Below are 139,985 nucleotides of genomic sequence, written 5' to 3' on the forward strand. Positions count from 1 at the left end.
ACAGAATGAGGTTGCTTTTTACGTGCTGGTATAGAATTCTCCCAAATAATATTGTTCATTGAAAAGAGCACATTACAGTGTATTACAAATACAGTATATACAGTGTATACAGTGTAATTGTACATAGAAATGTCATAATGTATACTATTTAATTACATGCCGTAATTATAGATTACAAACTAGTTCATAAGTTACGTGTCACAGGTTATGGCATATAATTATATTTCATTTCATATGATATATCATATATCAAGTAACTATATATAATTACATTATATATATGTGTGTGTGTGTATATATATACACATACAAAAATATATGTATGGATAATACATACATATAGAGATAAATAAAATCTCTAGAGTAAGACGTTAGAAATTTGTAACACTGCCTCAGAAGACAGAATCAGATGGCTGAAATCTAGGGTGGAAAAAAGAGCCTTTGTGGTATGTGATTTTGTGCGTCTTGAATTTTACTCTTTGTGAGACAATATGCACTTTAAATAAACACATAATATAATGCTGAAATGATAAACAATGACAGCAGTCATGGGAATTGATAAAGTGAAACCAACATGTAGGTACTTAATATTTTCTGAACAAAGGGCCAAACAATTTTGAAAGGGTTAAACAGTGTCCAAACAGACCAGAATAAACCGTGAAACTGCCTCATCTGTTATCAAAATATAAACAGTCTGTTACTGGAAGGAATAGAAAACTGGCCCACAGAACAAAGTAACTCCAGAATCAGCCTTACGTGTGAAGATTTACATTCTGACGTAAACAATACAATTGAAATCCTGTGAGAAAAGAAGGGCTGTTCCATAAATGGCTTGGGACAATTGGTCACCTGCTTTGAAAAAATTATATCCCTAATCATACCGCACACAAAAATAAATTCCTGGAAGCTTAAAGAACTGTATTAAGAAATTTATAATGTTATTAGAAGAAATATGGGAGAATGTGTTTATGACTTGAGAGAGAAAATGGGTGCATTAAATATAGCATAAAAAATGAACGCATTCTGTGTGTGTGTGTGTGTGTGTGTGTATGTAAATTACCTATTATATATAATAATAAATAAAACAATATAATATATTATAAAATACATATTAGAAAGAGATTCATATTATTTTCCTAATCAAAATGTGTGGCGTAAAAACACCACAAAACAATTTTCTTAAAAAGGATGAACAAAATGGGTAGTGATCGTCAGGAAAAAATCCAAGTAAACATTAAGAAAGACTGTTTTATCTCACTAGTAACTAGAGGAAAATCAAATTAAAATAGAGATACAACTTCTTACACATGGAGTTGGTACAAAGTTTGGTAATATTGAGTGTGAGGAGGCAAGAATATGAGAAACAAGGACACATAAAGTGCGGAAGGACACAGAGTACAGCAGTGGCTACCTCTGGAGAGAGGGTTAGAATTGGGTGAGGGTGGTGGTCAAGGGGGACCCCAGCTTGACCTGTAATGTTTGAGCTTTTAGCAATAAGAACATCTTCGTGTATTATTTGAATTTAAATAAAGATCGTCAGGAGCAGGTAACTGATGTATCTGATAAATCTTTTCTCTAAGCTTGCTCTGTAACATAACATTTTAAAAACACATATAAGAAGTTAACAATCTGGAAATCTTTTAAAGTCATAGATTCATAGATTAATATATTTTTACAGAAAAAGTAACAGCAATCAGATACTATTCTCAGAGTCACCTTGGGGGTGTTGTGGGGGATCTCCTGGTTGCCAAAGCTGCCTGGCCATACACACCCTAGTCACAGCACACAGGACCAAACTGCCAGCCCCGTCCCAGGCAGTGACCGTAAGCCTCATACAGCAACAGCCCAGACGCAAGTAAAGAATGAGAGAAAGAGAGTGAGGGATTCGAAGGGAGAGGGATGAGGAGCAGCGTTAACAATAGACCAGGAGAGGAAGGGAGAGATAAAAGGAGAAATGGGAAGATGTCAAGGAAAAGGAGACAAGATAAAGAGACATGATAAAATGTGGGAAAATGAAGAGGGAAGGTTTTAGATGATCAGAAATGATGTTTTCCTGGAAAAGACAGAGAAGGCAGAGGACACAGACACGGTGAACAAAGGGAGCACGGGAAACACTGAGAGAGAAGGATGAAGGGAAAGATAACGTCACAGATGGGAGACAATGGCAAGGAACAGAGAGGGCACCTGACTGCAGAGGGCAGCCAGGCAGAGACAAAAAGCCGTCCCGTTATCAATGCAGTAATGAGCACTGGTAGTTCCAGGACTCAGTGAAGGCCCAGTGTCTCTGACTCCCCCATCCTGTTAGGAGGGGCTGTGGAGCAGAGTGCATTGCTTTCAAACCCTTCTGGCTCCCTTGGGCATCCCTGCCCCCTTCAGGGTCTTCGAATCGTTGCCCCCGGCCACTCAGGCACCAGAGGCAGCTGCTTTCAATCTGGACAAAACAGTTGTAATGATCTGACGCTTCGCAGCTGCCTCCCACACCCCTGGAACGTTCTTTACGCATGTTCGAGAGCCTGGCTTCTTACACATGAGCAGTGGTCCAAGAGGCCGTAACGCCAAACCCAGACATCCCCCTGGCCTGTCTGCTGAGTCCCAGACTTCACCTCCGTCTCAGTATGCCCAAGTCCACCTGCATTCCCCCCCAGCAGAGCCTGTGCTGGTATTCACGCCTTCCCATCTGCCTGGAATGTCCTCCCTCATCCTTCATTCATTCAGCAGACCATTGAGAATCTACTATGTGCCAGGCACTGTTGTAGGTGCTAAGAACAGAGTGAACAAGCAGATGCGGTCTTCTCCTGGGAGCTGACACCGCAGTTGCTCTCTCCTCCCACCCTCAAAACCTTACCTTTTCCATCAAGTGCCTCCTCCTCCATGATCTCTCCTCTTTCTTTATCACTGATGTCATAATTAAGAAGTTGCTGATCAAACAAGTAATGCCTTGACCAACAGAACATCAAAGGTTGCTAGTGCCTGGGATACCTGAATTCTGAAATTATATGCGATCTTGTGCTGAGTGCATAGTCATGGACAGAAAGTTCAGTTTTATTACCTTCCTTTAAAAAGTGAAAAGGCCTTGGCTTTTATTTCTGAATTGATGTTATTTATCTGGTGGTGCTGTTTACATTTTCAAGAACAGATTTCTCCAAATTTTGTTAAGTTTACTAAGCACAAAGGCCGTGATTGCGGTCTCTGCATGTCCTCCATGTACCACCTATTCACAACTGAGAGCATGTAGCACTTGGGGGAGATGGCAGCCCGACAAATGCCAGGAGTACAATCTCCTTGCCCTTAAAGGTGCCGAGGAGGAAATTCTCATCTGTTTGGATGCCGAAGAGGCTTCCTGGATCCCAGGAGGTGAAGCTGGATCCTGAAGGATCATCGGAACATCTAAGCTGAGCAGAAGCCAATTAAATATTTCGAGGATAAGGAAAAGGCAGAACTGGAGGCAGAGAGAAGAAAGCAAAATATTGATGGGGGAGGTAAACTGGGTGCATTGACTGAGCAGGGAGTCCACGTTAAGGAAGCAGTGGAGAGAGTCTGTGCTCCTGAATGGCAGACTGAAGGGGCTGGGACCTTAGATATCACTGGGTCATGGTTAATAGATGAATTTGGCCAATTATTATCTTTGAGCAAGTGCTCACTGAAGCTGTCATCTCATCTCCAAAATGAGGACAAGAATAGTAACCTTCCACGGTGGTTATGGAGATTTAGTGAGTCCATGTGTTCAAAAGCATCAGACACTAGCCTGGCTCACACAGAAAAGGGCTCAACAAATAGTGAGCATTGTTGACTGTTAAGCAAAGGAGCAGGTCGAAGTCTGCTCACTGGATGGCAGAGAGACAGGGAGACAAGAGAAGGGGAGACGCTACTGGTAAGCAGCATGATGGTCCAGGCAGGAGGGGGCCATGGGCTGTGTTAACCCTACGAGCCCCAGTTTCATCACTGGCAGTGAGGATAAAACAGGATAATGTATGTAAAAGCCCCTCCTCTAGTGCCTGGCACATAGTAAGCCCCCTAAACCATAGTGGCAGCCTTTATGATGTCTACAACCTTCATCACTATTATGCCCTGGACAAAACGTGGCAGCAGGAAGAAAGTAAAGAAAAAAAAGGTTTTAAAAAATGAGTTGCATTGAAAATCAGAATTTATCATTTCAAAGGGAGCTCGGATACTGTTTACCCTGACTCATCAGATACATTAGTTGTGGTCAATAACTGAACAGAAAAACTAACTGAATAGAAAAACTAATCTTTGTTAATAAAGAAAGCCCCACGATAATGTAATCTAATCCCTTGTTACTAACTGAGATGCGAGTTCTCCTGACAAACCTTAACCAGGCGGCTGAAACAGAAATGGTTTCACTTGCGCAAAGCAGGAGCCATCCTAGGGCAAACAGGCCTTCCTGCAGCCCTCGGGTCAGACTTGCCAAAGCCCAGGGTTGTGCATAAAAGACTCGTGCAGACATGTGCCGGGGAGTATCGTCAGAGAGCCCTGAAGCAGAGAGGGGAGAAGTCAAGCCCACATGACAGCTTTGTCAAAGAGAAGGAAACTACAAGGTAGGAATAGAAGGGAGCAAACACATCAAAACATGTTTCTCAAAATAAGAGCAGAGCTCTGAGTGACCTTAAACGAGATGGGATATAGCAGAGAACATCAAACAGAAAACACAGATAGATAGATAGATAGAGAGATACATAGAGAGATACATAGAGAGATACATAGAGAGAGTTGGGAGGCAGCGAGAAGAAACTTGTTTTCAAGTGTTGGAAACGTAGGCATATGTGTAGAAACATAGAAATATGTGTAGAAATTGTACCACTGTCTTTCAAAATCGAACAACCAGATACCATCAGAGACAGATAACTCTCCCAATGCCTTGAAAAGTCCACTTTTAGGTGGTCTAGCCATTGTCACATCCTCTCTAGACAAGAAAAGACAAAATAATTCTCATCTTTCCTACAACCTGTGACGAGACCCTGAGGAAATAATTTCCTCCTTTTTCTGGGTCTCGGTCTCTCGAGCTTTCATATGAAAGTTTGGAACAAACCACCCTCAGGTCTTCTTTAGTTTTCTACCCATGGAATAAAAGGTTAAAAGGGAAAAAAATTCAGAAACAAAATCTAACCACACAAGAGTTCTCTACCTTAAGAGAAATGGCGAGCAGGAGAATGGCAGGGATTGTTGGAGGATCAACAATCATTTTAAGCATCTGAGAGCAGAGACGTCAAACACAAGACACGGAGAGGAAGAGCCTTACCTGAAACCGTGTAATTAATGGCATCGGGAAGGCCTGGAGAGTCAAGAAGCAGGTCCCACTGGGAGCCTCGTGTCCTTGGTGAAGAGACTTCACAAGCCAGGAAGGGCTGCTCTGATCAATCAGTTGGGTCTGCAGTGGGGTCTCTCTCATTGGGGGGAAACCTGCACACCTCCATCTTCCTGAAGGAAATGGGCCTGAAATGGAAACACGTGGGAACTATAAAGGTAGAGAAGAGACATCTCCAGGAGAAAGAAAGTCTTGTTTGGTCAGAACGCCTCTAGAACTTCCTCCCACGCTATGAAAGTAATAGTTGACTGAGATGCTTGGGGCAGTCCCCATCCATATGCAGAAAATACCCAATGCTTTCCACTGGTGGAAAGGGTTTGAAGAAATGCATTAAGACTGGTTAAAATGGGAAGAAAATGGGTCTGAAAGAAGAAACGATCACAGAAGACAGAGATTTGTGCTAAACCCCTGGCAAAATCATTAGGGATTAAGAAAAAGTCTTTCAACATTGCCCTGCTAGTTTCAATTTTAGTGAGAATAAAATCTTTAGCAGTTACGCAATTTTCAGAAATTGATAAATGTCAAATGTCCTTAGGCTCTCAAATAGCTTAGTTCATACAAGGGTGAGTCAAATATACAATAATATGTATGCTTCATTGATTTGTTAGTTATTTGGAATGTATTTTTAAAAGTAGAAATAAAGTGCTGGTTTAATTACATTTATGAGGCTAACATCCACACAAGTGTCTTCCATCATGTTGTCTGTGGCTATGATTCCCTGGTAAATACAAAATGTGAAACAAGGAGATGAAATATGGCTCCATGTCTCATCAAAAATCTCATTTTTCTAAGCTACCCATTCATAAGATGAGTCTACAAAATACTCGTACTCTAGTTAACTTTCAGCTATGTTTTAGTTTTGAATTTTATACTCAGAAAATTTTTGAAAATACAAAAGTATAATAACAGGGGGAAAAAAGAAAAAAGGAAAAAGCCTTTCAGAAATAAGAGTTAAAGCACAGAGAAACCATACATCCCTCATTCAGAAGGAAAGCAGGGTGGGAGAGGGCTGGATGAGGATGGGTGGGTCTCCTTGCTGGGAGCCAACGCAGAGCCTCTCCCCTAGGGAAGAAGCCCCCTGGTGTGCAAGGTCCAGCACGCAGCTGAGAGGTTTTATAACTTGCCGTTTTTCACTGCCATCCATTGTTCTCCCTTTTGCTGTAACTCAGAAAGTTACTTCTGTTCTTACAAGTCCTTAGAGAACCCTCCTCTGCCACGTCTCTGTCCCCAGTCTCCTGTAATTAAAGCTCTTAGGGAAGGAAGACTCCTGCAGAGTTCTCTGCTCATCTCAGCTCACCAGTAAACAAACACTCTCCCAGGGGTAGGTGGAGAGGAAAAGTGAGGAGAGATTTTCTATAGGTCAATCTGAGAAGAGTTGTCTGTCCCTCCATTCCAAAATGGAATGAGAAATGTTGGCTTTTGTCTTGGGTTGTGGCCCACATTGTGAATACTCACTAAGTAATATATGTAGGTGAAGCCAACAGGGATCTTCTAGAGTTTTCCAGACTGTTTCCCCTCTGGTTCCTTCTTCCTCCTCCCATAACCTGGGCTAAATGAGAAGGCTCCCATCCAAGATCACACTGACCCTTCTAACTTCAGAGCTCAGTTCCCCTGGAATTCAGTGAAATCCTCAAGAGGTCAATATAAAATAAACGTTCTTTTATGACAAAGAGGTCGTGTGTCCCTGGACTGACCCCTCTTCCCCAATCTTCCGTCAGCTCCAACTTAGCTGAGTTTCTGTCATACTAAGAAATTTACAAAAATAAAGGTAGCATAGCACAGACACTTGACCCTGAAGCCAGACAGAGCTGGGTGGCAACATTTTTTAGACTTTGCCTTGGGCCCTTCCTCTTCTGAATATCAGTTTCTTCATCTGTAAAATGGGAATAATGATTTTCACTGGAAAACATTTGTTGTGAAAATTAAATGGAATAGACAACCTAAAGTCATCTCTCTGCTATAGAAGTTATCAGTGTAACCTCTCTCTGTTCTCTCCCCATAACAGAGACAAAAACACAGACCTTACAAAAATAATTTATGAAGCTCTCTAAACAAGTAACCAAAGCCTACAGTAAGCAAGATAAACAAATTCTGAGAAGGGAGAATTTAATTTCCAGGTTACCACATTATAATACTCAAAATATTCAGTTTTCAATGAAATTTGCAAAACATGAAGATAGTAAGAAAGCATAATCCATTCACAGAAGAAATGATCAGGAACTAAAGAAACCTGAGAAAGCACAGACATTAGACTTACCACAAAATACTTTAAATCAACCAACTTAAATATTCTCAGATAGCTAAAGGAAACTGGAAAAAGAGCTACAGAAACTAAGCAAGCAATGTATGAATAGAGAATACCAATAAAAAGATACAAATTATAAAATGAAACAAGCTGAAGTTCTGGAGCTGAAGAAGTATAATAACTAAAATGAGAAACTCACTGGGGAAATCAACAGAGATTAAAAATGCAGAGGAAAAAAATCAGAGAACCTGATGACTGGTCAATTCAGATTATTAGGTCTAAAGAAAAGAAAGAAAAAAGAATGAAGAATAATGAAAAGACCTTAAGAGACCTGTGGGATACCCTCAAGAACAGGAGCATAGGCATTTGGAAATTCAACAAAGAGAAGAAAGAAAGATACAGGAAGAATATTTAAGGAAATAATTGTTGAAATCTGTTCACGTTTGATGAGACATGAATCAACACATTTAAGAAGTTCAATAAATCTAAGAAGCACAACACAAAAGAGATCCTTACAGAGACACATTATAATGAAATTATTAAAAGTTAAAGACAAAGAGAGAATTTTGAAAGCAGCATAAGAGAAACAAGTTATCACCTACATGGGAGCAATAAGATTTACAACATATTGTTCATCGGAAACCCTAGAGAAAAGAAAGGAGCGAACTGACCATTTAAACCACTGGGGAAAAAACTGTCAGCGAAGAATTCTCTATCTGGCAAAACTATCCTTCAAAGCGAAGGAGAAATAAGACATTCCCAGCCAAACAAAAGCCAAGAAAGTACACTATTAGTAAACTTCCTCTGCAAGAAATGACAAAGGGCATCAGTCAGGGTGAAATAAAAGGACACTGGACAGTAACCTGGAGCCATATGAGAAATACCAAACTCTAGTAAAAGTAGCAAAAATAAATATAAAAATAAAGGATTGTATTTTTGGTTAGTAATTTTTTTATTTCCTGCACTATTTAAAAGATTAATATTAGTGGGGGAGGCTAGCTCAATGGTAGCCTGCATGCTTAGCATGCGTGAGGTCCTAGGTTCAATCCCCAGGACCTCTACTTTTAAAAAAAAAGATTAATATATTAAACAATAATTATAAACCTATGTTAATTGGCACACAATGTATTAAGATGTAACTGTTGTGGCAGTAACAAAATAAAGGAGTACAGAGCTATGTAGGAGCAGGGCTTTTGTATGTTACAAAAGCTAAGTTTGTAAAAGTCAAACTAGATTATTAAAAATTTTTTAATTAAAAAAATTTAAGGTAAGAATTCTAATCCTTATGGCAAATGCTAAGAAGATATATTTAAAATATGCAGAAAAGGAAATGAGAAGGGAATCAAAACAGTACACTACCAAAAAAATCAGTTACACAAAAGAAGGCAGTAATGAAAGAAATGAGAAACTTAAAAAGTATAAGACATATAGAAAAGAAATATCAAAACAGCAGAATTAAGTCTGTCCATATCAGTAATTACTTTAAATTTCAATGAATTAAACTCTCCAATTAAAAAGCAAAAATTGGCAAAAATAAATGTCTTAAAACATGATTCAACTATATGTTGTCTATAAGAGATTCACTTAGATCCAAAAACACAAATAGATGGAAAATGAAAAGATACTCCATGCAAATATAGCCACAAAAGAGCTGAGGTGGCAATACTAATATTAGAAAAAATATTGTTCAAGAAAAAAAGACTGTTACAAGGGCCTAAGTACATTATATGTTGATAAAATGGTCAATTCATCAAGAAGCTCTAACAATTATAAACATATATGTATTTAACAGAGCCCCAAAATATATGAAGCAAACTTTGTCAGAACTGAAGGAAAGAGAGACAGTGCTATGATAATAGTTGGAGACTTAATACTTCACCTTCATTAATGGATAGAGCATCTAGACAGAAGATCAGCGAGAAAATAGAGAAAACAGAGGATATCAATTATGTTCTAACCCAAATGGATCTAGTAGACATATACAGAACACTCTACCTAACAACAGAAGAATACGTATTCTTCTCAAGTGCACATGGATAGACCATATATTAGGCTACAAATCAGGTCTCAACAAATTTCAAATATTTAAATAATGCAGTGTCTTCTCTGAAACTAGAAATCAATAAAGTGAAGAAAAATGGAAAAATTTAAATATGTGGAAATTAAACACCACACTCTTAAACAACCAGTGGATCGAGGAAGAAATCAAAGGTAAATTAGAAAAAAAAAATCTTGGGACAAGTGAAAATGAAAACACAATATACTAAAATGTAGGATGCAAGGAAAGCAATGCTCAGAGGGAGATTTACAGCTGTAAAATTTCAGCCTATATTAAAAAGGAAAAAAGAGCTCAAAATGACTACCTATCTTTATACTTTGAGGAACTAGGAAAAGAGAAAACTAAACCCAAAGCTAGAAGACTGAAGGAAATTAAGATTAGAGAGGAGATAAATTAAACAGAGGTAGAAAAACAGTCAAGAAAACCAACAAAACCAAAAGTTTCTTCCTTAAAGATAAACAAAATGGACAAAACTTAAGCTAGAATGACACACAAAAAGAGAAGACACAAAATAACTAAAATCAGAAATGAAAGTAGGGACCTTACAGAAATAAAAAGGAATATAAGAGAATACCATGAACAATTTCACACCAAAAAAGTAGGTAAGTAAACTGAAATGCACAAATCCTTAGAAACATACAAGTTACCAAAACTGACTCAAGAAGAAATAGAAAATGTCAACTGACATATAAAGAGAGGGAGATGTTGGTCAAAGGGTACAAAATTTCAGTTACACAAGATGAGTAAGTTCTGGAGACCTAATGTACAGCTTGGTGACTCTAGTTAATAATACTGTATTGTTGACCAGGCCGGGGAGGCCAAGAGTGGCAGCTGGGGAGTCCTCAGGCCTGCAGAGGGTCACTGAGTCCATGTAAGGTGTTGATGCATCTCCTTGGGTTTACAGAAGGACAGAGCTTGCACAGTGGTGAACGTTTCAGTAAACCCTTGTGCAAGCAAATACCTAGGGAAGTGTTAGACTGCTCCAAAATCTTCCTAGGCATGCAAAGTGGGATACAGGCCAGCAGTCTGGGACAATTCCACAAACCCTGCCTGAAGTCGACCCAATCTCAAATCAGACTGGAGCTTAGCGTGTCTAATGAAATTTCCGCCATTGCTGACTTCAAAGCCGAGGACCTTTTCAAGGACAAGTTTGCTTGTGTAGATAAAAGACCCAGATGCCAATTATCTGAGGTAGAGTGGACATCTGGTGTTGTGTACTAGGCAGACAAACCATACTGGTTCTCTGAACTGTAGAGGGAGGTTCATTATGGTAGAAAGAACAAGTGAAAGATCAGGAGCTTCAATTTCCTGCCAGATAGTAAGCAAAAATTAATACTGCATCTCTGGACGGATTGTATGTGTTAACGCTACCATAAACTTGAAATAGACACATCTTCTTTGGCCTTTACAGAAGGCAAATAGATCTTAGAAAATTATTATGGATTATTGTAAAATTAATCAGATGGTAACTCTAACTGCAGTGGCTGTTACATTGTGTGGTCATCTTTACTGGAATAGGTCAACATAGCCCTTGAAACCTAGTACGTAATTTATTGACCTGGGAAATTCTTTTTTTCTCTATAACAACTTGCAAGAACCACTAAAAGCGGCTTGCTTACCTTCCAGAGCCAACAGTATGTTTTCACAATATTGTCTCAGGACTACATCAATTATCCTGCTCAATAATATATTCTACAGAGATCTCGATCATTTTAACTTTATGTTCTGTGAACAACTCTTGTGCTCGTTCAATAGGCTAGATACAAATGGGCTATGAAGGTAGGGACAGAGATTATTCACAGGCTTATAAACATGGATTAATCCTCAGCAAGCTGATTTGGTCACTACTACCACTGAGGGCCTAACCTTCCAGCAGGAGAAATGAATTTTGAGCCCCAATATCATGCATTTCCTTTGGGAAATGAACAGGCCACCTAGTGGCAGGTTTATTACATTGGAACCCCTTCATCAGGAACAGGGTAGCAAGTTGACTTCACTGGAATAGAATTCTATTCCAGAAATAAATGTGCCTGCCTTGCCCATATGCTTCTGACAGCACCACTACCTATGTACTTACCGAATGCCTCAGATGTTGTCAAAGGACTCTACACAAAGTTGCTTCTGATCAAGAAACTTGTTTCTAAGCAAAGGAAGGGTGGCAATGGACCTGTGTCCATGGATCTGACTGGTCTTTTATATATACCATCACCCAGAAGCTGTTGGCCTCAGTTTTGATACCAGCTCATTTACAGTGTCATTTTAGAAACAAGACCCTGAAAATACGGGGTTCGATCTCACAGAATGCAATATGTGCCTTGATTCAGTAATCAGTAAATGGTACTGTTTCTCCCATAACTGACCAAAAGTGGTCCCGTTCAATTAGAAGTTGAAACTTCATCTGGTTGTCTTGAACATCTCATGCCAGTGAACTAACAATTTCCTGAGACAGGCGACTTTCTGGGTCTCTATCAGTCCTTCCATGTTCAGAGGTAAAACATAATGGAAAGATACAGCTACCAGAAGTATAAGCGGTACCACTGAGGATTCAGACCTCTTTGGAATAAAGATGTAGGGTACACCACTAGGTCAATTATCCCAAACAAATGAGGTTCTAGCTGAGGGCAAAGGAAGTAAGGAACAGAAAATGGAAGAAGAAACTTACAAATATCAATTATGGCTTTATGAACAATTAGCCTGTTGGTGTGTTTGTGTGTATGTGTGTATACACATATGTGAGCTATTTTGTTCTCTCTCTCTCGCTCCTCTTTCCTCTTCTTATTTATATACTGATTGTTGGTGGTAGTTAATATACAGAGATTATGACTGAATATGAGCTGTACCAATATTGCCCATAGGTGGCTACCATGGCTAATGATGGATACCATGTGTATGGAGAATAGTTCCACATTGTTATGCTGTTGTTACTGTTTAACGGAAGCTCAAATACAAGTTAAATGGTCTCGATGCTGAGCAGCCAAAGGGGTGGCCTGTGCCAGTTCTTAAGCTGTTGCCTCTACTCCAAACCCACAGTTCTACACTCCAATTTCCGAGTGTATGCTGGGGCTGCTTCGTCATCAAGGTTCACCTTAGGATCCGCCAGCAAGGTCACTGAAAGGCTACTGTAAGCCAGGAGAGGAGAGAAAAAACTAATTCCTCCATGATTTCCTGGTTTTCCTCTCCAAATCATCTCAGCCATGTTTCTTCATCTTGGCAGTTCATCTGATTTGCAGTTTACTTTCACACTCACAGAACTGGTTTCATCTTGTCCTTCAGAGGAACAAGTACTGGTTGACCAACACCTAATCCTCAGCGGTCTGGAAACAGAGACTCTCCTGCGAGCTCCTGGGGTGTCATAACCAACTACACAGCACCCACTTGCCAGAAGTCTGGGGCCCAGCTCTGTAAACCCCTCTTCTTCCTCTCAGCTCTGGAGGAACCACCATAATAAGTCAGGAGAGGGCGGTCTTCCCCATGTCTCCTATGGAAGACACCGCCATAGGCACCTTCTGAGATATGAATACCAGCTGGTCAGTGCTCACGCCTCAGACATCTGGGCTCCAAGAGTCCAGGCTTTAATGACCTTAACCTCTTCCTGTCCATCCCCAGGCCTAAGAATAGTAGTTTCTTTCTATAGGTTTTCCTTCTCTGCAATCCCTCGTGTTCTTCTTTTGCCATTTCAGATCTCAAATATCCGGTTAGCAACTCTTTATATTACTTTTTCTTTCTGTTAAAATAACTGATATGGTTTACTCCTGGCTAGATCCGGACTGATATCTAGGTTGTAAAGTAATGGCTCAATTCTGTCTTTAATCCTGTTCTAATCTTCATCTTCCAAAACAAATGCAGTTTCAATTTTGCAGAACTTGAAGTACAGAAATAATCATAGCTACCATAGAAAATCTGACATGTGAAGGGTGCTTTTTAAAATGTGTTCATATATATTATCCCATTTGATGGCTTCTTACATTCATTCAGGAAGGTTTTATTAAGCAACTGCTTTCTATAAGGCACAGAGCCAGGTACTGGAAATACACGAATAATTTCTAAACACTTAAGTATATATTTATATTTCTTAAAAGAAGCTTATAACACCTCTAATGGAACATGGGAGAAGGCTAGGGATCATCCAAGAAGAATTGCAGAGACTCCATTTCTGGCATCTGGAAAGTTTCCACTTAAAATACCCATATTTATCAGGCTGAATCAATAATTAAATAATATAAATGATATGTAAAGGGAAAAGGGCAGAGCCCAGCACATAGTAAGCACTCAATAAAATGCAGCTATATCCAAGAATTAAGAGATAGAGTGAATTTACCCCAGGGACTTTATAAACGATGGATAATCACAATAATAACAATGCACTGCTTCTTCACAGGGCTTTAGATTTACATGTATTGATTCCTAAAAAAATTCTTGTGAGGTAGGGCAGGTATCATCTTTCCCATTTATTTTTTTAAACACCGTTACTGTGGTATGGTTCCTGTACAGCAAACTACACATATTTCAGATGTACACTTTGATGAATTTTGATAGATGTATACACCAGTGAAACCACATGATTCCCATTTATTGATGAGGGAGTGACACTCACAAAGGGTGAGTGACTTATCAACATTATGCAACCAGGAGGTGGCCGTACCAGGTACCAGATGCCCTGGCATTCAGTGCTGGTCACCAATCCTGCAACCATCCAGCCTCTTTCTCAAGGACCCCATCACCTCCTGGTTCCTCAAGCTATAAATGAGGGGGTTGAGCATAGGAGTAAGGACTGTGTAGAAGACAGAGACCACCTTGTCATGGCTTGGGGCCCGGTAGCGCCTGGGCCTCAGGTAGATGAACATGGCTGCCCCATAGAAGAGGGACACAGCTGTCAGGTGGGAGGAACAGGTGGCCAGAGCCTTTTTACGGGCCTGAGCAGAGCGCATATGGAGCACAGCCCCCAGGATGCGAGCATAGGAGGCCACGATGATGGAAAAGGGCAGGAGCAGCATGAAGACGCAGCAAGCAAAAAGCAGGGTATCAAAAATGGATGTGTCTGCACAGGCCAGTTTCAGCAAAGCCGGCACCTCGCAGAAGAAGTGATCCACATTCCTTGAGACACAGTAGGGTAAGCTCATGGCTCCCACCATCTGTATCATTCCATCTATTATCCCAAAAGTCCACGAGCTCCCAGCAATCTGGAGACAGACCCTCTGACTCATGAGGATGGGATAGTGAAGTGGATGGCTAATGGCCACATAGCGATCATAAGCCATGAGCCCCAGCAAGAGCCCTTCAGATCCCACAAGAGAGACAAAAAAGCCAATTTGTATACCACAACCCACAAAGGAGATGGACTTCCTGCCAGACAGGAAGTTGACCGCCATCTTTGGAACAATGTCACAGACCAACACGAGGTCCATGAGGGAGAGCTGACTGAGGAAGAAGTACATGGGTGTATGAAGTCGAGGATCAACGTAGATGAGGAAGATGAGGAGGACATTCCCACAGAGGGCCACCGTGAAGACTATCATGACCACTGAGAAGAGGATGAGATCAGTCTGGCTGTGAGAAAAGATGCCCAAGAGGATAAAGCCATCTAGAGACGATTGGTTCAACCCTATCCTCATGGTTCACTTATTCACGGTCACCTAGGAACATGGACAGAGAAATTATGAGACTGAGTAACATGTCTTTATTTATCTTTGGATTCTTCTTCTTCATTCAGCTGTATCTCTTGTAATTCATGAGAGCTTAACGATATATGCTTAGGAACATACAAGAAGATACTCTTTCATTTTCCTATGACACAGATGATAGGATCTTTGCTAGCTCATAAAACTGAACCATATATCTACATTTGCATGCATCCATACCAAGAAGAATAGAAACTGAGTTATATTATGTGTCACGGGACTACTGGACAAGCTTTCTTCGACAGGCAAAATATTGGCATTCCCTTATGGCACTGACTCTTTTCAGCGGGGATTAAATGGACTCAATAAATTATCTCTAACAGGACTTGGACCATTTTATCCCTGAGATACTATTTATATGTGTTAGAATAGGAGAGAGAATGGAGACTTGAGATGTTCTTTGTTTTGCTCAGACCAAATATCTTAGAATCATTTTTAATTCTGCTATATCTTTTATTCCCTAGATCCCAACAATCAGAAAAGCCTTTTGACTCTACATTCAGAATATCTCAGAATCCAATTAATGCTCATCCCCACTGCAGCTGCTCTAGTCCAAGCCCATCGTCCTCTCTCAGATGGACTGTTACAGGGTCTTACCCAGTCTCCTGGCTTCTATCCTTGAATCTCTTGACTCTAGTCTCATAGCAGTTCAAATGATTATGCTAAAATGTGAGTCATATGATGTGATTCTCTTGCTGAAGGTACATCAGTGGCTTCCCAAATTACTCCAAATAAAGCCCAAATCCTTACAGTGGCACACAAAGTCCTACACAACACACATGCACGTGCAAACACACACACACATATACACACACACACACACACAAACACATATACACACACACACACATACACACACACACACACCCCCCCCCGATACCTCTGACCTCAACTCCTACCATGCCCCCTTAGCTCACTGTGCTTCCTTGAATTTCCTTGGATGAACTGGACACACCCCCATCTTTGGATCTTTGCATTGTCTTCTCTTTGGGATGGTCTTTCCTCAGATTTCCATTTCTCACTTGCTTCTTATTTTTACACAAATGCCACCCTCTTTAGAAATGCCTTCTGTGAGAAGACCTGAACAAGCAACTCTCCAGTGAAGACATACAAATGGCCAATAGGCCCATGAATAAAATGCTCAATATCACTAATTACCAGAGAAATGCAAATCAAAACTGCAATGAGGTATCATCTCACACCAGAATGGCCATCATTCAAAAGTCCACAAATGATAAATGCTAGAGAGGCTGTGGAAAAAAGGGAACCCTCCTACACTGTTGGCTGGAATGTAGTTTGGCCTAGCCATTGTGAAAAACAGTATGAAGATTCCTCAAAAGACTAAAAACATACTTATCATATGATCCAGCACCCCCACTCCTGGGCATATATCCAGAGGGAATCTTAATTGAAAAAGATACATGCACCCCAATGTTCATAGTGGCACTATTTACAATAGCCAAGACATGGAAACAAGTGTCCATTGACAGATGACTGGATAAAGAAGCTGTGGTATATTTATACAATGGAATACTACTCAGCCGTAAAAAAGAATAAAATAATGCCATTTGCAGCAACATGGATGGACCTAGAGATTGTAATTCTAAGTGAAGTAAGCCAGAAAGAGAAGTAAAAATACCATATGATATCACTTATATGTGAAATCTAAAAAAAAGAGGGGGGAAAGGACACTATGAACCCATCTACAAAACAGAAACAGACTCACAGAGTAAACAATCTTATGGTTATTGGAAAAAGGGGATGGGAAGGGATAAATTTGGGAGTCTGAGATTTGCAAACGTTAGCCACTATTTATAAAAACAGATTTTTAAAAAATGTTTCTTCTGTATAGCACAGGGAACTATATTTAATAACTTGTAATAACCCATAATGAAGAACAATTTGAAAAGGAATATATGTATATATGTGCATGACTGTGACATTGTGCTGTACACAAAATACTATATGATATCACTCATGTGTGGAATCTTAAAAAAGGAAAAAGGCACTAGTTAACTTACCTATAAAACAGAAACAGACTCACAGACATAGTAAACAAGTTTATGGTTACTGGAGAGAAAGAGGGTGGGAAGGAATAAATTGGGAGTTCAATATTTGCAAATATTAACTGCCACATATAAAATAAATAAGCAATAAGTTTCTTCTGTATAGCACAGGAAACGATACTCAATATCTTGTAGTAACCTATAATGAAAAAGAATATGAAAACGAATATATGTATGTATATGTATGACTGAAATATTATGCTGTACCCCAGAAATTGACACACTATAAATTGACTTTACTTCAATTTAAAAAGAGAAATGCCTTCTGTGAAAGTCATTACAATTATAAATGGCTTGCATTCTCAAGCCCTTCCCTGTTCTTGCTTTCTCCACAGCACTTACCATCTAACACACATATGCTTACATTTACAAAATTTTTATCGTCTGTCTCATCCCGCTGGAATGGGAGAGCACCATGTAGTAGCCACCATGACGTTGGCAGTCCCAAGAATGGTTGCCTGGTTCATAGTATAACCGCAGTACATATGTGCTGATTGAACAAAATAATCATGATGAAGTCATACATGGCTTCAGTTTCCATTTTCTGAAAGTGGATAGCCTCCCCCTTTAGTTGCTAGAGCCCTTCTTCTTGACCTTAATGTACTAGGTCACTGCTACATTCCTCCCTCAGAAACAGACTCACAGACGTAGAGAACAAACTTAAGGTTACCAGAGGGGTAGGGGGTGGGAAGGGATAAACTGGGGGTTGGAGATTTGCAGATACTGACAGGTATATATAAAATAGATAAACAAGTTTATCCTGTATAGCACAGAAAACTATATTCAATATCTTGTAGTAGCTTACGCTGAAAAAGAATATGAAAATGAATATATGTATGTTCATGTATGACTGAAGCATTGTGCTGTACACCAGAAATTGACACAGCACTGTAAACTGACTATAATTTAATTTAAAAAAAAAACAAATTATGTATAAATATACTTTTGGGGACAAGATGACCCATATCTGCCCTCTCTTTCCTGCCTCTTCACCTGCACCTCTGCCCACACATCCACTCATCCTTTGTCTTCCTGCTGTAGATCACTCTTCAACCCAGGAACTCAGTGCTAAGGCCCCCAGTCCAAACAGAGGGGGGAAAGAAATGAAAAGGACAATGAGATATTAAAGGAAGAAAAATAGAGAAGTGGATCAAATGAGAAAGACTAGAAGAAAGGAAAGACACATAACACTAAAAGCTATATGCCCACCATCCACCCTCAAAAAAAAGGGGGGGAAAGTGAAGGAGGCAGGCAACAACAGGGAAGAAATGCTGACGAAAATAGAGACTAGAACTGACCAGCAATCACAAGTAGAAACTGCAAAGAGAAGGGAAGAAGGTGACGGGGGGAAGACCTCACTCACCTTTAAGTGGGTTCCCTGGAGGAAAACAAATTCAGCAGATGCCCTGCGGAGGAGATTCCAGCACCAAAAGCTTGTTATTGTCCTTCCCTTGTTTGTACTTACTGGGTCAGAGCGGGCAAGGAGGAGCCCCCCAGCTCTTACCTCCTTCCTCTGCCCCCACCAACCTCTCAGCCAGGCTGTGAATGTCCAGGTCCTCAGCCTCCCTGGGACCCTCTAGCTCAGACAGCAGGGCTCAGGCAGACAATAGCTTCTTCTTAGCAGAACAGTAGGAGAAAATGAAATTAGTCAAGGAGATGGTGGTGGCCAGGTGGGGACAGAACCAGGATCTGTGTATCTGAGACCACCTCTCATGCCCATCCATCTTCCATGGGCTGCCTCTCTGCCCAGGCTGCAGAACCATCTCCCACTGGCCACGAAGTACTTAACACTGAACCCGAGTGAGGAAGTTAAAACTGTGAAGTCCCAGGGGAGCCCACAAACTCCAGCCCTGGAGCAGGAGCTCCCAAGCTTACAATTAAAGAAAACCAAACAAGGAGCTTGGGGACAGGACCAGGAGCCGGGCCAGTGGGACAGCGTGAGGAAACCTGGTCATGGGAGGGCTACAGGGCAGCCAGGGCACAGGAAGGGAGACAGGTTTCTTGCCACCACAGACACATTCCACACTTCCCAGTGACTCCATGGGGTCTCCAACCTTGGCTGCCCCAGTAGATTTTCCCGTTTTGTTTTTTGCTTTTTTTTTTTTTTTTTTTTGGAGGGGGAGGTAATTAGGTTTATTATTTATTTATATTTGGAGGAGGTACTGGGGATTGAACCCAGGACCTATCACTGAGCTACACCTTCCCCCGCCCCAATAGGTTATCCGTATGCCCAGCAGTCCATACCTGGTTTTGCCTGCCCTGTAAAGCTGATCTACATTTATTGAGACCCTATGATATACAGAGCACTGGGTGAGCTGTCAAGCTGGAATCAAAGGTAGAGACTCGCAATCCTGGACCTGAGGAGTCTACAACCCGATGGGAAGCACGCACCTTCTCGAGAGTCAGATGGTGGCATGGCAGTTGCATGTCATCCCAAACCCTGTCCGACATTTCTGTAAGCTCAATGCCCTTCACAGTTTGCTGTGGACAGTCCTGAGATCGAGTCATTGTGCCTGTCTTCCCAGTGCAATCATGAATACAGTCCCTTTCACTCTCAAGTGTGTCCCAAGTTTGCTGGTAATTTAATAGTCACTTTAATTTTGGCCTTATGTCCCATGGAAACAGGTCCATTTTCAAAATGGCCAATTCATTGGAAATCAAATGGCAAAATCACCAATTTATCTTTTCCTTTTAACTCTTTGATTTGTATGAGTGATCTTTATTTTATTTTCACAATAGCAATAAAATATGTTTCAACTGCCATACAAAGCTCTTGGAGCCTTCAGCTGGAGGCTGATGCACGGAGAGGAGAGATTAGATCAGAGGGCTAAGAGAAGAGGGATCAAAAGGAGAGGCAGCAAAACACAAGGATGTGAGATACAGGGACCTAGGGAAAAATAGGTCTTTTATCAGGCTGGTTCCAGACACACCAAACTGGCTTTTGAAGAAAATCTCTACAACTACCTCACGCTCTTCTGTTTCAGCATCCTTCTCTGTCATTCTCCCCAGCGTACCGACCTATTCTCGTTCCCTATAGGTACCTGAAGTTTTTCCACTTCCCCATTTTTGCTCAAGATAACCTCCCATTGGAACTTACACTGCCTGCTTTGTCTTTTATTACTGAATCTTTATTCTATAAAGAGCCACCAAAAGCTCATAGCTACAATTCTAACCTTCCAAAGGTCCGATCACATCCCTTCAAGCCTCCGTGAGCTCCTACAGACTATTGTCTGTAGAACTGTCAAGTTATTCTGTTCTGCCATGTGAAGTCTGTTACTTTACTGTTTATTTAACCTACATAGTGATTGGGTGAAACTCGATTGCATACAACCAAGAAACGTCCGTATGTTTGGCTAGGACCACCTTCACTCCTGGAAAATCCTTCCCCACCTTTGACAGAGGTCAGGCTGATCCCAGAGCTGTCTGGGCAGTTTCAGGTATAAGTCTCATCCCACTGAGCTAATCAAGACCAGCTTTCAGGTAGGCTAATATCCAGGGCCAGATCTGCCTACTGGTTTTGGAAGGTCTCCTGGGGATGTATTGGGCGGCCGAAATTTGGTTCGTGTTTTGTCTACATGAGCTTTCCTGGAGGCTGATCTCCTCCTTGGATCATTAGCACCAAGACCTGGCCCCACTCAGCAGCATGTAGGCTTAAGTGCTGGGAAGCCTCAGGCCAAACAACGTAACACAGCCCCACCCATCAGCAGACTTCCTGAGCCCATAGCCACCTCTCGGCATGGCCCTACCCACCAGAGGGCCAGGATCCAGCTCCACCCAGCAGTGGGCAGGCACTGACTCTTCCTGCCAGAAAATCTGCATAAGCCTCTAGTCCAGCCTCATCCACCCAGGGGCAGATACCAAAAATAAGAAAACAATACTCCCAAAGCTTGTGGAAGGAATCCACAAACACAGGCCAGGCTCTACCCTGGGGCCAGCTGGACAAGAGAGGAGAGCACCGCCAGGATGCATAGGACCTCTCCCACAGAGAGCCACCCCTCCAAGGTCAAGAAACATAACTAACCTACCTAAAAATACAAATAGAAAGGTAGACAGTAGGAGGTGGCAGAGGAATATTTCCCAGGCCAATGCACAAGATAAAAATCCCAGAAGAAAAAATAAGTGGTAAGGACATGAGCAATCTATCTGAGAAAGAGTTTAGAGTAAAAACAAACAAAAAAACCATTGTCAGAGCTTATACTACGGACACCTAAAAATATAAAGATCTAGAAGAAACAAGTAAGTCTGGCCACTTAGTCATTTGGCTAAAGAATTGCCACCGTCATGACCAGTGAGAAAATTGACTAGATTCTATAGGACATAAAGCCAGTAAGTAGAGTAACCATAAGATTTATCATCTAACCTGGGACACCCTTGAAAGTGAAAGGGGGTGTTACGCATGATTATATACCCAAGGTATGATAAGTAACTGTCCACAGCAAACTGTGAAGGGCACTGAGCTTAGATAAACATCTGACAGGGTTTGGGACGACACGCAGCTCCCATGCCACCATCTGACTCTCTCAAAGGTAAGTGCTCTTCCTTCCCTCCCACTAGGAGAGCCAGGATTGTGCTCAGTTCCCACCTTCGAGTCAAGTGCAGCATCTCACCCGGTGCCCTGCGTGTCATAGGGCCCCATTAGATGTAGGCTGACTTCACACGTGTGAACGGCGTAGTGCAGGAGGGCCCACTGGGGCAGTCACGGGTACAGACGCCATGTAGACCCTGGAGGTAGCTGGGGAACCATTGGACTGTGTCCGTGGTGGGAGGTAAAGCACTAGGAAACTTGCCCCCCCTTCCTGTGCCCTGGCTGCCCTGTGCCCCTCTTATGACCACGTTTCCTCACGCTGTCCCACTGGCCCGGCTCCTGGTCCTGTCCCCAGGCTCCCTGTTTGGGTTTCTTTAATTGTAAGCTTGGGAGCTCCTGCTCCAGGGCTGGAGTTTGTGGGCTCCCCTGGGACTTCACGGCTTTATCTTCCTCACTCAGGTTCAGTGTTAAGTACCTGCATGGCCAGTGGGAGATGGGTCTGCAGCCCAGGCTGAGAGGCAGCCCACAGAAGATGGATGGGCATGAGAGGTGGGCTCAGACACACGGATCCTGGTTCTGTCCTCATCTACCCACCACCATCTCCTTGACTAAGTCCACTTTCTCCTTCCTCCCCCCTTTTTTTTTTCCCTTTCCTTTCCTTTTCTATTTTTGCTGAGAGAAGGCTTTTGTCTGTCTGAGCCCCGCTGTCTGAGCTAGAGTGTCACAGGGAGGCTGAGGGCGACTTGGACATTACAACCTGGCTGAGAGGTTGGTGGGGGCTGAGGAAGGAGGTAAGAGCTGGGGGGCTCCTCCTCGTCCTCTCTGACCCAGTAAATACAAACACAGGGAAGGACAATAAAATGATTTTGGTTCTGGAATCTCCTCCATGGGGTATCTGCTGAATTTGTTTTTCCCCAGGGAACCCACTTAAAAGTGAGTGAGGTGTTTTTCCTGTCACCCCGTTCTCTCCTCTTGGAAGTTTCTAATACTGATTGCGAGTCATCTCTCATTTGTCTTTATCAGCATTTTATCTTTCTTCTATTTTCTGCCTCTATTAGCTTTTTTTTTCTTTTGGGGGCATGAGGGGGTGGGTATATACCTTCCAGTGTTGTGTCTCTTCTCACTCTTCTAGTCCTCTTCCTTTGACCCACTTTTCCCTTTTTCTTATTTTACTGTCCCATTGACCTATGTCTTTCTTCCTTCCCTCTGTCTGGATTAGGCGGCACAGCGATGGGTTCCTAGGCTGAAGAGTTTTCTAAAGCAGGAAGACAAAGGGTGAGTGGGGAGAGGTGCCGATAAAGGTGCAGGGAAGAAAGGCAGACGTAGAGCATAGAGTCACTTTGTCCCCAAAAGATGGCTTCCTTTATGGTGTCATTTCTAGGAAGAAAAATGAAGCTATTAACTAAACACCCAGAGAAAAGAATGCTGTTACAAAGCAAGAAAGGAGGACGCGAGATGCCAGAATAATTTCTTGAGTTGTTTTTCATAACACAATTAATAATTCAATAAATATTCGCTGAGAACGAAGTATGTGCCCAGCACTGTCCTAAGAGCCTAGGATCCCACCGTGAGCAAAACTAACATCCAGGAATGTAGGTTCTACTTGGAAGATTAGAAGTATAACAAATCTGTATGCATTAAGTATAGCGTGCCCAATGATGTTGAATACAGTAAGACACATAAGGCAGGGAAGGAATGAGGAGGACAGAAGAACTTCAGCTCTAAATAGATGCTGACAAAGGCCTGGCTGAGAAGGTGGGCGGGAGATGAGGGAAGAGGGTGGGACATATCTGGGTAGAGCCATTCCATGTGGAGGGAAGAACAAGCCTTATGTCTGCCTGCTCTGTGGGAGGCACAGAAGGGAAGCCAGTGAGACTTGAGTGGAGACAGTTGCAGGGAGAGCAGAATGAGAAAGATCTAGGTAGTGGTGGGGGGGCCAACCAGATGTTAAAAATCTTGCTTTATTCTTCAAGAGTGCTGTGTGACAAAAAACTGGCAAGCAAAGAATGGGGAGGAAGGCAAGTCTGGTCAGGGGTCATTGCCTTCATGTAAGGGAGCAGCGATGATGTGGCCAGGTGGGGCGAGCAGGAGTGAGAAGTGGTCGGGGGGAGAATATATGTTGGAGGAAGAGCCAGGAGGAGTTTCTAACGTTGGGATGTGTGCGGGAGAAGGAGTCAAGAATACACTGCGTGTTGTTCCTTGGGCAACTGAACAGTCTTTCATTACCTGAGCTGAGTAGAGGGGAGAGTAGTTGTGTGTTTTCCAGGAGAGACCAAGGGTTCAGTTTGACCACTTTGGGAAGGAGAAACCCACTGGACATCCAAGAAAGATGTTGAGTACAGTACACAGTGGATACAAGAATCAGAGTTCAAGGGAGCCATCCAGGAGAGGGAGAGATCAATGTCATCAACCAACTGCATGGTATGCGGTTGGGGGAAGGAAGAAAGGGTGTGTAGTGCATCTCCTTGAAGGTACATGCAGCTGAGCGCCTCTGCACATGCTAGGTAAGGCTGAGCGTCCTCAGCACAGGAGAAGGAAATGCCTGCTATGAGGTCTGGGGGCACTTGGTTTTTTTCAGTTGGTTGGTTAAGTTTTGATATAGCCAAGATGGATTTAAGGCTGTAGGAAGAGTAATCTGGTCCTGTAGAACACCACCCCCACCAGATTACACCTGGGTATTATTGTTGGCAAGGACACCTGGGCATATCTCCTTGGGCGTGTCTACGGACAGAACTTAGTGGCCCACTTCCCGGGTCATGGATCTGAGCAGACCCATCCTAGTTTAGGCAATCACCCTGGGTCTTTGCACAAAGAGCATGTTCCACGGAGTCTCCTTGTTTTGACTTTACAGTGAGATAAGGTAGACTGATACATGCCTCGTAAATGTCTCCTAGAAATGACTATCATGTATTTGCAGAGAACATACTTGTCATTTGAAAATACTTGAAAATATTTATTATGTTATCATGCACTGCCCCTCATAGAAAGGGATCTAGAAGTGAACTCATTCATTGAACGAGTGAATAGGTCATTCGCTGCATGAATGCTGGCAGTGAATGCTCTGAATACAGTGGTAATATGAAGGATGAAATAGAGGGTCAGCTGTAAAAAAGCACGTGTCCCCATTAAGGGCACATCTGCAGGACCTGGAGGGAGAGTTAATTTGGAGCGCTTTGATACCCAGCATGGGTGATTCTGAGCTTGAATAATTGGGGCCCTAAGTATCATTTCAAAGAAATATGGAAAGAAGAGGAGATATTGCTTTTCTGGGGCGTGTACATAAGAATTAATGCCTAGTTGTTTTCCACTTGAGGTGTCAGAAAGGAATGTAATTGCGTACATTCTGCAGGGAATTGGAAGTGTGGGGCTGGGTCTTAGGAGGGGTGTCTGGAATCCAGTGAAGATCTTGGTGTCATTTGGAAAGAGAGGTGGGCGAATGGATTCTCTGGCTTCTCCACCTCAGCCTCAGGGTCACCGCTCTGAGGTTTTTCCCTGCGTTCCACAGGATCAGAAATAAATCATCTAGGCATAGAGAATCCTATTCATTCTACCCAACTCACAAGACGGGAACTTAACTACATTCATGTATTCACCTATTTTGCCAAAAGATAAACTATGAAGACTTTTAAGAGTTTATCTGAGCAAAAGTCAGTTCCGATCCGGCAGGGCCAAGCCACAAGCGGTCATGAGTGCTCTACTGACAGGAACCAGCAGAAAACCTTTTACACAGAATAAGCAGAAGAAACACAAAGAAATTATTTGATGGGTTGTACTGAAGTATTTGACTCACTGGAAAAGCCTAGTTGCTGTTGGCGGTTGGGTGTCCTTTGGTTTTTTATGTCTTAACCTTGAGACATTCACAGTCTTAGATTTGGGGTTGCCTCATGGGCTACAAAGGCCACTCAGTCTAATGGCTTCCTTGTCTAATTAACTGAATAATGTTGAGAGCTATATCCAGCAGTAAACCAAAACTGCTCTCGAGCAAAAAGATCTTCAATATCTGCGTCCATATTAGGGATCAGAAGGCTGCAGAATGAGCCAAGAATTAGAGAAAAATGAATTCGAAGCCTCTGAGAATTTCTCGAGAATAAGGTAACTTGCCCTTCTAAGAATATTTTTGCACAGCAACAGCCTGATTTAATGTAAGGTACCTGGAACTTAGATTGTAAAGGCCCCTTAGCAAGTCTTGGTTCCACAGGTACTGACTGTGTAACCTTGGGCAACCCAGCCAACCCTTCAGAGTCTCACTTTTTCATCTGTACAAGATGGCCCGTTTTAATAAGATCACTGTACCTTCATCGCAGGATCACTATGAGGTCAAAAGAAAAAGGAATGTGAGTGCTGTGGGATGCAAAAGACAAGTTTATTTTTATTAATTTGGCATTGTCTGTCAGTAGAACCAGGCAGAGAGCCCTGCCTCTTCTCAACAGATGACAGACAGACTGACAACTTCTTTGAGTCTTTTATTTTCTAGGCAAATCGCAAATCACCATCTTTCTCATATGACAAGATCATTTGTTAAAATTAATCTGAGTCCAGTCTATTTATATCAGTGATCAAGACTCGAGATGGAACGGGAAAGGCAATGCTAGACAGCCTCAAAGATGGTCTCACTGGCCTCTGATTCATGATATTTTTACCTTTGTGTCTTCCTCTCCCATTAAATGTGGGCTGGATTTAGTGACTCACTTACAACAAACAGAATTCAGCACAACTCATGGGAAGTGACTTCCAATATCAGATTATGAGTCTCCAGCTTCTACTAGGGTGCTTGTGCAATCACTGTCTCTTGGGTCACTCGTCCTGGAGGAAGTCAACTGCTGCACTGTGGAACAGGAGCAAAGCCTGACAGCCACATGCGTGATCTTGGCAACCTGGCCAACAGCTTCATGGAAACCTCAGGTGAGACCTACGAAGCCAGAGGCAACTAAGCTGCCCCACCATTCCTGATGCACAGAAACTGGGAAATAATAAATGTTTCCTATTTTACTTCGCGCTGTAAATTTGGAGCTATGTGCAACAAAACAATAGACAGCTAATATAAATTGAAGGAGGAAATTCTGCACTGCTATGCTACTGGTAGCAGCTTGAAAATGTCTGCCCTGGATTGTACAGCCCTGCTTGGATAAAGGGATAGATGAAATTCGAAGGAAGCTGATGAGAGAGAGAAGAAGGAAAAAAACGAAAAGCTGGAAATGGCTTTGAGGATGAAGACAAGGGTCACCTGGTGAGGGCATGAGCGCAAGGGTTGTGGTCAGAATATGGTGGCACTTTTTACCTAGTTCCTTATAATTATTTATTCTTTCATTTTCCTTGAGTTCAGATATTGTCACTATTATTGAGGGAGTTTTGTCTTTTTTAACATGCATGACTTTTATTTCTTGGTTTGAATTTTGTCTGGGCCATGTCTCTGGTTCTCTTCCATGTAACATATTTAGAAAAAAACATTCTTGACCAGATTCAAGAGAAGTCCCATTCCACTGACATGCCCCAAGTAATTTAATTGGATGTTTTATAAGGTGGTTAGTAAATGGTTCAGAAAGCCATGTGGAATATGTTAGTCAGAAAGATTTTATAAGAAGGCACTTTGATTTCTACTCAGGAAGACCTAGTAAGCAGGCACTACCTTACGTGTTTATCAGCCAACTTCTGCTGAGGTCCTGATCCTGGGGTTATATTCAAAATCTCATCACAACTGAAGACCTCACTGTTCTTAAGAGATCTGGGCACCAATCATTTCTTTTCCCCATTGGCCTTGTGATTGTCCTGTCAATAAAGATATGTCAGTCAATCCAGTATCTTTTTGTCCATGTTCTCAGGTGACCAGGAGTGTCAGCTGAACCATGGAGATAGGGTTGAACCAATCATCCACAGATGGCTTCATCCTCTTGGGCATCTTTTCTCATAGCCAGACTGATCTCGTCCTCTTCTCAGCGGTCATGGTAGTCTTCACGGTGGCCCTCTGTGGGAATGTCCTCCTCATCTTCCTCATCTACGTTGATCCTCGACTTCATACACCCATGTACTTCTTCCTCAGTCAGCTCTCCCTCATGGACCTCGTGTTGGTCTGTACCAATGTGCCCAAGATGGCGGCCAACTTCCTGTCTGGCAGGAAGTCCATCTCCTTTGTGGGCTGTGGCATACAGATTGGCCTTTTCGTCTGCCTTGTGGGATCTGAAGGGCTCTTGCTGGGGCTCATGGCTTATGATCGCTATGTGGCCATTAGCCACCCTCTTCACTACCCCAACCTCATGAGTCAGAGGGTCTGTCTCCAGATCGTTGGGAGCTCCTGGGCCTTTGGGATAATAGATGGTTTGATCCAGATGGTGGTAGTAATGACCTTCCCCTACTGCGGCTTGAGGGAGGTGGACCACTTCTTTTGCGAGATGCTATCCCTGCTGAAGCTGGCCTGTATGGACACGTCCATTTTTGAGAACGTGATATTTGCTTGCTGCGTCTTCATGCTGCTCCTGCCCTTTTCCATCATCGTGGCCTCCTATGCTCGCATCCTGGGGGCTGTGCTCCATATGCGCTCTGCTCAGGCCCATAAAAAGGCTCTGGCCACCTGTTCCTCCCACCTGACAGCTGTGTCCCTCTTCTATGGGGCAGCCATGTTCATCTACCTGAGGCCCAGGTGCTACCGGGCCCCAAGCCATGACAAGGTGGTCTCTGTCTTCTACACAGTCCTTACTCCTATGTTCAACCCCCTCATTTATAGCTTGAGGAACCGGGAGGTGATGGGAGCCCTGATGAAGGGGCTTGACCGTCGCAGAATTGTCAACCAGCACTGAAGGGCCAGAGTATCCTGTGCCTGGTTCTGCCAACCTCTTGACTTCGAGATGTCAAGTAAACAATCTATTCTATGTGAGCCTCAGTTTTTCTCATTAATAATGAGGCTTATGCAAAAATAATGATAATGAGGCTTACGACGCCTGAAAGGTAGAAGAGATCTTTTTAAACTCTAAAGCAGTACTCTCTGCCTCTGATGAACCACCAGCTTCCCCCCACAAAAATAATCTCTTCTTTTGTAAAATATATTGAAATGGAATGTAGAACTTGGTAAAAATCAAACACTGTGTAGAAGTAATGAGCTGAGATTTCTATCATTTATTATTTAAAACTGGATTTGCTTCTGATATCAGAAACTGCCCGAAGTTCGACTCCTTAACTCTTACTGCTCATCTCTACCACTGACTGAGAACCCACTGTGGGCCAGGTGTCCCGTTATGCTCCTTGTGAGTACACAGAGATGTCACTTTTTTTCCTATTAATATACGGTCTCACCTTAGTGACTTAGATGAAGTGCTTCCTGATGACAAAAACCGAGCTAGTAAAATCCTCTTGGAGAGTGTTCACCCTTCACACTGTGTCACCGAGAACTTTATAAAGAGTTCTTAAAGCAGTTATATTCTTCCAAGAACAAAGTGAGATTCCTGAGGAAAGTGGTAACGACTTATTTGCTGGGTCTCCACAACATCTGGCACATAGAAAACTCACATGAAAATGCTGTGTATATACAGTCCTCCAGCAAAAGTAGCCACTTGCCATCATTTCAGTTTCTAAAACAGGAAATTGACTCTCCTGTTTTTCCTTTGGGGGATGAAGGCTGAAATATAAATGGGAGAATTTGATCTGTTACTTGAAAACTTATTTTCAAACGTTTTTATTGGAACTGTCGGTATTGTTGTAAGCTCTGTAACAGTTCTTGCACACGTTTGCAATAAAAACCATCTTTTCCTGGAAGAAAATACTCTTGGTTGCATGAAGAGAGAAGACAGAGGATGGGACTGGGTGCTGGAAGTTAGACTAAACCACAGGACCACAAGTGTCTGCTCTGTTTTCTGTTTCCAAGCTTAGAGAGCACAGAAGGCAGCAGCAATAACAGTAACTACAATTCTTAGAACCGACCAGAGGGACGACTTGATAGTCTGCTCAGTTTAATGTCAGTACAAACATTTTGTGGCGAACATCATTGTGCCCCTTTTGCAGACGAGGAAACTGGGGCTCAGACTGGTTAAGTCCCTTGCCCTCACTCCCCAGTTTTCCTTTCTCCCCCTGGGAGAGTTTGTTTGTTGGAGCAGCTGAGATGAACAGAGGACTTCCCAGGAGGCCCCCTTCCCTTGGAGTTTAATTTGCAGACTGGGGACAGAGGTGTGGCAGAAGAGGGGTCTGCAAGGATTTGTGAAAACAGAAGCAACTTTCCTCAGTCACAGCACAGAGGGGACCAATGGGTGGCAGTGAGGGGTGGCAGGGAATAAAACCTCTCTGCCAAGAGCTGGACTGGGCCCAGCCAGGGGTCTGTTCAACAGGTGCGACCTCCCTGCTGGCTCTGAATGAGCGGCCCCTCCTGTCCTGGCCCAGCGCTCTCCCACTGTGCTCCTCTTGTGGGTGAGGGGGTGTATGATCTCTCTGTGCCACAATTTTTGTTTCTGGAAAGATTTTCTTAACCCCTAAAGATTCTGCCAGGGTTTTAGCATGAAGTTCTCTCTTCCAGGTTTTTCTGGGTGACTTCTTTCAGACCTACTGTCTTCCCATTTTGACCAATCATAATGCATTTCTTCAGAACCTTTCCAGAGCCCTGGTGGCAGGCATCAGGCATACTTCCCGCCTGTGGATGGGAAATACCTCCAAGAATGTCAGTCAGCTCCTATTTTCAAAGGATAGGAGGAGAGTCTAGAGGAGTTCTGAGGGCACAAGCCTTTCTTTCTCCTGGAAACTTCCCTTCTCTAGCTTTCCTCGGCCTCTCCTGCTTCCATTTCAGGCCCATTTCCTTCCAGGAGACGGAGGTGTGCAGGTTTCCCTGCACTGAGAGACACCCCATCGCAGACGCAACTGACTGATCAGGGCGGCCCTCGCTGGGTGGTGGAGTCAGTTCACCAAGCACGCAGGGCTCCAGGTTGGAATGCTGCCCTCCTGACCCTCCAGCCCTTCTTCGTGTCATTGATTAGGATGTTTCTGCTAACATTCTTCCTCTTTGATACGTTTCTTTCCATCTCTGTCACCATTGTCTTTTAATGTTCATTTTGATTCGTTATCTTAAAAACTGTTAAGAAAAGGGAATAATTGAATTCTATATTCCTTTTCTGTATGAGCTTGTCAAAGTTTCACAGCAAATGCAAACTCATACAATAAGGATTATTTTCCCCCCACCATCCATCCATCCAACATACATCACCAAATGGTCAGACCATGAAACCAGATTTTCAGTTATTGCTGCCATCAATGGGGAATAATTTGTCAGTCATGTGCAGCACAGAACCAGAGCCAATCTTGCCCAAGAACTAAAAACAAAAGCAAAGACACAAACACAGACCACCAAAAGTAAAAAACAGAGACTCAGCAAAGATAAAGTTCTTAGCCCCTAGGAATCATTCTGGGAGCCACACTTGGGTTCAAGGGGCCCATGAGGTATACTTCTTCAGCAAAGTTTACTTGCCCCCTCAGGCGAGTTCACCCAAACAACCAAGAAGCACCTCCAAAGCTGTCCACATATAATTTTTCGAAAGGTAAACATCTGATTCTCATATAAATATAAAGTAAACATGTGTCAAGTATTTTATTCCACTTACATTAATTGATGAAGCAACCAACAGGATGGTAAAGCTGGTTCAAAGAGCATTTGGTGGAATACTACTCAGCCATAAAAAAGAATAAAATAATGCCATTTGCGGCAACATGGATGGACCTGGAGATCGTCATTCTAAGTGAAGTAAGCCAGAAAGAGAAAGAAAAATACCATAGGATACACTTATATGTGGAGTCTTTTAAAAAGATACAAATGAACGTATTTACAAAACAGAAACAGACTCACAGACATAGAAAACAAACTTGCGGTTATCAGGGGTGGAATGGGGATGGAGAGGGATAAATTAGGAGTTTGGAATTCTCAGAAACAAAGTACTATATATAAAATAGATAAACAACAAGGTCCCACTGTATCACACAGGGAACTATATTCAATATCTTGTAATAACCCATTATGAAAATAAATATATGTATTTGTATAACTAAAACATTATGCTGTGCACCAGAAATTGACACAACATTGTAAACTGACTATACTTCAATTAAAAAGAGCATTTGAGGAGTTGGCAGTTTATAATCAATCTAATAAAGAATTGACAGAGTATAATACTAAGTTAGGTACAAAACTGGTCAATGTCCTACAGAATAATACATTAAATCTTTGGGATTATTTTTTCCATCAAACAGAATTTACAAGTTAATGGTAGAATGTCTGGGGTCTAATCACACAGTAAATAGCAAAGGCAAACATGTGTATATTCTCCTAGAGCATTAAATAATCCTTAGGTGAGCCTGTGAATCAATGACTTTGAAAGGACATGCATTCATCCTCCAGCCATATTTCCAAATTTTGGATGACTTTTCTTAACTCAGAATACAGACGATATTTACGGCTGCGAAACTGGATGAGCTGGCTCATGAACCCTGAGTTGTCTGAAAACAGAATGATTATGCAATCCCTCCACCCTTTTGTGCTTCTGCAAATGGCTAAGGAACTAACCACGAAAGACCACCCTGCTCCCACACAGTCTAAGCTAAGAGCTGCCACCACTCTTCCTCAGTGACTCCCTTGTGCTATAAAACCCCGAGTTTTCCTCCTCTTCTTTGAGAACTTTCCTCATTACCAAATATTCTCCATGTGACAACAGCCTGAATAAAATCATCTCTTTAATTGTCCGGTGCATTTTGTCTTTGACGATCACTTAGGCATGGTAAAAAAAAAAAAAAAAGGCAAGAGTCTTTGCTTTTTTCTATGAAACCCTCCATTCTTTGCCTACATTTCTCAAAATTGTTCATGTAAGTTATTGTGTGCCTTTTTTAATGATAATAAATTGAAAACATAGAAAAAGATACATAGTGAAAAGTGTCTCCTTTTCACCTCCTGCCACCTCGTTCACCTCCCAAAGCAATCACTGCCACAAGTTTATTTCATTCTTTTCAAGAAAGGCCATGTTTTCCATGGTTTGGATGGACCATAATTTAATTTACTGATCCCCAACTGATGGCCAGTGGCGGATCAGTAAACGCCCCATTCACCATATTAATCTTAAGCTCTACAACATTAAATCTCTGGTTATCCTCCTCAAACTTACTCCCTCTCTTTGCCTTGTCTTAATTTCAATTTGGTCTAAAGTCTCCACTCCCAGGAAACATTCTCTAATTAAATCCTTGCCCACTCAGATTTTTCCAGATTTTGTACCCCTCAACCTATCGTAAGTGTATTGAGTGTTTCAACCAGAACTGTTTATCTATGACCACTGACTGGACTGGAAGAAAATCCAGAGGAAACTTAATTCAGCCAAATCCAGGGAGGCGGGAATTTGTACTACAATTACCCAAACGTAAGATTACCAGTCTTTGCTTTCACCAGCCCGGTGAGTTCCGATTTCATTTTATGTGCGTGTTTTATATAGTCTTTGTCTTCGATTCCGTTTCCTGGACAAAGACCAAGTTTTTAATTGACAAATATATACTGGCCACCGACTAACACCCAGAAAATGGTAAGTTCTGGGTCACAGAAGAATCCCACAGGTTTACCCTCTTGTCCAGTCACATCATACAATGAACTAACTGATGCTCTTAATGAAACAAGAGTTATAATAATCTCCTAACTAGTCTCAATGAACACAGCTCCGAACTTAAAATTTTTCTAAAATAAGGAAATGAGAGAGAGAATATGCGTGAGACAGTAGGGGGATAGAGGAACTAGAATCTGGTTTAAAGGGACAGATGTGAGGGTTTGTGATAACTCCTCAGCCTTTGTGTATGCTTGACATTTTCTATAATAAACAGTTAAAAAATGTTCACAGGCCACTGTATGTTGCCAATTACCTTACTAAATCCTTTCCCGCCAAGTTTCCAGTTCAGCAACTCGGGGATTTCTGTGCATGCACATGGCAAATCTCCATCTCAAATAGGTAGGTCAATTTTTTTAAGTATACAAAAAATTGGGGGGAAGGCTGTAGCTCAAGCGGTAGAGTGCATGCTTATCATGCACAAGGTCCTGGGTTCAATCCCTGGCACCTCCTCCAAAAATAGATAAGTAAACTTAATTACCTCCCCCCGCCAAAAAATAAAAATAAAAGCAAAAAAGTTGTAAAGACTATGTAAGTGTTTGAGTAGTTTAAGTTTATTAAAGAGCAGGGATCCTGTATGTTGTGACCCTCTGAAAGCCCTTATCAGTTGTTAATGAGTTGGGATCAGAGATTATTACCTTGCCCTGCCCAGGAAAACCAACAGCCACAGGAGGGCAGCAGAGAGCCAAGAGCCAAGAAAATAAGGGGTAGATGTGAGTTGGTGTTGCTTTGGGAGCTTCTTCTTAAAGAAATGCAAGAAGGATCATTTTCTCCAAAAGGTGAAGGTACGATTAGACACAAGAAACAGAGCTGTTGAAGATTTTTTTAAGCTGATTATTAAAATACAGCCTTGTGCCCTCACACTGGTCTGAACTAGCCAGGGAAGTTTGCACAACGATTTGAGTTGGACCTAGGAAAATAGAGCTCATGTTTAGCAGAGCAGGGATAAAAGGAGAGTCTGGACTATCCCATCTTTCCTAGCTGCCGCCCTTGACGCGTTTCCTAGCCTCCCTGTGCCTCGGGTCCTCATGTGTGAGATGGCGATAGTAGCACCTCCTTCAGAATGTTGTTGTCACAGTAAAACCAGCAAAGTCTATGAGTGTAAGCGCAGACCAGGCACACAGCACGACCTGGTGCTAGTTCTTGCTTACTGTTACGAATCTTAGCCAAGGCACACTGGAGAGGATGGCTGTGGTGGGACTTAGTGGAATGCGTGCTTTGAAGAGCAGTGGGAAACACATGCAGGCAGAGGATGGGTCACAATTGTGGGGACCTCGAAAGCCAGACGTGGGAGCCTGGCAAGGGTAAGCTGGCGAGGAAGGGACTAGTTGGGGGGAGCTGCCAAAGGCCACTGAGGATGTCCTAATGGGCTGAGGCCCTTCTCTCTCTACCCAACAGCCTCCATCATTCCTGAGTTTCCTGGGACAATAGTATGGCTATGTGCCTCCTGAGGCCCCACTGTGGTAGCTGGCAGAGGCCCAAAGAGGACTTCTTGGGGACTTACACCAAGGGCCACCCAGGAAAGACAATTCTGGGCCTCTCCGTAGAGTAGACAAATTCGCTTCTAGCATCGTCTGCCTCCAGGGCCATCCATCAAAATCCCATTTATTTGGTTCTTTCTGAGTGTGGTCCTGAGCTAACACCTGAGGGTTACAAAAACCTTCACATGCTTAAAAGTTACAATACAATATGCTCTTGCCAGCAAGAGCTCACATTCACCACCCCTAGGAAAACAGAACTGCAGGGAGGAGATGGTGTGAGGGCTCCACAAAAGCTTTGGCCTGTGAGAGTCCCTGAGCTCACAAGGGGGTAGAAACTTTAGCCAAACCTGAAAGAGGAGAGGGTGGGCAGGGAGGCCATTCCAGAAGGAAAGGGAAGTAGTCAGGGGAATGGTGAGGTAAGAAGTTGTTGCCAAATCTCAGCCTCTGTGTTCCGACACTGAATTGCAATCTGGAGACAGAGTTTTGGGGGAAGCAAAAAAGAACAGCTTTATTTCTTTGCCAGGCAAATTGGGTCACAGGAGGCGAATGCCTCAAGACTGTGAGCCCGATTTGGGGAGGGGAGGCAGGGAGTTTTATAGTGAGAGTCCAAGGAACAGAGCTTCTGATAAACATCTTTGAATGTGCAGGGACTGCATTCTTTCCTCCCTGACACGGCTGCACTGACGTCCAGAAAACCTAGTGACACGGCTTCTGTTTCTGTGGTTATTAGACCACGTCCTCCTCCTCCAGTGGACCTTGGTCTGGTATTTGTCTTGTGCACCAGGAATTAATGAGTCATATCTCCAGTCATATCTTCTGTGCCTGGAACAAAGGGTGTGTGAGTGGGAGGGGGGTGCTCTAAGGAAGAGAGAAATGTGTGCCATGTACCGTCAGGCTAGAATGTGCTTTAGCAGGAGGGAAGCCATTTTTTGGTTACTATTATCTGGGTACTTCAGAGAGGAACTACAGCAGAGGATGTGGGGGCGGGTCTGTCCCAAGAAGACCCCATAAGGTCCTGCTCGGTTACAAGGTGAGTGGCCAGTTGGCTGAGGATCCGAATGTTGCCGGTGACCAGGTTCCTGTCCCATCACAGAAGGAATTCAGAGAAAAGACACAGAGATTAAGGAGGTAAAGTGGGGATTTATTAAGGGATGGACAGCACATTCTCAAGGGCAGAGCGGGCAGGCTCAGGTGAGCAGCTGCCCTGAGTTTTTTTGACAAGTTGGTTACATAGAGTGTAAAAATGAATGAGCAGAATATTCACTGGGGAGGGAGGGGTTTGGGGTCATATTCCCTGATTTTCATCCCAACTCCAGCTTCCTGAAGGCAGGAGGGATTTTTGTCCTTATTTAGCCTGGATTGGAAGTGTCATAGCGTTGGTGCATGATGGGTTCTTCTAATCTGCAAGGCTAATTTTATTGAAATGAAGGCATAATGTGCAAAACATTACATTTGGAGATTCCTGCCTTTTCTCTTCTTTCTTTGTTGGCCTCCAAGCCCCTTGTCACCCCAAAATGTGTGATCACTTATCAGCCCAGAGGTTCCTGCTTTTCTTTCCCTGCCCAGGGACCCCTGTTGTTTACATGATGGAAGATTTCCTGTATTTGGCCCCGTGCCCCTCCTTTTTGCCCAATTCCTGCCATTTGGCCTGTGTCCCCCTTTCTCCACTCATATCTAGCTATCTGCCTGCTCTCACAATAATGTGTGGGACATACAGCCAGCTGGGATGGTGGGCTGGAACCAGATGATTAAAAAATGTGGTCTGGAAAAATGAGCATAGGTGGGGGCTTTGTAGTAGGCAGTAAGAAGAGGGCAGACCCACCAAGCTTCCTCCTGGGTACGTGTCCCCAAGAAATCCTCCAGGGTAGGGTGGGGACCAGGATTTTCAGCATGACTGGAGGTGAACAGCCAACATGGATGAGCTGAAAGACACCAACAAGGGAAAAGGGAGAAATTGCATGAAATTAAACACAATACCATTCACACGTGTTACAAATCCAGACATCCCAGACCAGGATACAGATCTGCTAACATGTCAAATGTCAGGGGAGGAAAGTGAGTGGGCTACAAGCAAAACAGACTTAAATGAAGTGAATTAAATGAATATCTTTAAAGACTAGAGAAGGGCCGGGCACAGGCCATTCCTGAACAAAAACGAACTGAAGAGTGATCAGCTCTGGACCTTAAGTCCCAAACTTAGGGTGTTTCTTCTTAATCAGGGCCTGGAAGTAAGAGATCAGGAAGCAAAGAGGCTTCAGATAAGATCCAGATAAGGAACATCCCCACGCTCTTGCCCTCCCAGATGCTGGAGGAGAGAGGCAGCCTGCGTCAGCCCAGCCTTCTGCTCCCAGTTTCTCCACTTGTGAAAATGGAGGCAGGGGATGCTGTGGACGTTTGCCATATAACCTCTAAGGCCCTCTCCTGTTCATCACAGTCATCTGCACTTTTACTCCTTGAGTTCTTGCCTTTGAGAAGGACTTTTCTGACACGCTCACCCTGTTAGAGCAGGCAGATGGCTAGATATGAGCAGAGGAGGAGGATGGACGCACAGGCCAAATGGCAGGAAACCACACATCTTGTGAACAACGGAGGTGCTTGGACAGAGGAAAGCAGGAACCTCCCGACTGATAAGAAATCACACATTTTGGGGTGACAAGTGTCCTGGAGGCAAACAAAGAAAGGTAGAAAAAGGCAGGAATCTCCGGCATCCACATGTAACTTCTTGCTCACTACGCCTTCATTACCATAAAATTAGCCTTGCAGATTAGAAGTACCCATCATGCACTTACGTCATGACACTTTCAATCCAGACGAAATATAGACAGAAATCCCTCCTCCCCTCAGAAAGGTGGAGCTGGGATGAACATCAAGGTATATGACCCCAAACCCTTCCCTCCTCGGTGAATATTCCACCCATTCATTTTTACAGTCTAAGCAAACAGCTTGCCAAAGAAACTCAGGGCAGCTGCTCAGCTGGCCCTGTCCGCTCTCTATTCGAGAGTGTAGTATCCATCCCTTAATAAATCCTCACTTTACTTTCTTGACCTCCCTGTCTCGTCTGTCTCTGAATTCTTTCTACGACAAGACAAGAACTTACTCTCCAGTAACCACCTTAATTCTGTCGTAATGGGAATGGTGGGGGGGGGATGTCCCCAGACCCTCCCTGTCAACAGGGACACTCTCCCCATGTGGGTCCTTCTGAGACAATGGCCGGCTTCCTCCCAACCTGGAGCAGAGCAGGGGAGCCAGTGATTGTAACAGCTCTGGTGACAGACTGCTTCTTTTCTGAACTGCTGTGTCCCAGACCCAGGTTGGGTGGGAAGAACAATGGTGCGAAAGGATGCTTGGGAGGTGTTTGGGGGTGGGCATCTCATGGCAGATCTCAGGGGCCACCTTCTCCAACAATACTTAGGACAGTCCAAAAAATGGGCTCTTGATCTTGGCCTTAACTCGCCCTGATGATGGGCAGGATATTCAGCAGAGACATTAGAAATAGGGTAAATCTAAATGCCTCACAAGCAGGGACATTTCAGAGCCAGAGGGGACCTTTTGAGATTGCCGCATTCTACCCTCTCATTTTTCTGAGGTGGGAACCGAGCTCAGAGAGGGGTTTGGCTGGCTCATATCACAGAGCAGGTCCCCACACTCCGTGTTCAGGTCTCCCAGGTCCATGCAGCCTGGAACTGAACCCACACGGAGTTCCAAATGGACAGAGATCAGCCAACCTGGTTTCCCCCAGGATGCCTGACTCAGGACGGGCCCCCTCGTGAAACTTCCAAAGCTCCCCTCCAAGTCTGGGCTGTGCCTCTATGCTGAGCTGGGACTGGAAGTCATTTTCACAGGAGACCTCAGCACTCTCAGGTCCCTTTCCAGGGGACGAAACATCAAGGGACCCTGAGCCCAATGCTGGCCTCCATGTCAGACGAAGCAGGTACATGGGGGTGGGGTGGCTAGTCTGAAACTTTCCCCAGAAAGCTGCCCTGAGTCCCCAGGTAGAAGATGTCACCCCCTCCTCCCTAGTCCCTCTTTTGGCATCTGCTTCATCCTATCCTATCAGGGACACAGTATTTACGTTCAGTTAAGTTTTGAAAACCAAGCTCCCTCCCATCCTCAAAGCAGCCCTGAGAGGGGATGACTCAGGTGGTGCCCCTATTAAATAGCTCGTCCAAGAAAGAGTGCTGGCAAGGGGGTCTGGGCTGAGGAGGGGCTGCCAGGGGACATTTGGGCTGGTAAAGGAAGGGTCCAGCAGAAAGAAAGAGAGAAAGAGAGAAAGAGAGAAAGAGAGAAAGAGAGAGAGAGAGAGAGAGAGAGAGAGAAAGAAAGAAAGAAAGAAAGAAAGAAAGAAAGAAAGAAAGAAAGAAAGAAAGAAAGAAAGAAAGAAAGAAAGAAAGAAAGAAAGGAAGGAAGGAAGGAAGGAAGGAAGGAAGGAAGGAAGGAAGGAAGGAAGGAAGGAAGAAAGAAAGAAAGAAAGAAAGAAAGAAAGAAAGAAAGAAAGAAAAAAGGAAGGGAAGGAAGGGAAGGAAGAAAAGGAAGAAAAGGAAGGGAAGGAAGGAAGGAAGAAAGAAAAAAAAGACACTATGAACTCATCTACAAAACAGAAACAGACTCACAGATGTAGTAAATAATCTTATGGTTACTGGGGACAGGGGGTGGGAGGAGATAAATTTGGGACTTTGGGATTTACAAATGTTAGCCACTACATATAAAAATAGATTTTTTAAAAAGTTTATTCTGTATAGCACAGGGGACTATGTTCAATATCTGGTAATAGTCTTTAATATAAGAATATGGAAAATGAATATATGTATGTATGTGCATGACTGGGACATTGTGCTGTACACCAGAAATTGACACATTGCAATTGACTGTACTTCAGTTAAAAAAAGAAAGAAAGAAAGAAACTTCCACAGGAACAGAGGAAAAGATACTAGGGTATGTCCTTGGATTCTGAGGAGGTAGCTGTGGGATAAGAGAAAGGTCCTGCATTTTCATCAGCTGGATGCATCCTCTCCCCTGTTGTTAATCAGGTAGGGTCAATAAGCCTGCCTAACCACCTTTCTCAACTACACCAACTGGCCCGTCTGAAACTCAGTCACAGCCTCTGGTTTTTGTGGTAGCTATCACTGGGGGCAGCTCAGGGGTCCAACAGTGAACAGGGTAGGCTGCGTCCCTGTTGTTACAACCTTACATTCTTAGGGAGAAGACAAACGACAAACCAAATAAACTAATAAAAAAATTTTTAAAAGAATCATAGAGCCAGGAATGTAGATGGCTGTGATTTAAATGTGCAGCATTCTCTGAGAGCTAATACAGTCAGGAGTGGGAATGAAGAGTTCCTGTTTGGGGTAGTGGAATGGTTAATTTTATGTGTCAACTGGACCAATCCATGGGGTGCCCAGATATCTGGTCAAATATTAGTCTGTGTTTCCACAAAGTTCTTTTTGGTTGAGATTAGCATTTTGATTGGTGGAGTAAAGTAGATTGCCCTCCACAGTGTGGGTGGGCCTTATCCAATCAGTTGAGCCTGGATAGAACAAAAAGACTGACCTTTCCCCCAGTAAGAGAGAATACTCTTATCAAACTGTCCAGATTTTATCTGTAACATTGCCTCTTCCTGACTGAAGGCCTATCCACAGAGCTCCCTGAGCCTCCAGCCTGCTGGCCAACCCTGCAGATTGGCTCTGTTTCTCTGGAGAACCGTACCTACTACAGGTACCCTCTGGGGCAGAGGAATCCAAAAGGCAAAAAGGAAGGGTTTTCCAGGTACAGAAAACAGCAAACAGAAAGATCTTTGCCTTGTTCTAGGAGGTACAGGCCTCCAGGTTGAAAGCTGGGGCAAAGCGTAAAAGGTGGTATCAGAGCGCAGGCAGGGCCTCGAACACCACAGTTCAGCCTCCTTTCCAAGTCAAATATGGACTCATTAAAGGATTTACAACATGAGGCACCAGGACCCATATGTGTTCTAAAAAGATGACTTCACAGAGACGTAAAATCCAGATTGTAGGAAATATGTATGAGACAAAGGACCAGGTTCCTATGATAAATTGCAAGAAAAGAGAGACAGAGAGAGGGAGGGAAAAAAACACTAGATGAAGACACAGGAGACAGATTAACCTAATACAATGTAAAGAATTCTTTTCACCGCTAATTCATACAAACTTGTTTTAAAAAATTATAAGACAGGGAAATGTTCATATGTGACAGTTGGTCATATTAAGGAATTATTGCTAGTTTTTTTTGGTGTAGTAATGTTATTGTGATGTCTTTTAAAAATTATCTTTTAGAGGTTTGGACTGAAATAGGCATAGATGAAATGATATGATAACTGGGATTTGCTTGAAATAATCAGGAGAAGAAAGGTGGAGAGAACACAGAAGTGACCAAAAATTTAAAACTGCTGAAGCTGGGGGATGGGTATGTCAGGTTCATTGTAATACTATATTTTCACGTCTGAACTTTCCCAAATTAAAATCGGTGAGCAAATAGGATTGGAGGCAGGCCTGAGCAGCCCCAGACAATACAAGAGGCTGGTGGTGGGCACTCTTGGCATTCTTTGTAGGGAACTTCCACAGGTTTGTTGATGGATGGACAGAAGGTAGAGGCGGAAGGAAAGAAAGAGACCAATGCTGACCCACAGCTATCTAGATGAAGTAATAAAGTTGAGACAAGAGGAAAGAGGGCAGGACATAGCCATTAAAAGAATGACACAGCAATTATCGCCAAGATAGTGGGAGATTCAACTCCCAGTAGCCCTTGAGCTCCAATCTATGCTCACTGTAATACAATCGCATGCTAAATGGCACTCCCACTGGTGCCAGGACAGTTTCAAGGCTGACCATAAAAGGTCAAAAAGTGGGTGATGGCGCAGTTCCTGGGAATCCCAGCCCCTTCCCCAAAGCAGGAGGAATAATCTTCCCACTTGTTAGCATATGAAGCTACCCAGCCCATAGAGACTAAAAAGCAGGCATCTCAGGGCTCTCTGTCTCTGTCTCTGTCTCTCTGTCTCTCTCTCTCTCTGCCTGTCCCTTGCCTTTTGAGATGGCCCACACTCTGTCTATGTAATGTGTATCTACTTTAACTTTACACACCCACTCCCCCATGCCTCGTGGCCTCTCTGGCCTTCTGAGACAGCCTATACGCTGTCTATATGTAATAATAGAAAAGAACAAATCTGACTCCATATTAGATCTGTTGTTCCTTTGGCTTTAACCCTGTGGCCTGTTGTCTAGGCTTAGTCTTGCCAGCTCTGCACCTTTTGTAAAAGAATGTTGCCTTTAGCCTGAAATAGACAGCCTATTCTCAAGGCTCTGACCTTTACGGATAGGAACACTTTTGCACTCCTATAAAGATAACAAGTTGCAGAATAGAAAATAGCATTTGTTATATTGGAGGTTTACAGGGGCATCATGATCTGGTGCACATGGACAGCTGCAAGAACAAAGGATTCCGCCAACAAAGAATGCCTACACCAAGAAGTTTGCAACAACCAAGCATACCCGCTCTCCTTAATTCTGACTTGGAGAAGATGGTTCTCCAAGACATTAGTCTGCCATCTTCTCTGTCTGCCGGCTTTCGGAATAAAGTCGCTATTCCTTGCCCCAGCACCTCGTCTCCGGATTTGTTGGCCTGTCCTGTGATGAGCAAAATGAGATTGGACTCGGTAACATAAGCACCAGGAATAGATCTACCGGGATGCAGTGTATTCTTCTCTGGTACTGACTGCCCTCCTCTCTTGGAGGCAGGCAGCGGGAACCGGGAGCCATCCCTGAACCCCCACACCTGAGCCCCGCCACAGCCCTACCAGGAAGGGCCAGTGGAAGAGGAGGAGGCCGGCCATGACTTCAGGAGTCGGGGAAGATGGCGAGGAATTTAATGACTGGGAGGATGACCACGACTATCTAGAAGAGGAGCAGCTGAGTGGTACAGGTACAGAGCATCAGCAGCCCTTGAAGAATGCAACAAGGTGTTTCTGAGAACCTCCAGCACTAGAGAAGCAGCTCTGGATGGCGGGTTTCAGATGCATCATGAGAAGACCTCGTTTGAGCAGTTGGCTTTTATCAAAGAGCTTTTTTTCCCCCACTTATGGTTGTCAATCGTCTGACTGAAGAACTCGGTTGCAATTAGACTATTGATAGAGAGTAGTTAAATGATGCTAAAAGAGGAGGAAAGTACTTGAGGAGAGACCCCAGATTCCAGTCTCTTGAGTTCATTCCGAACAGTTCTGTCAGTGAAACACTTGATCTTGCAGAATAGAGTAAGGCAGTGACTTCCTCATGAAAAAGGAAGAAAATTGTTAAAGAAAAAGGATCTTAGTATTGTTGAAACCTGTTTTCAAGAACGTCCTGAAACACCATTACAAGAGCCCACTATATTAATTATATGAGAAAAAGGAAATAACTCGTCTGATTGAGGACACAAGATGTCTTTGAGTTATTTCGAATAACAGTGCATCCAGAAAACCTTGGCGATTCCACTTTATGATCTATCCCAGCCACAGTGATCAAAGGCTAAATTTTAGTGTAAGATAAATTGAGTATTCTTCAGTATCCCCAAAGGATAATCATTCCCCAAAAGAAATACATATCTTGTGAGCTGTATCTTAAAATGTGTTTCCAGGAGCATCTGAGAATTTGCTTGTACTTCTATCTTGATCACTTAGAAAGCTACTGTGATCTATAATTCAAAGAAAATTAATTGTCTTGACAATTTTTAAAAGTCAAACATCTAACATCCTTATACACTAAAGAAATTTTGTTTTACTCTCTCTCTCTCTGTTTTTCATTTAACTTTACAGGCAAAAGACTTTGACCTTAATAAGAATCGGTGAGTGAAAATTGTCAACTAAAAGGAAAGCCCTACATCTAAAAAAGACTTTATGAACACTCATGTCAACTCTTAAAGGTTTTAAACGTGTTCCAAAATCCACCTTAGTATCTGAAGTTTCCGTCTCCTCCTCTAATTAAGCTTGTTATTGGTTATACACGACATTCGAGATAATTTTTTTAAGCGAGATTCAAATCTATTTCTATAGCAAGATCACAAATAAATATATAGACTCACTGGTGCAGGTAAAAATCAACAGAAAACCAACTGGAGATTAGTTCACCAAATAGTGATGGTTATCTCAGTTTGGGGCTTGCGGGGGAATTTTTTTCTATATATTTTTCTCTTGGATTTTGCTATTTTTTTTAAGAAATGGATTTTTATAATTAGGCGGGTGGGGGTAAGAGGGTGTCTGTAGAGTGTGCAATCAAGCGTGTTTTGTCAAGACCTGAAACTTCCAGCTGAAACATTTGTTTCAAGGGTGGAAACTTCAGGCAACAGAGCTGCATGGATGGAGGCCTCAGATTGTGACCAACGTGGTCACTAAAGAGCCACTTCTGAATGTGTCAGTGTTTCTGCCAAAAAATGTAACGGGTTTAAAGAAAAGGAACTGGGAAAGGCAGTGCAGGATTTCCCCTTCCTTTAATTTGTAAAAACAACACACGCTCATAGTTAAACAAACAAGCAATCGTGTAGAAAGCTTACTCTGCATCCACGCCCAGTCCCCAAAGGTGAATGGTCCGGGTGACTTCTTGAGCATCCTTCCAAAAACCGTTGTGTGAGGTCTGCGCTTGGCGAATTCTCTTTTGTCAAAGCGTTCGTACAGCACAGATTCCACGCCTGTGGCTGTGGCCAAGCTAATTCTGTTGGTTGAGGTTTGGTTTCTGTGCTGACCTGTAGGCCCATCCCAACATTCGGTTTTCCTCAGGACCCAGTGGATGTTGCCTGAATTGAAAAATGACAGCCAAAGGCACGCCGGCATTCTCCAAGTAAGGTAGCGTGGCTGAGCGGTCCAAGGCGCTGGATTAAGGCTCCAGTCTCTTCGGGGGCGTGGGTTCGAGTCCCACCGCTGCCAGGGTGTGGTGATACTTTGCACTTTTTTCCACACAGCATGCGACTTGTACAAAAGTAGTATGTGAATTGGAGGCCCACCTGTGGACTACGTTTCTCCGGATGTGCGACTCCCTTTACCAGCATGCGGCTATGAAATACCCCAACTCCGTGCGCGCCCATATTGTTGACAGCAAGCGGGGTGGGTTACAGTCTACACTGGTGGACCAACTTCAAAATTATAATATTCAAATAGTAAGAAAAGGGAACTATAAAAGAAAGCTTGTTTCCGCCCGGTTTCGAACCGGGGACCTTTCGCGTGTTAGGCGAACGTGATAACCACTACACTACGGAAACCCACAAGGGGTGGGCTCTGCATAATGCTATTGATTGTTGGGAAAACCTCTTGTAGGTACAATAGATACAGTTTTATGAACGTTAAAGGATGATCCCATGACCCAGACAAGTGGAAACACTCGCAGGAGGCTCTGCACCCAATCTCCCACCGGCGATCTCCGGTTCTGAGGCGGCTTACTCACCCTGCTACCTGCTCTTCTTTCAGATCCACAGCTCTTCCGGAACCCTTGGTGAGGTCAACTTCCCATCCAGGACAAAAACGGCCCACGGAACAATAAATTTAATTAGGAGGTAGATGAGGAAAAAAAAAAAGTGGGCTCGTCCGGGATTTGAACCCGGGACCTCTCGCACCCAAAGCGAGAATCATACCCCTAGACCAACGAGCCACTCCGTGGGAGAACTCGTAATTTTAGCTCCAGATATGAATCTACATAGAATTGCTTAATTGCTGAAAAAGTGAATCTTTATTTCTGGCATATTCAAAGCACCTCCCGGATTTTCGAGTTTCCCACGCCCAACCTATCCCTGTTCGACACATATTGGCGCCCTCTGTGAACTCTCAGCCGTAAGTAGCTCGCTCAGCGTTAATGCTCGGTATCACTTGACCCCTCTGAGATCTGGAATCCGAACGAGGGCCTCATTGCTAAGGCTACTCGGGCAGCAGGCCAGGACATCCCTTCGTTTTAGAACTCCCCCTTTCTCGAGGGAGCCCAAATAAGGCGCAAGTCTGGAGGCCCAGGGGCAGGGAGCAGAAGCCGGGAGAGCCGAAGGGCTCCTTGAGAGAACTGGGCCCTAGGCTTGGAGGGGACGCGGTATGGACTAGGTTCCGAGCCGCAACAAACGAAATGAAACCCTCGTAGTCCTTTCCTGTGGGGCGCCTGGTAACGAGACGGGGGCTTCTCTTTATCGTTTTACGAAAATAAAGAAACAACATATACTTATTTGCAAAATGTTCATAAAACGTAGGGAAGTGAGAAATAAGAAGCAGAAATGAGATAACCAGGAAGCCGGCTCCCCCAATGGTGACCGACCGCGGTAGTTCGTGCGCCGCCCGCGAAGATCACAGTGCACGCGCGCGCACACGCGGCGCCCACACCGCGCGTCCTGGCTCCCCGCCCTCGCTGCGTTCTCTTGGAATCGCCCCAGAACAGTCCCCCGCCCAGAGAACCAGAGGCCTGGGCCGGGCGAGCGCTTTCCTCCTGCAGTTCCACTGGGTTATTTAGTAATTTAAAGAATAAAAAAAGTGATTCTGATTCCCTGCTTTAGGAATTCACGAAAATCCACTCAGAGCTGACCCAAAGGTTTATTTTTGTGCCACCGGAAGAGAAATTCCCTACCCAGGTGGCTGTTACAAAACATCGTGGGAGACGAACGGTGGTTAACCGACTCCAAGGAAAAGTGCTATTTTTTCCATTGGCACTCTCCGCAGTCTTGCTCAGGCCGCTGCGCTGACCTCTCCACTCGCTGCTCCTTCTCTCGGCCTCTTCCTTGGAGACCACGATGCTAATGAATCCCATCCCCACCTAGTGTTGTCTCCACCTCCTCCAGGGCACCCTCAGCGTTAGGTGGGCTCCCCTCTGCTCACGGCAGCTGAGCGTCCTTGGCTTCCTTTGGGTCACTACGGCCTCCGTGTTGTAAGCATTCGCGTCTCTTCTCTATGGAATTATACAAAGAAAAGGGCAAACAAGTGTCCACATCCATGACACCTGAACCTAAAGACCATAACTTTGTCACATTCGCTTCCACTGTGTTTTTTTAAACAACTATTTAGTTTTCCTTTTAAACAAACAAACCAACTAACATATGCTACCCTTCCGATTGATTCATTTATGCTGTTAACAGAAATCAAGTGTACAAAATGAGCCTAAATCCTTAACGAACAATGGGGGTGCTGCCGCATAAGCAGAACCTGGCCTGCAGGAGGTCGCCCTCCCTCCGTGGCCTTCGAGGGCACGACCCATCCAGGCGGCCTAGGCAGAGGCAGAGGACCTTCAGAAAAGCCCTGAGCGAGTGGCCATCCCACTTCAGGACTGACTCCGAGCAGCAGTCTAGCTTGGATCAGGGCTCGAAATAGAACCCGGGCCAGGTACATCAGAGGAGAGAAAAACACTCGCGGGAAACTGGGTAGACGTCCAGGAGAGGTGAATGAGGTGGGTGGGGTTCGTGGCAGGGGAGGGATGCGCTCCCCTCCCTCACCCAACCCCGCTCCCATCCAAAAAGCCAAACTTTGCGTCAAGACCCGAACGGATTTGCGGCCCTTGCGCATCCCAGACTCCCGGGATTCTTCAACTCTTATGTGCCTACCCTATTGGAAGGCCACCCCACTACAGAAGCCATTGCGGGAACCAATGGCGAGCTACGCGGGGGCTTAAACATAGCCCTACTCCGGACTAAAATAGTAGATTCCCAGGGTCCGAGGGGAGGAAGGCCGTTCATAGGTGGTCCCCACGCAACAAAGAGGAAAGAATTAGAGATCAGCCCTGGTCCAAGTGGAGCAACAGGTAAGGGAACGGAAAGTTCTGCCACGAACTCGCAGAGAGGGCGCGCAAAAGGAAGCGAGAAAGGGACCGCGGGGAAGAAGGCGCGTGGATCCGGTGATCGCACAAGACCGAGGTCGTAGCGGGTCTGGCCTTCTACAGATTAGGCCACGGGAGGGAGGGGCCAATAGGTGGCCGGCACTTGAGGGGCAAAAGTGCGGAGCTCCGCCAGTGTCTGGCCTTTCAGAATGACAGAAATTCGTCTTGTCGCGGGCATCTTCAGTTCCTCCACCCTTCGGAAAAGGGTAGAAAAAGTAGGCGGAAAACGGTGGCAGGCCCCAGCGAGATTTGAACTCGCGACCCCTGGTTTACAAGACCAGTGCTCTAACCCCTGAGCTATGGAGCCAGCTGCGAAAATCTTTTCTGCGCAGGAGCAATTAATGCCACTAACGTTGCCGCGCAGCCGCAGACCATCACAAGGAGGAGCTAAGCGGCGAAAGGTGGGTCGACGTCCCCGGGCAACTGTGAGCTGTGTCCGGCTGCCGCCGCCTCACTTGCGGCGTCAGTAAGTGTCAGCGCCGTAAGCTGAGCTACAAATCCTGGGAAAGAGCCCGGCGAAGAGAAGGCGGGAGCTGCGCGCGCGGACGGGCAGAGGCTGTGAGCGATCGGGTGACGGCGGGGGCGCCGCGGGCGGGGGCCGGGCCTCCGATAGGCGGAGTCGGTGGAGGGCCCCGGGGATGGAGCGGGGTCCCGGCGAAGACTCGGAGGGAGGGGTCCGCCGCTTACTGCGTAAGAGAGTAGGGGTCCGAGGTCAGGGCACTGAGGGAGGGGTTAGAGGACGGGTGTCAATAGGCCTGTCCTGAGAGGAATCCAGATCTGAGCTGGTAAGATGGGCAGGTGGAGATCAGGAGGGAAAGGTTGGTGGAGGATGGGGAGGAAATCAGAAGGACTGGATCGGGACTGGAAGCTCCTGGCCCCTACTGCAACTTGAAGCAAATTAGGAAAAGGAAGCCTTTAGGACCTGTCTTGGACTTTGGGGGAGCTGGCTCCGTCAGGGCCCCCAAAAGGACCCACGAGGTAAAGGGCAGGGAGAGAGATGGAGAATCCAGGTGAGGGAACGGGAGCTCTAGCCTGGCAAAGGTGAGAAAGTGGCAGCAGTAGTTGGTGGACCTTGGTCCGGTGGCCCAACCTGCCCTTTGGTCCTTGCAAAGCCAGATGACTTAGGTCACTGGGTCACCAGGCCATAGAAAGGTCCCTGGTGACCTCCAGTCTGGATGCTGAGGAGCGGTGTGACAGTCTGGTGTCAGGGATGTGGGTTCTTCTGTCTCAGCAGCTCAGGAGGATCTAAGACCAGTTAAGGGGTGGAGTCAGGAGGACTAGAGTTAGGCCAGCCGTTGCTCTCAGAGGCCCAGAGATCTTATGATGGTCAAAGGATGAGAGGAAAAATCACACATGCAGGCATACTCTCACACCTAAGTCATCCTTGTGACATCCTAAGTCACTGCACCACCCTGGTGACGAAGAGTAATCTCTCACAGTCCACATGGAGTTGTTATGTAACTGTTGTTACATCTCTTCAGATATATGGATATCTACATAGTCATTCTACAAACTCTGATAGACACACAGTCACATTCACAACACAAAAGCTGAAAATATACACACAGACAGCCACCCCTGCAGTGCCCAGACCTGAACCACGAGGCACCTCACCAGTCACCCTACCTTCTGTGACCTGTGATGTGTTGCAGTATTTCAGCGCGGTTGTTAGATGATATAATGGGAATTGTGATACTCAATCCAAAAGCCATATAAGCCCAGATAACATTGGGGCTTGATGATAATATCTGGCAATTTAATTAGTAAATGAATGTTAGAAATGGATTTTCCTTGTGGAAATCAGTGATATTCAGATACGTGGATTGGCTACAATGTTCGAGAGCCACTCTCCATGTATGAGCAAAACAAAGGATTCACCTTCTGGAATGCTGCTGTAGGCTGGATGATTAAATGTTCCTGTCCCGAGCCCCTAAGACCCTCGTATGCAAAGTGTGCTTGAAGCATCTCAGGGACAGACCACGGAAACTCCATGATGCTTGCAGACCAGACTGTTGGATGATCACTGTCCCTGCATGTCAACATGTCCATCTAAACAATCTGTGCGGGACAGAATTAAGTCTGAGACTGGCTTTCATATAGCTGGGTAGCCAGGTAGTGGGAGAAGGAAACATTTGTCCCTCACCTAAATATGGGGTGGCTAGTATTTTACAACAAATCAATAATAGGTTATGACCATACTGATGTAGGTCTGTTTGCACCTAAACCTATGTGTGTGATCCTAATTGCCCTCTCCAAAATCCACGTTCCCCCCGCCCCCATCCCTGAGGTCAGAGATGTAAACTCACTTGCACAGTCCTCACATGCATAAACACACATACTCACCATCTGGCAGAAACCCTTGCTCATAATTGTGTTCCTCCATTCAGACTGAGGGAGTTAAGAATGAGCCAAGGCACCCTAGAAATGAGCTCACAGTCTGTATTTGCATCTCCCCATCCCCCTCTCCTGGGACCACTAAGAAGGGAACAGCCCATCTCTACCCTGCCAAAAGCCCAGCCATATAGAAGCTGGGGAACAATTAGCCAAGGGAATAACACCCACCAAGGCACAGGGCTGAGCAGTCCTTGGCACCAAGGTCCTCTGCTGTTGGCATACATTTGGGAAGCTCCAGGAAGGGTCGGTCAGGGGCATGCCTGTGCCCCCTACATTTCCATGCTGGTGTTAGTTGCTTCTGTAAAATTATAATTGCTGTCTTGTGTTTCAAAACTCCAGAATCTTTGGTCTCCTTACCCAAGGGAGACTGTACTTTGGCACTTGAAAAGGGTTTAGGCAAACGTGAGAACATGAGGCTGTCACTGTGGCCAAGGATGTACATGTCACCAAGCTAAGGGGTGTTGGACGGTAGCAATGCATTTATGCTGCTGTCCTGGGCTCTTCCCTCATGTACAGATCAAGGATCTCCTTCCAGTTCTGGCCCAGACTCTCCTCTAAGCTGGGAGTACAGTGCTTCTCCCTGAGTAGACTTCAACAGGCCAGCCAGATCCAGGTCTCTGAAGCCAGAGCTGGCAGGTGACAAGAAGGCAAAGCAGACGTGATCATGAACCTGGCTGGCCCGGCAGGAACCTGCATCCTTGTAACTGAGGACAGCACAGAACCAGGGCTTGCTGTTGTTCAACAAACTTCTGAAATGATCCTCTTGGCTCAGTGATTCTGTAGCAGAAGTCAGCTTTCCTCGCTGAGTCATGCATGCAGAGAATGGAAGCCAGGCACCCACCACGTTTCCAGGGGACCTTCCCAGCTGCCCAAGTCGAGATTTCCAAAAGTGAGCGTAGGTAGATCATGGAGCCAGAGGCCTTGCTGAGCTGGGGCAGTGATAGGAAGCACCTGTGTCAGGAGCTGGGCTCCTGTCCTTATTCACCTCCGCCTCCTCACTGCTCAGGCCAAATCTACAGGCCTAGGACAGGCAGAGGACAGGCCTGGAGGGTCCAAGGCATCTCTTCTCCTGCTCTATTGACCTCGGAGCCCTTTCCCCAGCCGCCCACTCTCAGGTCTTTGATGTTGTGGTCTGCAGAAGCCCTTCTAAAAGCAGCCTGGGGCAAGAGTCTGGAGGGCAGACCCAAAGTGACCAGGAGGCTCCATCGGAGGACCACATCCTACCCACAGGCAGCCAGGACTAGGAGGAGGTCACCCACTGGCAGGCCAGGCAACGCCCCCCTCAAGGCCAGATTCGCAAGTAGGTGCCTGTGGAGCAGACAGAGAAAAGGGGAAACACGCGCTCTTGGAAGTTGACGCGGAAGGTGTAGATGTGACGCATGTCCTCTGCGGCGTAGAAGGACACGGCCCCCACCTCCAGGTCCAGGGCCACCCGCACGCGGGACAGGTGCCCACAGCTGAGGGGCGTCCGCTCGGGGCTGGTCACCGCCCAGTACTGCCCGCTGTTGAGCTGCAGCGCCCAGACGCCCTCCTCGGGGGTGAAGGGCGTGAGGCCCTTGCGGCGCACGCTCTCCCGGGCCACCCCGAAGGCCCAGCCATCCTTGGAGCCCACTTCCACCTCCCAGTGGTGCCGCCCGGACGAGAAGCCACACGACGCCAGGACCCGAGTGTTGGTGTCAAAGCGGCGCGGGTGGCTAGGCAGGTCCTGGGCCCGCTGTCCAAGACGCACGCTCTTAAGATCCAGAGAGAGGATGAGCCGGGGGTTGGCCGTGTCCGGGTCCAAGGTCAGCTCCACTGTAGGGGGGCGGGGTGGGGGGGGTGGAGAGACACAGAGAGATGTCCCAAGCAAGCTCCTTGCACAGCTCCCGCCCCCCCTGTTATTGATCCCCCCAACCCCCCCCACCCTCCCCACCCTCCCCACCCCCGTTCAACAAGTACGTGTTGAAATCAAACAAATACATTTAATGGCCCTGAGTTGGATCGTGATTCAAACAGATCGACAAATGCAACTGAAAAGACAATTGGATTTTGGACACTAGATACTGGAAGGAATCATTAAGTTTTTACTTATGATGATGGTTTTGTGTTTACGATTTTTTAAAAGAAAAAAGTCTCTCTCTTTGGAGACAACATACTGAGATATTTATGGAAATGACAGTTATCTGTGATTTGCTCCAAAATAATCCAGTGGGCAGAAGTGGGGAGGGGTGTTTATGAAAAATACTAGTGAGAGTCAGCAATTGCTAAAGGTGATGGGTACCTAATACTTGATATGCTCTCCTCCATACTTTAGTGTATGTTTGAACTTTTCCATAATAGATAGTTAAAATATGCACACTTGTTGTACGTACTACTATGTTCCAGGTCTGTTCAAAGCCCTGAGAATCCCACAGTGGAGTATCCCTGCCCTCCTGTAGCTTCCTTCCTCAGGGGAGAGGGAGGAGAGACAAAAAATGATAGAGGAATCAGGAGAGCAGACTGCAGTTTCAACTAGAGGGTCCAGGGAAGGCCTCACTGAAAAGGTACCTTTGAGAAAAGACATAAAGGAGACGAGGGAACCAGACATGTGGCTGTCTAGGGGAAGGATGTTCCAGCCCCAGGCATAGCCAGTGCAGTGCAAAGGCCCTGAGGTAGGTATGTGCTTGGTGCATTCCAGGAACAGCAAGGAGGGTGTGTGGCTGCACAGAGTGAACTAGGGGAAAAGTGTGCAGTGAGGCCAGATCCTGTGGGGCCTTGAAGACCACAGTGAGGACTCCAGCCTTTACTGAGTAAGGGGGAGGGGGGCTGTCGCACAGTTCTGGGCAGAGGAGGGATGTAGTCTGACTCAATTGGTTTAGATTCTTCCCAGGTGAAGTCTGATTTAGCTCGGCCATCAGCGTCAGGAATATGTGCTCTCCCCTCCCGACTCCTCCTCCACTTGGATCTCACGCTCGCTAAGAACCACCTCCCTTCCTGTCTTCAGTCCCCTCCTGCTTCCCCTGACCCCTGCACACAACCCCTGTCCCCAGGAGAGGTCTCCATCTGTCTGGGAGTGGGGACAGGGAAGAGAGGCTGGTCCAGGTGACCGACAAGCCCTCCCCCCTCATCTAAATACCCCAACGTGCAGGGCACTCCTGCTCCCGACCGACCCAGAGCTTCTAAGCCTAGAGGCCTCACTGTGGCCTCAGGGGATCCGAATTGGGAGGATGAGGGAGAAAGGGCAGCAGATGGCAGCGCTGCTGAGGTGGATGGGCAGAAGGAACCAACCACGCCCAGAACCCAGGGAGACAGTCACTGGAGGGGAGCGGATCTCTATGCGGCCAAGTGACAGATACTCACTACAATAACCATCCTACCTTTTTCCTCTTTCTCCAGCTCTCCCCGGAGATCTTCTGAGAAGGAGAAACAAAGCAGCATGTGCATGAATGACATGGGAGACTTCTCTCTGGCAATGACAGTGGCACCAGCTCCCCGCTGGCTCACTCACTCCCCAGATCCCTTGAGTTGACGGGCAGGCGCTGAGCCAAGCATGGCAATGGGGAGAGGCCAGTATTCTTGCTCTTCCTCTCCCACCTCGCCCTCTTCTGCCTGGAGCCATTCTGAGCTGAGTTCTCCTTCCTCATCCCCCTTTCTGCCCCCAATGCCCCTCTATCCATCTGTCCCCAGGGGAAGCTTCATGCCCTGGGGTAGAGGTGGGGTTTCTAAATAAATTAGTCGCCAAGACCTGCCCGGGTCAATCTGGCCTTTGACACACCCTTGTCACTGTTTTATCACACAGCTTCTGGAAAGGCACATCCTCCGGACCCCAACCCACCAGAAACACACCGCCACCACCAGCACTGCATGGCCCAGCCCCCCACACAGGCCCCTACCTTTGAACTTCTTGAGCAGCCCCTTTAAGACAAAGGTCTTGAGGGAAACATTCCAGACTTTATTCTTCATCTCCGAAGAGACTGTGGTTGGCTTGGGGGCAGGCACATTGCTGCATCTGCGGGACAAGGACCCTGAGGAAGGCTCACAAACAAGGTCCCGCTCCCACTGGGCTGTGACAGTTAGGACAGTGAGGTTGTCTGGGTGGGGAGATGTGGAAAAGGAGAGCTTGACCTTGTGCTGGAATACCCACGGCCAGGCAGCAAACGTTTGCCTCAGAAGGTAGCCAGGTAAAGCAGTAGGGGGTGGGGACCAGGAGGTGAGAGGTCAGAGGTGGGGAATGAAGAGAGAGAACTCAGTGGAAAAGAAGAGCCAGAGGCCCAGGGAATTGTTAGGTCCACTCACCTGCTTAGTGTGGTTTTGAATTCCTGGAAAGAAAGATGAGAGAAAACTAAATCAGCCCTGGGTAACCTCTATTCACCTTTGAGAAAATAAAATTGGCCCCTTGCCCTGCTTCCAGAGAAACAAGCAAGAAGCAGGGGTATCACTACCCCACCTCCCACCACTGCCTGCAGGGGCCCCAGGTGGCAATGGCTTCCCGATGTGGCTGGCCACTCAATGTCTCATCAACAAGGTAGACCCCCTCAGCCCTGCCCACACCTCTGCAAATGCTCCCGTCATCATAGAATCGTCGTCACGGGAGCCAAGTGCTAGGACCCAGCGTTGCCTCTGCTTTCAGCATCACCCAAGACGAGTGACAGCCCTTAAGGCAACAACTGGTCACTCAGACCAGTGTCTTTTAAATGACCATTCTTAACCCATTTGTGACTTGAGAAGTTTATTTATTGTCACAGGTGTGTGACAAAAATAGAATACATTGATTAAGATACATTATGTGGATCATGGTTAAGAAAGTTTTATCACGTCTCCTTAGGCCTCTAACCCCAGGAAAATCTGGGCTCCTCTTTCCAGTCCCCTTTGGCTCCAGATTGTGGGATTCTACTAAACTCATAGGGGTATAACTCTGTTCTCGTTCCATTCTTGATGTCTTAGGATAAATGACTCATACCTCTGGCTGAGCCAGACTCACCTGGAGAAAGTCAAGGTCGGGCTTGCAAGTTGTCTCCTGGATCTGGCTGCTGAGCTTGGAGAGCTGGGCGATCTCGCTCCCGAGCTGGGCCAGGTTCTCATTCTGCTTCTGCGTCACCTCCCGGGACAGCTCCTCCAGGCGGCCCAGGAGCCGGCCCTCCTGCTCCACCAGGAAGGCCCGCAGAGCCTGGAACTCCGCCCCCACCTTCTCTCGCTCGGCTGCCATCTGCTTCTGTCCCAGGAGGAGAAGGGAAAGGGGGGAGAGGATGGGGCCATTGAGACACCATATGTGGACAGGACCCAGGGCAAAGTTCCAGCCCCCTCACTGCTCAGGGCTCAGAGACTCACCCACACATGTCCACCATGCCCACACTCTAAGTTTCAGATCCCAATTCTGAGCACACAGCAGCCTCAATGTGTGCTTTTTTCCCTTCCCCTGTCACAGATGCACCCATGTGTCTCTTCAGATCTGGGCTCTCCCACCAACTTAGGGCAACTTCAAACTCACCCTGGACCCACCCAAGGCTGCAGTTTCCTCATTTGAAAAGTGGGAGGGATGCATTAGTAGCTCCTGCAGTCACTGTAAGAATTAAACTACGGTCACTTTTACTTCCCCAAACACATTTACGTTGTGTTAAAAACAAAACAAGGCAACAGGCCCAAAGTGGAGTTGCTTATGCCAAGCCCCATGTCACCAAACTAAGACTTAATTAGAGTTTCAGTTCTCCTATAAGTGTCATCTTAAACCAGCCAAAAATGAATCGCCTCCAATTAGTGTTTGTTCAGTAATCTGCCTGACGAGCCCCTGTCATCCCTGCAGCAAACTTGCAATAATCAATCGCTTTTTTGCCTATTACAAGTCAAGAGACCTGGGTTCAGGCCACTGCTCTCCATTCTTCAGGAAGCTGGGCAAGCAGGCAGCAGCGGCACAGGGCACTTTACAGGTGTTAACTCCCTCAATGCTGACAACAACCCAATGATGTGGGTACCGCTCTCATCCTATTTTACAGATGAGGAGACAAAGACAGAGAGGTGTACCACCAGGAAGCGGGAAGCCAGCATTTTTTTTTTAACACCTTTATTGTGGTATGATTCCTGTACGGTAAACTACACATATTTCAGATGTACAATTTGATGAATTTTGCTAGATGTGTACACCCATGAAACCTCCACCACAATCAAATAGCTAACTTGTCCATCACTCCCCAAGACATGCAAATTTCAAATTCCCAATTTATCCCTTCCCACCCCCTTAAGCCCCTGGGAAGCCAGGATTCTAATCCAAGGAGTCTGACCCCAGAGTCTGAACTTCTAACAACTACAGCATATGGCCTCTCAAGGAAGTAACACAAGTGGAACAGTATTTGCCAAAATACTCTAAATCAGGGTTTCCAACCTCGGCGCTATTGATATTTGGGCCAGATAATTCTTTGTTGTATGCGACCATCCTGTGCATTGCAGGATGTTTAAGCAGCACCCTCACCTCTGCCAGTAAACACCAGTAGCACCCCTGCCCCAGTGTTGACAACGAGAAATATCTCCAGACATTGCCAAATGTCCCCTGGGGGCCAAAAATGCCACCAGTTGAGAACGACCCCCTCTAAATGGAAAGCACATTCTCAAATGAGAGAGTGTAGCTCAAATGGTAGCGCACATGCTTAGCACGCACAAGGTCCTGGGTTCAATTCCCAGTACCTCCATTTAAAAAAAAAAAAAAAGACCCAAACTAATAATAAGTAAGTAGACCTTAATGACCTCCTTCCACCCCTGCCAAATAGAAGTTTAAAAAAGATTCATTCTCCTTGTTACCACAGCAGCAATAGTTGTTTCATTAAGCAGGTATTTTATAATTATAAAGAATGGGGTGTGGGGAGGTGGCTGGGTGGGTGATGTGCTGGCAGAGGAAAGAGTAGAAAGTGCTAGCAATGTCATGGGGCGTGGGGTCAGAGACCATGAAGCTACTTAAGCTGTGGAAGGCCCTCTGGGTCATGGGTGTACACCATGTCATACACTTACTCCTTTTTCCAGCAGATGGACGTCTGGAGGGGTGAGAGGTGAGCTTGTGGAGGGAAGTGAATGACCAGGCAGGAAGGCCTGAGATGTGCATGGGATGCAGGAGTACCAGGTGAAGCTCAGGGTCAGGAAAGGACTCTGGGACATCTGAACTCAGAGTCCTCCCCTTCTCCCCACTCCTCTTCTTAACAGTGGTGGTGGTGGGGCGTGGTCCTCAGGTTTCTCTCCCTCCATTTTCTAATTCCAGAACTGAATAGCCCTGCCCTAACAGGCCCTAGTGGATTCTTTCATTCTCTTACATCTATTTATTGAGCTGGGAACTGAATTTTTGAGGTAGGAAATGACAGTGACCCACGTTTGCCCGCCTTAACCAAAATGAACCCAATTTCACTTTCCCCTTCCACTTCAAGGAAGACAAAATACCACCCCAAGCCACCAGGGGGTGCTGGGCACAATCGGCTCCTGAAAACCGGTCTCCAAACCTCCTGCCCTCTGCTGAATGGGGAGCAGCTCTGCCATCGCCTTCTTCACCTCCATTCCCCCTCTTCCCTAGCCTCAGTTGCAAAATTTCAAAAATTCTAAAAATGAAAAAAGTTTTTCGTAACTCCTTTGATGGTTAAATATGCCCTAGACTGACACGAGGCTGTTTATTTTTTGTTCCCACTTAATACGGATATATTTATATTTCTCCTCTGAAACATTAATGTGTTCAGTTGCAAGATGCTCCACAGACCCTAACTGGGGTGTTATGTATTACTGGGAGGACTATACATCCTGATTCACTGGGACAGTTCCAGTTTAAGCCAGCTGTTCTAAAACAATTATTTCAGCACTCCCCAAAGCCCTGATTATATAATATTACATAGTCATCCTATATAATATGCATTCCATTATATTTCTAAAATCCACTTCTGCTGTTCCACAGGCACACACTCCAAAAGCACACACATAGAGCCAGGGTGATGAGTGACCCTTTGCTGTCGCCCAGGAGGGGCCAACCTGGGGATTGCCCTGCTCACCAGGAGCTCCTTGCTCTCCTTCTCTTCGGTGGAACGAAACACCTCATAGTCATCCAGATCCTTCTTCAAGACCTTCAGCCTGGACTCCAGGAGTTCCTGCGGGAGGGTGAGAAGGGAAGCGTTTTGGGAAGAGGATTCTGGAAACCCCGATATGTGCCTTCCTGGAGACACCCAGGAGAAAGGGAAGGCCCTGTTCACTGGGGAGGAGGAGGCAGGGCTGAAGCTCTCTCTGGATGTGGCAATGGATATAGCCATTGCTGTATATAGGGGAACAGGGCAACTGCAGGGTGACTCGAAAGGGCCCAGGGTCTCACGTCCTCAAGACCATCTGTGCACAATCCACGCTGAAATGCAAGCCCCCTAGCAGCCTAACCTGCCTGGTCCTCTCTTTGCTCTCCTCACTACCATCAGAAAGCCCTCTGGGTGGGAGGGCTGGAGCAACGTAAGAGCAAAGAAAGACTAGAAGCTGTGTACCCCAGGCCTCCTCGCACACCCAGCAAGTTGGCAGGAAAGGGAAGCGCCCAGAATCGACAGCGTTGACACAACCCAGATGGCTCTCGGCGCTCTGCTCACCCAGGAGCCACCCACCCCGTTACCCCGACCTCTTGGGAAGGTCGTCCCACTCGGTCCCAGGGGGTGAGAACGTCGAACAGAGCCACGCCCAGGGAAGGGGCTAAGAGTGGGGGTGGCGAATGCGTGGGTGTGACGGAGACGCCGCTAGAAGCCAGAGACCAACAACAACAAAAAATCTCCAAATCCGTGGGGGCATCGCGCAGACCGTGCAGAAGGGGCCCAAACGCGAGAAGGGTGGGAGTGTGGTATTGGTGGTTTGGGGTTGACAGGGAGAGCTGCGGCTCAGTCCCGGAGCCAATGCCGAGCAGCACGGGATCGGAGAAAAGAAGCAGGGGTTCGCCTGGGCCTTCCTGCTCGCCCGCCGGTCGTCTACAGTGTGTGCACGGGAATGCAGAACTGGGGGGTCCCGGGGACCTGCAGGGGTGGGCTCGGCCCTTACCTTGGCCTCCTGCACGGCCTCGTCGAGCGGCAACACGGCGTGCGCGCGGTGCTCGCGGGCGCGGTCGCACACCACGCAAATGGCACGGCCGTCGTCCTGGCAGTAGAGCTTGAGCGGTTCGCCGTGCTGCGCGCACCCGGCCGCCACCGCCTCCGGAGCCCCGCGCTCCCCGGGCGCGGCCGCTGGCAGGCTGAAGCGCCGCAGCAGTGTGGCCACCGCGGCCAGCTGCCGGTTGGGCCGCAGCTGGCCCGGGCGCGCGGGCTCGCGACACTGCGGGCAGGGCAGCGAGAAGGGCAGCGTGCGGGACGCGGAGGTGACCCCCACGCCAGGGCGCTCCCAGCATCGCGCGATGCAGGCGCGGCAGAAGCTGTGACCGCACTCGACGGACACCGGCTCGCGGAAGAGCTCCAGGCAGATGGAGCAGGTCGCCTCGCCCTGCAGCTCTGCCGCCAGCGCCAGCGCCTCGGCCCCAGCGCCTGGGCCGGTCCGCGGACCCACCGCCGCCATGCGCGCCCTCGCGGCACCCAGGTCTGGCGGCGCCAGGGAGGCCACCTGATCCCACAGCACACGGCACAGAACGCAGCGGCCGGGGCGGTTCTCCGAGCGCCCACTCGGAGAGGAAGGGCGGGGCCGACGCCGGCTGGCTGAGACTTGAGCTGAGGGTGGGCCGGGCTGGAAAACGGGAGGGGAGGCTGCGTGTTGATGGCAGGCCGGGCGGCACAGGACGAGGGAATCTAAGTGCTGGCCAGTGCCCTGCGTTCCCGCTCTGGACCCCTCAGTCCCCCGCCTCGGCCCGCGGCCTCCTCGGTCCCGCGGCGCCTTCTCTCCGTCTCTCCCTTCGCTCGGCCTTGACGCAAGCCTTGCCTAGGCCGCCCCAGTCTGACACGGTCAGCCGTGGGAAACGGGCCGGGACAGGTGGATGCACACGCCCACCTGGGGGCCACTCTCAGTTGCCGCCCGCCGCGGACCAGGCACAGCCGGCCCGAGGGCCTGGCATCCGGACCACAGTGTCAGGTTCCCAGAGCGCAGGTTTGCCGGCTGCTCAGCTAAATTTGGAGTCTGGAAACTGGCTATTGCCTCCCAAGCGCCACCCCAAATCGTGGCATTGTATCCACCTGTCCTCTTCTCACTCCCCCTTGTTTATTCTTTATTTTTGTTTTTTAAGCAAGCAAGCAAGCATTTGCAATCAATTTCCCCACTTTATTCGGTGTTACCCACCCCCGCCCCAAACCCAGTCCTCTATTGTCTCTCCAGCTCATCTCTACCAGCCGCCGTCCAGAGCTGCCAGTATTATTTGCTTCCGTGCCCTCTCTCCTCATTCCCTCTGAAGGACACTCGGGCAGGTTTTCTTCCCCAACCTCCTCAGAAACCGCTCTTGTCAAGGTCACTAGTGACCATAGCGATCGTAACCCAAAGGTGAAGGCCCCTTCTCAGGCTTCACCTTCCCTCTCCTCTGATGCTTCCTCCTTCCTGACACCCTTTCTCAGCGCCTTTCAGGACAAGCAAACCCAGGCCAGAAAAAGTTACTTAGCTGACCAAAAACGACAGATTTAATTAGTCAAAACCAACTTGCCTGATGGAACAAAAACATTAAATAACTTCGTGGGATATTAATATTCCTTAAAGCCGTCTCTTTCATTGTCTTCATGTTATTAACCTCAGCATTAAAAACGTAAGAGTGAAAAAAAACAGGGAAATAATTTGCAGGCCCCACCCCTAGTCCTCAACATCTCATTCTCTTACCCCTTCCACTGCATCATCTCCTACAATCTGGTGATCGCAACAGTTCTCTCTCCTTCTATCCCGATCCCCTGCCCTACCTTCTCCATCCAGCTTTGAGAACAATTCTGTTAAAATGTTAAGTTAGATCAGGGCCCTCTTCTCAAATCCTCCAGATTACTACATTCTCCCCCTGAACACCGGCTCTATTTCTCTCGAGCACTATTCTTCCACTGGAATGTAAGCTGTTCGAGGGAATGGACTATGTCAGTTAAGTTCACGGTTAGACCTCAAGTTTTCTAAGAGCAGTTCTTAGTACGTGTAATAGCGCGGGGTGAACTTTTCTTCGATTGAATTGACTTAAACGTGGCTCAAAATTCAGATACATAGGGCAATTCACAGTGAAAGGTCTGCCCTTCGCCTACGCCCCAGTCCCCTTCCAATCTCCAGCAATGAACTTTGAAATTCTGAATTATTTTATACAAATATTAAATATTTTACAACATTCTCCTTTTTTTTTTTATTAAACGTAGCATCCTGCACCCAGTCTTTCTTTTTTCGGTTCACAGTTCATATTTGGGCATCGTGCTGGATGACTTTCCCTTCTTTTTCCACCGCTGCCTCCAAGTATTTTTCCCGGCCCTGTGCTCCTCCAGGGCGTCCGTCGGTGGAGGTCCGCTCGCCTGGTGTCAGTAGAGGACGCTGGAACAGCTTGCAGCGCTATCCGCCAGACTTGCAGTCTCTGGGGTGTCACGGCGAGCGGATGCAGACCGTCCACCCCGCGCCCTAGGCCAATAACCGACTAAGGCAGCATGGGGAAGAAAAGCAAAACAAGTGGGGATGTAGCTCAGTGGTAGAGCGCATGCTTTGCATGTATGAGGCCCCGGGTTCGATCCCCGGCATCTCCAGCGTGGGTTACGCGTTCGTATTTTTCTTTTTTCTGTCACAAGTTAAGAAATGCGCGGTGTTTCCAGAGCCCTAGGGAAAATCCGCAAAGCCTGGAGTTTGTACGGGTTGGGAGGGGTCGGCGGCAGCTCCCACTCACTCCAAGCCAAGCTCCTGACGGTACCTTTAAACTTAGGACTGAACAATCAGAGTGAGCGTGTGGATGGCATGTTTTCATTCCTCTTTGCCCCATGCGTTTTCCCAGGGACCAAAAGAGCTAGGACGCTGGCAGAATAGGGCAAGCAGAAAACGGACGTAAGTCAAAGGGACGGTTAGTCGAGCACGATCAGTCAAGCACAATGGGCAGATCAGTCTCCCAGGTTGCCAAGCACCCTTTAGTGGTACGATCCTGTCTCAGGTAAACGCCAACTTCAAAAGTGGAGTAAGATTAAGATAAAAATTGGAAACTCTGACTTTCACCCCGCCCGGCTAGCTCAGTCGGTAGAGCATGAGACTCTTAATCTCAGGGTCGTGGGTTCGAGCCCCACGTTGGGCGCAAGGTCCTTTTAATCATCTACCTGGATTGAAACAATTCTTTGCTCTTTCAGAAAATACCAAAAACTCTGATAATGTAAATTTATAATATGCAATACTGACTTGGTTCTTTTGCGGTTGGTTATATCCTTCATCTATTAACAAATGAGTTTTTGAAACTGTTTAAAACGTACGTAATAAAATTTACCATTTTAATCATTTTTAAGTGCACAGTTCTGTGGCTTTAAACACATTCACATTGTTGGGCAACCATCACCACCATCCATCGCCAAACTTTTTCCTATTCCCCAACCGAAACTCTACCCAGTAAACATGAACTCCCCGTTCTATCTTTCTCCCAACCCCTGGCAACCGCCGTTCCACTTTCTGTCCCTATGACTTTGACTACTCTAGGGAGATCATATAAGAAGAATCATATAGTATTTGTCCTTTGTTGATTGGCTTATTTCACTTAGCGTAATGAACATGCGTGTACTAATAGCACACTTGTTCGAATTCCTGCTTTCACTTCTTTTCGGTCTATATCTAGAAGTAGAATTGCTGATCATGTGGTATTTTTTTATGCTTAATTTTTTGTGGAATCGCCATACTACTTCCAGAGTTTGCACCACAACATGAGTATTTTAAACATCTTTTGAGTAGGTAATATACAGTACTGCTCAAAAATGGAATCACCTATAAAAATATTCAGCGAAAAGAATCTAACTTCCCTCCTTCCTCCTTAGATAACAACTTTTGTATCTGTGTACATATTCTTCAAGTTTCTTTTGATGCAAATATATTTTTATTTGCCCCTATTTTACACAAAAAGATAATTACAGCTCTGTTGCATTTTGAAGGTCTTGCCATCTCAAGACATAGAAATTTCCCTGTTTTTTGCAGCTGCATAATATTCCACTGTAGATGAATCCTAGTTTGTTTAACAGATCATACTGATGGATATTTATAGTTTACACTCTCTTTTATTATAATCAATACTGCAGTTAATAAGCATGTAGCACTGTCATTTTACACTTTTGTCTTATATCTGTGCAGCAAAATTCCCAGACATGAGTTTGCTGGATCAAAGTTTATACGCAGTTATAGTTTTATTGAAAAAGACAAATCACCAGGCTGTGGGTCCTACAGGCTGATATTACCTCCCACCAGTGAATGAAACTGACTGTTTTTCCATTGCTTTGGTGGCAATGGGCTACTTTAGCAACAAACCTAACATGTGACTGTCCCTACCCCTTTAAAATTGCAGGGGTCCCTCACTGCCCTATAAGATAATAACCATTGCAGGGTCCACAGGGTACCAACCTAGCCGGGAGAAGCATTTTCATTTTGCCCCTCACAGGAGCATACTTGAACAAAAGGTTTTAAAGATCACATTATCAACTCTCATTTATGATTTCTCATGCAATTCTAAAGGACAACATTATTTTCTCTGTTTTCAGACCCGTTTCTGCGCTGGTCATCATGTTTTCTTCACTTGCAAAGCCATGATGTAATTGGAAATGCCTGTTTATTTATTTTTCACTCTGCAAATTTCCTCCCTTGTACAGAAAGACTCCAATCAGAAATAAGAAATTAAATTTATATCTGATTTTCCACTTGGCCTTGGTGTCATGTAGGACATATGTAAATTATTAGATCATGCATGTAGTTTGTGAAGTGTTCTATAGTAATGATAATATATAATTTATATGAAAACTATTAATCAACCAGCCACTTGAATATTTTAATTTAAAAACCTCACTGAAACACAAAATTATCTCCAGGTTTAATACATTCATGGCTATATTATAACTAGTCTAGAAATATTCCAGGAGCATCTCTTTCTTTAGCAGTCACTTGTTTCCCTTACCCAGACTTTACAAAATCATTCTCCCACTGTCCATGTAGCATGAGGACAGATGGCTCAGTCATCATCAAATGCTCACCCCGTTATTTCATTGCTGTTCATTTAATGTCACATCAGTTTAAAGATGCAACTCCCCTCAGAAAAAAAGGCAGGTCTCAATCACATGCTGGTGTCATGGGGAATGTGAATTTTGGGTAAGGAGGAAGATAAAATGTCAACCAGAGCAAGCTAATTCTGGAGGACTGCCTGCCAGAGGAAGAGTGGCCAAAAGAGTTGACCCAGAATGACCTGCTCCACCATTCTGTGTTAGGACCAACTGGATTAAAATCACTGGATATTTTGGGAAACCCTCTCTGCTGTCATTTGAGATGTTTAGTGTATAAGGGCAAGGAGCAGCCTTTTAAATATGGAAAAGAATACATACTTCTTTTGTGACTAATATTCAATGTATTTATAGTTGCAGATGTTAAAGTCAAGGTCTTCTCAAGAGTTTTAATTCAACTTACAAATATTGTTTTCCTTACAAAGCTAGAAATTTTTGAAACAACAGGAACAACTCCTTTCACTGGTTCTTTTGTGAATTAAGGTTACCAAAAGACATCATCCTAAATCTCTAAGCCACTGGTGACAGATTCTCAGACACTTCCAACGACAATTACAGACTTTATCTGAACCTCTCATTTCATGGTGAGGTGAAGGACAAGGCACAGACTGGTTCTCATATCTGGAATCTTGAGCTGGTGCCTGAATGTTCTCTATTGCTGCTGTAGGCTCCCTGCTTTAATCACTGACCCATAGCACTTAGAAACTCCAGGTTTGTTGTTTATTTGCAATTTTCTGAGTGAACCTATGTGTTCATTTATTTGTCCTTAAAATACCCACCTTGTGTTAAAAGAAAAAACAAAAAACTCCTACTGTGTTCCTCTTTGCCTGGGAGTCCTCTAAGACATAAGATCCAGTGTCCTCCATTAATTTTTCTATCCACTTGCAAACAAAACCATGAAGTGGTGTGGATGCAGTCATCAGGTTTCAGAGCTAAGGAGGTAGAGCTCCTTAGCCTCCAAGCCCCTCGTCTGCCCTCTGTCCTTGAATCCACCAAGTTTACTCTGACTTCAGAGCCTTTGGACTCTGCTTCCTCTCCCCAAGGCCTCTCCCCCCAAGATCTTTGGAATGCTGGTCTTTCTCATCTTCCTGACTCAGCTCTTTGCCACATCTTCTGATGCACCTTTCCTCTGCCTGCCACTCTATCAGCTCACCTTCATTAACTTTCTCATAGTGCTTGTCACTCTCTGAGATTATTTTTCTGTTTATTTGTTTGTTATTTAATTACCTATCAGAAGGTAAACATTGAAGACTCCGGGGACCTGACCTGCTTTTTCACTGCAATGTAAATGGATGAATGAATGAAGTTTCCTTTGAATAGTGACTCACTATAGGTTTGTTGCAAAGATACAAAAGGGTCAATGTATGTCCAGCACCTGGAACAGTTTCTAGTCCGTGGTAAGGACCCAATTCATGGGATTTGTAGCTCTTTGTATTATTTCCTAACTCTGAAGGTTTACGGAGTAACAGAACAACCAGAGGGAAGGGGAAATGACCAACAGAGTGACCACAGAAGGACAGGCCATGAGATCTATGAGGACTATTAAGAAAAGAGTGAGTGGAGTGGGAAGTAGTAGAGGCAGAGATAGAACAGGAATGGTGGAGGAGAGACAAGTGTTGAAGTTGAGTGATTAGTATTTGGGATTTTGTAATACCGTTCTATCTACTTTAAATTTTCTAATAAAAGTTTTAAAAATAAAGCAAAAAGTAATACAATTACTTTTGAGCGAGAGATACAGGTAAATCATTTGGAATAGTAATGATGTTGAGGTTTTTTTTTTTTTTTAAAGTAAAGATCTGGCAAAGCTACAATTAAACAGAACCCCTAGTGTAAGCTCATACCCTGTAAACTTTTTCCCTAGGGTAACTCAGAACTGGGGGAGCCCAGGGACCTTTGGCCCCATGCACTGCCCTAGCACCCAAGTTTGGCTCTTTTGTTTTACTCTTCACTAAACAAATAAACAAATAAACAAACAAAAGAACAAGCTCCCTGGTGCTTTCAGATTGTCGAGGCAATGCTGAAAGGACAAAGAGACCAATTTAAAGGGGCTCCCACTGACAAGAAGGTATAATTTAAGCATTAAAAAAGGAATAGTTTTAGCATTAATTGAAACAAGATGAATCTAGGAAAGCTGTAATGCCCTATTGACGAGTTAGCATTAAATGTAACTCAGAAGAAATATGACTCACATGAGACAGTTTCCTGTAGAGCTTCTTGCCCAGCCCAGCTAGTTCTTTGGGGTTGATTGTGTTGTTCTGGATTTGTTTACTGTCTCTCCAAGGAGGACAGATAACTCTCATGTTAGCCGAGGCACAGACCAAAATCCACCTGGAGAAGAGTGATAGGACTGAGTGATGGTCCTGGCCTCCCAGAGTCCTGGGGCCAACCAAGGAGGTCAGCTCGGAGAGGGCAGTCCAGAGCCCAGGATGGGGGGAATGTACTGATCATCTCACATCAGTCAGTAAAACATGAGGACAAAAAAGAAATTGGGTCAGCAGGGGAAACTCTGGGTAAATTCTTTCAAGCGGGGTCCAAAATCCTTCATGGCTCAGTCCTCTAGGGCTCTAAGTTCCATGGCTGGGCCCTGGCCTTCTTGGTTGGATTTATATCTGTAAATTCTGATAAGGTATACAAACAAGTATAAAAGACCGATGATAAAGAGATGAGCATGATATTGATTATTTTGTGTGTAAGTTATGCCAATGCACGTGGCCTAACAACTTTTGCCATCACTGGACTATTTTTGGTTATGCTTTGTCTGCATTTAAAACGTGTGAAACTGTCAAGAGAATTTCACTTACCACGTTAATATTTTATTTACTTGCCTTTCCAGCTTGACAGAGGTGCTGGGAAAGAAGCTGCTTCTCGAGTGTGTAAGTTGGCTGCCTGTCAGGTGTATGAAAGCGTGAACCCTGTCCTCCAGGTGTAGAAGAGTGCTGCACGGCAGAGGTCCACACCGTGTGCGTCTCTGCTGACACCTCTTCGGCCAGGAACTCTGGATTGAAGACTCCAAGCAGTGCTTGTTCTGTCTCATTCTCGCCGTTTGTCGCCTTTTAATCGGCTGGGATTGTAACTTCTGTGGAGGTAGGGTCTAATGACATAGACCACTTTTTCGCACTGTAGGCCTAGAGATCTGGAATATACTAGTTGAAGGGAACTGGTAATAGATCAGAAAAGACAGGAGCACAGATAAAACTGCAGTAAAACCTGCGTGCTTTTATGAGCAAACCTTCTGGCAATCAAAGACAGTAACAGGTACATCAACTAATTAGAACAATGTTCTGGGAGGAATGAAAAACCAAGGGAACACCGCTGTTTCCGCCCGGTTTCGAACCGGGGACCTTTCGCGTGTTAGGCGAACGTGATAACCACTACACTACGGAAACAGGCGGCGATGGGCTTTTCCTTAAGTCTTATACGCCTTGTAGTCCTGGTCATGGCCCAGCTACCCCGGCCTCACCTGTTAGATCAGAGCCCTTGGAACCATTTTGCCCCAGAATGTCGGTCGGCTCCAGATAACAATGTATGTCTCACTGCGGAAAGCAACCTGTTAGTGGGTTGCGAAAACAAGTCGAGCAATAAAAATAAAAATGTTAAAAAAGGAGTGAATAAAAGCAGCAGGCCTTGCAGAAGAGAAGGTAAGATGTGGCTTGACATTGGATGACCTTCATTAACTCTCTTCTAGGGAGACAGCTGAAGGGTTTAAATTTTCACATAATTTGTGCTCCATTGACAGGATTGACCTAAAGGATTCAAAAACGCGAAGTGCATTCAAACTACAGGAGATTCGAATATATTTGCGTCAAAATATAAATTAAAGCAAATATGAACAAGCAAAAGTAAAATTAATTTTACATATGCTTTCAAAATAATTATGTATTTCTTATAAATTATACAAAATTATTAACAATAAATGAGAGATTGACATTAATTGATTTGAATATCAAATTTTAAGTCGATGTTATTTAAATAAAGCTGAAATTTTTTGTTAAATTTTGAAAACGTAATGGAATCTTTTAAGTATTTTATAAAAATAAAACTCATTAATCCTAGCATTCAATGTCCAGAATTGGGTTGAGGTTTAACGTTGTATGTAGACCAACATGTATGCAAATTAATAGTACCCATGATTTAATATTGCAAAGCGCTTTTCCATCGCCGACGTTGGTTCCCAAAGACTTAGGCAGCCAGGAATTGGAGCGGAGGCTGAGTCCTACTGAATAGGGATCCTTAATATGCCTGTGACTCTAAAAACCCCGCTCCACCGGAGCACAGGGCCGGAGGCCCTGCTGTCCGAGTCTAGTTCAAGGTCACCGGGGGCCTGTAGGTGGCCCAGTCCATGCACGCTTTACCATTTTCCCTTATTCTACTACAATTTGATTTTACTCATCTGTCCCCTCTTTGTTGCGCATCTTGACTCCCTTGGATTCAATGGAAGCCTCACTGCTGGCTTTCCTCCTATACCGACTCCTCCTCCATGTACCCAGGTCCATCTCTCCGACGGTCAGATTCCAGCTCTCAGCTTGAGCCACCCTCTACCCTCGCATCTGACTCCAGCTATGACTGTTCTCCACAAGTATCAAATCCGCGTATCTTGGATATGTCCTTTTAGATGTCCCACAACCTATTCAAGACTGAAATCACTACTCCTCTCTCCTCTCTCCCCCCCTCCACTCCCAAACTTCAGTCTCTGATCTTGGCTATTAAACCACGTAAAGCAAAAATCCGGAGAGCCCTCTCCTGTCCAGGACACAAGCCACGCATCCAGCCTTCTCCAGCCCCCCGCGCCGGCCGCTTCCTGTTTGGACCTTGGCTGTGTCCTTCCAGCCCCTCTCCCTGATGCAGCCTCACTCCCCTCACAACTCCTGCTCATCATTCCTGAAAGAATCCCTCTAGAACATAAATCAGAGCAAGTCCTTCTGCCTCTGCGGCCTTTATCACCGCTCGAAAAAAGACCAAAGATCTTACTACGCGTTTGCTTAAGGTTTGAACTGGTGAAAGCCAAGAGCAACGTAGGTCACGCTGCTTACTAGGAGGGGATTCCAAATCAGACCTGGCCAGAGGGGCGGGGGTGGAAAGGGTGGAGAGGAGAGACAAGCGGGAATTGCAGCAAAAGGTCAGGCGGGCGTGTCCTTGGTTTGTTGGGAGACAGAAAAGAGAAAGCTGTCCACTTTGGCTGTCTCAGTGAAAAAGCCTGGATCTCTTAAGAATGTTTTCCAGTCCCAGTGAAGGTGGTAAAAACGACCTTGAAACCACTTTGCAAACGAATCCACAAGCTTTTGTGTAAGACAAAACGCCAAAGTTCAAACTCTTCGAACACCAGCCTGTTTAGACTCCTACGTTCCAAGCAAAGACCACAGTAACAGTGACTCCCCAGGGACGCGTTTTACAAACTCTGCCCAATTCCTGTCCAGACTGCCCTCAGAGGGTGTAGTGCTAAACCCTCCCTAACTTCGCCCTTCCATACACTTCCGAAACTGAAGGCGATGCTATCCTTCGCTAAGCAAGTTTAATAAACCGGCTTTGTGTGATCAACAGACTTCTCTTGTGATCTGGTATGTCATGTGGGGAGACTTCTAAGGACGGAAAATGGAAAATGGGCTGAATTTGCAGGACTGAGAAACAGTAAATACAAAGAAATGAATTCAAATGAAGTTAAGGGAGAATTTCGTGACAAGACCGGTAAACGGAGGATATTCATGTGAGGGTGTTTTCCCCCAAAAGGACATTTTTACATTCATTTATGTGTGGGCGGGATGTGGAGGCTGGGATGTGTGGGGTAACATTCCACAAAAGATCGACTCTTAATACCGAGCTTAAAGAGAATATACTTAACATGAGGGTCTCCAATTACAGAGTACTTCTTTCTTTACCAGATATCGAAACCGAGAGTCAGCGGTGAGAGCGCGGAATAGTAACCTCAAATTACCTCATAAGGTGGTCGCCAATCAGGTGGCCCTGGAGTCCCACCGCAGGTTCCGGAGGCCACTCCATGCCCTCCCCCCCAGGGTAGCTTACCAGGGACACCTGGGCGGGTCGTCTCGCAAGTAGAGGGTGACTAATAGACATTGGACATTGGTAGGCAAATTTCAGCAAGCGAAATGGTGGCCTGAGGTGCCTTTACAACGAGTTCTTGATCTTCATTTCCAAAAGGAAGACAACGCCCAACGTGGGGCTCGAACCCACGACCCTGAGATTAAGAGTCTCATGCTCTACCGACTGAGCTAGCCGGGCAGTTGCTGGGAAATTGGTCTCCGTCTCAGGGGACCAAGACCCACAAGCAAGGATATATATATATATATATATATATATATATATATATATATATATATATATATATATATATATGTGTGTGTGTGTGTGTATATATATATATATATGTGTGTGTGTATATATATGTGTATATATATATATACACACACACACACACTTTGAGAAGCAACTGCACAAGCATTTTGGAGGGCCTACTGTGCGCCTGGCTCTGTCCCAGTGATTAGACTCGAGGGATCTGACATAGGAGAGAGGTGGCCGTGCGGGCTTCCGAGGGGAAGAGCAAAAAGACTAGCTGAGGTGCTAGACTTCAATTTACATCACAAGACTTAATGGAGAGTGTGGTCTACTGCGGTGCTCCCTCGTTACCTGACACAGAGATGGACATATACCATTTCTTTCACTGCTTCTGACAGCTTCCACTACCCCGAAAGCGGGACAAGCCGTGACTATAGAATTAAAAACTAAAACAAAACTTGTTTCCGCCCGGTTTCGAACCGGGGACCTTTCGCGTGTGAGGCGAACGTGATAACCACTACACTACGGAAACAACCTGTCTTTGGCAGACGCTGATAACTCCCTGAATCTAGGCACTGCCGAGAATTGCAGCGGACAAGGAATTTACTGCGGCCGGCTGAGCTGCATTTAGGTCTTATGATTGTACTTCTTGCCACAGCAGGGCTCGCAGCTCCTGGCACGGCCTAGTATAATTCACCCACGAGGATCCGTAGTTTTGGACCGTTCAGACCACCCCTTAAGAAGCACGCGTACATCTGAAGTTTCCCCAGGGGACGGGAGGCGCTTCGAGAGCAAGGTAAATTCTGCGTACAGAGTCTAACACTCACTGGGGAGTCTGTACATGAGTAACGGTCCTGTAACTTCCCCCGCAGTTTTTTTTTTTTTAATTAAGCGAGAATTTTTGCTTAAAGCATCAAGCATTATTTCTATTGCACAAATAATCCATTTGGCAGGGACGCTCTGGGTACTACAGCAGCATCTTTACTAATACTAGTATCAATCTATATCCCGGATAGGATTCTCTCAAATAAGATCAATTCTTCAAACTAATTGAGTCCTTGCTCTTAGATTGCGACTCCATGAAGACAGACTTCGAGGTATTTTGGACGTGGAGCACGCGTGGTGCACAGCGAACAAAGTGCTGAATGAATTGATAACACCCGTTTTTTTCCTTTTTTCTTTTTCTTTTTTTTTTTTTCTTTAAGGCAATATATTGACTTGGTTCAAATTCAAGACACATAATGACATACACGGAAAAGTGTCCTTCGTATCCCTTACTTCCCAGAGACTCTGCTATTAGTACACTTCCATAGATAGACGACGATAACAATGGGTAGCTAAACCTTATATCTCACTATGTGTTAAGTAACATTCTAATCGTTTTGCATGACATTAACCCTAATGTCACTAAACCCTCTGATACAGGAACTATTGCCCTCATTTTAAACACGGAACTATAAAGCTATCAAATACTTTTAACATCCTATCCCCACCCTCTTTTTTACAGATATTCTCTACGGTGTTCAGCACTTTGCTTTTTTCACTTCAGAATACATTTCGAATTTTCACTTTAGAATACATTTTGAAGAGGATTCCCTTTTTACATCTAAAGTGTTCCACTACGCACGAAATGATTTGCTACCATTCCTTTACTGGACAGTTAGTGAAGCTCACCTAAAGGATGCTATAGTCACTGACAGCAGTTTCTAATACGGATGTGGAAATGCCATCTACTATGGGAAGGAGCAGGGGGTGTCTTCAGTCCCACCACCACCGCACTTCTACAGGCCCCGCCCCCTAGGCTGTCCGGGAGCGACGCTCGGAGTCCTCAAACAACAAAGTCCTCCGCCTAGAAGGGCCGGAAGTACTTCAGGGCGCTCACCGACACCCGCCTCTCCGCTTCCGGAACCGGCGGTGGGGAGTCCCTGCTGCAGTTCTCCGTGTCCGTTCGGTAGGATGGCTCTGGGCCGATGCGGTCATAGTACCGAAGGCGGACGGGCGCCAAGCCCTACCACTGTCCCCCGAAATTTACCCCCAGTGGCGGGCGATGGGGGAGGCCTGGCCTTCTGTTTCGTCTGCATTCCCAGATCCCTCACATCACAGAGACTTGGGCCTCTATCCTTCTAGCCTCTCGCCCTTTTCCCGAGTGTCTGCTAGAGCGTCCCCTCTCTGTTTCCTGTCGTCAAGGGGGCCAGGGCGGGGTTGGGGGGCAGAAAAAGGCGTAGCGCGACCGCGGAGGGAACTCGCGAGCTTGGGTAGCTCGTAGGCGCCGGAAGTGTTGGGAGGAAGGCCGGAAATTAAGGGGAGGAGCCAGGAAGTGAGGAGGGGCGGGGGTTTATGAGGAGGCCGAGGGAGCGCTGGGGCAGATTTGCACTCAGGGCCACCTGAGGGACTTGGCGGTAGCGCTTACCTCTGTCCCCACCCCTCGCAGGGACACGGTTATCGTGCGGGAGTAGGGAACTCTGTGGAGGGGTGGGTTGTCGGGAGGACATTTCTCTGGCTGCGCTTGAGGCAAGGTGTGGAGAGGCAGGGCTGGGGGTGGGGCTGGGTCGTCAGGGCGTCTAAGAGGGAAGACCCCCGCCCCCGCCCCCCACCGCCCATCTACACTGGCTGGCTGGACACTAAGATGGCTGCCGTTGCCATGGCACCCAACCCTGTGCAGACCCTTCAGGAGGAGGCGGTGTGCGCCATCTGCCTCGATTACTTCACGGACCCCGTGTCCATCGGCTGCGGGCACAACTTCTGCCGAGTGTGTGTAACCCAGTTGTGGGGAGGGGAGGATGAAGAGGACAGGGACGAGTTAGATCGGGAGGAAGAGGAGGAGGACGGAGAGGAGGAGGAAGTGGAGGCTGTGGGGGCTGGTGGGGGGTGGGACACCCCCATACGGGATGAAGACTATGAGGGCGACATGGAGGAGGAGGTCGAGGAGGAAGAGGAGGGTGTGTTCTGGACCAGTGGCATGGGCGGGTCCAACTGGGACAACATGGACTACGTATGGGAGGAGGAGGACGAGGAGGAAGACCTGGACTACTACTTGGAGGACATGGAGGAGGATCTGAGAGGGGAGGATGAGGAAGACGAGGAGGAAGTGCTAGAGGAGGACGAGGAAGAGGAGCTAGATCCCGTCACCCCACTGCCGCCGCCTCCAGCCCCTCGGAGGTGCTTCACCTGCCCCCAGTGCCGCAAGAGCTTTCCCAGGCGGAGCTTTCGCCCCAACCTGCAGCTGGCCAACATGGTCCAGGTGATTCGGCAGATGCACCCAACTCCTGGTCGAAGCAGCCGTGGAAACGAGCAGGGCATTTGTCCCAAACACCAAGAAGCCCTGAAGCTCTTCTGCGAGGTGGATGAAGAGGCCATCTGTGTGGTGTGCCGAGAATCCAGGAGCCACAAACAGCACAGCGTTGTGCCATTGGAGGAGGTGGTACAGGAGTACAAGGTGAGAGAAGTAGAAAGATGGGAGTTTAGTGGGGGTGGAGAGGAAGTCAGAGAATCTGGGAAAAGGAAACATGTCTTACCCCCTTAAAGTATCTCATACACTGCTGAGCTGATTCTCCTGACCTAAGCACTTACTGGCACTAAGATGGGTTAGAGTGAGACAAAGTAGACACAATGAAGAATAGGGAAGAGTGGCTTCCTCATAGGAAATCGGCAGAACTGGTGATGCCATATCACTGGGCTTTGTCTCCTGGGGAAAAGCTACCGCTGTTTTACACTTCCACTGTCTTAAGTATAGGAGTGCAAGTGACAAGCCCCTAGGGCTTTACCACCAGTCTCATTTAGCTCTGAATGACTCTTAAATCTGTCCCTAGAAATGGAAAAGAACTTGGGCCTCAAATAAGAAAGGAAGAACAGGAGTGTAGTATTGACTCAAATAGTATCAGACCCAAATGCTCTGCACTTATTTCCTAATAGGTTCCCCACCCACCCCGTGATATGGCTTGGTTCTCCTCTTGAGGAATTTTGTTGGATCTGCATCATTCTGGTGAAGTGGCCAGGACTTCTTACCTTTCCTGAGAATTTAGAAAAAAGAGAGAGGCTTTTAAGTCAGAAGACCTGCCTCTTGGTCTGTGAATGTCTTTGAACTTTAATTTACCCAGGATTAAAAGTTAATATTTACTGAACGCTTAGCATGTACCTCAGGCACCATATTAAGCACCTTTTGTGGACTATCTCATGTAAAACTCAGAACAGCCCTGTGAGTTTGATGTGGTTTCTGTTGCCATTGTACAGATTGGGAAATAGAATCAGACAGATTTAAGTAATACATACAGGGCCAGACGGCTACTAGTAAGTGATAGACTTGGCTATGCCCCCTCCCCCGGCTCAGGGCTGCTTCCCCTGGCCTATACTGTTAACAGCGTCACCACCATTTAGATGCCTCCTGTTTGTTTGACTTTTCGGACGTGTGACTTTTCTCCTTGGAGTCTGATTCTAGTTTAGTTAATATCTTGCCTCCTACTTCTGATCCTGACTCTTTTTGGACTTGGGTGAAGGAGATTTGTGTGTGAGACAGCCAGCAGAGAGAACATTATTTAGTGAAGGCCCAGTTGGGTTTGAAGCAGTGGGACAAGGAAGAGAGGGTAGCTTCTTCTATGTAGTCTGTACAGAGCTTTTTTGTTTTATGACTTGTGTTTTCACATCTTCTCCTGATTCCTCCAGTAACCTCATTTTGGTACTGTTGTCATTAACCCAATTTTAGAGTAAGGCGTCTAGAGTTTGTTAGCTACGAATGGTACATATAGCTAAGACAAACCTACCCTTCTTATGACAAGTAACTATTCCTTCCACAGAGTGATTGTCAAACCTGGCTGGTTGAATTATTAGTGGAGAGTCTCAGAGGTACAGTGGGCCCTACCATTGGAGATTCTGAACCAGTGACAGGGAGAATATCTTTAGAAAGCCCAGCCTACTGTAGGAATCACTGCACTGTAATACCATCTTCCTTTCAGGCCCTACATTATCAGGCGAGGTTGTGAGCTCCTTTTGTCCTTCCCTTTTTATCCCCTCAGTTTCTAGTTAACTGTACTCATCAAACGATGTGTAGTCACTTTGTTAACTGGATCCCAGGGTGGAATATCCATGGGCATCCCCCTTCTCCACTCTCCCCTTGCAGACTCTTCTGGAGAGCTTTCTGAAACTGGATTTAATTTGTGATAGCCATGTCTGTTGAATGCTAGCCCTGCAGAGCTTTGCAATTTGGAGAGGCCACATAGACACAAATAATCTGACATTAACTGATTAGCAAATGTAAATACATAAGTTTTATTATATGGAACTAATTTGAGTGATTCCCTTTCTCACTTACTTAGGGTATTTTACAGGCAGGTAGTTTCCTTTCCTATGTACACTAACCAGCACTAGCGTGGCAGTGTTGTTCTGTAGAAATATGTCTTTATTGAATAAGTAATAATGCACAAATGGTATACGAAGAAAGCTCCAAAAAAGTTGGAGATCCTTGAAAATTTCACTTAAATAGCCTATTTGGATTTGTGCGTATGAATTTTTTGTCAACAATTTCAGAAAAATACTAAATGGGAAATTTAAGCATCATAAATTCTGAATTAATAGAGTTGAAATTATTGACACTCCTGGAGAAAAGGAGAAAGTAATAGCGAAAGGCAAAGTTTTGTGTGGTTTGTGCTATTTTTATGTCATGGGTTGATTGTAATATTGCAATTTTTTCTTCACCCATTACCTTGTGCAAACAGCTGCCTTTTGTACTCCAGGTCAGTAACCTCTTTAGATGAAGGGTCATTATCAGGCTGTCGCTGGCAGCTTAGACCCAGGTGAGGAGTTCTAGATAACATTTAATACTGATCTTTTGCTACATGCCAGACACTGTGCCAAGCGTAGCATCCATGAAGTAGGTTCTGTTATTCCCAGTTCCCTTTTTCAGATGAGGAAACTGGAAGCACAGCTTGCAGCAGGTCACCTGGCTGCACTCAGGTTCAGATTGGCATCTAGGCTTCAGCTCTTCTACCCTTTCTTACCCCTCAAGGAAAAGGAGGGAGAGAGGCAGAAAACGTAGAAGACATAAAAAAAGGAAAGAGCCCCAAAGTCAGGCTTATCTGGTCTCACAACCCTTCAAAGAAAAAGACTCTCCTACGAATGATTGGAATACAGAGCTCAAGTGCATGTTTGCTGTGAGAGTGAAAACCTTAGGAGGAGAGCGTATTTGTTTTCCATTTAGCAACTAATTGCATGGGAGGGAAAGCCGATGGGCAGAGAAAAGCATTGACGTTAATATAAGTAAAGGGAGGTCCCTGCTCCCATGAGGCCCTGTGCTGGGGACAGCACACTTGTCAATGACGATAGCACCTGGGAAGGATTGCAGAGGTGTATTCTTGTTCCTTGGAACCACAGAGGAGGTTGGAGATGGGGTTCACTGGGGCCATGGTCAGGTAGATGGGTTTTAAAGGAAAATGCCTTGGGCCAAGTGGAGAAGGGCAGTCCCAGGCAGAGGGAACAGCACGGATAAAGTTACGGAATTATGCTCAGGAAAAGACACGGAGTTTTATATGACTAAAACTAAGTCTGTGTTGAAGGGGTAGGTGCAGGAGAGGAGGCTAGAAATGAGAGAGCAGTGAGAGCCTCATATTTTGCAGGTGGTGGAGAACCATTAAAGGATTTTTAGCACAGGTATAAAGTCATTGGAAAACTATTTAGAGATGAAAATTATGAGGAAGATTGCTAATTAGGAGGGGGGACACCATATGGGAAGACTGTGTGGTGAGTGGCTCAAGCCAGGTTCATTCTAGCTCTGAGTGTGCGGTTATGTAGTTGTCAGGATCCTACCTTTAGAGCGTGGATCTATATGCGTGCAGGCGGAGAGTTGGAGGCTTTTGTCATCTGAAGAGAAGGAAGGGGAGGAAGGGAGTGTGATGCTCATTTGATTTCTCTGGTGGGGCTCAGGCTTTGAGCCCCAACCCACTGCAGGGAGAAATGGCGGATGTGTGCAGGTGCCTCCCCCATCCCAGGTCTCTGATCTTCCTTTCTCCATCCCCCCAGGCCAAACTGCAGGGGCATGTGGAACCGCTGAGGAAGCACCTGGAGGCTGTGCAGAAGATGAAGGCCAAGGAGGAGAGGCGGGTGACAGAGCTGAAGGTGAGTAAATGTCCTTGACAGGGCTGACTGGCTCTGTGGTCAGAGCAGGGAAGGTGGGCTTCCCACTCTCACAAATGGCGACTGGACCCTCTGAAGAGGGGCAGTGGAGAAAGGTAGATACCTTCCCAGGGTTGTGAGGAGAGAGGGGCCTTTGAGGACCAAGAAACGTGTATTCCTAGGTTCCAAAATGGAGTGAAAATAGGCCTAGTTTACAGAGGTTGAGTGCCTGGCCCCCAAGGCTGCAGAGCAGGCTTACCACCCCAGACACCTAACCCCAGAGCCACTGCCCCATACCGCTGTGCCCACCACGCCAGACAGCACAGAGGGCAAGGCAAAATGCACACAGCAGCCATCAGAGAAGCCCGAGGCCCCAGGATAGATGGTGGGTGGTGGGCAGAGCAGCCCTGAGCATGAGAGGGGGCCAGGGTGTTTAATGGAGGGGAGGAATTAGTGAGTGTTAGCATTGCAGAGACCTGACGTCTTCTAGTCCAGTGTTTCTCAGCCTTTTTTCATTATTGCTCACCCCTCCCCAAGGAGTATTTTTAGGTATTTTCCCCTTCCCACCCCTTACCCCTGTCTCTTTTTGTAAGGCCAGCAGGCACTGGAATGGCCTGGCACTGAATTTCAGGGACCAAGCCAGGACACCCCTCCTGTCTGACCTTTTCCCCCATCACCCCAACCCCTGGCAGGGTGGCTGAACCTTGCCACTTCCCAGAGCCCATACTCATTCATCGCCACCTACACATTAGGGACTCTGTGGCTGGCAACTGCTAGGCACTGAATGGTGGAATTTGAGTCTGGGAGTCAGGGAGTTACCTTGCTTCTAGCCAGCTGCCTAAGTTGAGATTTTTGGGCTCCTGGAGTGCAGAGAAGGCATCAGGATCTGAGTACCTTTGGTACAGAGAGTGAAATTGACTGTTTCTTTCACCCACTTGGCCAGCCAGGACTTCCTCCCAACTCTGGCCTGTCACTCTTTTTCCTAAGAATGTCTCCAGCGCACCCACCATCCAAGATTGCCCAGCGCAGGCAAATGGGGTGGGAATGGGCAGAAGTTTTCTCTCATACATCGATGTTACTTACTTATCAATATCCTTGATTTTGCTTCTTGGTCCTTAAAGTATAAAATATTATCTGGCCGTTTACAGCAAAACTTTGCTGTCTCCTGATCTAGAAGGATTGAGTGACTTTTCCCAAGGTCATTAGTGGTATAGCCAGGCCCTAACTTCAGATCTTGATTCCTGAATTTTTTTATCCATTTCAAAAAATTCTTACCAAGTACCTACTCTGTGGTCGGCACTGTGCCAGGGTCTGAAGACCCTGTGGCAGCAGAGCTTACAGAGCAGTGGGGGACACAGGTATTAAAAGATACTCCAATGTAAACATAACATTTCAAGTTAAGAAAAGTGCCATGAGGAGATACAGTGATATTTATGGGGGGTGGTCCTGATTTCGATCTGGAGGAGAGAGAAGGCTTTTCTCAAGGGAACGTTTAAGCTTAGACCTGAAGATTGAGTCAAGTTAGGTAGCCAAGGTGGAGATAAATGTTGTAGGCAGAGGTGGGTGAGTTTGGGACCAGTGTGCTGGGAGCGAGGGAGTGGTGCCTGCTAACACCAGGAGATGGGGAAGGGGTTGGGACCTTTTCCGTACAGAATGTAGGGCTCCTTTCCCTTGGACTGAGGGGCCGCAGTTGTAAACTTGGAGGTTTATGTTTCTGTGTGTTGAGGTGGTATCCACCATCCCCTTTGCATCATCCCAGAGCCAGATGAAGTCAGAGCTGGCAGCTGTGGCCTCAGAATTTGGGCGGCTGACACGGTTTCTGGCCGAAGAGCAGGCAGGGCTAGAGCGGCGCCTCCGGGAGATGCACGAAGCCCAGCTCGGCCGCGCGGGAGCCGTGGCCGGCCGCCTCTCGGAGCAGGCCGCCCAGCTGAGCCGCCTGCTGGCTGAGGCCCAGGAGCGGAGCCAGCAGGGGGGCCTGCGGCTGCTCCAGGTGAGCAATGGCCCCTTCCCTGTCCACCCGTCAGAGCCCTGTGTCCGCTCTGTCGCGCGGTGCTTCCCAGACACCTGTCCAGAGCTGCCTCTCGTCTCATTGGGAGGAACCCACATTGGCGTAACCTGAAGACCAAAAGGTTTTTTGAGGCTGGAGACAGAGTTAATGCAGAGTGTGGTGTGTGTGATGATGATGCCCACTGAAGAGAAAGGAGATGCGGTTGCAGAAGGAGGGTTTTAAGTGAGTTGAGGGAAGAATTTTCAACAGTGACATCCTGAAAAAGGCGACCAAGTCATATTGTGAAAATTCTTCTACTGGGGTTGAAAATTCATTGGACTCACAGCAGGATGAGTTGAACTAGGCGTGCTGAGGCATAGGGGTGATTGAGATGGATGCATGTTTATGGAGGGCCTTGAGTGTGCTTTTTCTCACTCCCTGTTCAAGTTACAGTCCTTTCTCTGGCTGGAATCAGATGGGGAGAAGGGAGCCGTCCCTGTGCAGCTGACTCTCTCTTTGTCTCTTTCTCCCTCTCCCTCTTTTTGTTTCTGTTATTCCCAGGACATCAAGGAGACTTTCAATAGGTGTGTTCCCACCCTTTATCCTTTGTGACCCAGTGGCATCTGGTTCCCCATCCCTGCCTCTCTTGGATATCCCACTCCTCTCCTTCCTTCCCCAGGACCCGAGTTTCTGCCTCCTGGACCCTCCTCCCCTTCCCCTCAGTTTCTGCTCTTCCCTCTGGGAATATCATGGTCCCACCCCCTGCCCGGTCCCCTTCCTCCAGGTGTGAAGAAGTACAGCTGCAGCCCCCAGAGGTCTGGTCACCTGACCCATGTCAACCCCATAGCCATGACTTCCTGACAGACGCCATCGTGAGGAAAATGAGCCGGATGTTCTGTCAGGCTGCCCGAGGTAGGGAGGTCACCTGTTCGGCCTTCCTTTGCCTTTCCCTTCACAGGCCCGAGATTGGGTTCTGAGGGAAGCTGGGCCCTGGGAGAGAGTGGGTGCCGAAGTGGAGCACGATACAGGCAGGCCACCTGGGGCTTCAAGAGTAGCTCTTGTCCTAGCCCAGGTAGGTGTAGGGGTTGGGGGGTGGCAAGAAGGGCCAGGACCAGAGGGAAGATCTGTCTGGTGTCCTAGGAACAAGAGTGGGGAAGGAGGTGGAGCTCATGGGAACTTGAGCCCGACTCTAGGTTGAGGTGGGGAGCTGAGGACAGATGGACGGTGGGGAGGGAGAGAGGCGAAGGGGAGGGCGGCAGGAAAGGCCAGACCTCGGAGTTAGCTGCTGATGGGGAGCAGTCGTTCCATCCCTGGTATATTTGTCCTCCCTCCTCCCAAGTGGACCTGACGCTGGACCCCGACACGGCTCACCCGGCCCTGATGCTGTCACCCGACCGCCGCGGGGTCCGCCTGGCAGAGCGGCGGCAGGAGGTTGCTGACCATTCCAAGCGCTTCTCGGCCGACTGCTGTGTACTGGGGGCCCAGGGCTTCCGCTCTGGCCGGCACTACTGGGAGGTAGAGGTGGGTGGGCGGCGGGGCTGGGCGGTGGGCGCTGCCCGTGAATCGACCCATCATAAGGAGAAGGTGGGCTCTGGGGGGTCTTCTGTGGGCAGTGGGGATGCCAGCTCCTCCTCGCGCCATCACCATCGCCGCCGCCGGCTCCACCTGCCTCAGCAGCCCCTGCTCCAGCGGGAAGTGTGGTGTGTGGGCACCAACGGCAAACGCTACCAGGCACAGAGCTCAACGGAGCAGACACTGCTGAGCCCGAGTGAGAAACCACGGCGATTCGGCGTGTACCTGGACTATGAGGCCGGGCGCCTGGGCTTCTACAATGCAGAGACTCTGGCTCACGTGCACACCTTTTCGGCTGCCTTCCTGGGCGAGCGTGTCTTCCCCTTCTTCCGGGTGCTCTCCAAGGGCACCCGCATCAAGCTCTGCCCTTGATCAGCCTGCCACCCGCAGGGGCCCCTCTGGTCAACACTAGGGGGGCGGGTGGTGGTGGAGGGTGGCCCGTTAAGTTTGGGGGCTCAAAGGCCCCTCCCACTATTTGTCACCGCATTGCTTCCTGCTCCTCCTTGACCCCAGGCCCCTGCTTCTCCCTCCAGGAGCATAAAGAACTCTCCTGGCCTCCAGCTCAGCCTTCTCTCACCTACTCTGTCCAGCAGGTCTGCATGGCTCCCTGATGAGAACAGCTGCCTGGTCGTCCCTCCCTCTGTCCGCCCAGGGGTCTGAGTTTTTGAGTAGGGGATGAGGGGAGATTGTAATCTCATTTACTTAATTTCCCTTTCCCCACCCACCCCTGTTCAACTATTATGTCAATTCTGAGGATGGACGATTTGGGCAAGACTCAGAACAGTCCTCTTTCCAGTTCCATTTTCTGATGCACATCTTAGCTAAGGGATTTGGAAGCTTTCATAGGGAGGCAGGCTGGGAAAAGGGTAGAGCTGGGTAGTAAACAGTCTACTCTCCAGGGGAAGTAGGAAGGGTTCTACATTTTCCTTCCATTCCCAATTTCTACCTCCATAGACTGGCCAGAATTTAGCTTCAGTGAGAGATCTCAGATGGTCAACACAATTGAAACTACACATCACCCGATAAATTATTTTCTCCCTTTTTTTTCAGCACTTAATCTAGGAGCTGAAGCTCACCCCATCCCTACCCCTCAGGTCTTTTCACTGCCAGGCTCCTTTCCCTTTAGTTGAATGGAGTTCCTTTCGTCAAGTTTCCAGCCTCTCTTCATCTCTTTAGTTCCCTCCATTTGGTGAGCCTTGGAGGGGAGCCTGGGGACAGGGATTTGAAACCCTGGGAGGAGAGCCTTGGGCAGAATCTATTTTTCTAGTAACCCTTTGCCTTGTCACTTATCAGCTTTTGTCCTCTGCTTTGATGGCTGAGGTCAATTTATGCTCCTGGGGGAAAGGGAAGGGTTGTGTTGTGGAAATAAAAAGTCTATTTGCTGCTTTTGTGGACTCCATTCCTTTAGATGAGTAAAGATTAATTTAGAAGCCATGTAACTTTTTCCATAGCAAGTCTGTCCCTCCTGTTTAAATGAGATGCCACAGAATGGGGGGCTGATTGCCTTCCCTATCAGGCATGATTCTGTTTCCGCAGATTGGGGTATAAACTGCTACCCCCCAATTTGAATACCCTACCCAGTTTCTTATGGGCAGGCCCTTCTGAGGATCTACTTGAAGATCATTTGTCACTTTTCTACCTCCACAGCCATGGCCCTCAAGCCCAGGAGTTTTAGGCACCCTGTATTTCCAGTCTTTGTGTCAGTGAATCTAGTTGAAGCCACAGAAGCTGAAGTCAGAGGTCTCATGCCACTCATTATGAGTTAGAGAGTATGTATAGGCAGCCCTCTATGCTGCACGTGTCATTTATCTGCTACTTAAAGCCATCTGACTGTGTTTATGAACACCTCCAAACTATACTAGTGCAAGAATTTAAAATCTTCAATTACAGAAGGAGTACAAAGGATTTACTAAGCAACAGCTATTCTGGTGAGAGTTGCCCTACCTTCAAGAATTAAAGCCAATAAAATCATGAACTCCATTTTAGCCAGAGTCCCAGTTTGATGTACACTGCACTAACCTGATGAGTTCCAGGAAGTTTTCTGAATAGGCTTTTTTTTTGCTTATCAGAGGAAAGACACTTTATAAAAGTCAGGAAACCAGTTTATTTTTAAAGCTCTGCCATGTTTCTAGCGGGTGCCGATGGTCACCTGCCACACTCGCACCAGGTTGTCCGTGTAGCCAGCAAACAGAGTCTGCAGGGGAAAGATAACAGCCATAGGTCAGAGCCATGAATTCTGCAGACCCACTAGAGCAACAAAGATGGCCCTTTTAAGAGCTCCACTCTTATTACTACCAGTCATGGGTGGTGGTTATGTATTGCTAGAGAAAGCAACAGCTGGTAGTAAGGATTCATGCATTTGGGAACAGGTCAAGTTAATCAAAGTCTTCAATTAAGACAGGTTAACCACTGCCCCTCAGATCACAATCTTCCTACTGATGCATAAACATGTGATCTGTGTTCACTGACACAGCAAACCATGTCCTGGCAATCATTTTTATGTCCAGGACACTGGTTTTGTAACTGGCTGACGAGAGCAGAAAGGGTAGCTCAATCACCTGAGGACAGACCCACTTACCTGGCCGTCAGCAGACCAGGCCAGAGAGGTGCACTGGGGTGGCTCTGCCTTGCTGCTGGTGCTGATAACTTCTTGCTTTAGTTCATCTACAATGATCTTGCCCTCCAAGTCCTGATGAAGAGGTAAAACTAGGATTAAGTACACTCAGCTCTTTATGCCACTGACATTAAAAACAAACAAAAGAAGAACTCAAAAAAGCCCCTTTAATCTCTAACAGTGATTCTCAAGAAAGGATGATTTTTCGCTCCCTTGGGGACACATGGCAATGCCTAGAGCCATTTTTGGTCACTAAGAGTTTGCTACAGGTACCTTGCAGGGAGTAGAGGCCAGGGATGCTGTTAAACATCCTAAATTCCACAAGATGGCCGCATCCAACAACATTACCCAGACCAAATGTCAGTTGTGCTACAACTGGTCAGTAGACAGAGCTCTCCCACAAGTGCAAATCCCAATCCCAAGAAGTTTTAACTCATTCTTCTTGGGTATCTGCAGACAGCCTCATGGTTCAAGAGTTGTTCAGAAGTTCAAATCCCAGCCATGAGTCAAATGATGTATCGGGAAATCACCACAGTGCCTGGGCTTGCAGAGGACAGCCAGGCACCCGGCCCCGGCTGCAGCCCGCACTCACCCAGATCTTGATGCTAGGGCCCGTGGCAGCACAGAGCCAGTAGCGGTTGGGACTGAAGCACAGCGCGTTGATGATGTCCCCACCATCTAGTGTGTAAAGATGCTTGCCTTCATTGAGGTCCCACAACATGGCCTGGCCATCCTGGGCAGACAGGAAATGAAGAGTCAGGGCAATACAACTTCTTCCATGCGTTAATTCCATTTCAGGATTCTTTCTTAACCCTTAACTCCCCACCACAGTACCCTGACTTCCCCAAAGCCAATTTCTCAAGCATCAATATTTATCTCTGTATGCCTTCCCTTTAATACATGACACCACACCAACCCTATCAAGCATCTCTAACAACTTGAAAATGCATCACTACGTTAAGCTCCGAAAACACAGGATCCTAACCTCAACAACAGCTTCCAGAAATCAGCTTCACAGAAGACAACCTTTCTATTTTTTTAATTTTTATTTATTACATTTGTTTTTAATTGCTTTTTAAAGTTACTATTCTGTTTCTTAATGGTTTTTTATTGAGGGGGGATTAGGTTTATTATTATTTTTTTAATGGCAGTTCTGGGATTGAACCCAGGACCTTGTGCATGCTAAGCACGCGCTCTGCCACTGAGCTACACCCTCCTCCCAAACCTTTCTCTTTTAAAGAGCATGCCTCATCTATGTCATCTCCGGAAACATTTATTCTTGGGTTGCTATTCTGTTACCTTCAGTACTCTAAGATACTGTCCCCCATTGAGTAGGAGACCATGGACCTCTGATTACCTTGCCTCCAGAAGCACACAGGGATCCATCTGGAGAGACAGTCACGGTGTTCAGGTAGCCCGTGTGGCCGATGTGATTGGTCTTCAGCTTGCAGTTTGCCAAGTTCCACACCTAAGATTGCAGGTCATGGGTGAAGAGCTATGGATCCACCCACCAGGGTTAAGAGGGCTCAGGCCAAATAAAAAAGGCATGGCACCATGTAGAGGGCAGCCAATTCCTATTCCACCAGTAACAAAAACAGGTCAAAGAGTTTGTCTTGGACATTTAAGGGCAATGAGAATTAAAACCAGAGATAAATGCTTTCCATGCTGTCACCTTACAAGGGACTCTGGGCTACTTTAGACTAAGTATCAAAAATTAATGGCCTGTACTGAGAAAATAGCGAGGGGAAAGATCAAATGAGAGGCAGAGCTTTCAAAGCTGGACCTATGACCAACTGGGAGGCACTGGGCACACATTCTGGTTGGTAAGGGCCACACACCCTGGCTCCAGGCTCACCTTGACCAGCTTGTCCCAGCCACAGGAAACAATAATAGGATTGCTGCTGTTGGGTGAGAAGCGGACGCAAGACACCCACTCTGAGTGGCTCTCATCCTGCAGAGGATGGAAAGGAAATAAGAAATCATCTTGGCCTATGAAATGCTGGACCCCACCCCTCTCTTCAGTTACATGGGACGTATGTTCAAAGCCTGTATCCACACCCCTAGAACCCAAACCTTTTGAACTGATAGAATCCCCTTAGATTCCAGATGAGGCTTGAAATCACCATAAGGGCACTGCTGGGTGTGAGAAAATGTTCAACATGTGTTCCCTGCACGTGCCTTCACTTTACCTGGACAGTGTATTTGCACACACCCAGAGTATTCCATAGCTTGATGGTTTTATCTCGGGAGCCAGAGACAATCTGCCGGTTGTCAGAAGAGAAGGCCACACTCAGCACATCCTTGGTATGGCCTACAAATCGGCGCGTGGTGGTGCCCCTGAGAGGGAGGACTTGGTTACTTTCTAGACAGACTTCGCAAACATTCTTCCAGCCAGACTGTCTCCCTGGTCTGCTTCCTGTCCCACTGGACCTGCTTTAGTCACACAACCCTGGACATGGCTGTAACAGTAGGCCCTTGGCTGAAAATATGCCAGAGAATCCCTTCAGAATTGCAGGACATGTCCTCACTCCCACATGGGGATTGGCTGACAATGTCATCTGTCATCACCAGGATCCTCTGCTATGCCTGACCATCCAAGGACTGAGCTCTCCATATACATGTTCAAACTGTTGCCTACTCCTAAGTGCAGTATCTGATAAAACTGCTCAACCACACCACTCCTCAGCAATTCTGCATAACAAATTCAAAGCAACAAGGAGGGAGGCAATTATCTTCTCCAGGTATTGCCTGCCTTACAGTTCCCACAATGGACCCGACTGCCCCTGGGAAACCACCTCCCAATATTATCTACCTCATTTCTACCCAGCTCTCCCCCAATGCCCCAGAGTAGCTACTTGCGTTGTGAGATCCCAGAGGCGAAGGGTTCCGTCCCAGGAGCCTGAGAGGGCAAACTGGCCATCTGAGGAGATGACCACGTCACTCACAAAGTGGGAGTGACCCCGAAGAGCACGCTGTGGGATGCCGTAGTTGGTCTCATCTCTGGTCAGTTTCCACATAATGATGGTCTTGTCTAAGGGAGGTAAAACAGAAAAAGAAAAGTCCAGTAATAAACCCCGTGGCCCATTTGCTGATCTACTGGATAATCCAGGATGCCTCAAGGTGATTGGTGGGCTCACAAGACGAATCAAGGCCATTTAGAGGGTAGGGGGACTGCAAGCTATGAAAGCAATTAATAGCCCAAAGCCAAGAGCCTCACTATTCAAGAGTGAAGTAGAGCTAAGTGGTACCATGAGAATTTAACTCAGGTGCACAGAATTTTACCAGATTATGGACAGCCCTTTCAGAGATTCAGACCAATTCAAGCACCCATTTCAAATCTTTTCTGAGGTCTAATGCACGAACACAGCTGCCTGGGTCGGGGAAGACTAGCTGCGGGCCTCCAGAGACTACTGCTGAGGGCTGCAAGTGCTGGAATTAGAAAAGCCACTTTAGGTGCTACAGCATTGGATGCTTTCACTACTGTGTTTCACTCAACAAGATTTCCAATTAAATGCCAGACACGATCCTAGCTCCTGATGATTTTTAATACCATGGGCGCAAATGCAAGGCACAAGAAGCCTCCAAACGCAGTCAGGTGCAAAGAAAACAAGAAAACCGAGGGCAGAACGAGCAGGCCCGTGATGGCCGTGATACTGGAGTCACAGGGCTCCCTCAGAGTCCCTCAAGTTCCAACCCAGCAGAGGGTCGGGCGGCAGCTCAGAAACAGCCTCTGGATTTCAGCATGGACACTCAGATGGCATGTTGGGATCATCACCGCCCCGCCCGACTCGTAGGCTCCTGGGCACACAGCCGCTAATGCGGGGAGCTGGGCCAGAGATTAATAGGCCCCCAACCTTGCAACCCTCCTGGCAGCCACTGGGTGAAGCATGGGTCAATTCACACCCAAACCGAATTATCGCTCCCCATGGCCCAGCCATGCTACGCGCGCAACACCCCCCGCCCCAACCCTGCACCTCAGCCCATACCTCGAGAGGCGGACAGTATCATGTCCGGGAACTGGGGAGTGGTGGCGATCTGGGTCACCCAGCCGTTGTGGCCCTTGAGGGTGCCACGAAGGGTCATCTGTTCGGTCATGGCGGCGGCGGGTGCGGGTGTCGCCGCAGCGACGAGGATGGTGCTGGATAGCTCAGAGAGACGAGCACCACAACCGCTCCCGCCACGGCCCAGCCGAGAAAAAGAGAGAGAAACCCCACGCCGGAACCGGAAATACCCGCCCTCTAGAGCAAAATGGCGCACTCCCATCATTCCCTGCTGCCCATGATGGCGGTGTCATGTAGAGTACAGGGCGAGGTAAAATATGATCGCATAGTTCCCTTCGCCGCACAACATAATTTGGCAACGCTGTACGAATACATTCCGAAACCAACATGAGTGTTTAAAAAGGGCTCCTCAAACGTTGATTGGGGCTTGATTTTAAGAAGTGGAAGAGGGGAAGTGCACGCCACAGTCCCATGAGGATCGCCTGGCGTCTTCCCTGCCCCTACGTGGCACAGCGCGAACTCTGCCGTTTCCTCGTGGTGTCTCAGAGGACAACGCAGAGGGAGCTTAATTTCAAGGCAACTGTGAGTAATGGTGGGCAATGTGAAAAATACGATATTAAATTTTAAAAATAAACTATGCTCAGATGAACCATTAAACGCTAACAGATTTCCATGCGCGGGGGCGACTCTTCCCTCGGGAGGTTTACGCTCTGATGGTTTTGGCCGAGGCACTCCATGTTCGGACTTAGTCCACCGAGGACTAAGGCAGGAATGGGTTTTGGAGCGGAAAACCGGGGGTGAAGGAAAAATAGGTCTGTGGACTGCTGAACAGCCACCCCGCTCGCGCCTAGTCAGGAGCGCGGAGAGCTCTCGCAGAAACGGAGAGGCTCGGTAAGGAAGGACCTCCGGGCTGATTTTTGGGGGCCCAGTCGAAAGTCGGCTCCCGGCTTAACCACCTCATAGGAAGGCCCGTGGGTCTGGGGGTCCCCTTGTGCCCCAGCATTTCTGTTCTGCTTGTAACAGGTATTAAGTTTCTCATCTGTCAAATGAGATTGGGAACAACGGTACCTACCTCACGTGGTGTTGTGCAGAGTAAATGAGTTAAGACAGGTAAAACGCTCAGAAAAATGCCTGGCAGAGTAAATGCACGCAATTTAGTGAGCAAGTCGTGGATACCAGACCCTATTTTATGTCTTGGTGGAGATACATAGCTGTGAATAGGAGAGAAGAGACTTTTTGTTTTTTTAGTTTACATTCGATGGGGTGGGGAGAACAGAGATTGAAGGGGAGATTTTGACAAAGACAGGAACGAGATGTGGGAGAGAGCCCTGTGGATATATGGGGGGACTCTAGGGGGGTGGTTAATGTTCAGTAGGAGGGAACGTACTTGGGGAAAAATGTTTCAGTTGGAGGGAAGAGTCAGTACAAAAGCCCTGAGCTGGAGCCTTGGAGGCGCTGAGGATCAAACAGTGAGATGGGGGTGGGGGGCAGTTGACAGAGGGCCTTACAGGCAGCAGGAAGGACCTTGGCAAGGCGGGCTAGAATGCCTGCTTTTGGGAAGGAAGGCACGGGGTAATAGTAAAGCTGCCGTGGGTTATAGCTGCTCAGGTGTGCGAAGGCGGCCAGAATCCCTCCCTCGAGAGCACCTGCTCTCCTGGTCACCTTGCAGACCCGTGCCTGCCTCCGCAGCCATGTTTGGGCTCCTCAGGGTGCTGTGTTGGCTATGCTTCTCCACAACCTGATGACCTTCCTCCAAGGGCTTGGACATAACCCGCCTTCTTGGCACTCCCAGCTGGCTGTCCTGTTACTTTCCCAACACTGAACCTTACTCCTACCCACATGTTTTGTTCCTCCTGTGGTCTTGAGAGACCCTTGCCTTTACCTACCCCAGCATCCAGCTTGCTAACCACTACTCTGACCATACCTGCACCCCCCTGGGTGCCGGGCCCACTGGGGAGATGAGCAGTTTTACGAGCATCTCAGTGTGGAATGTGAGATGTGCTGCGCAAAATCTCCCTGCCCTCAAGAACACTCACTCCTCCACTTTCTACCTCCACTCCCCAAAGATATCATCACTCAATCACACTATTACATTTTTCCCCCTCAAGAAACGTCATTCGGCTCTGTTTCTTGAACTTTGTCCAGGGAACCCCTGTGGAATCAGCATCCCTGAGGTAGGGTGCCAGGAGACCAGGTTTTACACAAACCTGCCAGGTCCCTCACCCCAGCTCAAAGATGGGACCTTTCTGTGCTCCACCCTCCTGGGTCCCTCAGCCCACCTCTGCCAGAGACCTCCCTGCCCTGCCTATGGACCCAGATTTGGGAAAATGACTTTCATGTCCCATGGGCCTCTCCTCACACTGGTATCTACTCTTGAGACCATTCTGGCGGCGCCCCCTCCTATGGGGCCAAGGAGGAATTCAGGTTTTGCCCTGGAGCCCACCAGGAGTAAGCCAGCGAGTCCTGTGAGGACAGGGAAAAATGGAATGTAGTGGACTTTCTGGTCTACTAGACTCCTGCAGGATTCAGGCTTTCCACTTCAAAGTTTTCCTCCAACCACCACCTGGCCTCTCCACTCTTGGAGAGGACTCAGATAGGCCACAATGCCACTGAAGGAAAATCCTGAGCTAAAGGAGGTGTTGCTTCAACCCTGGGGATGGGTACAGGGTGAGGGAAGTGGAGCGGCCTTTTCTGGCCCCGCTCCTGCTGCAGTTGAGCCCCATCCATGCCTGCTTTCCTCAGGCATCCCCTTCAGCTCCCTGCTAGGCGTACAGGTTTGGGGTCCGCCTGGATTCCTTACTCCTCTCCTGGAGGAATCTGTGGATTCATTCCCTGTTAGTAAAGGAAGCTCAGCCCCTTCCAGCAGGGCGATGTCCCTCCAATGCAGGATAGTTTGAGAATCGGCTGTGTGCCTTTCATAACTCAGGCCCCTTCCTTCTCACCTAGGGCATCTTTTTGCCAACCTGCTGAAGGCGCCCATCTGGCCTTTGGGGAAGACTCAAGCTCTCCTGAAAGCTGTCTTCCCACTTCTCCCTGCCATCCATGCCCTGTAGGCAGAACCAGTCCTGGCTGGGCCCACCGCTCCTGGCCCAGAATTTAATGAGGTCTCATCCATTCATCATAGGAGCCCCTGGGCTGCCCCATCTTCCCCCTGTCCCCACAGGCACCACCTCCTTTCCACACAAGGTAAGAATCCCAAGGAAGAAATTGGAGAGGCTCTTCTAAGAAGTGTATCTCACCATTTGTTTTCTGGGAGCCCCCAGGACTTACACTAGAAAGAGCCCCTTAGACTTCCTGCCAGAGGCCCAAGACCTCAAGGAGCAAAGGCCCCCGTCCCCTCCTGCCATCGTTTAAGAGGTAAGACTGTTCTTCCCTTGAATGCTGAGGTGAGGGCTTCTGTCTGTAGTGGGTGAAGGGCTGAGGGAAAGTTGTGCGCCCAGGACCAGAGGGCCTGCTGTCAGCCCTGGGCAGGTGGCTTTGCCTGCTTTATTGTCCCTCTGCAGATTCAGTGTGGTTGGCGCTGGCATGCCCCATACTGTTTTGTGGCTACATTGGCCCTCCTTTGTTCCTCCAGCTCATCAGTTCTCTCCCCCATAGAACACACATTGTTCTGCCTGGAAGGCCCACCATATCTCACCCCCTAGCCCCTTTTCTTAGTTAAATCTAAGCTTCCCTCAGGCTCTGCTCAGGTGGCCAATCTGGGAAGCCTTCTGTGGCCCTCAGATGTAGGTCAGGCTCCTTTACTTCTTGCTGTCATATTGGTGGTGCAGTGTGTCTGGGTCTCATTTGCATCCTTCAGAGCTTTCCTGTCAGTGCACTAAGGACAGAGAGTGGGCTGTTTCTGCTCACATGTTGCACTCCCAGCACCTCGTAGAGGGTTTGGCATGTGGAAGATTCTAATCTTGGTGGCCAGCCCCACAGGCTGAGCAGTTAAGGGCAGGTAGTTAAAGGGAGGGTGTTCCAGACAGAGGGATCAGCTTGAGGAGGAGGTGTGCAAAGGGTTTGCATGTGCAAGTTTAGGGGGGATGGTTTTAAGAGGGTTGGCAGGAAGCCCTAGTCGGGAATCTGGATTTTGTTCTGAAGCCCAGGGTGGTCTCTTTAGGATGATCTCATCTCTCTGCTGCCCAGACTTGATTTTACTGAAAGGCATTTGTTGTCAGAGTGAAGACTAGGTTGGAGGAGTAAGACTAGAAACAAGCCTAGGTCAGAAGCTGGACAGTAGGGTCTGTAAGAGGATCATGGGAGTCTTATGAAGGAAGGGACAGAGGACTGGCTTACAAAGGCCTTAGGAGTGAGGGCTTGAACACCTCTTCCAATACATCTCTACCCTGCCTCCTTCACTCCAGGGTCTAGAATCAGGCCCTGTATATAGAAGCTATTTAATGACCGAGGCCTAAAGAATTAAGTTCAAAAAGGTTGGAGACAAGTAAACATGAGAGTGTAATTACAGGTTCTGTCTATTCCTAGTGAGAGGTGGGGATGTGGCATTAAATCAACAGATCTTACAAAGGAATCACATGCCATTTTTCTTAATGTCTCTTGAAAACGATTCCTTGTCTATCTTAAGCAGAAATCTGAGGTATGTCCTCCAGAAAACCACTAAGGCATTCTATTGGGTCTAACCTGGGAGATGGGACAGTGGGGTTCCCCACACCCTTCGTGCTTTAGCAAATGTGCAGAATCAGAGGCTGTGGAAGTGGGCATGATCTGGGCAGGTACCCGAGGCAGGACTTTAAGAAATGCCAGCAGAAGGCAAGCTTCTGGCTTCTTGTTAAAGGATGTAAAGCAGCATTGGGTGGTAGGGAGAGACAAAAGGTGACTCAGGGTGCCTGTTCTCAGCTTTTTACCAGGAAGAGGATTTCATATGAACCAGGGCTGGGAGATTATGTTGAAATGGAACTTTGAGGCTAGCGAGCTCACTCCAGGATATCCAGGGCTGAGGAGGAGGTAATCTTCCCTGTTCACACTTGGGTTAAATAACCAGAGCCTGCTGAGAAATTCCGTCCTTCGCTATAGGGGAGAGAAGGGATTTTATATGCCAGGAAATGGCAGGCAGAAAGAGGGTGTGACCTCCAGGGATCCAAATAATACTTAAAAAACTGAAACAAACAATTGCCTTATGGCCCTGTTGAAACTGAGAAATAGCTGAAGCGATTGCCTTTTATTACTCAGTTTCTAGGTCTTAATTTCATGTACTGCTTTGTCTGTCACAGTCCTTGATGGCAGTGATATAGGCAGCTCCAATGTTTAAAAAAAAGGTTTGCTGATCCTGCCATCTGTGTGCCAAGAGCTGGGAGAAGTGGGATCGTATCAGTTAATTCACTGCTGCTAAGACTACATTCAATAAAATTCCAGCTAGGTGAAGCTATTCTTCCACTGAGCTTTTCTAAACATCCGTGCCAGGCACTGTCTATCAGGCCCAAGTGAAGCTAGTAATGGCACATCTCTGGATGTGACCACTTTCACTGAGTCTAGACCAGTGGTTCTCAACCAGGGATGTTTTTGCACCCCACTCCCCAAGACATTTGGCAGTGTCTGGAGACATCTGTGATTGTCACAGCTGGTGGAGGAATGCTACAGACGTCTAGCGAAGAGAGTCAAGGGATGCTGCTAAGCATCTCTAAAAGCGTAGGACATCCCCCTGCCCCTCCACCCCAAAACACACCTCAAGCAAAGAATTACCTCACTCAAAATGTCAATAGCACTGAGGTTGAGAAACTCTGGTCTAGACCACAACATGGATCAGTTTTTATGCCAAGACTAATCATGAGGTCCAGGCTCAGTAGGGTAGTAAGTAAGGCTAGCAAGTGTCTGATAAATTGGGAAAGAAAAAAACTAGGAGTCAGTGGAACAGTGGCCTCCATAAGGAGATGAAGGGCAGGTATAACTAGAGTGTGTTTAACTGCACTAGAATGCTAAGAGCTAAGGTTACGGTGCAATTGGAGCTGAGTATTTCAGATGTGTAGCAAGTCTGTGTGAAGATGAGGTCCAGGGTACAGCCACTGAAGAGGAGAGGAGCAAGTTTAAACAGTTTATCTGACTTGGGATACAGCGGTCAACAGCTACACCCAGTGGGGAAGACATTCAGTAAACAGATGAGCATCTGGTGGATATGGATATATACATATATATATATATATGTTTTCCTCCATGTTTTTGTAACCCACACCTTTACTTTCCATATACCTTAATATCTCATATTCTCCCTCCTTCAGTGTTATTTAACATTTCAAAATTAAGTTTCATGACTAAAATTAATCAAAGCAATGGGAGTTTTAGAAGGCAAGAAATTTATTCAGATGATGTAATAACCATGTCATTGTTAAGCCTTAACTTTTCTTTCTTGGGTGGTGCAGAAGATGCAGCAAAATACAAGCTGCTTTGACAATCCTCTTGCAGTTTTTTCTCCGTAGATAGTTATACCAAAAAAACAAAAAAGAGAGAGAGAAAAGCTTTAAGCTGTAAGGAGAAAGTAGAATAACGAAATGGATTAAAATCTTCTTATCTGTTTATAGACATTGTACATCCCAATTTCTCTAGAGTATTTATCTTGAAGTCTCTGGTCAAAACAGTCAAGACTTTGAATTCCACCAGCTCCACGTGAAGTTCTCCCAGTGAGGATTTAACATCATTGTGAAACACATTCTTCCCAAAAGCTGCCACAGGTAGGTTTTAAGAACAAGGTCAAGAACATATCACCCAAAATAGTTTTGGATTTTTTTTTTTCTCCTGGAAATAATATTCATCAATCTGGTTCTCGAAAGGTCGGCCAGGAATATTAAGACATTTTTAGTATGAGTTTGCTATCTGTAGCTGTCTTTTTGGCAAGTGCTTAGCATATTTCATAACGAGCAATGATGTTGGTATTTGCTTCTTGACATTTCAGGGTCAGGGTATTTTAAGCTTCAAAGTGTTAAATTCTACTGAAAGTTTTAGTTTTTGAAATTTTAAAGTAGAGATTCTTTTTCATTGGTGCTCCAAGATCAGCTGTTCTGTCCATAAATTCAGCTGAATTAAGCTGACAACCAAGGAACTTCAGTATGTGACAGAAAACACTGAACAGCATTGAGATCTTCAAAAACCAACGCAAACTGGGATCAAATGTACTGTTTTTCACAACAGTTATGCTGACAGCAAGGCTGAAGATTTCCAGTACATTACGGGCAGACTGATGGAAGTCAATGCTTGGGGGTGACTGCTGCAGCACATCTTGAATGCCAGTTTTCTTCAATTTTTGACAAAAACCCAGATCTAAAACATGCCATTACTGTAGCACCACCAACATAGACTCCTGTAACTTTTCCTACAACTCAGTTCACTTGATACAACTTCAAAAAATACTTTCTTTAGTGGTCAAGTACTCGGCTTAGTGAAAATAGCACATCCACAGTTTTTAAAGCCTTAATCTGAACATAAGCAAAGCACAATTTTCTTCATCAGCAGATTCATCTCAACTAATAGCAAAGAAGGATGAGCTGATGTTTTTTAAAACCTGACATTTGATGTGCTCAGTCAATCAGTTCAGACACAGAAGTAGATGAAGAAATTCTGGAGTTCAGTTTCCTCTCAAAGTTGTGGCAGTACCCGGAATGCAAGACTTCGTAAGTTTCTCCATTTTTTTCTCCTTTGCAATTAAAAGGGCTATTTAATAATAAGCTTTCATGGCCTTCGAAGATTCCTGTTAATACTCCCATACTGTCCAATCTTAAAACTGCAGAGAATTGTGCTTTGCAGAACACTCCACTGTTGTTAGTGGCACACATTTAACAGTGTTTGGCATGTGTCACTGCCCATCACTTTCAGATAAGTGAAAAAGCTGACCCTATCTTCTGCATCATACATGACTATATACTTAATATAAGCCTCAAACATTTTTTTGGCTGCCATCTTTAGCTACCTCAAAGGAGAAAACAGAAAAACAAGGAGTAATGATGCTGGAAGCATCTGGTCCCTTTTGCAGAGCGACGAAGATTTTATTGCCCTATATTGGCGGCAGTGGGTGGCCAGGCAATACAGGCATCCAGTTATGCCTGAGCCTCAATAAGTGAAATGTTTTTTCATTTTCTTTTTATACACCTGTCTGCCGCCTAAAACCTGACACCATTTAATGGTGCCCTCACTCAGTCTAAATGATCTTACTTTCATAATCCTCTGATTCTAGCTTGAAGAGCCAAGGAGAACTCTAACTCATGGGATGGATAAAATGGAAGATGTAAATAAGTAAAAGTTTTCGGAGCTAAAAAGCCTCTTCTTATACAAAACTAAACTTTAAAAACATTGACCTCAAAACAATGTAACTGTCCTGGATATGCAACAGAAATAGCAGTATAAATGGCACCATATCCACCACAAACATCTCTGGGTACCCAACCTGTCATACACCTCATTGATTATAGGCTTTACTCTGAATGCTTCTTACTCTACTTTCTCTGTGTTCCTACCAGCCAAGGAATTCTTTCCAATTTATTTCCTATATTAAGAAAAATTAAATATTTTTTCTTTTTAACATTATAATACTAAATCTGATTTTATAAACTGTAACTCTCCCCATACCCTGCAATGCTGATATAATGTGGTGTGGGGGGGAGAATGCCGTTCTTTCCTGTTCCTGAGAATCACTGACCTATTCCTTGAGCCCGTGAGTAACAACTCCCTAAAACAGCATAGTCCCTAAAACCAAAAAACCTTGGTCACCTCCAAAGCAGATTAAAATTTTGTTGAATTAGTAGCTGACAAGAGAGAATTTAATGTAACGAGAACTGTGCAGTGGATAATGTATAGCATATTAAATAAACCTTTATACAAAAATAGTTCCATATAGTGTTAACTATTCTGGTGAGAGTTTTGTTTAGTAAGATTCTAAATTATGGTACTATAACATGCATGTCTGTTTACCAATGAAAGGAAGTGACAAAACCATGAACTATGTATAAAGAATGAAAGAATATGTCAGTTACTATCGGTTTATAGATAACTTTGACAAAATAACAATATTTACATCTTCAGTGTAATTCCTGTATTGGGCAGCACCATATACCTAAGTTCTGGTATATGTTTGAAAATAAAAGTTTTATTTTCTTTTAAATATTATGTATTTTGGAAAGGATTATCCTCTATTTAACTTGGTTTTGCTGTTTATACTTACTAATGTGTAACTTCTCCGGTTCCAAGTGGGTGTTTCTGGCCTCTCCTCATGAAGAAACTACCTCTTTTCTCTTGTCTAAATTGACGTTCAATTAAAATCTTGGTTTCAAAATCCTTTCTAGAAAATCCTAGCGGAGGAATGGAAGGACACCTCCTCCCCTCAGCTTCAAAGTCCTAAAACCCAGAAGAATAGGGCATATTTTCTAACATAAGGCAAACTTAATTATGACCCTGGGGTACTAAAGTTTATCCTTATAGTCATATTAATATGATGGACTTCGCAGTGGTTTGTAGTTAAGATATGTGTCTTAACTGTGCACTTACCAATAGTGACTGCGAAATGGGGGTGATAATATCTAGTATATAATGCCTGCAGAGCAGTGTTCTGTTTGTGTTTTGACTGCAACTCAGAGTAAGCAGTACACTTTACTTTGAGACCAAGTATACACCTGTGTACATATAATTTAAAAGTTTCATAAAACAATACTTACCCTTACTATGATCCCATGCATTCTGCTATTTTCTGTTTCATTTAGAAATAATGCTGGGGGCATAACCCATTTATTTTTTGGCCAACTAATTGGTCAAAACCCACAGTTTGAAAACTGCTGTAGGAGAATATGAGAAAATACATTTTATAAACTGTAAAGCCCTACTGAGTCATGAGCAGCTGCTACTAAATATACAATTAAGAATTTTACAGGCCTGAAGACAACCTCTCCTTCCTTGGGTCCTGCTAGGAGTCACATCCACCTAGGCTTTTTCACATTGAGACATTTCTCTAATAGTCAGATCAAGGCTAGAAAGCAAGGCATTAACCAAATCAGAACCCAAAGAAATTAAAGGAAATTAGGAGAAAGTCAAAGAAACAAACATCTCTTTAGTGCCGTATGGTTTATAAAATACTTTCATGTATATGATCTCTTTCAATCTTAACAAGCCTAGGGAAAAAGTAAAGCTAAGAGGGTAAGACTTGCCCAGGATTAGACAGTAAATGGCAGAGCCAGGTCATCTGATCCTAAATCCTTTACTCCTTCCACTACGTTAAAATACCAGGAAAGGAAAGTGATCAGGACAGGAGGTTTATTCTGATCCATCAAGGATGTTTATGTCTTCTGCCTTTCTCTACAGGGGAAATGGACCCTACTGAAAGTGAGGAAGCAACCCCCGACTTTAGGAGGGAGGTGTGTCCAGTTGCTCTTATTAGTCCAAGACTCACACCTGGCATTTTGGTCTAATACTAGTTCTCTGTTTTGCCATTGCTTGTGCTGAACTCCTAAATGTCTATCATCTACAAGTACTGTGGTTTTCCATTCCTGTGTATTAAGGTTCCTAGTGTCCTAGCCAGGTATGGATTCAGGACGCACACCAGAAGGAAATTTAAGTACTAGGGGGTCTGTCACTTACACCCCCTTATACTTGGGCAGACTGAAAGGGAGTAACAACAGTGGCAGCTCCAGGTTGCTGTCGTAGTATCTTTGCTCAGCTTCCTCTGGGGAAGCCAGTTGCCTCAGCCAATGTCTCCTTTGTCCATATATGCCCATCTCTCTCCACCATGCCCCCCATCCCTTAAAAATAAGAGGTTCAACTACCCAGTGCCCATCTCTCCCAGCTCCCCTTGTTTCTTCTCCACTCCCTTCAAATCCCCGTATTCCCTCATGCTGCTCACCTTGTACTCCTGCACCACTTCCTCCAGTGGCACCACACTGTGCTGTCTGTGGCTCCTGGATTCTCGACACACCACACGGATAGCCTCTTTGTCCACCTCACAGAAGTGCTTGAAGGCTTCTTGGTGTTTGGAGCAGATGCCCTGATCATTTCCCTGGCTCCCTTTATTAGGAGTGGGGCACATCTGGCGAATTATCTGGACCACGTTGGCCAGCTACAAGTTGGGACGAAAGCTGCGACGGGTAAAGCTCTTGAGGCACCGGGGGCAGGTGAACAGCCATGGAGGGGCCGGGGGAGGAGGCAGGTGGGTGTCGATACAGCTCTTTATCGTCCTCATCGTATTCTTCCAATGTCTCCTCTTCTTCGGGGTAGACGTCAATTCTCAGGTCATGTCTCAAGCCTCCCAGGTAACAGTCTATATTCCTCCTCTTCTTCCTCCTGGCCCCACACATAATCCATGTCCCAATTCCTTATGCCACCGTCACCGACCCAGAGTTCATCATCCTCTTGGTCCTCGAACAACAACTTGTCAGCATTCCCCCGGTATAAAACTTCTCGAATGGGATCGTCCCATACACCGACAGCCCCCACCGCCTCGTGGTCCTCCTCGTTCTCCCATTCATCTTCCTCTACGTCCCTGTCTTCCTCGTCATCTTCCTTGCCCCACAGCTGGGTCACACACCCTCTGCACAAGTTGTGCCCGCAGCCAATGGACACGGGATCCTTCAAGTAATCCAGGCAGATGGCGCACACCGCTTCCTGCTGAAGGGTCTGCGTGGGGTTGGGGGTAGAGGCATAGCCAGTCATTTTAACGAGCTGCCGACCAGTGTGGATCAGAGCTGAGGAGCGGGGGACGCGCCCCAGAGCTGTCCCCAACCCTGCTCTCCCTCCTCGGGCCCTCAGAGAAGCCTTGCTCCTCTCAGCCTCTTCCCAGCTTTAGGAGCGAAGGCCCCAGGCCTGGACTCTGAGGACAGTGAGGGGCAGAACCAAGCTGCAGTCCCCACTTCCCTTAGCTACTCAGCTTGCAAACTCAGGTCCCACTACTTTCTCGCCTCCCTCCAGGTTTGCCTGACCTGGCGGCGCCCTCCTCAAAAGCCGGCGCTCCTCACACAGCCCGAGGCGACGGAAAATGACGTAGGCGCGCTAACCCACACTCGGGAGGGGGCGGACTGGGCTGACGGAGGATTAAGTCTCTATGGTGCCCCAGGCGCAGGGCCCGCCGGAGCCCCTGCTTCCCATTTAGCCACCCCAGAGAGGAAAGACAGCCTGGTGAGAATGGGCGCAGGTGGGGAGAGAATCAATTTCAGCCACTGAGCGCTCTAATCAGCCACACCCAGAGGGCCCAGCAGCTACTCAGGAGAGCCGGTATCCCGAAGGGAGGCAGAAGAGTGGGGAGCCGTGCGGCCACTCTCTTGTGCGTTCGTGTACTTCCGGCCCTTCTACCCAGAGGCCTGTGTGGTAGGGAGGACTCCTTTCCCGCGGCGGCGCTCGGGGCCGTGGTCTGTAGGAACCCGGCGGGGTCGAGCTCCCAGTGCTGCAGAGCGGTGGTGAGGTTTAAGAATATCGCGTGGAGACTTGGGTGTTTCCAGCTTGCCACTTCAAACCAATTCTCTTTTTCCCTGTTACCTACATTCAGACGCCCCAGATGCCTCAGACTCAGCATGACCTACACCGACTTCTGTACATCCTTTCGCCTCCATCCATAATCTTTCCATTTACTCACCTATTTATGTATGCATGCATGCATCCCTCCACCCACCCAACTATATATTCATTTTTCACCCATCCACCTACCCGTCCAACTATCATATGCATGCATAACCCATCCATTCATTTATCCATCCACGTTACAGGAACAACAACAACAACAACAAAAAGTAAGACATGATGAGTTCCTTCAAGGACTACAGAGTTACAGATGTGTGGTCATCCTTCACCCGAAATTTTACAAGTTTTTTTTTTCTTTTTTTCTTGTTATACTTGACCCTCAATGAGAAGTACATTGCACGTATTGATTCAGAACATCTTGCACATATGTGACAAACAAAACTTGGGAAAATTGTTCTTTCCCTTCAAGTCACACTTTTCCCATTCAAATCACCCTGATAGATTCTATTTTACTTCCGTAAGATGCTGTTCAAGCCCCACTGGAGTGATTGCACCCACAACTAATTGGTCACTTTGGTTTGAGGAAATCCACCTCCCCTAATGGAAACTTCAGCAAACCCTGAAGCCCTTCCTTTGGGCCCCAGCTTGAACTGTAAGTCCCACAGAGTCAGAATCGTAAATATGCTGTTAAACATTGTACACACAGTTCCTCTATCATACTGCTGAGCATACAGTGAGTACTCCTTACATATCTGCTGAGTAAATAAATGAAACCCAACAAATTGCTACCATCAAGTCCTGCTGATTTTTTTTATCTCCTCAAATATACTCCTTTTCTAGCTCTGTCCCTGCCAGCCTTTATCTGACCTGTCACCTTCCAAATGAACAAAAAGTTTCCTGAAGGGTCACTTGCTCTCATTTCAGTCCGTCTTTCAGCCACCAGTACCATCCACCTGAAATGAAAGTGTGACACAAGCTGTTGCCTCACTGTCTTTGTTCTCCCACCTAGAAGACTCTCTCCTCACTGCTTCACCTGGATGTAATTCCTAATGATCCTTCAGATCTCTGCCCAGGCACCATCTCCTGAAGGAGACTCTCAGGATGGCACCCAGGCTGTGTTCAGACCCCAACTCTGCCACTCACTCTCTGTGTGAACTTGGATTAGTTTCTTAACCATCCCTGTGCTGCTGTTTTCTCACCGGCGACATAAAGATGATAGTAGCACACACATGGATTGTTGTGAAGTCAGATTGACATCTGTAAAGTGGTTGGTACAGTGTCCCCTGGGGTTATCTTTGCCACTATATTCTCTCCTGTAGTAGATAAGGCTTAGAAGAAGCTCCCTCATCTCCTATTCTCTCCCACTTTGAGGGTCAAGTGATTGGAACCCTGTGACGAGAAATAATCCACCGTGTGTCACCCTAGTGGTTCTGAGAGTCTTATGTCTGGAGAGGGAGAGAGTTGCAACCCAGGCCTGACCCGCCTAAGGTGGATCACCTATTGGTGATGTTCATTTGTTAGAAAACTAACAAGTAAACTCCCATATACAATCTGGGAGCCTTCCTGAAGGTCTTGCCTGACCTGGAGAAGACACAGAGGTCAATCTGAGCAACAAGAACAGGAGCTGAGCTTCAAGGCTGGAATACTCCCCCATCTCTGAATGCAGGTTCTGCCCTGTACATGGAAGAGGGTGGGCATACAAGCTGGGAAGCAGACCAAGAGAAGAGGGGGCTGCTTATAAAAGCAAGTTCCTGCTTGCCCCCGGGAGCTGAGCCCAACTGGGAAGGACAGCTGGAGAAAGAGCAAGGGGAGAGTGAGTGGAAGAAGATGGTGAGAAAAGACTGGAGAGAGCCTCCTGAAGGAAACGGTGAGACTTAAAAGGAACACAGAGTGGACACCCATCCTCAAGAATACCTAGGTAAATGAAGACCTCTAACGTTCAATGCCTATTTTCTTTTATCTTCCTTTTCTTCTAAATTACCTCTCCTCAAATCCAAGTGGCAGCTAGGAGAGGGACTTTGTTAAGATTCCCTCACACTGTTGTGAAGCTTAGCTGATATTTTCCAGGGTACATGGAAGGCTTGGTTTTAAGCCCTCTTGCAACCGCCACAGCCCCAGGACCAGGCACACTCTCCTATTCACAGGAGGACTGCTAGCCTTCTCCTGAACTCAGCTGGGAACTGTGGGTTATTGGAGAAGGCCATTTGGCACTCACAGGGCCTCAGGTGCCACTGTCCCAGGGGCACTGGTGGTAGTTGGCAGTGCATTTTTCTCAGGACTGTCTGATTTCAGAACATCTATCCATGGAAACTCATATCAGCCTTTTTAGGCTAGAGAATCCCTTACAAGAGTTCAACAGCAGATGATTAAATTCCAGTTTATGGTGAGGAGGCAAGAATTTGTCACACGAGGGACCACTTATCAGAGGTACCAGAGAAGCAGTCTAGCATGGGCTAGGTCCCACAGGGGTTGGCAGATCTGGCCCTCGATTTCTTTTTGTAAGGCCCAAAAGCTAAGAACAATTTTAAAGTTTCAAAAGGGTTGTAAAAAAAAGAAGAAAAACAAAGGTGAATATTCAGACAGAGACTGTGGCCAGAAAAGTGTAAAATATATTTACTACCTGACACTTTACAGGAAAAGTTTACTGATTTCTGGGCTAGGAGGCTGGAATGGACGACCTCCAGAAGGTCTTCTGATGTTACAATTCTGACTTGTGTCTCCGCTCTGGGTACAAGACTCAGGCTTGTCCCCCACACCCTGGTGCTCTCCCCTGCAGTCAGATTCCAGAGATCCTGGCTGGACAGAGTGAGTGTGACCAGTGGGTCAGGCCCAGCTTCTCCTCCGCCCCCTCTGCGGCGCAGATGGCTCTGGCTTCCTAGGTCTCTTCCCTGTCCTGGACTCAGCTTCGGCACGTGGCTCTGGCAGCATGGAGGGGCCAGGCTGAGGGTCAGACCTTTAGCAGAGACAGCCGGCAGGCTGATTCCCTCTTCCCTGGCTGTCTGCTTTGAGGTGACGCTCTGTGGTCCCTCCATCTTGGCTCTTACTATTCAGCTATGTAGCAGCAAGGAGAGGTTAAAAAGACACCAGTCTGATTTCAGAACATGCCTGTGCCCTTGGTTATTCTGCTTCCACCCTGGTCTGTGAACTTCTCCAGGAAGTTAGAGGTTAAAAAAAAAGACCAGCCAAGGACAGGGTCTTCGTGTTGGCCTTTGTAATGTGTGCCTATCTGGCTTTCAGATGTGTCCTGCATTCCTCATCATGGTATCCAGGGCTGGAATGTCCAGGTCTCAGAGAGTTCTAGGAGGCTTCAGGGAGGGCAGGTGTGGCTGTAACAGTGAGGGTGACTCAGGGAGTGAGGCTGTGTTGAAGATGGCTTGTAAGAAAGCCTTGCCGTTTGGAGAATATGGATTCTAATGTTACTGGTTGGATACCCACGATTCATTATTATTCATTAATGAATTCTTTCATTCATTTGACACATAATCACAAAGCATCCAACTCGAGCCAGGCCACACTGAGAAGAGAATTCTGCTCTGAATGTGGCAGCCCCCTCAAAAGTTGTGGTTTGGTATAATTGCTGCTGAAGCAAGCCCGAAAAAAAGTTATGGTATGGGACAAGACTCCCAGGTGAGTGGTTAGTAGGTGAGATTTGTGCAGATGAGGGTGGGAGTGGTATCCAGGTGACCTGAGGACTAGAAGTCTGTCTGATTTAGCATTCCACCCACAGAGCGAGAGAAGGGTAGGTGGGTGGGTCTGCGGGTGGAGATCCCACAGTTCTGAGCCACAGCCAGCCTGGTCTGGCTGACAGAGGGAAGCAGTTCCCAGAAGAGGCCTGTGGCCACTGCCCTCAAGACACAGATTCAGAGCCCTGCTGGGTAGAAAGGCTGTGCCCTCAGGTCGGTGATTTGAGAGAAGCTGCTGTCCTTTCCCTGCCAGATTCGCACGCCCCTTCTCTGCTTCCAAGGGCGCTCCGAGCCCTCCTTGCTTGCCTTCCTGCCTCTGTCCACTCCTGAGACTCTGGTTGCCATTGGGGGCACCAAGGGGAACGCTCAGGGGTAAGATAAACTTCCCTCTGCATTGCTCTCTGTCCCTTCACAAGTTTCTCTTCTGGCAGGCGTGGCTGAGGAAGGAACCCAGGAGAGGGGCAGGCTTCCAGGCTAGTCCTGCCTGTCCCAGAGCCCCAAACTTTGGCTGAGAGTACTGACCAGCTGCTTCTAAGCAAGGAAACAAACACAGGAGTGGGAACAAGGCCTGGGTGAGGGGGGCCTGCCACACTTTCCGGGCCTGTTCGTCCCCTCTGTGGAATTAGACTCAGGCTCTCCCTGGGCTCACCTCCTACCTGGCTGTGGGGTGCTAGCTGAATCATGTTCTTTGCTTCAGTTTTTGCAGGTACACTGGACTCAGACCAATATGTGTTGGGGTGCGGGTGGGAGGTAAGAGAGAGAGAGCTCATGGCCTGGACAGGAAGGACTGTAACATGAGAGGCTGAAAGACCTCAGCAGAGGGAAGCAGCACGATGGGGGCGGGGGTGGTTAGTGAGAGGGTCAAATTTTCAGGGGCTGGTAGAGATGCTTGAGGAGCCCTTTTGGTCTAAAATGCATTTCATGGTTCTATGGGCAAAGCACTGAACTTCGCCTCTAAGGGAACTATGATATACACAAAATAAAGTTGAAGTTGCCCCATTGCCAAGGATCTCACAGTCCAGTTATGGAGCAGACACTTCCTGAAGGTCAGGACGGTGGTGCCGTTGGCAGTGTCAAGGCTGGTAGATTCTGCCTGGTGTGTGAAGCCGGGGTGGGGGCTGTTCCAGCAGGGGTTAGTAGGGCTCAGGAAAGAGGAGGAAGCCCCCGCTACCTCCAGGCCAGGGTAGGCAGTGTAGCGGCTGTCTCCGCTCCTTGGTCATTTCTGTCTACCAGCCTCCTGGTCCCAGAGCCCCAGGTTTCCCTGCAGATGTCATGTTCTGGTAAGAAGGCAGGAGGCTGGGTGGACAGGGGGTGAGAAAAGCCAGCAGGAAAAGGCAGTGTGCTGCAGAAACAAGGGTTTGCTGACGGATATTCAGGACAGGGGTAGACAGCTCGGCTCTTGCCTTCAGGCAATTTCTAAACCAAGTAGCCGATGAGGAAAACAGAAAAGGGAAATGACTGTAGCCTTTGGGTGGCAGGTGGCGGGGGCCTGGCTGCTGTCCTGTAGGGGCCGTCAAACTATACCAGTCCCTGGCCTCTCTGCCCCTTTTCCTCATCTGGAGAGATGGTCCACCAATCCCACAGTCCCAGAGGCATTCAGGGTCCTTGACAGGGAGGAGCACAGAACTGGACAGGAACTTCCAGCCCATTCTGCCCAGGGCTCGCATTTATAGAAGCCAGACCCTCTAGCTAAGGCTCCCTGAACATACAACACTCCCTCCATCAAAGAAGCCATGCAGGTTGCCAGTCTAAGGTCTATGCTTGCCTGGATGGGACCAAAGCTGGCAGTGGGTGGAGGGGGGAGGTTGAGTCTGGAGGGGCCTGTGGAGGAGCCTGAAATCTTGAGGGTGTGTGTGGGGTACAGAAGTGTGATACAGCTGTACCAATTCAAAGTGATGGCAGGCCAGGAGCCTCCTTCAATCTGCTTCTCCCCAAACACACTGTGCCTCCACCCCTCTGCCACTTCCAGGAAGGGCGTTTCACTTCTGCTCAGGAGGCCCTAAGTGCATCCCGGGCTGAGGGTCCACCTGGGCTCCTGCACCTCCCAACAGTGGGGGCCAGACCCACCCTGTGCCCTAACTTGTCTCACCATACAGACACACAACTGTAAAAACAAAACACATTTATTACCCCAAAACCTTATTAATACAGGTCCACAGTCCCTTACCCGAAACCCTTAGGGACAGGTGTATTTCAGAATTTCAAATTCTTTGGACTTTAGAAAGGTACCAAGGTGTGGATGCTGAATATTACATAACACTACCAGAGGAGTCTGGGGTGGCACCCCGTAATCCCCCAAACCAGTATTTCTATGGAAAATTTTAAAAAGGCACACTAGAGGAAGGGATGGACAGGTATTTCAAAATTGTAGAACAGATAAACAAGATTATACTGTACAGCACAGGGAAATATACACAAGATCATGTGGTAGCTCACAGAGAAAAAAATGTGACAATGAATATATATGTGTTCATGTATAACTGAAAAATTGTGCTCTACACTGGAATTTGACACATTGTAAAATGATTATAAATCAATAAAAAAAAAGTTAAAAAAAAAAGTGTATGAATAACCTCACTTCACTTTGGGGTTTTTTTTCTGTCCCCTCCCCCAGGTCAGGTTTTGTTAAAAAAAAAAGTTAGGAAGAAGCTTCTGGCTTCTGGAGGCTTTTTTCTTTTCTTTTTTTTTTTTTTTTGATTTCAGAATTGCAGATAAGGGATTGCAGACCTGTACTTACTTGGCCATTTACACAGCAGCATGGTTGTCACTGAGGCTTTTGGTACAGTGGTGAGGTGCCCAGACGGCAGCCAGACTGCCTGGCCTCACGCCCCAGCTCCGGTGTGAACCAGCTGTGGGACCCTGGGCCTCAGTTTCCTCACCTGTAGCACAGAATTATTCATTCCCCCACACAGGCGTGCTGTGAGGGTTGAACTGCTTAGTATATAGAAAAGTGCTTAGAATCCTGCTAGGGGTTAGGACAGCATATGTGGAACATGTTGACATCACTGAGAAATTCAGACATTTAAGACAGATCTTCAGTACACTCGGATAATTCTGAGCTCACTGCTGAGGTCCTGCAGGCCGTCAGGACAGGCTAAATCTTTTTCTAGTATCACAGCCGTCCACATCCTCGAGCTCAGGGCCTCCCAGGGCTGCAGACATGGAGGTTTCCAAGTCCCCATAGGAGGCGACATGTCACATCTTTGGGTCAGCTGAAGAGGAGGCAGAGGGTGCCCTGGAAGGGGACTGGCCTTGGGTCCTTTATGACCGTGGAGTGTTCCCTCTCCCTGCCAGGGCTCTGGCGTCCCAGTCCCGAGCACATCACGTGGCTATGAGACTCGAACTGCTGGTGGAATCAACAAACGTGTGTGGTCCCAGGGAGATCCCTGTTCACAGAAGAGACAAGAGGTTTCTGCTGCCCTGAAAATGTGAAGGGGAGGCAGGGCCTTCTCCAGACTCACCCTCCACAAGCATTCCCCCAGGACACAGTGAAAATGGGTCTTTCCCTCACTGTAAACGTAATGTATGCTTATTGTAAAAATTCAGACCATTCAAAAGGACAGGAAATAATGGAAAATAAGGCTTGTGTTGCTTCCCATCCTCCAGCTGCCTGGGACTAACTAACCGGCTTCTGGGCACCTGACCCTCTGAGCTTCTCCTCAGTCACAAGGACATCCACACACCACATATCCCCTCACCCTCAAACACACACACACATCTCCACCCTAACACACCCGCTCACCCTCACGTACATATATACCCACCCACTCTCACCCTCACCCACCCCCCCATACCCCCAACACTCTAGTCTTTACAAAAGGAGATCTCACATACATACATACGTACATACAAGAACACACTTATAAAAGAGGCGGGCATTTGGCAATTCTTCCTGATGCAAGCAGATGGATGCTGCCTGCCCCCGTAACTCTGACAATTGTTGTGGTTCTTCCTTGAAGGCTCAGACCCTTGGTTTTCACATTGGGGAAGTGGGGATGAGGGTAACATTGCCAGACTCACAGGGTGCCTGAAAGGCTCAAGTGGGATTTACAAGCAACAAGAAATCATTTCGCAAATTGTCAAGTGTAAACCCATCTGAGGAATCATTACTGCCCTCTTCCCCACCCCCTCCAACAGGAAATAATTAGAATTTTAAAAGGACTTCAGGAAGATGGCAAAACCATCTTTGTGGCACAGGTTGCTTGTAACAGGGCTGATGGGGGTGAGGAGGGCTCAGTTTTGGGGGCGGGGTGGGCCCTTCACAGTCAGATCACTGGTGCAGGGGGCCTTCAGGCCCCCAAACACCCTACAAAACGTCTCCTTGATCTCTGACGGTGAACTTCTGTCAGCAGATGAGGTAAGTGGCCCCTCTTTTGCTGGGCTTTAGGAATTATGGGGGTCCTCTCCACCTGCAGGGAGAAAGGAGAGAGGTGACCCCAGCCGGCTCCCCTGCCCTCCCCCAAACCCAGGTGGTGGCACCCCAGGATGCTCCCTACCCCATCTGCCTTGCTCCAGGATGGAAGGATGGGGCAGGGAGCCGAGGCCAGGGAGAGCACCGACCCCATGGCCATCCTTAATTCTAAGGCATCTCAGTCATGCTTGGGAACACCTGGGGCTCCCTCTCCCCAGTCAGCCAATCCCACAATCACCTGTGGCTTGTTTCCTGTTCCTGGCTGTGGAGAAAAAGAACACAAGAGACGAGGTGGGTGGTGGGTAGAGGTGGGGTTCTGGGGTCCCCCTTCCCTCTCCACCTCTGGGCCCTTTCCAAGGTCAGGTCCAGTGGTGTCCCCTGACTGTGACATCGGCAGGGTCCTCAGGGTGGTGTGCAGCTGTGGGGTGGGGATATTCGGGCTTTTCCAAGGTGGGGGCAGGACCTCAGCAGTAGTTGCTGCTCCCCAGGAGGAGCAGGGATGGGAGCACAGCATTCCTCCCTAGAAGGCTGGACCAGCCAGAGCCCCTCCCACTCCTTTGTTTCTTCCCCCCTTACCATGAAGGCACTTGGTCAAGATCACGCCAGCCACCAGCACGACCAGGATGAGGGAGATGATTATGGCAAAATGCGTATGATGGGAGGGCCATTCTAAGAAAGACAGAGAAAAGGGGGCACCCCCTCAGACCATGGGTCTGCCCCTGGGTGCCCCGGGACCCTCTCCTGCCTCTCCTCACCCACTCCCGGCCAAGCCTAGCTCCTCACCCCAGGACCCAGTGAGTGTGTGGTTCAGGCTGGAATGCTGTACATGGCAGGTGTACCGGCTCTCCTCTCCGGCTGGCACCTGCACGGCCACCCATGTCTGATAGGTGCCGTCCCCACTGGGGCGTATGTCCACGTATTCAGTCTTTGAGATGAGCTGCTTCTCATCCAGCCACCAGGTCAGCGAGATGTCTTGTGGATAGAAGCCCAGGGCCCAGCACCTCAGTGTGGTGCCCCCGTCCTGGGCCGAGTGCTGTGTCACCCGCACTGTCGGTGGCTCTGCAGGAAGAAGGGGAGGGACGAAGGCTGGTCAGTGGCTGCTCTCTGCCCATCCTTCATGCTCAGTCTTGGTCTCCTGCAGCATCTTCCAGTTTTTTCCTTGAGACAAACTGGGACAGGAGAGACTCCAGAGCCCCCAACTCCATTTCACCCGGAGTAAGGGCCTGAGGCCTGGGTTTTCTTCCTGCTCTGTAGGAAGGAGCCGTGGCTAGTTGGACATCTTTCTGGGCCCCAGTGGGTTTATCTGAACCCGGGGGGGACACAGCCTGCCTCCTCACTCCCCAAAGGCTTCTCTGTCAAATAGGATGGCTCTCGAGAATGGGAGCATGGGGCCAACCTGCATGGCATGGCCACAGCCTGGGCCTTACCTCTCCTGCTGAATCTCTGGCCCCCCAGTTCCAGGTATCTGAGCAGGTAGGGGAGGCAGACGCCTTCCAGATAGGCCTTGTCGTACTCGGCATAGCAGCGCTCTGTCTCCCACCAGCGCTTGGTCCGCACGGCCACAGGCACGGCAGACACCCAGCTCAGAGATTCCAGGTCCAGTGACAGGTGGTCCTGCCCATCATAGCCAAACTGCCAGAAGCTGCTGAAGCGGCCGTCTTCCTGGATCTCACAGCCGAACATGCGCTGAGTGCTGTGCATACCTGTGCATACAGGTAAGAAGGCTGAGGTGAGTGGGGGGCCGGGGGGCTGAGTCCCTGAGAGCCCAGGAGAAGCCCACCACCCACAGGGGCCTCCAAAGACTGGGGAGAACAGAGTGTCAGCATTTTTAAAAAATTCTCCCAGGTAATTTTTGTAAGCAGCCTGGGCTGAGACACCTGCTGGGGCTCTCATGGGAGGTGAACACTGTAGTTCATGATTACACACATCCTGATTTTATATGCCACACTACTTAGGGGTGTAAAATATCCTCAGTGGTCAGCCTAAGTCATGCGATGCTTATGCTGGGAGCGCTGGGCTGATGCACAGCCCATCCCAGTCTTGGTCCTCCATACCTACTCTTTCTGAAGCCTCTGGGGACCTGAGGCTTGTAGTCTGGTCATTTGGGTGTCCAGGCACAGAGCGGGAGGGTGCTGTGTTCCACAAGCATTTCATTTAGAATTAGCAGTAGCTCTGGCAGTGGGTGTGAGCTCTCTTGCTGAAATGGGGAGACTGAGATGGCATCTGAGGGCCTAGGGGTGGAAGCGGGTGTGACTGGAGGGTGGGGAGAGAGGTAGGGAAAAGCCCCTCCCAGTCTGAGGTCCTGAACTCTGCGTAGCCAACGGGGAGGCACGGGGGAGGGGGAGGCATCATGGGCCCCCAGCTCCTGTGGATGCCTGCTGCACTGGCCGCTAAAGCCACAGCTGATTCTGAAGGCCCCGTGGCCCCCGCTTGGCAGTGGGGGAGGGAGACTGAGAAAAGCCACGCATCCAAAGCGTGCCACACCCTCTGAAGGGCTCCGCAGAGTCGCCTCTGTCCCCAAGCAGACAGGCACAGCTGCCTGGAGGATGAGCGTGCAGAGTGTGAAGGAAGAATGGGGGGCAGGAGGAAGGAGCCCGCGCAACGCACCGCTGCTCTGATTGTGGTAGCCCATCACCGTCCACATCTCCACCTGCTGCACCTCCGCCCAGATCCTCTGCTTCTTGGTCTCCGTCTCCCAGTACTGGGCATCCATGGATGCCGCCCAAGGGGCCTGGGGCTCGGCCTGGCCCACACGACTGTCATACTGGATGAAGGGCTGGTCGTCCACGTAGCCTACAGCCAGAAACTGCGGGAGGCCGGGGCCTGGCTCTGACAGGGCCAGATAGTGGTAGATGAGGGAATGCGTCCCTGTGGAAACACAAACCGGTCTCAGGCTCACGTGCCCGGCCAGGGTCTGCCCTGGGGGCGGTCAGCGTGCTGGGTGGGGTCAGCAGTGGAAACTCATCCAAAGAACTCAATATCACCAAGAGCAAGAACTGGGAATTTCAGTTAAAAAAAAATAAGTGCATCCGAAGAGTTTAAATATAGACAGAATCAGTCACACATTGACGCCAAAGTTTAGGCATTAAGGTTTATGGACGTTACTCCTAGAAAGTTTCTCAGCCCCTCTCTCAGGGCCTACTTACCCACACTTTATACTCCTCTCTAATAAGTGTGATTTGTCTGGTTTCCCATTCCACAATTAAAAAGGATGTGATTTTTTAAAAGTTGGTTATTTGGAGGCTTAATTTAATGTGGGATTATTCATTTCCCAGAGATGCCTGAAAAAGGTTGGCCACCATTCTTAGCTTGAACCATTGCTGCCAGCTGGTGGCATCTTGACTCCATTCCCTACTCCCTCCTGCTCCCACAGCAGACATTGCTAGTCGATCTCTTTTCTCTTTAAGTCCAAATGCTGCCACTCTACCATGTCTCCAAAAGTGCCAACTCATCGATTCAATTTGGTGCCGGAGATGAATCTATTTAGCAGCCAGTCCTGACTCAAGCTACTAAAACAAATGCTGCTATTTAAAATAGCCAAGACATGGAAACAACCTAAATGTCCACCAATAAATGAATGGATATACAATGGAATACTACCAAGCCATAAAAAAGAATGAAATAATGCCATTTGCAGTGATGTGGATGGACCTAGAGATCATCATATTAGGTCAGACAGGGAAAAGACAGATATCATTTGATATCACTTATATGTGGAAGCCAAAAAGATACAGACTTTATTTACAAACCAGAAACAGACTCACAGACATAGAAAACAAACTGTGGTTACCAAAAGAGAAAGGAGGGGAGGGATAAATTAGGAGTTTGGGATTAACAGATACACACTACTATATATAAAATAGATAAACAACAAGGACCTACTGCATAGCACAGGGAACTATGTTCAATTTCGTATAATAAGCTATAATAGAAAAGAATCTGAAAATATATGTGTGTGTGTGTATATATATATGTATAACTGAATCACTTTGCTGTACACCTGAAACTAACATTGTAAATCAACTACACTTTAATAAAACATAAAACTAAAAAAACTCAAAAAACAAATGCTATATCTTAGAAAGCTCAGCCCACATTTCTCAGTGATATCCCTGGCTTACTCCCTTATCTAGTTTTTAAAACAGTTTTTGCTCAGAAGTTTTTACCCTCCAGCACTCCTGTCTCTGTGTTATTTTTCTCGAGGGCACTGACTACACTTCCTAGAGAGTATGCACTTTGCTTGTTTGTCTTATTAATGGGCTGTCTCTCCTCTGCAAGGTCAGCTCCCTAAGGGCAGGGACTCCTATAGGATTGTTCTCTTTCCCCAGCACAGCTTCTGGCACATAGTAGGTGCTCAATAGTTGAATATTCAAATGTTCAAGAAGGAGTCGAACATATCTCTACACTCACAGCTCTCTGTTTACTGCTTCCTTGTTACTTGTGACCACACCAAACTCTGCCCAGGCCTCTGCACCTGCTGTTTCTTCTGCCCTAAGCACTCCCCTGTCTTCTCTCAGCCAGTCTCCTAATACCTCGGGTTGCAGTCAGGTGTCCCTTCCTCCAGAAAGCCCTCTTGATTTTAGCCTGATGTCCCTCAGAGGGGTCGCAACAGGGAAGGCCAAGTACAGCATTCAAAGGCATCACTAGAAAGAGGGCAGCCCAGATTCTCTCCTCAGGGCTTGCTGCCTTTTTCTAAGCTGAGGAAAGAGGTGCTCTCTTCTGATGGCTGGAGAGACCCCCTCATGGGAGGCCAGAGGAGTCAACCCTAAGAGTGTCAGAGTGAAGGGCTGACATCAGGCCTGGGCTGGCGTAGGTCTCCTAGGAAATGAGTGGGATCTCTCTCACGGTGCTGTTTCCTTGTAAACCATTGAGGTTAAGGTCATTGTGGGGTGCTGGCAGCTGTGAATGGGCATGCAGGCGTTGGGGGGAACAGAGGCTATGGTTTGGTTTCTCTGTGTCAAGGTGACCCACCCGCTCCTTGGCTCTGATCTGCTGCAGCTCCACCTGCCCTGGATGTGAGGTAGGGCAGAGAGCCTGTGTCCTTGGGTGGCTGCGGGGCCTCCTGGGTGGTGGGGAAGGCATGCAAGCTGGGCTTCCTGTCCTGTCTCCCTCACCACAGCTAAGGAAGCACAGTGTGATAGGCTGAAGAAAAAGCCCCCCCGCCCCCCACCCCGGAACCTCTGAATGTTACCTTATATGGTCACAAGAGTTTTGCAGATTAAATTAAGGCTCTTGAGCTGGGGAGATTATCCTGGATTGTCTAGGCAGGTGCTAAATGTATCCTTAGAAAAGGGAGGCAGAGAGCGAGTCTATGACCGTCAGAGAAGGTGATGTGGAAATGGAGCAGAGAAAGATGCAGGAAGGCAGCATCAGCCAAGAAACGCAGCTCTAGAAGCTGGAAAAAGCAGGCAAACAGATTCTCCCTTAGGGCCTCTTTAGGGAGCTAGCCCTGCTGGCACCTTGGTTTCAGCCCAGTGAAACCTGTGGAGCCAGCTGTCGCTCTCAGAATGGCGCTCTCGGAAGCCGCTCTGAAATCCATAGAAGGAAGGACCTGGAGATCGTCATTCTAAGTGAAGTAAGCCAGAAAGGGAAGAAAAATACCATATGAGATCACTTTTATGTGGAATCTAAAAAAAAGACAAATGAAGTTATTTACAAAACAGAAACAGACTCACAGACATAGAAAACAAACTTACGATTACCAGAGGGGGAAGAGGGCGGGAAGGGATAAACTGGGAGTTCAACATGTGCAGATACTAACTACTACATACAAAATTGATAAACAACAAGTTTCTACTGTACAGCACAGGGAACTATATTCAATATCTTGTCGTAACCTATAATGAAAAAGAATATGAAAATGAATACGTGTATGTGTATGTATGACTGAAGCATTGTGCTGTACACCGGAAATTGACACAACATTGTAAACTGACTATACTTAAATTAAAAAATAAAATAAAATAAAACCCCCACTTCTGGGCTCTCCATGTGCCTGGAGAACTGGCACCCTTAACCCTCACTCCTCACTGTAGGACCCTTTGAATACCTGCATTTCTTTGAGATAAAAAACATCTTCCACTGATGTGTGTCTACCCTAAAAAACCTAACTGCCCCAGGAAGTAGCTAGTCTCACTATGCCGTAGGCATCCTGCCCTTATCAGAGTCGTAAATCCCATTATTCAGAGGAGCTCCTGACAAGGCTAACCTCACTAACAACCAATCAGGCTCCTGTGCGTGAACTGATCACATAGCCCCTATGCCTTGTGTTCACAGCCCCCAGCCCCTAATAAAAGACCCTGCACATTCACCCTCAGGGCTCACCCAGGCCCTGCTCATCTATGTGGCCCGTTGCTGTTTGTAGCACAATATCTGAAACTTTCCTTTGTTCTTAAACTTCTCTTTGTATTTGGTAAATTCTTTCACTGCCCTGGTACCAGCCCACCGTATCCACCAACAGAACGCATTTTGGACTTCTGACCACCAGGACTGTAAGAGAATAAAGGCGTGCTGTTTCAAGCCACCAAGTTGTGGTCACCTGTTACAGCAGCTACAGGAAACAAATACAGCCCACTAGGTCTGGTGAGTTTGGTGGTCAGTTCAAACCTGTGAGCCCTGAAGGTCATGGCTGCTGCTGCCCTGAGACAGAGACGGGGAGAGAGAGAGGAGGGAGAGAGAAGGATGGCAGGAGGGAGCAACTTCTCATGCTCCTGTGGACCGTCTGCATTTCCTCTTTTGGAAAAATGTCTGTTCAGTTCTTCTGCCCATATTTTAAATGAGTTGGTTGGTTGTTTGCTTTTAAAGTGAAGTACAGTTGATTTAAAATGTTGTATTAGTTTCTGGTATACAGCATGGATGGACTTGGAGGGCATCATGCTAAATGAGGTAAGTCAGACAGAGAAAGACAAATACTGTAAGATATAACTTAAGTGTGGAATCTAAAACAAACTAGTGACTATAACAGAAAAGAAGATGTGGAGAAGGAACGGGTGGTTACCAGTGGGGAGAGGGAAGGGGAAGGGGCAGGATGGAGGTGGAGGATTAAGAGGTACAAATTATCAGGCATAAAATAAGCTACAAGGCTGTATTGTACAACATGGGGTATATAGGCAATATTTTATAGTAACTATAAATGGAGTATAACCTTTAAAAACTTGTTAATCACTATATTGTATACCTGTAACATAATATTATATATCAACTATACTTCAATTTTAAAATATGATATTATAAAATACATACATAAATAAATAAAAATGGTTTTGAAAAAGAAACGAAAAGAAAGAAGAAAAAAAGGAAAGTACCCATCATGCACCAATGCCATAACACTTCTGGTCAAAAGTAAATAAGGACAAAATCAGGAAATACAACCCCAAAACCCTTCCTACCCAGTGAATTTTCTGCTCACTCATTTTTACACCCCATATAACCAGCTTGCCAAAGAAACTCAGGGCAGCTACTCACCTGAGTCTGCCTGTCTCCCCTTAAGAGTGTACTATCGCTGAACAAATCCTGGCTTTGCTTTCTTGACCTCCATGACTCGTCTGTGGATTCTTTCTGTGATGAGACAAGAACCTACTCTCTGGCAACACTACCTCCCATGTACGCAGTGAGGGGCCTGCCATCTCTCCCTCCCTGAAAATCCCAGTGCTCTCTGCTCTGCCCACCAGGCGGCCCTGAGACCCAGCCTGCTCTGTGCAGGGGCTCACACACTGCCCTGCCCTTCTGCTGCCTCAGGAGGACGGCCTCAGCTGGGCCTAGACTTACACTTGCTCACTGGACCCAGGAGGGGTAATTATGCCTCAGGCTCCAGCCCTGAGTTAACAAAAGAAGCCGAGGGAGGCCATCCCTGCCAGGATGGGGTCAGTGCCGGGCACTGTTGGACCATGGCAGGGGGAAGCGGGGAGCACATGGTGGGCGGCAGGGGATCTGCTCCTGCTATGACGTGGCCTGAGGAAGTTGTCACATGCCCATTGCTGCTTCAGGGCCTGTGTCATCACACCCCCCAACCCCACCACTTCCTAGGGACGTGGCCAGCTCTCAACAAGGAAGCAGTCTTGCCCCCTCGTAAGCACAGCCGCCCTCTTCCTCTGACCTGTGGTCATGGAGGGAGGAGCCAGCCCCTTTCTCACCCCTCACCGCCCCTACCCGAGACTTTTTTTGCATCTGCCCCACCTCCCCCACAATCCATGTAGCGCTGCCAGTCCCTAGCTGTGTGGCCTTCAGGAAGTTATTTCACAGCTCCAGGCCTTGGTTTCCTCACCTGTAAGTGGAGGCAATTAACTGACATGATCCACGGAGCTGGAGCATTTATGAGATAATGAACATAAGGAGGAAGTGCATGGAGACGTCATCTTTTCAGTCTTAGTCCTTTCCTATTCTGAAGGGAGGGGTGGCCGTGGGAAGCGGAGAGCCGGAGTCAGGGGCGGGGTGGGGAAAGATGCCTGAGTGAGAGGCCAGCTCTCTGGAGGCCAGGTCCCAGTCCCCAGGACACCCTCCAGAGGCTCTGGCCTCTGTGTCCCCCACCCTAGCAGAGTTCCCCTACCCCAGAACAGTCCACCAGATTCCCAGATTCTGGACGCAGCCTCCTGAACCTAGGGGCTCCTGGACTCCTTCATCCTACCCTTCCTTCAGCAAGGCAGGCAGGGTCTTACCTTTAGGCCATGGCTTGTTTTCCAACTCCAGGTGGGCCAGCTCTGCCATCACCACCTTTGCCCTGGAAGCCGGGCCATCAGCCACCAAGGGCAGCCCCCAGGGAGTCTCTGTAAGGGGGGAGATAGGAAAGAGAAGTATGAATCCCAAGGCATAAACATCTTACACCCTCTTGTGTCTACTGGGAGAGACAGTATGGAATGATGGCGAGAGGCATGTTGGAAGGGAAGAGGGATGTGGAGGCCTGCCTCTGGAGTGACTGGAAACTTCTCCAGCCTGTAGGCACAAAGCCAGCGGGGCTGAGTTCTGGGCCTCAGCGCCAGGCGTGGTTTCTGAGCTTTCCAAGAACAGATTCATGGTGTTTTCACTGCATTTGCGTGAAGCAGGTCTTTTTTTTTTTTTTTTTTTAATAGACTTTATTCTTTTAGACCAGTTTCAGGTGAGGTAGGTCTTGACTGTTCCCACTAAGAGGGAAGGGAAGCCAGGGCTGGGCCGCCTCCACCTCTGTCAGACGTTCTCCACTGGCTGCCCCAACACTGCCCGGCAGTTTTGACAATCCTGCCATTGACATGGATTTAGTTGGGGGTAAGGGAGTACTGGACACCGGCAGGCGGTGAAACCACTTCCCATGTGATGCTCATGAGCTGCCAGGAGGAGAGCCCATGCAGTCCTGGCTCCTGCCCAGCCCTGCCCTGCCCACCTGCTCGGCTGTGCCAGCCCTCACCTCTCCCCTTGCAATATTACTCATCTGACAAACATCTATTGAGCACCTACTGTAAGTGAGCCAGGTGGGGCTGTGGGTAGGGGCAGACAGACAGACAGACAGACCAGACATAGTCCCCAGGGAGCTCAGGCCTGGGCAGGGCAGGAGACAACGGAGCAGTTAAACAAGCAGATCCAGTAAGGCAAGTGGGGGCTGACAAGTGTTGGGGTACAGGAGGTACAAGGCACGGGGAGCACCCTGGAGCACCTGGGAAGGTGCTGAGGTTAGCCGTCTTGCTGAAAGCTGGAGACCTCACCAGCTGTAAGCTACCAGTGGGGTGGGTGAGTGGGGTGGGTGAGGAGGGAAGAACATTCTAGGCTAGTGAGTCTAGTGTGGTTCCAAGACTCACTGCATTAGCTTCACGGAACTTGTCAGAAATGCAAAATCTTGAGTCCCAGCCCAGACCTCCAGAATCAGAAGCTTCGGGGGTCAAGCCCAGCTTACTGTAGTTCAACAAGCCCTCTGGGTGATTCTGACATGATTTTATTTATTTTTATTGAAGTACAGTCAGTTACAATGTGTCAATTTCTGGTGTACAGCACAATGTCCCACACATATACATACGTTTGTTTCATATTCTATTAAATGTTTTTTTTTTGGCGGGGGTGGGGGGAGATAATTAGGTTTATTTATTTGGGGAGGTACTGGGGATTGAACCCATGACCTTGTGTATGCTAAGCATGCGCTCTACTACTTGAGCTATACCCTCCCCTCCTCATATTCTTTTTCATTAAATGTTATTACAAGATATTGAACATAGTTCCCTGTGCTATACAGAAGAAATTTTTTCCCCCTAATTATCAGAGAAATGCAAATCAAAACTACAATGAGGTATCACCTCACACCAGTCAGAATGGCCATCATTCGAAAGTCCATGAATGATAAATGCTGGAAAGGTTGTGGAGAAAAGGGAACCCTCCTACACAGCTGGTGGGAATGCAGTTTGGTGCAGCCATTATAGCAAACAGTATGGAGATTCCTCAAAAAACCAAAAATAGACTTACTCTATGATCCAGTAACCCCACTCCTGGGCATATATCTAGAGGGAACTCTAATTCAAAAAGATACATGCACCCCAATGTTCATAGTAGCACTATATACAGTAGCTGAGACATGGAAACAACCTAAATGTCCACTGATCAATGAGGTGATTTTAAAGTTTGAGAATTGCTCTTGGCAAAAACATTAGCAAATGGAGTGAAAACACGAGACTGGAGTGAAAAAGAGTGTGGTGTGTTCAGGCAAACCAAGGTCGAGGGACAGCTGCAAATATAAGAGATGAGTCTGAGGAGGAAAGAAAGGGATAGGTTGCCTCCCGGTGCCTCTGTTTCCCCTTCTGAAAGTGGGGAGAGGCCAAGTTGGGGCAGGTCCTAAGGGCTGGAGGTCAGGGGCAAGGTCTGGGCCAGAGAAAGGGCGTGGCTATGATAGGCGTGGAGGGGACCCTGAATCCACGGCTTAGATGAGCCTGTGCTGGAAAGCAGGAAGAGGGAGGCAGAGTACCTCCTGCAGAGTCACCGGAGGAGGACGGTGGGAAGGGGTCGAGGAAGACCAGAATCAGTCTCAGGGGTCACGGCCCTTGATATTCCATAGGACTGGCCTCTGCAGTCCCTCTCCTAGCCTGCCCTTAATGGAGCTCCTGTCTCAGGGCCAGAGGTACATCCAGCCAGGTGCCCAGGCCAGAACCCTCACCCCACTCTCACCCTCCCAGCCCCTAATTCCAGTTTTGCTGTAGTAACTGGCTTTGTAATCATCTGTCTCTACTTACTCTGTCTCTAACAGATCCCAAAGGCCACTAATTAGTTCTGCCTTCTCCTCTTGTTAGAGCAGGCAGATAGATAGAAATGAGCAGAGCAAGGGGGACAGAGGCCAAACAGCAGGAATTGGGCAGAAAGGAGGGGCACAGGCTAAATGCAGGGAAACATACATCATCTAAGCACCAGGGGTCCCTGGGCAGAGAAAGAAAAACAGGAACCTCTGGGCTAAGTGGTCACACATTTTGGGGGTGACAAGTGGCTGGAGGCCACCAGAGAAAGGTGGGAAAAGGCAGGAATCTCCAGCATCTGAATGTAACCTTTTGCTCATTATGCCTTCATTACAATAAAATTAGCCTTGCAGATTTGAAGAACCCATCATGCACTGACATCATGACACTTCCGATCCAGACAAAATAAGGACAAAAATCCCTCCTCCCTTCAGGAAACTGAAGTTTGGATGAAAATCAGGGAATATGACCCCAAACCCTTCCCTCCCCAATGAATATTCTGCACATTTATTTTTACACTCTATGTAACCAACTTGCCAAAAAATCTCAGGGCAGCTTCTCACCTGAGCCTGCCCGCTCTCCCGTTGTGCGTGTACTATCCATCCCTTAATAAATCCTCACTTTACTTTCTTGACCTCCCTGTCTCACCTCTGAATTCTTTCTGCAGCGAGACAAGAACCTAGTCACCAGTTTGGTACACATCCAGGACTATCTCCACTCCTTCCCTCCTCCTTGGTTTGGGGACCTGTCCCCCTGGGCCAGCCCTGACCATTCCCCTTATAAGGAGACAGGGGCTTTGCACACATACCCACGACCACACCTGCCATGCAGAACTGGAATGACCTGTGTGCCCCTGTATCACCTGAGGGAGGAGCTGTAAGAAGCCTCCCCAGGGACTGTGGGAACAGTCTTGGCCCAGAGACACAGTGGCCCACTCCCCTGGGGTCTCTGTTCCAGGGACGTTGGCCAAATTCTTCCCCATCCCTGTTTCACTCTCTCCCCAATCTCCTGCCCAGACATCCTGGGTGATTCTCCTTTAAGTATTTCCCATGGGGAGCTGAGGGCTGAATCCTCCCGTAGATGCATCCTGTTGAGTTCAGGAGCCTCAACTTGGAGGGAAAAAATAACCTTTTTATTTTCACTGACGTCTAGCTGAAGTTTGGCCGTTCTCCCATGATGAATGGAGGCAACAAAACTCAGCAGGATTAGCAGAACTTGTGTTTTGGTCCCTGCTGGAAGCCATAGGTGTTTTCGAATCACACGATAGTTGCTGCAGACACCTGGAAATATGCTTTACCCTCACTGCTTTCAAATTCTGGGAATTGTTATTTGATGCATTATTTAATGTGTTAACTTAGAAGCACAATACTACATATCACAAATTTATATTTCTAGTTAAATTTTTAATAGATTTATAGAAACATAATTGGGTTCCTTTGGAAACCTACGTATATCATTTTATATATTAAAAATATTGAGACCGAGTCCAAGGCTAAGTCCAAATAGGTAAAGAATTCCGACTCTAGGTCCCAGTGCTGCCACCTAGCGTCCTCTCTGCGCCCTATTTTAAATCTGTAAATTGTAAATTGTGGATGTTCTGAGAGCCGAGATGGTTCTGGTACGTGAGGCCCTTAGAAAAGAGCCTGGAATAAAGGACATCAGCTATTATTACTGCCATGATGGTGGGCACCTCCCCGCTTGTGCTAATAAATATTCAGGCATCTTTGCGGTCAGGATGGGCGGTGCCCTGAGGGAGCGGACCGGAAATCAGGTGCACGGAACAGAAACTGAGAAAGAATGGAAATTCCGGGCCAGGTCAAAGAAATCCCCGTTGCCCCTCCTCACCCTCTAACCCAACAAGGGACCGCCCGGGCAACCCGAGAGAACCCCGCCAAGGGGCCAGGGAGACCTGTAGCGGTGCGCAGGTGTCCAGGCAGGGGCCGTGCAGGCCGCGCGCAGATTCCTGCGCCCACGGAGCTTCCCCAGGGCCTTCCTGGAGGACCCCGCCCAGCCCTGGGAGCCGAGCGCGAGCGGCGTCCTCCAGAGGGGCCCAGGGGACTGTGGCGTAAGCTGGCGCCCGGGCGGAGGAGGGTGGGGGGGAGGGTCACAGCCCCTTGAGTCCCCGGGATTCCCACCGGCAGGGCCGCTCACTCTGATCACGGGGGTGCAACGGGAGGGGACAAACTTGGCCCCTGCCTAGGCCGGGGTTCAGCGACCCCCTCAATCCTGGGTCAGCGACCCCAATTCACCATCCTCCCCCAAATCCGGAAGTGGCCTCCGCATTCTTGGCCGATCTCTCCCTCGCATCCCCACCCGCGCTCGGCTCGGCTGGGGGACGATTGGGGGCCCACTTCGGGCGCCCTGCCTCTCCGCCCTGTTACCTGCTGCGCCCTCCGGCACCAGCCCCAGCAGCAGCAGCAGCAGCAGCAGCAGCCGCCGCCGCAGCAGTGGTGATGCGCTCCCAGGGCTCCGCGGGCCCCGGGTCCCCAGCCTCTCGCGCTGCCCCGGGGCGTCCGTCCCCATGCAGTCCTTCTTCAGCTGTGGGGCCAGTGGCCTGATGCCAACGCCCACCGCCGGCCGACTGCAGGACGCGTCCCTTTCCTGGCCCTGTCGAGCGAGCGCTCAGCGCCCCCAGAGGCGCCGCAGCTGCGACCCAGCGCTGGCTTGAGGCTCAGGCTCTGGCCCGGCTCTGGCCGCGGCTCTGCGGCGCCCCCGGGGCTCTCACGCCGCTCCTCAGTGGCCCCCTCTGCTGGGCCTCGGAAGAAAAATATGGGGGGTCGGGGGCGGGGAAAGCCAATCACGTTGATGATTGTGAAATACACCGTTTACGCTACAAAATAAAGAACTACCTTGTGAAGCTAGGAGGTGGAGCTAATGTCTGCAACAGCTGTCATGATTCGGAAACACCTGTGGTTCCCGTTGGGGACCGAGGCACAGGTCCTGTTAACTGAGTTTTGCAACTTCCCTTCATCACAGGGAGAATGGCTAGATTTCAACTAGAAGTTAGTGAAAATAAAAGTTATTTTCCCTAAGTTCACAAACCCCTGAATTCTGACCGACGACCCCCATGTTCAGGATAACAGTTCTCAGTTGGGCATTTTCTGATATTCAAAAATTCATAACAAAAAAAAATTCATAATGAAGTGATCCTGATTGGGGTGGGTAGGAGGAGGAATTTACACATCAGAAGGCGGGGCCCGGAGGGCCAGAGGTGCAGCCCTCCGCTGTCTCCTGGCCACCATGCACATGGTGTCCTGCCAGGCCAACACAGAGGGGAGAAGCCCGATTGTAATGATCTGGGTCTAGAAGACAACGTTTGTTGAGTTTTACTTTTGTCAAAAGAACACATCAGGTGGAAAGAACGGAGGAAGATGTAAGCATCAGAAAGTCTGGTCAAATAAAAAGTAAAGGGAAAAAACCCTACAAAGTCTGCATTATGATATGATTGTTATATTCACAAAGGTTGACCTGAGTCTTGACAAAGAGGGCAAGGAAGGTGAAGGTACAGGATGAAAAGCAGTTCTGGGCAGGGAAATGCAAGTATACCTTAAGGCAGGTAGAGAGGCATGTGGGGAAACAGAGGAAGCTGATGGGGGAAGGGAAATCCACGTAGCTGGGCAGTTTACTGTGTCCTAACCACAGAGGGTCTTGAGTGTCGAGCTAAGGAATCTGGATACTAACCTCAAAGCACTGTAGGGTCACTGAAAGTTGTAAGCAGTCAGGTCCACCCATACATTTAACTGGGTGGGGATGTCTGCTCTGCACTAGGCACCCCATCAGACACTTGGCACAGGCAGAAACCAGGTAGGGTCACTGCCAGTAGAAAGCCTACAGTCTGCAAGGAAGTAGAGTTACATTACTTATCCTAGTAAACAGCCAACACCAACACTTAAATAACCGAGGATGGGCCAGGCAGGCCTTGGTCTAAACCCTTTACTTACAGCTGCCAGTAAATCTACTCAATACACCTCTGAAGCAGGACCATCATTATGTCCATTTTACAGATGGGGAAAGTGAGGCAGATTGAGATTATTCAGGCAGCTGGTAAGAAGCTGAGCTAGGACTTGAGCCCAGGCAGTCTGGCTCCTGATATCATGCTCTTAACCTCCACTTTTGAGCCCATAAGGGGCTGCAGGGCATTCTGAGTGCTGTGATTGACTGGGATTTATTTGACTCTATAGAACAAACTGGGGAAAATGATACCATCACCTTATTGAGGTCTTCAATTCATGAACACGATATGTCTCTACCTGTATTTGAATCTTTTTTTTCTCTTATCAGTGCTGTGTAGTTTTTAGTGTATAGCCTCGCTTCATATTTTTCTGTTTATACCTAAGTATGTTATTTACTTAGTGCTATTATAAACAATTTTTTTTAATTTCATTTTTTCTTTGCTGGATTATATGAATACTTTTGTATACTGGACTTGTATTTCGTGACATTTCCACTTACTTATTAGTTCTAGGAGCTTTTTGTGGATTTGTTCAGATTTTTTAATGCAGATATTAAGTCCTCTGAACAGAGACTTTTCTTTTTTTTCCCTTTCCAACAAGTATATCTTTATTTTTCTTGTCTTATTACACTAGCTAGAATTTCAATACTATGTATTATATAGAGTGGTGAGAGAGACTATCCTTGTCCCTTATCTTATGGGAAAGCATTCAATCTTTCATTGATAAGAATGATGTTAGCTAGGGTTTTTTTTTTTTTAATATAAATTGGTTTTTATTAAGCTAAGGAAGTTGTTTTCTTAGTTTGCTGTAAGTTTGTATTGTGAATGAATGGTAAATATTATTGAAAGTTTTTTTCTGCATCTATTAATATGATCATATGGCTTTTCTTATTTAGTCTGCTAATCTAGTGAATTACGATTGATTTTTCCAGTGTTTGAATGGCTTTGCTTTCGTGGAGTGAGTCTCACGAGGTCATGATGTAGCATCTTTTTCATATAGTGCTGTAATTGCATAGATAACCTTTAGTTGAGTATTTTTATGCTTATGTACATAGGAGCTACTTCTTTATGGTTTTCTATTGTTGTCATTGTATTTTCATTTCTTTGTCAGATTTTGGTATTAGAGTGTAGTGGCCTCAGGAAATGAGTTGGAAAGTGTGTCTTCCTCTTCTGGAAGAGCTTTGTAGAATTAGAAGTACATCTTCCTTACAAGTTTGGTAGGATTCACCAGTGGAACTATTTGGACCTGGCGTTTTCTTTCTATTTTTTGATGAATTTTAATGACAAATTTAATTTTTTTTAATAGACACAGGATTCTTACATACTCTAATTTTCTTGTGAGCTTTGGTCGTCTGTGTCTTTCAAGGAGTAAGTCCATTTCACCTACGTTGTTTAACTTACGAGTGTACAGTTCTTAGTATTCTCTTATTGTCCTTTTAATGTCCATAGGATCAGTATTGATGGCCCTTGTTTCATTCATTTTTGGTAATTTTTGTCTTTTATATTTGTTTTTGGTCGGTCTGACTAGAAGTTTATCAATTTTATTTATCATTTTAAACAACTGACTTTTTGTTCCGTTGTTTTCCTCTGTTTTTTAATTCCTTTGATTTCTGCTGTAATCTTATTTCCTTCCTCTTCTTGGTTTCATTTAAACTTACTCTGAAGTTTCTTGGCTCGGCTCTGGCCGCAGCTCCGGGCCCGAACCCGGCCCCTTGACCATATTGTGCGGCCGCCCGAGGAGCCCCCGGCGCAGGCTCGTCGCGCTCCCGTCGCCGCCCGCACCCCAGGACGGCAGCACCGAGAGGCCCGGGCTACAGGCGCTGAAGAAGACGGGCCTGACGGAGGATGCGGACGTGCAGGCCATGCTGCGCGGCTCCCGGCTCTGCAAGACCCGCTCGCGGATGTGGCACAAGGAGCCGCTGTACCTGCTGCAGGAAGACGGCCTGAGCGTGTGGTTCCAGGGGCGCATCCCGCGCGCGCCGTCGCAGCACATCTTCGAGCAGCACATCGAGGCCGTCCGCGAGGGCCACCAGCCCGAGGGCCTGCGGCGCTTCGGAGCCGCCTTCGAGCCGGCGCGCTGCCTCACCCCCGCCTTCTAAGGGCGCCACATGAACTTGAACCTGGCGACGCGCGTGGCGGAGGAGGCTCAGCGCTGGGTGCGCGGGCTGGCCAAGCTGCGCGTGCGCCTTGACGCCATAAACCAGCGCGAGCGCCTCGACCACCGGCGAGCGGTCCTATCTGCACCTGGCGGACTCCAACCAGGACAGTAAGGTGATTCCAACGAGGTCAAGAGCCTGCTCCCAGTGCTCAACGTGGGCACGAATATGTACGCCTACTGCCTCTTCAAGGAGTGTGACCGCTCCGGCAGTGAGCAGCTCGAGGGGACTGAGATTGAGGAATTTCTGTGGCGGCTGCTGAAAGGCCCGGAGTTGAGGGAGATCTTCCATCGGTACTTGAGCGGGGACCGTGCGCTGAGCGCCCTTGAGCTGCTGGAGTTCCTGGAGGACCAGGGCAAGGACAGCACTACGCTGGCCCGCGCCCAGCAGCTCATCCATACCTGTGAGTTCAACGAGACAGCCAAGTAGCACGAGTGGATGACACTGGGGGGCTTCATGATGTATCTGTTGTCACCTGAGGGGGCTGCCGTGGACCTGGCCCACACGTGCGTGTTCAAGGACATGGACCAGCCCCTCGCCTTTCCTTCATCTCCTCCTCCCACAATACCTATCTGATTGACTCTCAGATCGGGGGCCCAGCAGCACCGAGGCCTCCGTTAGGGCCTTTGCCCACGGATGTCGCTGTGTGGAGCTGGGCTGCTGAGAGTGGCCGGGAGGGAAGCCGGTCATCCACCATGGCCACACCCTCAACCCCAAGATCCTCTTCCGAGATGCGATCCAGGCAGTGCGTGACCACGCCTTCACGCTGTCCCCATACCTGGTCATCCTGTCCCTCGAGAACCACTGTGGGCTGGAGCAGCAGGCTGCCATGGCCTGCCACCTCCACACCATCCTGGGGGACATGCTGGTGACACAGATGGTGGACTCCCAGAACCCTGAAGAGCTGCCATCCCCAGAGCAGCTGAAAGGCTGGGTGCCAGTGAAGGGGAAGAAGCTGCCAGCTGCTCGGAGTGAGGACGGTCGAATTCCATCAGACCTGGAGGAGGAGGAGGAAAAAGAGGAGGTGGGGGGCCACAGAGCAGAGGCGGAGGGCCAAGCAGATCTCCCCAGAGCTGTCGGCTCTGGCCCCCCGCTTGTGGACCCTGTGCCTGGCCCCTCCGCCGCCCCAGCCCTGCTAGATCAGCTTCCTCAGGGAAGCTGCAAGGTCAAGAAGCTCATCCGAGAGGCAGGAACAGCTTCGCCAGGCACAGTGCCCCCCAACTGACCCGAGTCTACCCGCTGGAGCTGCGGATGAACTCGGCCAAGTACAGCCCCCAGGAGACGTAGGACTTGGGCTGTCAGCTTGTGGCCCTGAACTTCCAGGTTATGTGATGGACCTCAATGCCGGGCGCTTCCTCATCAACGTGCAGTGTGGCTAAGTCCTGAAACCCGCCTGTTTGCAGCAGCCCGACACAACCTTTGACCCTGAGTGTCCTGGACCGCGCAGAACCACTCTCACCAGCCAGATGCTGACTTTGCAGCAGCTGCCTAAGCTGAACGCCAAGAAGCCAAACTCCATCGGGGACCTGCTGGTGTGCATTGAGATCAATGGGGTGCCGGCATACTGTGCTCTCAGAGATACCAACTGTGTACTCAACAATGGCTTCACCCCGCTGGGGGCAGACCCTGCACTTCCAGTTGCCGGCTCCGGAGCTGGTGCTGGTGCTGTTCGTGGTAGAAGATTATGACTCCACCTCCCCCAGTGGCTTTGTGGGCCAGTTTACGCTGCCTCTCAACAGCCTGAAGCCAGGGTTCCGCCACATCCGCCTGCCTTGCCAAGGACGGGGCCTCACTGTCATCAGCCACGCTTTGTCCACATCTGTATCCAGTGCTGCTGAGGGCGTGGCTGACCCACCTGTGGTTCTGCAGGTGCCAGTCCTCATCCTGTGGCAGAAGCCCTCTCCTCCTCTGGAGTGGGGGGGTGATGGGAGAGCCAGCCCCTCCAGCCTGCCCACTCAGCCTGCTCACCAGGCTCTGGTCTCAACTGGGTGCTGAGGGCTGCCTCAGCCCCTCCCGAAGAACAGGCGATTATCTCCTACTTGGGGCCTCAGCCCACCCGCCGTCATGGCTTATGAAGAGCCAGGACTTCCAGGAGACTTGAGCAGCAAGACGCGTAAGTCCTCAGCCACTCCCTGCTCCACAGCGGGGCCATCCCAGCCCCTTCCCATAAGGAGCCCAGCCACCCCCTTGCCCCCATCTCCAGGCATTAGCCCCCCACTAAGACCTTCCTTCCCCCTGCAGGCTTTCCTGGGCTCTCCCTCCAGCTCTTGAACCCGTGTTCCCTTCTCTTGTTAAAAGCAAGCTGGGAGAGGTCGGCTGGGGGCCCTGGAGAAACCTAGGAGTTGATTTTTAACTTGTGTTATAAAAGAGCCCTGGAGAAGACAGCAGAACAAGACTATTTAAAAAATTAAGAAGCAAGTTTATTTAAAAAAAATTTACTCTTTCTTACTCATATTTTTAAGGGTACAACATATTGATTTGATACATTTATTTCACAATATGATTGACATTATAACATTAATTAACACACTTGATATAATTGTCATTTCTTCTTTTGGTGAGAAGAGTTAAGATCTATGTCTTAGAGTTTAATGTTTACAGTACAGCTCTGTGTCTATAATCAACTTTACCGCGCATTATGCCTCCAACTTATTTATCTACTAGTTGCAAATGTGTACCCTTAAACAACTTCTCTCCCCTTCCTCCAGCCTCTGGTCACCACTATTCCAGTCTCTCTCTTTTTTTTTTTTTTTTTTTTTTGAGTTTGGTGTTTTTAGAATTAATATACATGAGATACCGTACATTATTTCTCTTTGTCTTCTCTTTTTCACTTAGCATAATATCCTCAGGTTTCATCCATGTTGTTGCCAAGGGCCAAATTTCCCTTTTTCTCATAACTGAGGAATATTCCATTATATGTATATGCAACATCTTTATCCATTCATCTGTTAATGGACAAATTCTCTGACTATTTACATGTCTTGGCTATTGTAAATAGTGCTGCAATAAACATGGGAGTGTATATATTTCTTCAATAACCTGTCTTCATTTCCTTTGGATATATACCCAGAAGTGTGATTGCTCGATTATTTGGAAGATCTGTTTTTAGTTTTTGTGGAATTTCCGTTCTGTTCTCCATAGTGGATGAACTAGTTTACCATCCCACCAACAACAGTGCACAAGAATCCTCTATTCTCCACATCTTTCAGCAAGACTTGTATCTCTTGTCTCTTTGATGATATGAAGTCCATATTATAAATTATTTATTTCATGGATTGTGTTTTTGGTACTTTAATAAAACAGCACTATACCCATGGTCAATCTAGGGTTTCTCCTGTTATCTTCAATGAGTTTTACAGTTCTGCATTTTACATTTAGGTCTTTGATACATTTAGGATTGTGTGTGTGTATGTGTGTGTGTGTAATGTCAGTGCCTAGTTTCATTTGGGAGGGGGGGCATGTGGATGTCCAGCTCTTCCAACACCATTTGTTTAAGAGACTATCCTTGCTCCCTTGTATCACCTTTGCTCCTTTGTTATAGATCGGTTAATAATATTTATGTGAGTTTCTTTATGGGTTTTCTATTCTGTTTTCATTAATCTATTTGTTCTTTGGACAAAACCACACCATCTTGATTACTGCAGCTTTATAGCAAATCTTGAAGTGAGGTAGCATCAGTCTTCCAATATTGTTCTTGCCCATCAATTTAAAAAATTAAGGCTCTGGTCTCAACTGGGTGTGGACTAAACTAAGTCTTTTCCTGCTCCCTATGTACTTTAGAATCTTTATGTCAATGTTCATAAAATAATTTGCTGGAATTTTGATTGGGGTTGCATTAAATCTATAGATCAATTTGAGAGGAACTGATATCCTGAAAATATTAAGAGTTTGTACCCATCATAGACATCTTTCCATTTGTTTAGTTCTTTGATTTTACTCATTAAGATTTTGTAGTTTTTCTCATATAGATCTTATACATGTTTTATTAGATTTATGTTAAAGTATTTAATTTTGGTGTGCTAATGTAAATGGTATTGTGTTTTTAATTTGAAATTCCACTTGTTCATTTGTTAGAATATTGAAAATCAATTTGTGTGTGTGTGTGTGTGTGTGTGTATTAACCATATATTTTGAAACCTCGTTATACTCACATTATTTCAGAGGGTTCTTGGTTCTTGTTGATTCTTTCAAGTTTATCACTTATCTGTATTCCTGAACTATGAAACTATGAACTATGAACATCTGGGCTAAGGAATAATTTCTCTTGATAAATAAACAGTTAACAAATACTGTAGGAAAAATATTTTAGCTTTTCTTATTGACTTACTGAATGAAGAACAAGGACTTTCAGCACAGTGTTTAAAAGCAATGTTCAGAGGGGACCTCCTTGCCTTATTCTCGATCTTAGTGGAAAGTTTTAAGTGTCTCATCATTAAGTCTAATGTTAACTGTAGAGTTTTCTTCTAATGAAGGTACTGAGGATTGAACCCAGGACCTCATGCATGCTAAGCACATGCTCTACCACTGAGCTACACCCCACACTCCACAACTGTAGATTTTTTATAGATAGTCTTTATAAAATTGAGAAAGGTCTCCCCTATTCCTAGTTTACTGAGAGTTTTAATTATGAATTAAATTATTGGATTGTGTATTTCAAGGGACTGCTTCATTTCATCTGGGTTATTAATTTGGGAGCACAGAGATATTCTTAGTATTTCATTATTTTCCTTTTAATTTCCATCAAATCTGTAGTGATGGCCCCTATTTCATTTCTGATACTAGTAATTAGTATCCTCTCCCCCAACATTTTGTAAATATGGCTAGAATACTTTCAATTTTATTGATCTTTTCAATAAGCCTGCTTTTGGGTTTTTTTTTTTTTTGTATTAATAATCTGTTTTCAATTTCACTAATTTATGTTAAAATTCTTATAATTTCTTTTATTTTGCTTATTTTGCTTTCTTTTTTAATTGAAGTATAGTGGGTTTACAATGTTGTGCTAATTTATAGTGTGCAGCATAGTGATTCATCCATAGATATATATATTCCTTTTCATATTCTTTTTCATTATAGGCCATTACAAGGTGTTAAATATAGTTCCCTAGGCTATACAGTGGGATCTTGTTGTTTACCTATTGATTTCAATTTGCCGTTCTTTTTCTAGTGTCCTAAGGTGGAAACTTAGAGGATAGACTTTAGATCTATCTCATTTTCTAATATATGCTTTTAATGCTATAAAATCCCCTCTAAGTACCACTCTTGCTGATTCGTCCCCAATTTGATACGGTGTGTTTTATTTTCACTGAGAACAAAATATATTTTAAAAATTTATCTTGAAATTTATTTTTTGACCCGTGAGTTATTTAGAAGTGTGTTGTTTAATCTCCATGTCTTGGTATTTTTCAGTTATCTTTCTATTATTGGGATTTCTGGTTTAATGTTGGTTGTGCTTGTGGGCAGCATATGATTTCTGTACTTCTAAATTTGTTAAGACATATATTAAAATGTCCATTGCTTATAGTGTGGTGTATCTTGGCTAATGTTTCATATGAGCTTGAGAAAAATGGGTACTCTGCTGATGTTAAATAAAGTAATCTATAGATTTAAATAATATCCAGTTGATTAATGGACTTCTTGAGTTCAACTATTTTTACTTATTTTTTTGCGTGATAAATCAGTCCATTTATGAGAGATGGCTATTGGCGTCTTCAATTTTTGCCTCACTTAGTTTGATTATCTGTTGTTAAGTGCACACACATTAAGAATTATTATGTCCTCTTGGGGAACTAACTCTTTATCATTACATAATGTTCTTCTGTATTCCTGAAAACTTTTCTTACTTTGAGTCTGCTCTGCCTGCCATTAACATAGATATTCTTGCTTTATTTTGAAGTGTTTTTCCTCCTCCTTTTACTTTCAATCCATATGTGTCTTTATAGTTTAAGTAGGGTTCTTTTTTTTAAATTTTATTTTATTGAGTTGTAGTCAGTTTACAATGTTGTGTCAGATTCCAGTGTAGAGCACAATTTTTCAGTTATACACGAACATACATATATTCATTGTGGCATACTTTTTGACCGTGACCTACCACAAGATCTTGTATACATTTCCCTATGCTATACAGTATAATCTGGTTTATCTATTCTATATATACCTGTTAGTATCTACAAATTTCGAATAAGTATAGTGTTGGGTCATATTTTGATGCAGTCTGTTTCTTTTAATTGGTGCATTTAGACCACACACATGGAAAGAGATTATTGATATAACATCTGCCATATTTGTTACTGTTTTCTTTTTGTTGCCCTTGTTCTTTTTTCCTATTTTGTCTTCCACTCTTTTTCTGACTTTTTTGGTTTTAATTCAGCATTTTATACAATTCCTCTTTATCTCCATTTTTAGAATATCAATTGTACTTCTTTTTAAAACTTTTTTGGTAGTTGCTCTATAGTTTACAACATATATTCATGACTAATCCAAGTTCACTTTTAAATAACACTATACCACTTCGTGGATAATGTGAATACTGTATAATAACAAAATAATCCTGAGTTCTTCCTTTCTTTCTCCCATCCCTCCTGGGATCATTGCTGTCATTAATTTAAGGTTTTTTATATATATATAATATTAGTGTTTTGTATAATATATAATATATATTTAATATTAGTATGTGTGTATATATATAAACTTACTCCTTCAATGAACTTTCTTTTCCTGACCTCATTTTTCTTCAAGTATTCTTTCTTTCCCTTCTTTTTCTTCTCTCCTCCTGGAACTTAAATAATGCTTGTGCTGATGTGCTTGATGGTGTCCCAGAATTCTCTTAAGATGCTAGTGAGATTATTGTACATTTTTGGTTACTGTTTTACTCTTTGATATTCAGAATGGAAGATTTCAATTGAAGATTTCAATTGACATATGTTCAAATTTGGTGATTTTTAAATGACTGTTGAAGTCTGCTGTGGATCCCCTCTCATAATTTTTTTTATTGGTTGTACTTTTCGGCTTCAGAATTTATTTTTGGTTTCTGTCTATTTTATTTTATGGGGGGGCAGTGGGAGGTAATTGGGTTTATTCATTTATTTATTTTTAGAGGAGGGACTGGGGGGTTGAACGCAGGACCTTCTGCATGCTGTACACGCTAAGCATGTGCTCTACCCCTTGAGCTATACCCTGCCCCCTTTGGTTTCTGTCTATAAACACTGTCTCTATGGATATTGTTTATTTGATGAGAGATTGTTTTCCTGGTTTCCTTTAGTTCTTTGTTTAATTTTTCTTTAGGTTCCTGAGCATATTTAAGACACTTGATTTAAAGTCTTTTACTAGTATGTTTAATATTGGACCTTCTCAGGAACGGTTTCCATTCGTTTGTTCAAATTGTGAACGGGCCATAATTTATTTTTTGTATAGCTTATAATTTTAACATTATAATGTGGTAACTCTGGAAATCAGATTCTGTCTCTTTACCTGAAATTTTGATGCTGCTTGTACTGTATTTTAGCTGTGTATGGGGGCGAGGGGAGAATTCTAAAATTTTTTTTGTGAAGACTGCATTCTTTGTCATGTATTGTCTTTAAAATTTATGTTCCATTAGCTTAGTGATCCGTAAGTGATTTGACAGATATCCTTTAATGCCAGGCCTCTCAAAATAAATCCCACATCTTCCAGCTGAGCTCTCTGTGTTTCACATACGCCTTTTTGCCTTTACCATTTCTTCATCCTTGCTTAGTTTGATGTTCAAATATAGGTGAGTGGTTAGGACCTTCTAGGCTGTTTCTGATGATATGTTCCACTCTAACCATTCACATGGTATTCTTGATCCCTGGAATTTATGGTTATTTTTCAAAGCCCTAATCTCCAAGGCATCCCATTCTCTGTTCCTTCCGCCAAGGTTTTTAAACATGTTTATTGATTGCCCCAACTGATATCCTTTTCCCAGTCTCAAACATTTTCCAGTTTTTTTTTTATGGTTTGTTCTTTGATCTATTTCTCATTTAGGAGTATATTGTTTAATTTCAACCTATTCCTAAGTTTCATCAAATTTCTTGAATTTGGTGATATCTTGAATTTGGTCACTGGTTCTAATTTCCTTCCAAATGGTCAGAGAATATACTTTGCATTATTTCAATCATTTTGATTTTATTGAGTTTTTTTATGGCCTTACTTATGGTCTATCCAGGAGAATGTTCTCCAAGCACTTGAGAGGAATATATATTCCACTGTTATTGGGTGATATATTCGCTGTATGTCTGTTAATTCTTGTTAGTTTCTCATGTTGTTCAAATCCATTTACTTGTTGATTTTTTGTTGTTTTATCTATTACTGAAAGTGATTTATTAGTCTCCCAATATTGTTTTTTACATTTTTCACCTTACTTAAAAAAATTTACTCTATTTTTGTGATTTTTGTTAGGTACATATAATTTTTTTTTTATATCTTCCTGATGAATTGACCCTTTTTATTATAAGATGTCCCTTTTATTTCTCCAGTAACTGTCTTTCTATTGTTGTTCTTGTTTTAAAGTATTTTATCTGATTTTAGAATGGCCTTGCTAGTTGCTCTAGTGCTTACTGTATACATTTTAATTCATCAGAATCTCCTTCATGTTATACTAACAAAACTCTGGTGAGCTACAGAAGCATTACTTTTATATGGCTCTAGTTTCTTTTCTCTCCTTTTTGTGATGGTAATGCTATGGTTACTACATCTGTTTATCAAAATTACACTGTTGTAATTATCACTGTATGTAATATCATTCCTATTAAAGAAGGTGAGAGAAGAAATGGGAGCAATTATATATTTATATTTTTAATATTAACTTTACCATTTCCTGTTCTCTTTATTTGATCCTATGAATTCAAGTTATTATCTGGAGCTATTTCCTGAGCCTCAAACAGCTTCGTTTCCATTTTCCTTTTTGTGCATTTATTGAAAAATATATTACGTTTCTATATTTATATGGCCAACAGTACAATTATATACATATTTTATGCAATGGCTTTTTAAAATCAATAAACAAGGAATAGTCTTTCATGCCGTCTTTTATAATTACAAAATTACTTTTACTAATACTTTGTCTTTTTTGTGCATTCTGTTAGGATCACTCTCAGACTGAAGTTCCTTAGTACGTAAGATGGCTAGCGATAAATTGGCTCAATTTTTGTTCACCTGGAGTATCTTCCTTTTGCCTTTATTTTTCATAGATAATTTCTCGGTACATAACTCTTGGTTAAAAGTCTTTTCCTGGAGTACTATACAAAAATTTTAAAAGGAGTTAAAAATCTTCCAAGATGGCAGACAACCCCAGACCTAAGAAATCCACCTGGATTAAGCAACAATGTCATAGTAAAGGTGGCTGATGATAAACTGGGCTCAGTTGGTGATGGCAGGATTAGTTTAATTTCAGACTTTAGAAGTCTGTGTGGTAGGTGGTCCTGACTAAGGCCAAACAGATTTCTTATTTGTCAGAGAAGCAAAAATAACTTGTGAGTTGTACAACAGGGTGAATTCACACAGGCTAAGGGCTGGGCCCTGTGCTACTAGTCAAAACTCTAGAGGAATACAAGTTACCAATTTGTTATAAAATGATATTTTATTAAGAAAGAGGACAAAAAATGTGGCAGTCATACTTCAGGTGAGGGTTAAGTTTAGGGTAGTTATAACAAAGATACAGTTATGGATGTCACAGAAAATTATTGCAATGGTTAAAGAGTGAGTGCTTTAATATTGTGTGTGAAATAAAATAACCCTATGAATATTAGCAAAAGAGGAGGTCGGGCGATGTGAGAGACAGAGAATACAAAGGAATCTGACGCTTCATTTCAGAATAAAACATTTAGGACAGACCTTTCATATCTCAGACCTCAGCACGTTTTGGAATGGATGTGTTCTTCCCACACTCTATGAATGCACCTGGAAAATCAGATGGAGGAGTAAAAAGCAGCCAGCATCCTGCTCCCCATGCCAGGTGCCCTTGCACAAAGCTGTGTCTCTGTAGGACAAGCTCCTTGCCTATGTATTTCAGGCTGAGAGTATATTTTCCTAATTCCCACAGAGGGGCTTCTAGTTTAGTTTTGGCCTTAAAAATAGAAACCAATGGATAACGCATGTGAAGGACTCAGAGCCCTCAAACCAGTGGGGATACTTTGGGGAGGGTTCATGGTGTTCTACTCATTTTGAAATTAGGGTGATTGTTCAAATTGGTTTTTTTTTGTGGACAGGAACTGAGATGATACAACCCACCCGGGCAAGGTCATCCAGAAAAATGAGCTCACGCATGGGGAAGATTGGAACCCAGCTGTTCCTGGTCGAATGTTTTCCAAGAATGAGGTAAGTTTAGTTTTTCCTTGGAGGCTCCCATGTCTAATGGTCCCAAGAGCAGGGCTGTCCTGCTTCTGCAGGTGGCATGACAATTATGGGCCTGGAGGAAGATGAGCTCATGACATCCCTGCCTTATAACCATGTGTTGAGGCTCTTAACTCACATACATGGACTTACTCCAAAGACACTGCTGGGTGAGTGTCTATTCCTCAGCTTCATAAACTGTGAATGCTCAGGAGTCTGTGAGATTGGTGAGATGAGGCAGATACTTCTCATTAAAGTGTTAGGAGAATTCTTTCTCATAATTTCAGTCTAATAGTTAGTGAATCAGAACTAAATGCAGTAGATATTTCCAAATGAAAAAAAACTCAATTTCATGAATCTTATGAGGCCATGCATTTATAGATTTTTGAAAGCATCTTTAGAACTTTGTGAGGTGTTTGAATTGGAATTGCACTTAATTTTTTTCTTACTTTTCTCAGTTTTACTTACTGTATGTACTTAGGTGGTTTTATCTTTACAAGTTATCTGAACTAATCCAAAATGATTTCATCATATGTCTTTTTCCTTTTAAGTTTATAGATATCTTAGTATGTTTATAATGTTGAAGACTATTTGGAATTATAATGTTATAAAGCACGAGACATGGCGGTGAGGAGAAAACACTGTCTGACAGGACTTTTAGGGTTTATCAAATTTGTAGCACAAGATTTGTGATCAAGACCTGCCAGTGTTCTTCTGTCTTTTTCTTATGCAGCGACACCTTCTCTTCCTATGATTTTTTCCCTTGGTGGGAGTGGCTGAGAATTCATATCTTGAAGTTGTAAATATCCTTGTTGGCAAGCATTGTGCTTCCAGCCACACCATATGTTAAATTCAACTGCCATGCAACAACAGATGTAGTTTACTTATTCAGTGGTTTCTGACATTTATCCTATTTATTACTTGGCATTTTTGCATTTCATCAAGGCCTTTTTATAAACTAATCATAATGGAAAGGTATTTTCTTTTAATGACATTGCCAGCTTTGTTTTTCCTGTTACTGACGATTGTCACTGAACAAAACCTCTCTCCTCTTGTCTCCTGCAGTTCTCATAATCACTTTATGCTGTCAACGTCCAATCATAGATCTTCTAAAGATACTCATAGAATATGGCAAATCTAATGAGAAAAATGACATTTTCATTAATAGTAAAACAATATGCAGAATATTATTTTATCACTTAGAATACATACCTAAATAAATACACACCAGCCTGAGTACAAAAATCTCTATATAATAGTTATTAACTAACACACTCTGGCAATTCCATGTTTTTGTTAAGCTAAAGAAAATGTTTTATTAAACTTCACTTTCTTCAAAAGAACATAGTCATCTTGTGGAAAACAGCATTTGGGTTCTTATAAAAGTCTTTTTCTTTTCATTATACTCTTTCTTTTTGATACAGGCATTTGATCTAAGACCAAATTTATGGTCAGTCTTTTTTTTCTTGTCCATTTAGTGACATTTTTGCAAATTCTCCAATTCTTGCATGTTTGGGTTTCCAGGTTCATCAAATAAATAGACAAAAACACATGATTAAATTTAAAATTCAGACAAATATCAAATATATATATATTTTTTAGGTACAGAAGTTTGTGCTATTAGTTGTTTGGTTCTTGCAGGTGAGATAAACTTCCAAAATATGAATTAAAATTAATTATGTTTTTAGTGGTCAACTGAAATCCATGGGAACCATGTCATTTTTCTGTTCAGGCTGACCACCTTTCTCCTCAAGGGCCTCATTGAAGAAGGATACCATTTGATGATCAAGAAAATCAACTCCTTTTCAGGAGGTGGTAGTCATTTATTGAGTAAGGGACATCAGTTAGAGGAGGTGACCTGGAAATCTCACGGGGCAAGAATAGAAAGTTCTAAAATTCTTCTGTATGTTATTTTTCTAATTATTTTTATTTTCACTTTTTAGTTTATTTCTCTATTTAGTTTATTTTGTATATTAATAAAGTTATTCAGATATGTAGTTATCATGTATATATTAGTACTTATTTCATGCCTTAATATTCCCTTACTACTGGTGAACTATGATCCTGAAAGTATTAAGAATGTTAAGCCTTTAAGTCAATATTACTCTGGTGCTTCTCCCAAGTCCAGCGTATGAGCAGAATTAAATAGTTGGGAGCTTTCAGATGTATATTGCTGGAAATTATCAGATATTTGATCTTGGTGTTTAAGATATATGGATCCCTTCACTAGATTAAGCTTTTGGAGATAGAGTAACAGTCATAATCAACTGTACCATTTTTCCTTTATTAATTTATGCATTTAGGTCATTTTAAAGCAATGAATTTTTGGGCATGAGCCAAAAACCCCATCTGTCAAGATTTTCAATTTGTCTTACATATTTATATATATTGGTCACCAAGTTATGTGACCTTGAATATATAACTGAGCCCTATTACATATCAAAAGAAACTGAGTGAATATGGTGGTTTTCCATTTTGTCAGTGTCATACAGCTGATTACTGGATTAAAGTAATTTGATAAAAATAATAATAATGTTTACATCCAGGGAAGGTGATATGATATGAGACAGACTTAGTAGGGTATTTTTTCCAATTTTTAATTTTGATAATTCTTCCCAAATTTATAAAATTTTGCTCAGTTTAGCTTTACAAAACACAACTGAGTAATTTTATATTTCATCATAGTTTGGAATGTTAATTATTAAACTAGGAAATGTGGGACAAAAAATGTTTTGTAAAAAGTAAAGTTCTGGTATAAGAGGAGAATAGCCAATGACACACACTAAAGACATAATTGTGGATAAGTTGGGTTTTACATGTGTGTGTGTGTGTGTGTGTGTATGTGTGTTGTGGTGTAAAGAATTAGGCTGAGGCTTTTACAAAATTATATGAGATAGGATTAACCATGAATAATTAGGAAAAATAAAAATACGATGGAGGCAGTAATTTAGACAATTGAAGAAAGAACATTGATGGTATGAGGTCTATTTTTCTTTTTTTGGCAGGCATACAAAATACATTTCCTCCATGCCATTAACATCAGCTTCCACGTACGTTATTATTAAAAATATCTCTTTTTTCCAATCTGGCAAATTGGCTGAGACGCCAATGCTTTTCTCCTTTTCTTTCACGTGTTCAGCCTCAGCCTGGATTGCAGGCCCAAGCCCTGTGACCTGATCACCTGTCATTTGGCCTTCATCCATATAGTGATGCTCCTCACTGTACTGTTTGGTTGTCTCCACGCCTGTTTGAGTCACTGCATTTTCAGAATGACTTGAAATGTAAGGTATTTTTCTTTGTGAACAGAGTTACGAGGGGCCTTTCCATTGGTACCACCTGCCTCCTGAGTGTGTTCCAGGCCATCACCATCAGCCCCAACACTTCCTGGTTTGTGAGATTTAAACAGAAATCCACAAGTTGCATCATCCACGTTTTCTTCTTCCTATGGCCCCTTAATTTGTCTCTCAGTAGTAACTTGATCTTCTCCACTGTTGCATCTTACAATCTGACCCAGGCCAATCTACTGAATGTCAGTAAATACTGCTCACTTTCTGCCAAAGACTCCATCATCAGGAGACTGTTCTTCATTCTGACAATATTCAGAGATGCCTCCTTTGTAGGAATCATGCTGCTTGCAAGTGTATACATGGTGATTCTGTTGTTCAGACATCACAGGAGATCCCAGCATCTTCACAGCACCCACCTTTCCCCAAGAGCCTCCCCAGAGAAGAAGGCCACCCGGACCATTCTACTGCTGGTAATTTTCTTTGTGGTCATGTACTGCGTGACCTTTATCACCTCATTCTCCTCAGTCCTGTTGTGGGCATATGACCCAGTATTTCTGGGTATCCTGAGACTTGTGATCAATGCTTATGCTGTGGTCAGTCCTTTGGTGCTACCCAGTTCTGATAAAAGGGTAACCAATATTCTACTAAACATGCAAGGAAGTGCCACCGATTTATAGAAAAATTTTCTGCAAAATAAATTGTTTTGCCCACTGGTTTAAATAAAT

General features: G+C 46.2%; 7 protein-coding genes, 2 long non-coding RNA genes, 11 other non-coding genes and 1 pseudogene across 29 annotated transcripts; 8 read left to right on the forward strand and 13 right to left on the reverse strand.

The window, feature by feature from the left end:
* Positions 1-14,291: 14,291 nt before the first annotated feature.
* On the reverse strand, positions 14,292-16,789 carry LOC105065223 (olfactory receptor 2V1). Of its 3 annotated transcripts, none has more exons than XM_010950290.1 (2): positions 16,780-16,789; positions 14,292-15,229 (listed from the first exon to the last, which is right to left on the reverse strand). In XM_010950290.1, exons 1-2 carry the CDS (start codon positions 16,787-16,789, stop codon positions 14,292-14,294), a joined length of 948 nt encoding a protein of 315 aa, XP_010948592.1. The 3 variants fall into 3 exon arrangements, with proteins under 3 accessions (XP_010948592.1, XP_010948591.1, XP_010948590.1); XM_010950289.1 differs by lacking the exon at positions 16,780-16,789 and adding an exon at positions 16,257-16,266; XM_010950288.1 differs by lacking the exon at positions 16,780-16,789 and having other exon boundaries at positions 14,292-15,239.
* A 10,950-nt stretch (positions 16,790-27,739) lies between these two features.
* On the forward strand, positions 27,740-28,687 carry LOC105065222 (olfactory receptor 2V2). The gene has a single exon (XM_010950287.3). It carries the CDS (start codon positions 27,740-27,742, stop codon positions 28,685-28,687), a length of 948 nt encoding a protein of 315 aa, XP_010948589.2.
* A 16,106-nt stretch (positions 28,688-44,793) lies between these two features.
* Positions 44,794-44,875, forward strand: TRNAL-AAG (transfer RNA leucine (anticodon AAG)). The gene has a single exon. It is a non-coding gene; the product is annotated as a tRNA-Leu (tRNA).
* Positions 44,876-45,134: 259 nt separating this feature from the next.
* On the reverse strand, positions 45,135-45,207 carry TRNAV-AAC (transfer RNA valine (anticodon AAC)). The gene has a single exon. It is a non-coding gene; the product is annotated as a tRNA-Val (tRNA).
* A 314-nt stretch (positions 45,208-45,521) lies between these two features.
* Positions 45,522-45,593, reverse strand: TRNAP-UGG (transfer RNA proline (anticodon UGG)). The gene has a single exon. It is a non-coding gene; the product is annotated as a tRNA-Pro (tRNA).
* A 2,283-nt stretch (positions 45,594-47,876) lies between these two features.
* LOC123615438 (uncharacterized) lies at positions 47,877-53,907 on the forward strand. Its single transcript, XR_006723011.2, has 2 exons — positions 47,877-48,341; positions 53,532-53,907. It is a non-coding gene; the product is annotated as an uncharacterized LOC123615438 (long non-coding RNA).
* On the reverse strand, positions 48,018-48,090 carry TRNAT-UGU (transfer RNA threonine (anticodon UGU)). The gene has a single exon. It is a non-coding gene; the product is annotated as a tRNA-Thr (tRNA).
* TRIM7 (tripartite motif containing 7) lies at positions 50,209-60,273 on the reverse strand. Of its 2 annotated transcripts, none has more exons than XM_074361049.1 (7): positions 59,160-60,273; positions 58,148-58,243; positions 55,117-55,347; positions 54,432-54,454; positions 54,029-54,144; positions 53,513-53,548; positions 50,209-51,971 (listed from the first exon to the last, which is right to left on the reverse strand). In XM_074361049.1, the coding sequence occupies exons 1-7, from the start codon at positions 59,664-59,666 to the stop codon at positions 51,460-51,462; spliced, it is 1,521 nt and encodes a 506-aa protein (XP_074217150.1). In that variant the 5' UTR covers positions 59,667-60,273; the 3' UTR covers positions 50,209-51,459. The 2 variants fall into 2 exon arrangements, with proteins under 2 accessions (XP_074217150.1, XP_074217151.1); XM_074361050.1 differs by lacking the exon at positions 59,160-60,273 and adding an exon at positions 55,624-55,695 and having other exon boundaries at positions 58,148-58,215.
* A 1,441-nt stretch (positions 60,274-61,714) lies between these two features.
* TRNAA-UGC (transfer RNA alanine (anticodon UGC)) lies at positions 61,715-61,786 on the forward strand. The gene has a single exon. It is a non-coding gene; the product is annotated as a tRNA-Ala (tRNA).
* Positions 61,787-62,246: 460 nt separating this feature from the next.
* On the forward strand, positions 62,247-62,319 carry TRNAK-CUU (transfer RNA lysine (anticodon CUU)). Its single transcript has one exon. It is a non-coding gene; the product is annotated as a tRNA-Lys (tRNA).
* A 5,261-nt stretch (positions 62,320-67,580) lies between these two features.
* Positions 67,581-67,653, reverse strand: TRNAV-AAC (transfer RNA valine (anticodon AAC)). Its single transcript has one exon. It is a non-coding gene; the product is annotated as a tRNA-Val (tRNA).
* Positions 67,654-70,428: 2,775 nt separating this feature from the next.
* On the reverse strand, positions 70,429-70,501 carry TRNAK-CUU (transfer RNA lysine (anticodon CUU)). Its single transcript has one exon. It is a non-coding gene; the product is annotated as a tRNA-Lys (tRNA).
* Positions 70,502-71,014: 513 nt separating this feature from the next.
* TRNAV-CAC (transfer RNA valine (anticodon CAC)) lies at positions 71,015-71,087 on the reverse strand. Its single transcript has one exon. It is a non-coding gene; the product is annotated as a tRNA-Val (tRNA).
* Positions 71,088-71,204: 117 nt separating this feature from the next.
* TRIM41 (tripartite motif containing 41) lies at positions 71,205-82,601 on the forward strand. Of its 6 annotated transcripts, none has more exons than XM_074361041.1 (8): positions 71,205-71,351; positions 72,063-73,991; positions 77,564-77,659; positions 79,383-79,646; positions 80,205-80,227; positions 80,428-80,555; positions 80,983-81,164; positions 81,257-81,560. In XM_074361041.1, the coding sequence occupies exons 2-8, from the start codon at positions 73,182-73,184 to the stop codon at positions 81,413-81,415; spliced, it is 1,662 nt and encodes a 553-aa protein (XP_074217142.1). In that variant the 5' UTR covers positions 71,205-71,351; positions 72,063-73,181; the 3' UTR covers positions 81,416-81,560. The 6 variants fall into 6 exon arrangements, with proteins under 6 accessions (XP_074217142.1, XP_074217141.1, XP_074217144.1 ...); XM_074361042.1 differs by having other exon boundaries at positions 71,206-71,351; positions 80,983-81,158; XM_074361040.1 differs by having other exon boundaries at positions 80,491-80,555; positions 80,983-82,601.
* Positions 82,602-83,295: 694 nt separating this feature from the next.
* On the reverse strand, positions 83,296-88,026 carry RACK1 (receptor for activated C kinase 1). Its single transcript, XM_010950285.3, has 8 exons — positions 87,816-88,026; positions 86,689-86,860; positions 86,019-86,166; positions 85,685-85,780; positions 85,187-85,297; positions 84,422-84,562; positions 83,794-83,904; positions 83,296-83,409 (listed from the first exon to the last, which is right to left on the reverse strand). Exons 1-8 carry the CDS (start codon positions 87,922-87,924, stop codon positions 83,344-83,346), a joined length of 954 nt encoding a protein of 317 aa, XP_010948587.1. The 5' UTR covers positions 87,925-88,026; the 3' UTR covers positions 83,296-83,343.
* Positions 86,326-86,404, reverse strand: LOC123615448 (small nucleolar RNA SNORD96 family). The gene has a single exon (XR_006723035.1). It is a non-coding gene; the product is annotated as a small nucleolar RNA SNORD96 family (small nucleolar RNA).
* On the reverse strand, positions 87,543-87,610 carry LOC123615449 (small nucleolar RNA SNORD95). The gene has a single exon (XR_006723036.1). It is a non-coding gene; the product is annotated as a small nucleolar RNA SNORD95 (small nucleolar RNA).
* Positions 88,027-88,439: 413 nt separating the features above from the next.
* Positions 88,440-96,920, forward strand: LOC141577120 (uncharacterized). The gene is made up of 2 exons (XR_012505733.1): positions 88,440-91,187; positions 94,346-96,920. It is a non-coding gene; the product is annotated as an uncharacterized LOC141577120 (long non-coding RNA).
* Positions 94,100-99,773, reverse strand: TRIM52 (tripartite motif containing 52). Its single transcript, XM_074361056.1, is given in 4 exon segments — positions 94,100-97,582; positions 98,644-98,956; positions 98,958-99,059; positions 99,061-99,773. Coding segments are annotated over 4 exon segments (828 nt in total). The 5' UTR covers positions 99,450-99,773; the 3' UTR covers positions 94,100-97,558.
* Positions 99,774-106,038: 6,265 nt separating this feature from the next.
* Positions 106,039-122,272, reverse strand: LOC105065248 (H-2 class I histocompatibility antigen, Q10 alpha chain). 2 transcript variants are annotated; one of them, XR_012505732.1, is made up of 8 exons: positions 121,903-122,272; positions 116,999-117,106; positions 110,952-111,212; positions 109,772-110,047; positions 109,128-109,403; positions 108,921-109,013; positions 108,430-108,606; positions 106,039-108,342 (listed from the first exon to the last, which is right to left on the reverse strand). XR_012505732.1 is itself a non-coding variant. In XM_074361054.1 (8 exons), exons 1-8 carry the CDS (start codon positions 122,042-122,044, stop codon positions 108,317-108,319), a joined length of 1,206 nt encoding a protein of 401 aa, XP_074217155.1. In that variant the 5' UTR covers positions 122,045-122,272; the 3' UTR covers positions 106,039-108,316. The 2 variants fall into 2 exon arrangements, 1 of the variants encoding a protein (XP_074217155.1); XM_074361054.1 differs by having other exon boundaries at positions 108,583-108,606.
* Positions 122,273-123,510: 1,238 nt separating this feature from the next.
* LOC105065247 (1-phosphatidylinositol 4,5-bisphosphate phosphodiesterase delta-3 pseudogene) lies at positions 123,511-135,958 on the forward strand (annotated as a pseudogene).
* Positions 135,959-139,985: the final 4,027 nt, after the last annotated feature.

The sequence above is a fragment of the Camelus bactrianus genome, chromosome 3, assembly GCF_048773025.1.
Source record: "Camelus bactrianus isolate YW-2024 breed Bactrian camel chromosome 3, ASM4877302v1, whole genome shotgun sequence".
Lineage (NCBI taxonomy): Eukaryota > Metazoa > Chordata > Mammalia > Artiodactyla > Camelidae > Camelus > Camelus bactrianus.

Bases quoted from the DNA above. Each gene is read 5' to 3' on its own strand.
- LOC105065222 (XM_010950287.3), top strand. From the start codon at position 27,740: ATGGAGATAGGGTTGAACCAATCATCCACAGATGGCTTCATCCTCTTG.
- TRIM7 (XM_074361049.1), bottom strand. From the start codon at position 59,666: ATGGCGGCGGTGGGTCCGCGGACCGGCCCAGGCGCTGGGGCCGAGGCG. The intron at 55,348-58,147 runs GTGAGCAGGGCA...CTCCTGGGACAG, and splicing joins AGGAGAGCAAGGAGCTCCTG to AAGCAGATGGCAGCCGAGCG. The intron at 53,549-54,028 runs GTAGGGGCCTGT...TCTCCTTCTCAG, and splicing joins GCTGCTCAAGAAGTTCAAAG to AAGATCTCCGGGGAGAGCTG.
- TRIM41 (XM_074361037.1), top strand. From the start codon at position 73,182: ATGGCTGCCGTTGCCATGGCACCCAACCCTGTGCAGACCCTTCAGGAG. The intron at 77,660-79,382 runs GTGAGTAAATGT...CTGTGTGTTGAG, and splicing joins GGCGGGTGACAGAGCTGAAG to GTGGTATCCACCATCCCCTT. The intron at 80,556-80,982 runs GTAGGGAGGTCA...CCTCCTCCCAAG, and splicing joins GTTCTGTCAGGCTGCCCGAG to TGGACCTGACGCTGGACCCC.
- RACK1 (XM_010950285.3), bottom strand. From the start codon at position 87,924: ATGACCGAACAGATGACCCTTCGTGGCACCCTCAAGGGCCACAACGGC. The intron at 85,781-86,018 runs GTAAAGTGAAGG...CATCCTCTGCAG, and splicing joins TGTGCAAATACACTGTCCAG to GATGAGAGCCACTCAGAGTG. The intron at 83,410-83,793 runs GTAAGTGGGTCT...TTTCCCCTGCAG, and splicing joins CCTGGTCTGCTGACGGCCAG to ACTCTGTTTGCTGGCTACAC.
- LOC105065248 (XM_074361054.1), bottom strand. From the start codon at position 122,044: ATGGGGACGGACGCCCCGGGGCAGCGCGAGAGGCTGGGGACCCGGGGC. The intron at 108,607-108,920 runs GTAAGGGGGGAA...TTTTCTCCACAG, and splicing joins CTTGACCAAGTGCCTTCATG to CCAGGAACAGGAAACAAGCC. The intron at 108,343-108,582 runs GTGATTGTGGGA...TTCTCCCTGCAG, and splicing joins GAACAGGAAACAAGCCACAG to GTGGAGAGGACCCCCATAAT.